This window comes from Vidua chalybeata, chromosome 22 (assembly GCF_026979565.1).
Source record: "Vidua chalybeata isolate OUT-0048 chromosome 22, bVidCha1 merged haplotype, whole genome shotgun sequence".
In the NCBI taxonomy this organism is placed as follows: domain Eukaryota; kingdom Metazoa; phylum Chordata; class Aves; order Passeriformes; family Viduidae; genus Vidua; species Vidua chalybeata.
In genome coordinates, this window is record NC_071551.1 from 3,323,042 (window position 1) to 3,436,522 (window position 113,481).

The window sequence follows — 113,481 nt, forward strand, 5'->3', positions numbered from 1 at the left end:
TTGCTACACTTAACAGTTGAGAGAGCAGAGATCATGAGCTTGTCACCTCTGCTGCTACTCTGTAGGCAGAGTTGAAGGAGGTGTAAGACTGTGGAGTGAGCTGACTCCTGTGTGAATTTCTGCAGGGAATCAGTGTTCCCAGCAGGCTCTGGCAACAGGAATTATGTGTTTGGATATCACTTGTTTTTTTATTGCCATTATTGCCATTTCTATCTTCTGTTAACACTCCTCTGACATGAGCCCTTTTTTCTTATCCCATATGACAGCAGTGTTCATGTTGCCAAAACACCCCAGAAAGCTGATCACCCTGCACTTACTTCAGTCCTCTCTGCAGAAACGCACTAATAGTTGACTTTCCTGGAAAAGATAGCAAGGAATTGCCTCCTTATCTGCTTAGAGCTAAAGTTAATGCTGCCATGTGCCAGCCCAGGGTCTGGGAACACTGATCAGATCAACAGCGATGCCCAAGGGCAGCTGGTGGCCACACCCCAAAGTGTCTGACGCTACCAAATTAAGGAAGGTCTCAATTCATGAACTCCTGATGCCCAGGGCTTGCACACGGTGCTCCAAGGCTCCAGTCAGGGGTCACACGTGAGGCAGGAGGTGGGAGTTGTGCTCTGAGCTCTCTGGCACCTATGGGCAAGCAGAGCCCTCCCCCAGTGCTCAGGCTTGTACTGGTTTGGTTACCTGATGTCACCTCCTTCTTTAACCTGGCATTTTTCAAGAGTGTCCCGTGGGACCAGAAATTTAAATCCATCTGTTCAGAGTTTGTATGTGCAGTCAGTACTAGTGCACTGTGACAGTGACCTGCTCAGGAATCCAAATTCAGTGCCAAATGCCCCAGGGACCTGCAGGAAGACAATTTTGGAAGCCAGGATCATTTTCAGACAGAAGCCAGCAGGCTTGTGAGATGGATTGATTTAAGGCATTGATCTTCCATCAGGGTTCCTCTCCTTAGTTCCACATGGCCTGGGGAAGGAAGACTTCCAACAGGAACTCTTCACTTCTGTATTCTTTTCATTATCATTTGATTAGCACAGATGGGGAAACTTCATGTCTAGGATGCCTGTCTGTGAAAAGCCTGTACAATACAGAGACAACTAACTCAGATAAAGAAAAATTGTATTTAAAAAATGCTTTTGCTTAAGGAAAAAATAGGAAATGGAAGTACATCTACCTAGTAGCACCAGGTCAGGATGATTAGTGACACGAGCCAGAGAACCACGTCCTTGCAATGCCTACACATGATGGATGGCCTCTGCAGCTGGAGCAAGTGAGTAGGGAGTCAAACTGACCCTTGTTTTTACATGTTTGGGCTGCCTTCCCTCCCTCACAAAAAACAAGAGTCAGCTAATCAGTTACCAGCATATTGGAGTTTCCAAGCCAGCAAGCCACAAAATTAATTGACTGCTTTTTAGGGCATGGTGACCCACTGGAATGAGCAGGAGTGACAACGGGCTTCTTTTATAGACTTCGCATTTGGCTGGAAATCACACGCCTCTGATATTATGTAACTCCAGGGATGTAAGGTGGCATCTTGCCTCTGTCTGTTTAGGGCCGTCACACTCCCCCTAAGATTGCATCTTATCTTCTATTTTGTATTCTCATCTACTTTTTAGTCACTCTCCAATTACAGTGCTTTCTTCCCTCATTTAAGGAGGAATTGTTCTAGTCTTATGCAGAAAAAAATCATTATATGATGCATAAAAAATCATCACACATCTGCCTTAACTTTCTTCTGTGCTAATATGTCACAGTGCCCATAACAAAGGTGAGCAGAAGGAACTAGTAAGTCTGGACTCTTTGGGAAGGTGTGAAGACACAAATTGTCTCAGAGGTTTGTGCCTTTAGTCCTGACCAGGCAGGCTGGGGCAGTGTGTGTTCCTGCTCACAGGATCTGTTACAGGGACAAAAGAGGGGGTGATGTTGAAAGTGAAGATGACAGCAACGGGGCAGGGACTCGCTGCCTTCGATGGTCCAGGGGACAATCAGGTGTGCCCCGTGTCTTCCACCTGTGCCCTGCAGCTGGGGCAGCTCAGCCCCCTGAACAGCCTCTGTCTGCTCTCCCACTCCTTAGCTGCTGATCCAGCTCCTTGGCAGACAGACAGTGGGGATTGTGCTGAAGCTTCAGCTTCCCAAAGGTAGTGAAGGAAGGTGCTGAGGTGACCTCAGCAGAACAGAGGTGGTAAAGGGAACAAGAAGTGAATTGCCACCTTCTCACAGGAAACACAGGATAGGAAAAAATGAGCTGCAGGGAGCAGGTGAAGTTCTGTTTTTCCTCTTGTCTTTCTCTAAGTCCCTGAATCTGTGGCTGCCACTTCTCACGGCTCAACATCTCCTTCAGCAAAGCATTGGGCCAAAGAGGATTTGGTTCCCTAGAGAATGCAACTGCTGCTGGTGACTGACAGGTTTGCTCAGACTCCAAACATACCAGGATCTTAGTGCCGGGGAGGTGAGAGCTGCAAACAGTGCAGAATATTCTCATTCTCAGGGCTGGTGGTTGGTAAAAATGCAAAATACTGCATTTGACATAATCTTGCTCTACCCCAAACTTAGGAACCAGCACTGTCGAAAAAGTGGCTGTGACCTAGATTAAACTGATTAAATCCAAGTGAAGAAATAAAAACAAAAGAGATGATCCTTGTATTCTTTTCTCAACAGTTGCATTTCAGCTCGAGGAAGGTACTAGGCCACATTAATGTCTGCTACAAGCAGATGTGTTCTCTTTGAAATACATGCACCCACTTATGCTCTGCCTGCATTAAGTCTGTTACTGGGATTTCAGGAGCTTTGGCAAGTGCTATCTGTTAATATCTGAAGGTGGGAGTGTTCAGGGAGTTGTCGGAAAGGCTTGCAAGACTAGATCTGATCATACCCACCCACACTAATTAACACATTACATAAAAGTACAACAAGTTTCTCTTTGCAAACATCAGAATCTCTTGCCCAGGCACTTTCTGTGCACTTCTAGAAGAACTTGAGGGACAGACTCTGTAGCTTTTTAACCTCAACAGAACAATGGGTGAGTGGAGAGGGTACAGCTCCCACTTTCAGGGCCCACTCCTTTTTGCCATGCTGCTAAAAACATGCCATTGGCAGGGACATGGCTGGAACAATCTTTATAAAGTTCACCAAAGGTGCATGAGGGTGCACTTTTTTCTCATCAAAAACCACAAAAGGAAATACCAAACATGAGGGATCAGATTGCTATACAAAGGACTCCTCCTCTCCCTGCCCTGCCTTGCTAATTCTGAAAATCACTTTGTATAAACAGCAGCCCTTGAAGCCACCTTGAACTGAAAAATCCTCCCATTTAAATTTGGCCTTTTTATTTTTTTGGTCAGGGGAACACGTCCCAAACCAGCTCATGTTTCTCTATCATTCAAATTTTAAACCAGCAGCAATCTCCTGTATAAGAGCTGTAGTGAGGACTCTTTTACTTCTTCAGAGTTTGGAGCAAGTAAAACTAATTTCCTATGATACTCCTGTGACCTGCTCCTGCAGCTTCACCTGGATTCCTCCAGCAGGATAATAAACGGATACCCCAAACTCAATTTACTCCAGACTCTCCTATGACATCTGGCTTCAAGATGGTGGCACAGAAAAGTGCAGTGATGACATAAGAAAACAGAAGGAAAAAAAAAAAGAAATTGTGAAGTGGAGAGCAGGAGGCAGCAGAGAGAGCGGGGAAAATCAAAATTAAAGTAAATCAAAGGGCGGAAATTCCTCGGAGAAGGCCTTAGGCTTCAACAAAGCTTGTCCACATTTGCAGCACTTCAGGATTACCCAACACTACCCTTATGTGGGAAGGTCCCAGCAGACCTCAGCAGGCATTCCAGAGGAGCCTTTCTATTAAAAAGTCTTCAGTGTCTCCATCCACGTTTGCAGTGGCTTGCTCGATGGAGACCGTCCTGTCTCGCAACACTCACCAGGGAAGGAACTCTCTTACCCAACTCTTCCCTGCTATCTGAAAAGCAAAGTTAATGTTTTCCTCATCATTTTCTGTTTGCTGCAACCCTCTCCCCCACTGTGACTGCTATTTGACCCGCTGTCCGCTCCGGGACCCTGGGGGAAGAGTTCTGTGTATGAGAGGAGAGAGGTGATGAGCCTCAGCTACCTCCTGACTTGTTTGTATTCCTCAGAAAGAAATCAGCAGCACTCAGTGTGTAAGGCAACTCTGGAGAGAGGGAACATTTTTTGTGTGGTGCAGGGAAAGAGCAGATCTATTTAAGGGACAGGATTTGGGGATGATCGGGGATTCCAGTGTGTGTTTTTAACCTCACTTTTGCATTAGGAAGTTACCAATAAACAGAATCTCAGCACGAAGGTTTAATTTCAAGGGGACACTGCTCTTTCACCACAGCTGATTGCACTTGCAGCTACAAGCCTGGCACACCCAGCTGGGATTAATGAGAAACTGGAATGGATCAGAGAGCACAAGGGGAAGTTCCTCTCCCAAACCTCTCGTGATAAACCTGGTACCTTCAGTATTCCAGGCAAATCCTGGAAGAGTTCTCCCCTCATGGCACTTGACTTTTCAGTGAGATGGGCTTCTTAAAAAAAATGACAAAAAATAAAGCTGGAAGCATCTATTAGGGTGGGTCTCAAAATCACAGACATTGAAGTTTCTTTTCATCCTCTCCAGAGAGCCTCAGACATCCAGGAATTCCAAGGAAAACTGCATTTTAGGAAACATGTTCAGAGGTGTCACAGTGCTCCAGGTTATGGTTCTGCAGTGTCTCAGGCAGGAGAGCCCCTCCAAACACTCACCCAGGCAGAGAGACTTCAACAGTGGCACTTCTGGCAGCATCTTCCTCTTGGAGAGCTCCAGAAAGGAGAAACCCAATGGTCTGCAGTAAGGTCAGACCTGATTTTAACACTCACACCTTTGCATGTCAGTAGCAGGTCTCCATTCTACATGGCAGAACCAAAGGAGTATTTTAAACAGAGCTCACAGCTTTTCTGCTGTACCTCAGGAGTCTTTTAGGAGATGATACACTGTGGCATATGGGTTTTTCTTCATCTAAATTTTTGTATAGAACCTCCTGGTCTATGAACATATACTGCTTTGCCTTTCTATAACATGATGCATTTGAATTTGCTGAGCTTAAGACAGGTATTTAGGTAGTCAGACTTGCAATTCTGAGGTAGGGAAACACTAGAAATATCTGCTTTGCAGGTCAGGGTGCTCCTTCAAATGATGCATTTTGCCCCAAGCCATGCAGGACATCTACAGAAAAGCTTGAAATTCGAGTCAGGAGCCCTAAATTCACTCCTTTAATCACACATCCACCCTTGAGGCACTTCATTCAGGTGTCTCCAGTTGGACTTGCTACTTCCTGTATTGCAATTATATTAATTTCTCTGTTAGTAGTGCTCCAATGTGCTGCTCACTGCATTTTGCACAGGAATGCAGTGCTGCCCTTCCTAGGCTGTCAAAGGGAATATTTCATTACAAAAATAAATAATGTCTAGCTGCTTCTGGCACCTCAGTCCAAGCATATTTATCACTTTTGGCTGATCAGTGCCTGTTTCAATGTCCCTAAAGCACAACGGGTTTATTCCCAGATGAATTCAAAATGCATTTAATCAGGTCTTTGCTAAATGTGCTCCCAAATTTCACATCTCATGAGCACAACAGCACTGTCTCTTAGAGCATTATTCCACTTCACTGTGCAGACTGATACAATGGATTTTCCTCTGCATGGATTATGTCGGTGAATGTATGTTTGTACAAGCAGGCTCTAGTTTTAGTTCTAGATTTAGTTCATCCCTAATGTGCTGCTGCCTACATGTGTGGCAGTCTGGGATTAACACTAAAAATATATTTATATTTTAACAGAAATGAAAAAAAAAAAAAAAAAATCAGAATGACAATTTCACGTGTGAGTTCAGTGACAGAAAGAATCTTCCACTACTTAAACTCCCAGCTCTGCTGCCTGAGCCTTCCTGTCCAGCCTCCACAGGGGAAGTACAACAGCTTTTTTGGGCCCAGAAAGGGAAGTCCTGGGTGGCCTTTAGCAAAGAAAACATTGCTTCATGGCTTGCTCCTTCCCCAGTGTGTGCTGGGAACAGCTTCATCATGGGATGGAAAGTGAAGAAAGAGAAGGAAGCGTCCATTAAATGTCCATATCTTTTAGTTCTTCAAAGCAATTTTGAAGTTCCCCATTCAAAAAGCTGAAATGAAACCAGTGGCAGTTCCTCTGGAGAGGGGGCACAAAGTGTGCTTGGGATGGGATGTGCTGCCTCTCCACTGAGACAGCCCACAGACACTTAAGGAACAAAAATCACATCTTAAAACTATGAGTAGATTTAACAATTGAACTCTAAAGAATTAAACATCATAGAAACATTTCACACTTTCTGTTTTTCTTTCCAAGGGTCCATAGTCCACTCACTCAATCCTGTGCAAAGGTCATGTTACTATGGATATGACCTGCAAGAAATGTGTTGCCTCAGAGCAGCACAAGTCACATGAACAGGCTGAAAGCCAAGACTTGTTGATTCACAGTCCTGTAGGATTTTCATGCTTGTGCTGGGTTCACTGCAGAACAGTCCTTGTGCCAGCCTATGTTCGTCCTTTAAAAGTGTTCATGCAGGTGTAGCTCCCAGAAAACTTGTGGATTTCTTCAAGTGCTGCCTGGGGGAGAATGCTGGTGTAGGAGCAGAAAGAAAAGGAGCAGATGAGACAAACCCCTCAATCTGTTCTAATGAGAGATATGTAAACATGCATTTACGGACATAAATAGACAAATGTTCAAAAACCAGCGAGTGAGAGACACAGACAAAACTGGCATCAGTTTCCTGCTGTGAGGAGGCTTACAGGGAGAAAGTTCCATCCAGTAACTCCTTCTCTACAGAAATATTTATCCAAAAAAGTCTGTAAAAGCTGTGCCTTGGAAGACACCATTATGTTTTATTCCTTCTAAATACTATACTGTGATATATACAGATTTCACCTGAATTCTCTGGTTAACCTGCCATCAGCCTGTGCAAGGCATGTGGCCTCCTTATCCTAAGGTAAGGACACAGACCCAATTTCCTGACAGCTACTGTAATGGAAAATAACCTATTAATTCTTACAATAAAATGGAAAAGTCCTTTTTTCTGTTGACAGAATTTCTGGCAACTTTTACTCTGAATTTTACATTCAGAGCAAAGCATTTACTGTGAATTATTTTTTCTTGTTTGAAATGCAATACTGAAATTATTTTCCACAGAAGTCTTATTGCCTCATTTCAGTTCCTGACTGCAGCAGCTTTTCCAAAGGCTTTAGTGCAAACTGCCATGGAAACACAACGGTGAATGTCCTTTCTCTGTGGTTTTTCCAGGATATGAAGATAGTATTTTTTTCCTTAGGGACCTTAAAATTTCAGTCCTGATCATACACAAAAATATTGATTTAATAGTTTCACTGATGTAACATAGGCAATGCTCTCTAAATGCAGGTGGGATGGCCAGGCCTTATGGTTCAGAAATCCTGCACAATAAAAAGCCTGGAATCCAACAAGTGATTTAATAAATCCCAATCAACTACCTGTGTAAGTTAAGTATTATGAAATTCCCTAAAAAAAATCCAGTTTACACCTCAGGAATCCAAATTTTGGGGTTATACAAAGAGAAACCATCTCCAAAGGGAATCTCAGAAAGTGTCTCCCTTTTGCTTCCATGACTGTCTTTCAAGGGAAGAGATGAGAGAGCAGTTCCAGTCAGCCTGAGCTTTGCCTCAGGGAAGAGACACAGAGCCAACCCTCCCTACATGGCCAGGCTATTGCTGGGCAAAGGAAATACTCACCTTTTCAGGATAACAAGAACGTGCATTGTCCATGGAAGGAGCAGGAAGGCTTGATTCATCTGAACAGCTTCTACCGTCCTCCTCGCCACTGTCTCTGGCTTGAGAGGAGGAAAAAGACTAGGGAACCTGAATAAAGAAAATAAAATAATTACAGGTGAACCAAGCTCCTTCTTTAAGGTGTCACTGTCCAAGTCCTGTTACTCTAAGTTATTGCTGGTAACTGGCCTTCAAACATGCCCAGGACAGGCTATGTCTCCAAGAGGCAGAAAATTCCAGTTCCAGCCAAAAAGCCCAAAAGCAGAAAGCCCAGTTCCAACTAGAACTACTGGGTTAGCTAAACAGTTAAGAATGTACATATTGGTGCCCTTAGGGAGAAGTGGCAGAGAGTAATCAGAGCCCTGATTCAGGGGTTTTCTTAATTTGAATGCAAACCAATACCAAATGCTGCCTTTTCAGTGATGGTGTTTTTCCTTTTAGTCTCTGTTCCTCTTTGCTTGATTCAAATCCTTGACAGGTGAAAGACAAATATTTTCCTCCATTGCTTTTAACACCAAACATAAGGCTTTTCCCAGCTCCTGCAATAGCTTGGCACTGCAGATTTTCTTGACTAAGAGAGCACAATCTGTATTAAAGGTTATTTTACCCATTGTAAAAGATTAATTTGGACAGCCATTACTTTTTCTCTTGGACAGGGGTAAAAAGGAGGTACTGATTGTCTCACTTCAGTAAGTGGCTGTCAATCCTTTCAGTGGGAAAGGATTAAGTATTCTAGTGAATAAAGAAGGAACTTGTACTGTTAATTCTCAAGTAATTTGTAGACTGGTCCTTTGGCATGACCTCGATTGCAGATGGCTTCCCCTCCCTCTCTGGTATGGCTTGAACACGTGCAGGGAAGAGCAGCTTCCAGTTCTCTCAGCAGCAATGTCTCCCCCAGCACAGGGTGGTGCAGGAATATCCCAGCACACTGAGGGAACCAGTCTGATGAGTCCCAGGTGGCCTAAAGTGACCCTCTGTTCCCAGGCAGCTAAATGAGACATCAAATTCTCTTAACGAAATGAAGCATTAATTAGGAGTGTATTCTGATGATTCATTTAAAATGAGATGCTTTATTCTAGATCCCCTGGACTGACCTGATTCTCATGCCCTGGAACATCTCTGTGCTGGTGTGGAAGGGCAGGACTGTGGTGGCATTCACTCCAGGACAGTCCAGCAGCCCCAGGGTCAGGCTCTCCATGAAAGCAAAGGACGAGGCTTTGGAGGTGCAATAGTCAATGGCACCAGGGATGGCTGACAAGGCCAGGACAGAGTTCAGGCAAACAATGTGCCCATTCTGGAGCTCCAGCATCCTTGGCAGGAATGCTTTGGTGGTCTGAAGAATAAGAGAGTTAAAAGAAGAAAAGAAGAAAAAAAATTGCTTAGCAGTGATACAACAAAAACAGCACTGACTGAAAAAAAAAAAAAAGTGACACAGACACAACAAGCCTGAGTGTTCCTGTTCATTATGTGACGAAAGGAGTGGCACAGGACCTTGTTGTTTTGTCATTTTCTGAGATTCTAAGTGGGCAAAGTTTGTGTAGAAACACAAGAAAAGTCTTTCCTAGCACATATATAAGCAGTACTCCTCAGATAAAGACCATGCACAGAGTGGCCCTCTATGCTTTAGAACTTTTATGGGATAAAGTGTTCAACTAAGTAATGAAACCCACAAGAAGCTCTTTTTCATTTCTATTGTCTGATTCAAAATGGACTGAGTTTCACAGCTCCCTTCCCTGTAGTCCCACACTCCTCTGATGTTCCCTTCACATTGCCATACAGGAAACTCCTCTGTGAGCTCAGACTTTGACAAAGACATCAAATGTTTTACTGGAAATCGCAGAATGGGAATAAAGAGCAGCAAATACGGAGTACTACTGAAAAAATTATGTTTATTTTTGACCTCTTTCCTCCGGCCTTTGCCCCTCACATTGTTTTTTCTCTCGTTTTCAAGACAGACTGGTTTTACCAAGCATCCCTTAGCAAGACCTACTGTCTGTAATCTGCCACTCTCCTTCCCCACTCTGACTACACGGGACACAAGAGCTGCTCTCACCCAGAACTGTCCCAGGGTGTTTATGTGCTGGGATTTGAGCAGTGCATCGTCGTCGCTGTCCATCAGGCTCTTCCCATGAACCACAGCAGCATTGTTCACCAGGATGGTGATGTCACCCACCTGCAAAAAAAAACCTTGTGACAAATGGTATTTCTCCTCACAAACCAGCCATTTGCATCAGAGCTGAACAGCCATTATTGCCCAAATGCATCGTTGTTTTCATTGGTTTTGACATTCTTGCCTACGGGCCTTGCAATCCTTTGGATCACCTCATATAGGTAGCTGGACTTTGTACAATCTTATCTGCATGGTCACACTTCTTTTTCCCAATATTTTTTTTTTTTCTCATCAAATACTGAATCACAGAATCACAGAATTGTTAAGGTTGGAAAAGACCTTGGAGATCATCGAGTCCAACCATCAACGCAGCTCCACCACTGTGTTCAGCACTAACCCATGTCCCCAGCTGCCACACCCACATGGTTTTTGAACACTTCCAGGGATGGTGCCTCCACTACTGCCCTGGGCAGCCCGTTCTGATGGGCTCATGAAAATGTTTTCACTGACATCCAATCTAAAACCTCCCTTGGTGCAACTTGAAGCCATTCCCTCTCCTCCTGTCCCTGTTCTCTGGGAGCAGAGCCAGACCCCCCTGGCTGTCCCCTCCTGTCAGGGAGTTGTGCAGAGCCACAAGGGCCCTCCTGAGTCTCCTTTTCTCCAGAGTGAGGCCCCCAGCCCCTTCAGCCCCCTCACAAGCAGTGCTGTCCCAGACCTTTTCCCGCACGGCCTTGGCTTGCCGATAGACTTCCTCACGATTCCCCACGTCACAGATGAAGTAGTGGCACTCTGTCCCCATCATCCTGATCTCCTCCATGGTCTCCTTCAGGCATTTCTCAGTCCGACCCCACAGGATGATCTGCAGCAAGAAACTTTTGTTAGAGTCCAACTGCTTCTGTTTCATATCTAAAATAATTAAAACATGCTTCTGACTTCAGCAGTTGGATGGAAATCTTTGATGTGTTTTCACTGCCAGGGCTGTTGTTTTGCTTCATTTAAGAAAAGCAATGACTTTCTGTTACATGGGGAGTATCAAGTGGGACCTGTGTTCCACTGCTGATCCTCTGTTTACAGATTCTTTACAAGCAACACAAGCTAAAACAAAAACTCAGACCTTAAACCTGATGTGACCAGTATAGGGAACGTTTGGAAATTTTTCTGCATCATGTCATTTCAAATCTCTCCCTGTTTTTGCTATACACACTTACAGAATGACAAATTTACCCTAAAACCACAGACCTTCCTGAATATCTGGTGTGTTCTCTACTTCTTGTTTTACGTGTGGAGATAAAATCTGCTCTGCAATAAAATGTATTTTTTCAGCCTAGTAATCACTTGCCATGCTGATTGCAGGCTGGTGTCTCAGGTGCATTTCAAACAAGAGTTCATCCTACAACAGACTTCTAAAGTGAGAAATTTCAAGCATGAATTTATTTTGCAGCTCCTGTATGCAGGATTTCACTTGCCACTGCCTTTTAACACAATAAAAATTAAAAATTGCTTCTCGTACAAAGAAAATTCGGAATATTTATAGAACAAACATTCAAATAATGGAGCATGGATCTGATTTACAATGAGACATAAGCAGCCAACCCTATCTGCATTTCTAGACCATCAGTGAGGTCAGAAATAGAAATAACTTGAAAAGTCACCAGAGGTTCATTAACTTTCATCATGGGGCTTTGTCCAGTACAATTCTTTCTAGTGAGGCAAAAACATCAAGTTTGAGATGGGGCTTCCACCATTGTCCTTCAAAATATTAATCTGCAGCTAAACAGATTAATTTTTTCTGAGTACACAACCTTATTTGCTATTTTTTAAGGCTACTGGAAGGAATATAATTTCATCTCTGTTACTTAAGACATCTATGAATGAATTGATCTATGGTTTTTGCTCTTCAACTAATTATTCTGAGCATTTATCATGTTATAAATAGTGAGTCACTGTTCTGCAAAAAATAAATTACTGAATGGAGCGTGTTACTGCAATCAGCTGACTGTTCTGTGACTCTAAGAGCAAGATCCAAAAGAGAGAGAAGAAATGGTTGCTACACTGAAAATGCAAAATTATGGTGCTATTTCCAAGCACGTGTGATCCAAGATTATAGTTCCATCTCACATTACTGTGTACTGAGTCTCTATGAATCTGACCAGTATATTGATTTTTTAATGGTTAAAAATAAGCACACTTACACTTCAAAGATTAAAGAATCTTTGAGTTTGCTGAAAGCTGAAAGAACAGAAAGAAAAAGGTCTGAATTGCATGACGGCTTATAGCTCAATCCCGGCAATTAACTTAATAACAGCAATATAAACATAAAAAAATTATGTGTGCAGTATTCTTACCCCACAACAAATCTCTGGCAGGGAGCTTTAACATGCTTATTTTTAAGGACTAGCTAAGCTTATCTCATAACTGGTACTAAAACTAATCTCTGGCAGGGTCAAAGAGCTCTTTAGTGTGCCCGAGCAAGGCTAAAATGCAGAAGTACCCAAATCCTCAACCACTTCCTAAACAAGTTACATTTACAATTAATCCCATTTCCATGTCCTTGGCACATCTGTGAACACAAACACACCCAGACTGATAAGATTTATATCCTCAAATTCTCCAGAGCACTAGCAAATCTGGTTAACCAGAAACTTCAGAGCGTGTATAAATATGCCAGAGCCATTTCATGGGAAATCTTATCTCAGGGGAAGTAATTTTCAAGGAAAAAGCTGTGATCACACTTAAAAACTATAAGAAAGCATATGGCTGAAACTGCAGCTTGTGCACTGGCCTGGCTTCTAAAGTCTCAGCGTATCACCCTTGGCCATCAGGGCTTGGCATCTCCTCAAAGCTTGTAAAACTGATGGCTATTTACTCACTTCTGATCCCAGGGCTAGACCGAGGAATATTTTTCATGTGCACACTGCAGACTTGAAGGGAAATCAAGAACATGTGAGAAATTTCACAAGCTCTCAGGAAGTATTTACAAAATACTGCTCAGCTGCGATCACATGCACACTTGCTCTCCCTTTCACAACCCACATGGAAAGGGGGAGGGAAAACCTCTGTGGAAAGGGGAGGAAAAAAACACCACAAAATGTCAACTGCAAACATCGAGTTTGATGCCCACAGAGTTTTGCATCCGGGTGAACTTCACCCTCTTTGCAGGGCTGGATTAGTCAATGTACACACTAAAAAATGAAGTGACTTGTTGAAGAGTGATGGAAGGTAGGACAGGAAGAGGAGAGAAAGAGAAATAAGGTGTCAGACAAGGAGAGTGTAAGGCAGGAAACTGTGCTCACACATCTAATACTCCAGCACTTCACACTGCTATTGCTAAATAAAAAGTAGATCCCTCACTCTTCACTTCAGTCTGTTTCAAACATCCATACGGCCTCCTATTCCCAGGAGCTACCACTGATGCATTGAATGTCAGGAAATATACATGCAGGAACAGTTAAGCAAAGGATGACCTGTCAAAGGAACATCTGTCTGTGATGCAGCTCTTGGATATACTATTTTTTTATGCCCCAACAGTTTAATTGAGACCTTTAATATCCTATAGGCAAGTCTTGCAAGGTGACCCCGTTAAAATCTGGGCCATCTGGGGAAGGCAGAATTTGCTGCTTATCCTGCTGACAACATTAATTTCAACACTGACTTCTTTCCATGAGAAGCTTTCGTGTCTTTGATACTGTCCACACTCAGGTGAAGGCTTCAGCCTGTGTAAGAGAAAGGCAGTAAATAAAAGACCATTCTTTTGTGAGAGGTCCCTGATGACCCAGTGGGAAGTGAGGGCTCCTGCCATCATTTCTGCTACTTTTTACAGATGGATAAAACTCAGAACTCAATACAATGTGCTTTTGGTCCAAATTCAAGCTTGACTGCTCCTATGAGATCATATGAGACTTTCAATTCCTCTCTTACATCTGGCCAGACTGAATTGGCACAGGCTTCCCCCCAGCCTCCCAGGACATGAGATCTTACAGCGAGACAAGTCTGGAGTTGCTGCATTTGTCTCACAGTTGAGGCTTCTGTTGCTGCTGAACATCTTTAGGAAGGGCTTGGTTTATAGTCTTTCTGCATAGGCAATACAGCAGCTTTCTGATGTTTCTGATGTTTCCTAGGTCCTCACTCTCCTACTGCCTCCTGAGATTTGCTACAAACTCCTCAGTTCTCTGCCCTCCTGCATTTACCCTCTTCTGCAAAATGTGCCATTAGTGATGATCATCCAGTGCTCCTGAACAAACCCTGCTGCTCCCTGTTGACCTGATGAGCCACTGTGGGCCTGGGGCTGTTTGCTGCTGCCCCGTGAGCTCCCTGCTGAGTTACCCAAACACTTGGCTCTTCACTTCCCTGGGGATGCAACCCTTGGGATAAAGGAATATTATTCTCTGCTCAGTAAACATCAAGAAAGGCATCACTTCACTTCACCCTGCCCCAGCTGGGATTCGAGGGCTCTGCATTCATGAGGAGTCCAGACCCGTGGTTTCGGAAATGGTCCATTTTATTAGGAAGCACAATTTTTCAAATGTAGACATGGGGCTCAGAGTCTGGTCTGTCTCCTCCTTCCTTTCTAAGTGCAAGTCTAAATTGGCAATAAGTATGTCCCAAATGGAAGCTGAGAATGACTCCAACAGACACAGAAGTTCCTGTCTGGACAGAGGAAAATGAGAAGCAATAAGGAGAGGCACTGTGTTCATGATTTCCCAGCCTGTCAGGATGCTGCACAGCCACCCATTCACCGTAACTTAGTGGTGGACAGAGGAATATTTAATTTGCATTTTGGATAAACTCTTGGACAGACAGTTTTCCATCCTGGAAAGAATCCAGCCCTTATTTCTTCCCCCTCTTCATCTCTCATGATCCTCCCCTGCCTGCCTGTTCCTGCTGCACCAGACAAGCTCCCCTTTCACAGAGTTACTGACCAGAAAATTGGCAGGGCAGGTGCCCGGGGAGGTGGATAATCCTGCTCCAAGGCTTCCTGCCCACGCTTACCTCGGCGTGACCCCGGGCTGGCAGCAGCCAGGGAGGCAGGTGGAATGGGAAAGCCATCCCTGACACTGCAGGCTGCCAGAGGCAGCAGGGCAGGATCCCGCCACTGGACACAGGGAAGGAGAGATTTATGATGACAGAGGAACTCTACGTGCCCTCCTCCCCTTAATGGACTTCAAAGTAGGCAAGGGCTGTGACATCACACTTGGTGCAGATTTTCCCAGGATTTATTAATGGATTTTTGCAAAACAAACCTTATCTGTTGATCTGGAGTCACAGAACTCCTTATCTGACCTTAGGAAAATCCTTTCAGCTGGAGGAGCAGCCACTGTATCCTCTGCTCCCAGAGGATTAATTCTGGATCCTTTAACTCTGGATTTAATCTGCTAATGAGGCCTGTCCCGAGGTCGGAGGGGAGTCAGAGGGAAGGCTTCTGCTGCTGTTGGACTAAGGCAAGGCTGTCTAACAGAGACCTGCACTGGCTTCGTGCCAAAAGCCCCAGTCCTGAGTGCAGGGCCAAAGCCTGACTTTCACCATAACACAAGAAGAGTTATGCTTCTGACCACCACAAAATCAGATAAAGCCACTAATTTATATAAACTGGTCTAGACTGAAGCTGCTATCAACCACAATATAAACATGTGATCAATGCCTCTAGAGACTGAAGGATATTACTAGTGCAGGACACAAGGTTACAGCTAACTTAACATCATTTACAAGGCTAGTTAACTTTTCAGTCCGATTTTACTGCGAGCACAATTAAAGAACAGCAGCAAAGGAATGCTGCCCTTTTACATCATCAATTATTTTGGCACTGTATCTTCAGCAAACCTGCTGTGCTAGAATTTCTGCCTCCAGTGAGCTGGGGCAGTACTGGAAAGGTGTCCTACCACAATTGCCACTGTTGGGTTGTATTTGAGTAAAGAACTGCTCACTCTTGGTCTTTTACAGCACAAGGTGGGTTGTGATTAGCAGATATAACTCCCATTCTGAAAGCTTCTCCATTTTATGATTCACTAAGCAATTCCCTGATACAATCTGAAGACACTGAAATATTGAAGTGTTGCAGAGAGACACAAATGCCCTTCCTGCCTGATCTCATTATTGCTGCCTCCACAAATCAACCACAACTCCCAGCCCCAGATCAGCAGAGATAGGAAGTAGTTGGTAGGTCAACACATTTCATTCCCCCTTTCAACCTCCTTCCTAGTCCAGGGGAACAAAAGTTGCTCTGTGTGAGCTGGTATCTGTAATTGCACAGACCTTTGTTCAAACACAGAAAGCCTTTCTGCGCCCAACACTCAGAGTTCCTGCATACTTTTAGGAAGTACAAAGTGTAGATAATCCACTGAAGTATGCCAGCCTTATCCCCCTATATTCACAACGCCTGGTAGTACTAACTCACAGTCTGTCCTCCGAAAAAATGCATTCCAGTGTGTCCCATAATCCTGGCAGAGTTTTGCATATCGTGAGAAAGGGAATCTAAATCCCACAGCCTCAAAAGCTTCACGTCTTTTGCCTGTCAATGGCAGAAGAGTTTTCTCCTCCACCCCTTCCCCTCTCCTGGCCCCAGGCAAAGGCAGACAAGTTCTTTCAGGAGTTCTCCATGGGAGAGGCAGCTAAAGGCTGATTACTGGAAGAGGGAAAGGTGTGGCCCTGCAGTGTGAAAAGCCAATCTTTGCTTTAGAAAGGAAAAAAAAAAGAACCTTGTGATGCCTGAAGTAGGTCAAAATACTTAACCCAGCCCCTTAGTGACACTTCTGTAAAGGTAAGCAAACAAAACAGGCCGGTGGAGAATTCCTCTCAGTTCCCACAGCGAATATCAAAGCTGCAAAGGAGAAGGTATGAGAAAGTTGCATGTTAATGTGGAGAACCAAGAGAGTAAGCCTCTGTATCTATTTTACATGCAAGCTTTTCAAGATTACTATTTAGCAATTGTAAAGCCTGTAAGAATTGAATTAAAATTTAATCCTGCCACCCTGGTAAACACAAACCACAGACTTTATTATAAACTGGTTTAAGTCCAGGAGTAACATATAGTAATGAGATTAAAAGTTAGGGCTAAAGAGACTTCAGAAAGCGACTAAAGGAGTGAATTCCAATCCTTTTAGTCTGGAGTCAGAACTTTTATTAGTTTATATGTTGACTTAGCACTCAATGGGATTAACATTATTCACCTAACAACAGTCAATTCCAGATGTACCCCAGTCATCCCTTTTTTCCCTCTTAAACAAACCAAACAGCACCTAAAAGAACTCACAGAGGAGCATATCAACACCTGCCTGCTGTTCAACAGAGGCCTTCCTTGGAAAGAAAACGTGCGATTTTCGGTGTGCACACAGGCGTTTAAGACCAGCTCCCCCTAAAGAAGGGAACAAATGCCCACTGTTCTCACAGTCAGGACTGTGTAAGGACAGGTGGCCTCACGCTGGTTCTTTTTTTTTTTTTTTTTTTTTTTTTTTTCCTCCGGTGTTTTTTTCCCAATTGCTTTCGTCTGCAGCAGGAACCGCGACTCCAGACTGCCTTGGGAGCAACTGCTGCCAGCTCTGCTCGGAGCTGGAGGAAGGGCAAGGGTGAGGGTTGTTTGCAAGGAGAGGTCAGGCAGGAGTCAGCCTTTACAATTCCATTAACGCGGGGGCAGGGTCAAACCGAGTGCACGTTCCAGCAAAATGCACCAAGTGGCCACAAGCTGTCACCCTGGAAGGTCCCTGGGGCAAGGACGGGCAGATCTGTCAGGGTGTCCTGCCAGGCCACGGGTGAGAACCGGCGCTGCTGCAGGGATCCCAAGCACGCCAAGAAATATCCCGCAGGGAGAAGTGGCGAATCTGGGGGTGGGGAAGAGGGCTTAGAAAAGTTCTGTGTTTGAGGTAAGGCTTTGGAGACATCCACCAATAGAAATATAATACTCCACCCTGCAAAAAATAACTAGTGTGCTGCTGCCGCCTCCGTTTGCTTGGCACGGCGTCCCTATAATCCAGATTCCTATAAAAACGTCCACAGAGATCTCAGGAAATTGTGGGGAGGGTGAATATGCAGGTGCAGAAAGCCCTTTTGTCCTGCAAGCACAGCAGACAACGTGAAGGCATAGAAAGTCAGCAAATAACATTTCAAAGGGGAAAAAGAAATTACTGTGATGGTCTGACAGGACATTTCAGCATCACTGAAGTTTAGTTGTGTGCACATTTTTCTTCCAAAATGCCGCATTATTATTTTTACTTACTGCATATAACTCTCTGGGTAAAGAACCTGTGGCAGGTTAAATGTTCATGTTAGAGAGTTAGACATTTACTACAATGAAAAGTTATGTCTACACTGAACAGGAACTGTTCTTGGAAAGCTAAAAAAATCCAAAAGTTGTATTATAAGGTAATGTTAGGAGAAAAGGACATGTGGAATTAAAAAGTGGCTCCAATACAGTATTATTTCACCTGACACAAATTGCCTCTTCAACCAACAATTAACTGAAAAGTCTGCGACTTCTTAACTAACAAAATAGAAAAACCTGACAATATAAATGTATGCAGAAGAAGAATTAAAGAGCTACAAACTGGGTGCCAGTCGAAGCGGATTCTTCTGTAGAGTTTCCCTTTCTATTTCTGAGATGAATTCTGGAGCAGAGCAGCCTAACCTTGAAATGCTGGGTGGTTTTAACTTCCAGTGTAGAGGGCTGGCCACTGCATCCCCCCAGGGACAGCACTGACACCTAGGCTAGACCCTGCATGGCTTAGAAAAGCATTAGTTATGCTGCATTACCAGTTTAAAGACTTGTCAGCTGTAATTCAGAACACCTTCAGTTTTGCTCCAAGCTAAATCACGATGAGCACTTCACCAGCACCTCACTTATTTTGGGGAATATATAAAAAAATCTCTACAAGCTCTATAAAAATAAAAAAATATAGATTTATCAATTTGATGCTATATTCAAAACATCACTGAAAAGAAAAACTAGGGAAGGGTTTAAATTTGTTAAGCTGGGAGAAGGTTTGCAACAAAAAAAGCCATAGAAACCTAAGGGTGAATAATGTTCCCAATGCTGTCATTATAAACTGCCCTCCAGAAAAGGCTAAAATATGCTCCAGATCATCCATGTGCATAATAGGATGCAGCTCTTGACTGAAAAAATAGCTTCTCCCGTGAGGTTACTGGAGAAGTATTGGAGTTAAAATAGCCTGCCTTAAATTTGTGTATAAACTGAACTCCAGCAACTGCTCCAGACAAGCTCCCCTACCAGCCTTTCTCTGCCTCTAGAAAAATTGAACTGCTACCATTTTGAAACCATATAAAAGCTGTCAAAAGGTGCCTTTCTTATAAGAATTTTCGTTGAAGAAATAAAGGACACTGCTTAGAAGAAAGCTTCAATATTGAAATGCTTAACTGGTTGCCTATCTTTTCATGTGCTTTTCAAAATGTTATTTTTTAATGGTGGCTGTTGCTATGCAACAGAGCAGAATCTCTAAAATCTATTCATGAGTTGTACAAATGGCAGTTTTCAGGACATATTTAACTCGCTCAGTCTATTAAATCAAAGAAGGAGGATGGGAATCAGAGGACTGTAAGCTTCCAGAGCACAATTCCCCTCCAGGGATACATCATGGCTTAATAAAGGTCTTCCACTGATTATACAATTTTTTTCAATACACTGTTGAGATGAAGTAGCTACCTTGCTTTCAAAAAATGTGAAAAACAGCACAGCTCTGGTTAAATAAAATGATATCTAAATGTAAAAACCAAAGTTATATACATGTTCATTGCTTTTACCCAGAAATGATCAGAGCAATTCAAATTCAGATTCTGGCACAATGGTAGTTATTTAAACACGAGGTGCTGGTCAGGCAGTCACAAATCCAGCTTTAGCATACTCCTAACTTACAGCTGCTGGAAGTTACCATCTTTTGGATGTCACTGCATGCTTTTCAGGCCACTGCAATGCAAAATGAAGTTAATTCACTTCCATGTGAACATAACATCAATTAAGTTATCACAGAACGAGACAAACCTGACTTTCCAATAAAATAAACTATATAAAGTAACCTGGTCAGTAACTGAGATTTAGCTGAGGGGCAGAAATAGAATACTGAGGCACAATAATTCTCAGCGTGTTCAAAGGTAGTCACAAGCAGAGCTCTTTGCCTGAAGGGTTCCCTCCCTGCCAGCAGCTTCAGAGCATTGGGGATCTGGAAACTGCTCCAAGAAAGTGTGTGAAATGTAGCCCTGAAAAAACAGGCCTATTTTTGGTTGACTCACATTCACTTTTTGCTTCCACTGAAATGTAAGTGACAAACCCAACCGAAGTAATGACCTGAAGGACAGCAATCCCCACGTGCAGCAGTGATGGATTGTCAGTGCTGGAATTGCACTTAGAAACCTGGGTTCAGAAACAAATAATGTTACTTGGCCTAAATGTGAGACTCAAATGCAGACCAAAAGTGCTTTAATTGTTTTTACTGATTCCAGTGGCTAAACAAACCATTCTAACTTCATCCCAAATATATCAACTCCCTCTGAGATGGATCTTTCTTCAGTCTGTAACCAGCATTCTGATTATTTAGTGCATTTACAATTTCAACAACCTGAAAATGTGCAGTTTATAATTTTATATAATTTATTTTATAAACATAATTTATTTTCAGTGATTAAGAATTTTCTATCTCTTATTGTCTCTTTCTCTTTGAGGAAGAGAAACTAAAATCCCTTTATAAATGTAAGATGCTCTTCTAAATTTCTGGTTTTGCACAAATGCTGGACTAAGATGGGACAGTGTCAGTGGTCAAAGGCATCAGGAAAGCTCAGTGAGAGCTGTAAACAAGTGCAGTGATGTCAGGAGGAGCTGGCTGACCCACTGCTGAACTCTGGCTCTGAAGGACACACAAAGTGCCAGATCCCTTTCCCACACATGTGTGCATACACGCCCCTTTCATCAGAAAAGGTGTCACAGAACAATCTGCCACAGTTGCACATCATCATCCAGGGAAGTAAACCCTGGAACCCTTTTGATGGCTAAAGACTTTGCTTTTGAAGAGACAAACCCAGTTCCATAAGCACATCAAATATAAACACAGCACGGACAGTGGTCTCTAAGGGGCCTGGATTACAGTCCAGTAACAAGCAGCAGAAAGCTACAGCATTGCACAACCAGCACATCCCAAACCCAAAATCAAACGGCTCAGTTCAGCGAGGCAGGACTCCTGCATTTCCCAAGGGCCTTGGAAATATTCTGACATAATTCCTGACAGCTCACTGTGGCCAGAGCCAGCCCTGAACTGTTACCATTTGGGAAAGAAGCACTTGTACCAGCTGGATGCCTTTAATATCCCACTTGGAAGCATGAGCTCGTCTCCTTAAGGCTGAGTTTGTCCTCACTGGGAAGTTTTTAGGAGTTGGGTACAGGGAATTTGAGGTTGTAGTCAACATCAAACCAAGCTGCTGAAAGGGGATGTCAGGATTTTCCATTCCCTCTCCACCAAGCTTCGCCCAGGGAAGTGCTGATCAGAGACAAGCAGTCTGTGTTTACTGCCAGCAAGGAGACTGAAATGACAGATCGAAGACAAACACTAATTTAATGTTCATGTAGAAAATATCTGACTGCCCACTGTTATTGCTGATCCATTCTGGTGAAGAGCATGGAAAGACAAACTGCTCAGTGTCTTTACAGCAACACTCTTCACTCCCATAATTTAGGCTTGGTATATTTGAGATTTTTCTTGAGGTCCAGTAAAAAGATTGTGTAAGAATTTCTGCTTTCAGGTAAAATGGTTCAAGTTTGTCAGCTCTTCAGACACAAAGAAAATCTTAGGTGTACCTGGTGATTCAAAGGACAAATAGAACAATTATAAGCAAATAAAAGATGATGGTTTTTTGAGTGGTGACTTCTGCCTTCTAAATGTAGGCCTGGCCATAAAGGAGACATTGGCTCCTTAGTGAAGATTCTAAGAAACACTGAAATAAGATCTTCAGTGCCTGAAGTATGACTTTGTGATACAGGCCAGCACTCACAGAAGTTCAGACAGCAGGATTCTGGTCCAGGACTTACTGGGAAAGAGGAGCTACCAAAATGACAAAGGTACCCATGGACACACCTGTGCTGCTCAAGAGAAGGGAAGATGACTGAGTGAAAACTCTATTTGCACCTATTTTTCTTGGCTCTTTCACTGAGATAAGGGAAGAAATATATTATTAGCCAAGTCACACCAACTGCTACCCCACCTTTATACAGACTCTTTCTAATCTAAAGTAGCTAAAACTGTGTCATACTAGAGGATAATCACAGACATAGTCTTTCCAGACATCATTTTTATACCACCTCAAAATATGTATGATTTTATGTTGGTTAAGTGTACTCAGAGGTACAACTGTCACTGGTTACACACTGAGAGCCACGTTTACCTCACAGACACACACCTAAAGCACAAGTGAGTCAGCAGAGCTGCTTTCAAACATGATTTTATTGCCATAAATGGAGCACTGACACATTTGCTCAGGCAGTGTAAGACAACAGAAATCCCTATGTTAACCAAAACAAATAAGCTCTGCAGCACTGCAGTCAGTAAATTGTAATTAAGAAGGTGGCAACATAAGGGTGGCTGTTCACAAAATCCCACTGTAATTAGGCATAGTTTATGGCTAAACTAATGGGATGAACAATTTAAATTAATTACAAACTCTGCCAAGGTACCCATCTATTCCCAAGTCTATTAATTAGAATCAATTTAATCCCCACTGGGATAAAGGTCAAACAACATGTATTTGACCCTTTTCTCCTGGCGTCAGTGTTATCAGCCAATGGATCTGGCAGTGCCTGGGTCTGACTTGTTCAACTCTTCAGGATGCTGACAGGATGCTTTGAAGAACAGAGTCTGGGCCCAGCTAAAAAGAATCTCTAATAATTTCTGCTTTATATTCCTGGAAAGAACGGGTTTAAAAACGCCAGGGCTTATTCTCTCTCAGTGGTCAGCTCTGAGGCTGTTGTTCTCTGTCTTGAAGAGTTTTTCTTTTCAGTCTTCCTTTCCTGCAGAAAACCTTGAAGCAGCAATTGTGTTCGATTTGTGCCTTCAATTTGGGACAGAAATCGAAGTGAAAGGGAACACTTAACACTAACTAGCATTTGTTACTGCATTTTAAAACAAATACTCAAACTTATACTCAATACTTAAACACTCAATAATCATTAGTTGACATTTTCACACTGCTCAGAGGGAAAGATACCAAATTTCTAGACCCTTGTCCAATTTTATGAGAAGGCAATCAAGAGAACTGTTACTTTTTTTCTTCTCCCCATCATTCTTATAGAATTAATTAACTGGTTGCTTCTGTGAACTTCATCATTATCATCTATTTGTCCTAATTTTTCGAGTTTTTTTTTTTTTTTTTCATTTTTTTAAATTGCCTTTATACTTTCATTCCTCTCAGGTTATTCTCAGGCCAAGTTCCCAGTATTTGCTCTGGCAGTTTGATGTAAAACCAGATAGTTCTTGATATGCTGATTTTTGAATGTTGCTGATCTCTTTGAGAAATGGAATTCAGAGTGTATTTAGTTTTCTAAGTTCCTCCTTTGTAATTTTACAATCCACTGCATAGTATCACTCTACTAAAGCAGATTTCCACAGCAGCCTTAAGTACAATAAAATCTTTCATTCCTTTAAAATGTTTTAGTCAAATGCTTAAGACTGTATGCATGGATTATGGTCACTCTTAAAGCAAATTGCTGTGCCTTGCTAATTAAATCAGACATTAGCTCAACAGCATGTTTGATTCTTTTATAATGCAGTAAAAACTACCTATAATGCAGTAAAAACGACCTACAGTGCTTCAGATGGAAACAGTTCTACAAGTCTGAAATTTTTCTAGCCTGTGCCAGAGCCATGACATAAATGCAACATAAATGCTCAGCAGCACTTTTACAAGTCACTGTAGGTGATGAAACTACGCAAATAAAATAGGGATGAATCACTTCAGATAAGTGGCGTGAAACATCATGGCCCAAAACCTTCCTGTCAGCCCTGAAATTCAGAAAATCCACCTTTTTCCTTCCTGTGATACAAATGAGACTGAGAATCCCGGAATCAGACTGTGGCAGAGGCTCTGGACTTCTGGATGTCCTCTGGTCCAACTCCCTGCTCAAGATCAAGCACCTCATCTACTGCTTTGACCAGGTCAGCTCATTTTGAATTTCACTGCCTCCTCCTCCAGCTTGCCAGATCTGAGCCTCTGTTTTCACTTTCAAGGTATTCACTTTCACTTTACCCATACTCCCTTCACCTTTCATTTAGCATTAGGTCCACTGCAGCCTTTACCTCCCAGCATTAATTTTTAAAAACAACCTGTTTTCTACCAAACTTCCTGCACCTCTCTAAACATCCTTCAAAACTCTTTACTGCTACTTTTCAAACTTCACCTTAAAACTTCCATTGCTGTGATGCCTCTTCCAAAACTTTAAACTGGCTCAACAAGTGGTGCTGCAGTCTCTGGCTTTCATCAGCAGAGAGCTCTGTGTTGGCACTCATTGTCGCCTTTTGGTTTTTATCTCCACTGTCACATTTATTTATTTTATCCCTGCCAGCCCTGAGGTCAGCATCATCTTTTGCTGTTGTTCTTATAGAGCACATTTAGCATCTTTATGCTAAACAGTCTTTGGTGTGAAGTCAGTTTTTGAGGCACTGCAATGACATTAATATAGAACCTCATCTTTAAAACTTTAAGATTTTTTTACAGCATTGGCACAGTCCTTGTATTTAGTGGGAAGCCTCATTTAACTGCCTTGGTGCCAGACCTTCAGCATGTTAAAAAGTGCTGGATCTTGGTGTGCCAACACAGCACGGCCTCAATTGGGACAATATTTTCTCATGACATCACTGTATCTTGATGGGAGATGACAAGACTGTAACTCTGCAACGTTATTTATTCTCCTTACAACATATCCAGCAACAAAAGACAGGTATGTTCCAAATTATAAGTTAAAACAGCTCCAGTCCAAGCTGCTTCACAGACACCAAAGACCTGAGAGCTGATAAATTCTGGTGGTGCCTGCCAGGCAGAGACACTTATTCAGCATGTTATTCCAACTGCTGGCCTTGGCACCAGCACCCAGCACAGGCTTCATGCCATCGCAGCCTGGGACTCCAAACAAGGGCTCTTCTGCCCATCCTTAAATCCAATCAACAGAGTAGGGAGCTGCCAACAGGAAGCCATTAAATAAAGCTGCTGTCAGGATGTAATCTTTGGAGAAATGAAGCCTTTCTGGAGACCATAAAGCCACCCAGTCAGATCTGTGCTCTCACAGTTTACCAAAAATTTCAAATTAATGTATTAGTTCGCATGAAATGGAAAAACATTCGCTCCCCAGCTCTTATGTACTTCTGGTTGCTGATAAGTTGTGACACGCTCTACTAGTTCACTGTTAAGATTAAGTGCTTAAATTTAAGGAAGATTAAAGTAACCATCATTTAACATATCCCTGAAGCTGCTGCATTCCTATGGTGGTTTTCTTTCCAACCACACACAACAGCAGAGATTAATGACTTACAACCTCATATTTGCACTACAGGTAAGTATTCTCATTACACTGAAATATCTACAGCATAGAAAATGTGCACTTTCCTTTTAGATTACATTATCCTTTTCACACAATGTCAGATTGCCTTTTCCAAATGGTCACTTTTTTGCATTTCAGAAAGACTGCACAGAAGTCCATTAGACACATGGGCTGTATGTCACTGTGGTACCACCACAGGGCAGGAAAAGCATTCAGAATGGGGACAGATGCTCACCTGGCAACAGTTTCTTAGCACTGAAATCAGAAAAAAAAATATATATATATAAATTTTACACTGAGTCTTTTCATTCCAGGCCACCTTAAATGTAGTGCACCACACTGGCATATTGCACTGGGTAAAGTACATCAGAACTGTGTCCATTTCTTTTATGAACCAAATTTTAAAGGCTGATTTCATTATGTTAACTCATGATGCCTGTTAAAAACAAGTACATGGTGATTAGTCAGATTCTGAGGAAAATCAGGTCCTCTCAGGTCTGAGAGCATGCCATTTTAAACCAGCTCTTTTCCTTCTATCAGGGCTAATATTCTCTGGGGTGGCCAGATCAGGTCTCGTCATGTTCTGAGCTGAGAAGGAATGAATGTGTCAGAAATCAGTTGTTACTTGCAGAACAGAAGTGTCTCCTTGACAACTGGCCCAGCACATGGGATTTTAAAGCTGACAGAAGCAGAAGGGCTTCCTAGGGTTCCTGCAGGGATCTCATCCCTTCCCATCCCTTCTCCACTCCCCAGCACACGGTCAGGAATTCTGCACTTTGTACATTACAAAAGAAAGGGTTCCAGGTTTGGAACACATCTGGATAAAGAAGTCTCAGGCATATTCCCATTCCAGGGCACCAGGAATTTGATGCCAGGCAAGAGATACTCTCCAATGCAGTTTAGCAAGACTCTTCTACAGGCTCTGAAAGTGCGACCAGAGATGAATGTTTGAGAGTGACCGATATTTTAAGACATTTTGGAATGAGAACTCTTACTGAATCCATGGGAGACACTCATAGCTTTTGTCCTGCACCTCAAAAAAAGTCACAGCTCTGAAACAGCAGCAGTGGCTGTCTTTTGCCCTCACTTCAGGAGATTGGTTTTGATTTAATATCCCTCTCTAGTCACAGTGCAGGTGATCATACAGCACTGGTATGTGTTATAAAGAAGCTTTTAGAAGGAATATACTAATTCATACAAATCAGGACAATAATATATGGGCCATTCACTTAAGAGTTGGACTTGATAATCCTTGTGAGGTCTCTTCCAACTCAGAGTATTCTGTGAAATCTGTGAACTAATATGTTAATGTAATTCATAAAGACCAAAGTGAACTAGTCATACACCTACAGATGCAATTTGTGTGGGAGGAGCATGCCATTGATAAACTCATCTCAAAACTTGCCAAATTTTCCATTACTGGGAATACTAAATTCTAAGACCTGATAGCATTTTCTTTACATAACCTCTCTCCAGTACTCTCAGCCTAAACACAAAATAGCCTCAAATCTCACTCAGCTAAACCCCTCCAATTATACAAGGCTTTCAAGCACTTGTAATTCCTCTGAGGTTTTCAGTTCTGTTGGAGAAAGTGAAATACTGAGAGAAACTCCAGGTTCCAGCAGCAGTGTGGGCTTGCACAGTTCTCATCCATCCCTTCCTTGGTGCTACTTCCTCCCTCAACTTCCCAGCCCAACTGTCACTGAGCTGAAAGAGGACAGCACAACCAAACAAGAAATCTTCCAAAATGTACACACTGAGTTCTGACTTTGAAAAATGCTGTGAAAATATCGATGGAAAGAACAATTGAGATTTCAGGACTGTTGGGTTTTTCTGGAAAGGCCCTTGAAACTCTTCCAAAGTAACTGTCAGATAAACAAGAATACTAAATTACATACTAGAGCTGGGGAATCTGTTTCAGCCCTTTTATTAACATCTTTTTCAGTTACTTGTATTAGGTTTTGTTGACATTTAACAATGCAGAATGCCCAAGAACCAAGCATCCCTTTCCTGTTCAATCATACCTCAAATTAGATAATCTGTGAACAAAGTAAATTAAAATGACAAGGAAAATTTTTAGAGATCAAAGTTTTCTAAAAGAAAACCTAACAAAGATCAAGACATACAAAAGACGTAGGAATCAAAACTTCTTCACTAGAGACTATCAAAACCAGGACTGACAACTTCCTGGCAAAGGCACTATACTGAAACTTCTGTAGGAAAAGCAAATGGCTTTGAGGAAACCAGGCACAGTTTCCCACTCTACTGAGCAGTGAATGAACCCATTCAGCCCCTACACCCCCTGACTGCTCACATCTGCAGAGGGCTGTTCTCCAACACAAGAAATACTGTTCAAAGGGGCCAGTCTTTCCAGTATTAACTGGATTATACAGTACAGGCTTTGCAAAACACCATTAGGCTTTGGAAGTGGATTTTTATTTCATAGGCATTAAATCATAAACTCATAAAAGTCTCTCCTTCTCCCATTTCATTAACACAGACATTCTCTGCCATTTTGGCTCACCAGAGTAGCAACAGCTATGAGCCTTGACAGAGCTACCAGTGTGTGAGACGGAGGCAGAGGTGATGCTTCACTGACCAAATACTTTTAAGGTACAGTCAAATTCTCAAAGTTAAAGCAAGAAAAAGTGAGGATTTTGAATTTTGCAAGCAGCCAAGAAGGGACTGAAAGCAGAAAGTTAATTTCTCCAGCAATTCAGCCACAGCAATGAAGCTTCTCAGCCGGCACTTATGAATCTGGACACATCTCTGGGAAGTTGGATTACAACACTTGAACACTTCCGGAGAAAAGTCAGTGCTGTTCATCCCTCATAATAACACTAACATGTCCTGGATCATCTGTAACCACTTCATCCCTGCATACAGCTCATTCACATGCTCTTGGCTTTTTCCAGAAGTGCTCCAGGAAGCATTTCAATACACAGCACCTCCCAGGACCAAGTAGTTCTTGACAACTACTTGAAATTACAAATGGAGTATGGATCCTCTGACCTCTCAGTGTACACTTGAACAGGAATGATCTGATGATTAAAGTCTCTCATTGCCTAAAACCTGCTGGCAGTTTTAATTGAAAAAAACAACATACACTTCCGAAACTGCAAATAGAACTGGCACTGCTTTGTGCCCTTATTGGCTATTTCTTCAGAGAGGCCAACGAACAACTTTGAGAAAAGAAACATCACTTGAGAAGGAAAATGTCTCTTAGACATTTATCTAAGTCACATTAGAGGCACAATGGCAGAGCAATGGGGGCAAAGAATGGCAATCAGGATGAATTTACAAGATCACGCCCAAGAGACTTCCATTCCATTAGATGGAGAATTTTCGTCTCCATGCTCATCAATCAAGCACAAGACATTGTATTTCCATTTGCATAAACCCTTTTGGGATTTATTTCTTGTCATCTTCATAGCTTTAAATGCAAGATCAAATTTTACAGTAGAGGAGTTGCAGATGTGACAATTCATAATCTTGTGAAATACAACATTTGCCACCTTGCTTGAAAACGGCTCCGATACATCTCACTTGTGAGCAACAAAACCAGCCTCTGAAACGGAGCGTTAGATGAAATCCCATCCAGTCTAATTACCAGAGAACTTTCATATCCTCACAGTCCCAACTAACTTATCTTTCTGAAGATTCTAATCTCAAAAATATGGTTATATATCGCCGCCTACCTCCAAAACCCCGCCACTATGTCTGTGTGCGCAGGCGCTGGGAGCACTTGGTCAGGACACGCTGCACGCCCTCCACCAGAACCTGAGCCCGTGGCACTGCTGCCAACCACCTCCATGGCAGGCTGGGCTTGGCCCCAGAATTCCATGCCTTTGCTGGAAGTCTTTTTCTACACTTGGAATATGGTGACTACGCCATCTGATAATCAGAATCTGTTCTAAGTTATTAATGATGATCAATAATTCAAGCTTTGCATATTACTGTAAGCCAGTTAACAGTGTAAAAAGAGAAAAACAGTCAGCTTTCACAAGCCTTATGAAAAGATGACTTGCTAGACACTCCAAGGCTTTTTCATTTATTTTTGATTGTCAAAGTCAAAGCATAAAATTGAAGAGGAGTGCCAAGCAGAAGGTTGTGCATGGTACATGGTACTGCACAAAATCCACAAATCTAGGGTTGAGCACAGAAGCAGGAAAGAAATGAAATCTCATAGCAAAGGGAATGGAAACTACCACACATAGGTAAAATTGGCATTAAAACTACCAAGGAGATGAAGTCAACTTTGGTGTTCTCACCACAGGCTGGCAGGCAGTGCCACTACCAGGGGGATCAGAACTTGCTGAGTGCCAAATATGACTCACTGGACACCATGATATAACTGTAAAGAACATCTAACTAAATTGTGTCAATGCAAAGACTTAAACACCTTGATGATGCACATGAAAACATCCCAAAAGGAAAAACACCCCGAAGTTCTAACCAGTAACTAGCAACACAGAGCATTTCAGAACATCCTATGAGACGAGTACAAACGTTCCCAATAATTATTCTCATGTAGTCTGTATTCTATCCTTGTACAATACATAGAGATGTTGTAGGAAGGACATACAGATGGAATACAGGCTGTGTCTGTTTACAGTAACTTCAGTCTCAGCTCTCTCTCTCTAACAGTTCTGTCTCCTTTTGGCCCCTGTCCCCTGGCTCCTCAGGGCCATTGTTCAGCTCCCAGCTCAACTGCAGCAAAACAGCTCTTAAATGTGCTGTAGAAATGGTAGCATTTTAATGCCAGCGCTCAGCATAGCAACCAGCCGCTCTAAATAAATAAATAATGAAGCGTGGTATTCCAACAGATAATATAAACACACCTTCAGCAAATTTCTTGGGTCCAAAGGTCAATCAACTTGTTTGCTCTGACTCCCAGAATGTGTAAATCTCAACATGATGTTTAAACACAAACACAGACAAACATCAAAGTTCAATGCTGACATATTTTACACCTCAGAGTTACATGCCAGAATAGCTCTGTACCACACAGAGAAAACTGCAATGCATGTGTAAGGAAGTGATAAAACCCTATCCTGAACTAAATCCAAATTTTTTTCTTTAAATAGCCTCTCATTCTGTGTTTTTCTTCTTCTTTCTTCTCTGTTTATTCTCATCATCCTCTCACACAGAGAAGTATTTATGCAGCTGTCTAATTTCACCAGTCCTCCCTTTAATTACCAATAAAAGGTGAGAAGAAACTTTCCATCCTAAGACTCATTTCAGGGATGTGTGTTTCTGTATCCCTGACTGATTCACACATAGGAACATACCTGTATTTACAAAACCAGGACATTTCAAGGTAAATCACCAGTTCCTGAGCAAGAGAATGGACCCACCAGCTGCACTGGCACTTCTGGACTGCTGTGCAGACCAGGCACACTCAGCCACTCTCCTAAAGGAAATGTGCAAATAATCCCACAGCTTCCACTCAAGCTGTGCTCTTCTTGCCAGGTTCTCATTCATTTCCCCCTTGAACAGCTCTGGGCTGTACAGAAGTGAAATACAAGGGATATCAGGAAGCACAAGATATTAATTTCACGAATGGAAACCCACCAGGGTGAAAGGGAACACTTCTCCCCACTGTCCCAGAGCCACCTGCCCCTCTCCTCTGGGGTGATACGCCTGGGTATGATCCTGATGGATGAGGGCTCACTGTACATGATCCCCATGCCCAGCAGTGCCAGGAAGCAGCCCAGGAAACAGCAATGGAAGTGAGCACTGGCTCCAGGCATAGAATTGCTCAGCTCTCCTTCCCCTGCCACAGGAAACCTGGGCTGAGGCAAAAACCTCTCCTTTGTCAGCAGAGGGGGATTCACGAGGGGGATCTTCCTCACGATGGCGTTTTCACGGGTGGGATGGGGAACGGCAGTGGGCAACTTCTGAAATGGAATTGATGCAATGACTCGGTTCTGCAAAATGAGGGCTGCTCTCACCTTTCCCAAGCGATCCCCCAGTCCCACCTGGAGGTGGGGCAGCAGGGCTCCCTGGCAGAGCAGCAGGTGGGCGCTCCCCCTCCCCTCCCTGCTCACCTTCCTGGCTCCTCTCCTGGCGAATTCCCGGGCCAGGTGCCGGCCGATGCCTCGGCCCCCGCCGGTGACCAGCACGTTCTCCCGGGACAGGTCTCGCAGCTTGGGCGGCAGCAGCAGGCACACGGCAGCTTTCACCACCAGATACACCATCTGCACCGGGAACAGCAGCAGGGCGCCCAGCCGCTTCCAGACCATCCTCTTCTCCCAGGCAAAGTTCTCTTCCAAACCTCCACAAAACCAAGGTGACACAGAAAGAAAAGCAATGCCCTTCATGCACCCCCAGATGGGTGACAATTCTTCAGCCCCCTTCCAAAACTCGGGGGCAAGAGGTTCTTGGACTGGAAAAATCCTTCCCTCCCCCTAAAAAAAATGGGGGTAGGAGTAAAGTAGTGCAGAAGACCAAGTCACTCCCCTGTTTCTTGATCGGTGTCCTCTGGGATTGTCACATGCAGGTAAAACAGCTTCCTTCCTTTTCAAGTGGAAAGCTTTTTTTTTAATTAAGAGAGAGGGAAAAAAAAAAAGTAGAATTAGAAGTAACCATACATCCCTCCGCTGCAAAGACCCACATAAAAATCCAGTATCCAAACGAAAGGTTTTTATATTTAGAAAAACAAAATAAAGCAGCCTATGTCTCCAAATTTCAGCCTGCAGTGCCTTCCAGGCAGCTCATTTCTATTCTTAGACTCAGGAAATTGCTTAAATAAGATAGAATTGCCAGGACCTTCTTTTTAAGAAAGGCTCTATTCAGGGTGAGGTTGTTGTTTTAGTATCTATAAATATCTGTAGACGTTCTGTCCTGAGCCGGTTGCAAAGGTTGAGCCGGTCCCTGCCTCTCTCTGCCCCCTCTCCCGGTTTTTCACTTGGAGCGCCTGACCACAGAGCAGGAATTACGCCGTGCACCACTTCAGCTCTTACTCATTTCTGCCTATTGCCGTCTCTGCCGCTCAGGGCCGCGGCGCTGGGGAGGTTTTATACCCCATTAATCCTGATTGACAGTTAAAGTGTCGGGGCGATTTCACTACTGTTCCTGGGAGTGGCTGCGGCTCTGCCCTCCCCCGCCGGCCGCCGCCGCGCCGCCAGCTCGCTGCGGCTCTGCGGGCGCTGCCAGCGCGGCCGGCGGGGCCACCTGCGGGCACCCCGGGCTACCTGCGGGCACCCTGGGCTTGCTGCGGGCACCCCGGGCTACCTGCGGGCGCCCCGGGCTACCTGCGGGCACCCTGGGCTTGCTGCGGGCACCCTGGACTTGCTGTGGGCACCCCGGGCTACCTGCGGGCGCCCCGGGCTACCTGCGGGCACCCTGGGCTTGCTGCGGGCAGCCCGGGCCACCTGCAGGCACCCTGGGCTTGCTGCGGGCACCCTGGGCTTGCTGCGGGCACCCTGGACTTGCTGTGGGCACCCGGGCTACCTGCGGGCACCCCGGGCTACCTGCGGGCACCCTGGGCTTGCTGCGGGCACCCTGGGCCACCTGCGGGCACTCTGGGCCATTTGCGGGCACCCTGGACTTGCTGCGGGCACCCCGGGCTACCTGCGGGCACCCTGGACTTGCTGCGGGTAGCCCGGGCTACCTGCGGGCATGCTGAGCCACCTGCAGGTACCCCGGGCCAGCTAGAGGCACCCCTGGCCACCTGCGGGCACCCTGGGCTTGCTGTGGATAGCCCGGGCCACCTGCGGGCACCCTGGGCCAACTGTGTGCGCCCTGGGCCAGCTGCAGGCATGCTGGGCCACCTGTGGGCACCCCGGGCTACCTGTGGGCACCCAGGGCCAGCTGCGGGCATGCTGGGCCAGCTGTGGGCACCCCGGGCTACCTGTGGGCACCCAGGGCCAGCTGCGGGCATGCTGGGCCAGCTGTGGGCACCCTGGACTTGCTGTGGGCTCCCTGTGCCAGCCCCAGGCACCCTGGGCATGCTGTGGGCACACTGGGTTTGCTGCAGGTACACTGGGTCAACTGTGGGTAACCAGGGCATCCTGCAGGTGCCCTGGGCCACCTGCGGGCATGGGGGGCAAGCTGCGGGCACTCTGGGCTTGCTGCGGGCACACTGGGCTCGTGCCATGCTGGACTTGTTGCGTGCCACGCTGGGCTTGCTCCATGTTGCCCTGGGCTCTCTTATTCGTGCCATGCTGGGCTCATGCCGCGCTGGGCTCCCTGCAGGAACCAGAGTTCTCTGTCACCAGCTCAGGCAGCCCCTGCCTCCTCCCTCACCTGCCTGCACCAGGAAGGTGCCCTGGTCTCACCTGAGCCCAGGGAAAAGCAGGTCCAGGACAACTCAGGGCTAAGGCTGAGTTCAAGGGAGCCATTTCTGCCACATGGAGCTTTGACAGGGGGCTGCTTGCCAAGATCAGCTGGTGTGTGGAAGGGCAAGCTGCCTGCAGCCCTAGATGACCAGCTGAACCCAGCCTAGGCTGATAATCATCAATATCTTGTACCACTGGAGCAGTGCTTCTCTGGATGACATGCCACCTCATGGATTTTCCATGCTGGAAGATGCTTGCATTGCTGAAAACTGGAGATTTAGCAGTGGGCAGTGAAAAAGGCAGGCTCTGAATGACAGAGGGAGACTCACCCTTCAGAAAAGGGTGGTTTTTGTCCAGTGATGAGGGCATACCCAGAAGGTCTCCACAACACTTCAAACTCTGTTGTACTAGGGGAAAGGGCAGAGTGTATTCCAGCAGCTCCCCCGGGTCCCTGGCTGTTTGCACTGTCGAGCATTAGACAGGTAAGTTATGATTTCAGTTGTACAGATTAAGCTTTTCTGAGGAGGCTGTAACTGCACGTTCGTGCCCAGCCAGGAGCTGTGGCAGCAATCAGAATTAACCTAAAATGCAAAGCTTTGAGGGTATCAAAAGATCTCAAGGATGTCAAACCTCACAGTGTTGTTGCTTTGAGGATATCAAAAGATCTCAAGGATGTCAAACCTCACGGTGTTGTCTTTACAGCTGGGCTGGAAAGAAATTCGGGTTTATATTCATCAATATGAACCCAGGCCACAAGTTCACTCAGGTCTGGAGCCAGATGCACTATCCTGGGAAGCCATCTAGAGGTAAACACCGGAATGAAGGGATAACTGCACTTAGAAACATTCTGAAACCTCTTCACATCTCTAGTTACTAAAACACCACCTCAGTGACATTTGAATCTAAGCATCTGTGAAAGAGAGAGGTGAGTTTGGACGCCGAATCCCTTTAAAAATGAACTCACTTTTCTTCTTTGGAATCGAACGGGTATTTTTGAAAGCAGGTATTCAAAGTGGCCATGTGGGAACAGAGCGTTGAGGGTTTTCTGTTGGCAAAAAGAAGGGCAGCCAAGTTTCTCGTGCCCCCCCCCCATTCAACAGCTATAGCACACAGATTTTTTTTAATAAAAAATATGAAAAATACCTAAATTCTTGAATTTCAGCTCTGTTAAAAGTTCCACAAAAGTTTTAAGGGTAGGAAAAAAGGAAATAAAATTGAGACGAGAAACTTGCACAATTTTTACCTTTAACTGGCAGGTTACCTCATATGAAATAAGCCATATGACTGTCACTGCATAATCATAGTGTCAGGAGAGAGGGTTTTGAAGAGAAGATGAAGCATCCTAACTGGAAACTGTCTGTACACACTGTCAGAATCAGTGAGTGTTCCCTAACTCTGCTGCATCTGAAACAACCTGAGAATTTCCATGGCCTGCTGGCAGCATTTAGCACCTTGGTGTGTTTTTACAGTAATACCTCTAGAAATGCAGCTCGGGGAGGCACCTGGCATTACAATTTTCCTCTCAGTCCAACAGCTCTGGAGGGGAGAGAGAAATTACCCAGAGAACCCAGTGTCTGGCTTAGACAGGAATGACTCAGTGTCTGGACTGGGAACAAATATAACAACTTTCTGGTACGGAAATAAGGAGCAGTGTTGAAAATGAAAGGGTATGAACTCCATCGAAGTATATTTGGTTTTTTTGATTCCTGAGTTTACTCTCCTTGTGCTTAAAGCACCACAGACACATTTAAAATAGAAAACTCATCAATATTGCAGAGTTAACTTGTTTAGATTTAAAAGAAATTTAATTATGAATGTAAAACATTTGCAGGTCCTTTGAAGCCAGGGGGAACGGAATAATCTTGTGAGCATTTATTTCATGTGTCTATTTCCAGCTTGAATAATAATCTAAACATGTGTTTGAAGAGATTTTTTTATTCCTGATGATTTTGACCTATGTTCAAAGTTGCTACCAAATTTGGATTGGGAGTTAAAAAACAGTTCTAGATATATAACATTTTCCTAACCTGCTCTTCAAATTTCATTGAAGTATGAACTATTTTACTTCTTTACTGCTTTAGATTTACCTTGAAGCAGTGAAAACTATTAGATGCTACATTGCACAAGCCTACAAAAACAAGAAGCAAGAGCAGATTTATAATAAAACTAAAGTTAGTGTATCTTGCATGTAGTAAATAAAAGCTACATGCAAGTTATTTTAAAATTCATGTAATTCAACCAAAAAGTCAAATAGCTTTAAATAGTACACATGCTATATGTGAGAGCATTAGAACTTTAGAGGTATTGTCCCTTTTAATTGCAGTTCTACTCTGAAAAGGGGAAAAAAAAGGAATATTCTGGAATTTTACCTGATTTTTGTACTGCAACCTGATTTTTGTACTGCACTCTTTCTTGGCAAGAGGTCTTTTTCCAAACTGTCACCTTTACAAAACCATCATGAACTTTTGTGCACAAAGTCCATCTCTGTCAGTGAGGCTCCCTAAGCTACACTTTCATACAGGGCTGATTATCCAAGGTGTTTTCAGTACTGCTGGTACAAAGGGACACTCAGCACATACCTTTGTGAGGGTAACAAAGATCTGTCACATCACAGCTGTTCTCTCTGATTATCAGTCCCAAGTTGTCCCAAAGTGAATCCCGTCCATGTTTCCACTCAGAAGTCCTAAACCAGTGCCCTGAAACATTCCATAGGCAGGCCTGTTAATTCGTGAAATTGCATCATCTTCAGAATTCATTTTGCATTTTCAGCAGTTGCTTCCTACACAGACACTCACAACAAAGTATAAACTGAAAAAACAACCAACACAACAACTTTTTTAAAGCCATTTCCATGGCACTTTTAACAATGTTTATTCCAGTTTACGAGAACAAGAAGGTAGTCAGGCTGTCTGGCACACAGTGGGATTCTTGGGGTGGTCCTGTGCAGGGCCAGGAGTTGAACTTTGATGATCCTTATGGATGTGTTCCAACTTGGGATATTCTATGATTCTATGTAATGTATTTCAGTGGTAATTCAAGCCAGTTTTGGCTTCCATTTGTTGGTTTAGATTTCTGAGTTTGTACTTGTGTAGCTTTTGGACTGTTCTTAGTGTAGATTTACACACATTCTCAATAAGAGTCATAGAAACCAATTTTTTTCTGACTTGTAGTGACTTGAAGGAAAAAACAGCAGTGAAAAGCACATTTACCTCCAAAACAAGTTGATACACTCTCTGTACACGTCACTTATATGACAAAGCTCCATTTTTGCAGAAAGATGTTACCTGGATCTATGAAGAGGCTCAGGCAGTGTCTGAATGCTCACAGTTCATGTTGCATCTGTATTTATAAGCAGAACTGTGTTCATAGAGCCTTTGCAGCCAAGTTTTTACCAGTCTTGGAAGGCTGTTTGTACAAATGAGGTTGCTAAACTGCAAGAACTTTTGAAAGGAAAATGAGCTGGAAATTAAAACTATGCTTGAGGCACGTCTGAAAGCCATTTGGGCTAACAATTCTGTGTTTTCATCTTAAAAACCCCCACTCAGATATATACAATACAAACCTGGGAACACAGAGCAGTAGTTCCACAATAGAAAGGCTGTGTGACTATGGTCTCAAGCATTACTATTTTTTTACATCAGAGCAGGGTTTTTGATCATAGACAATCTATCACAATCACAGAATAAAACTTAAACCTCCTTTAAAAAAGGAAAACCTTTTGCCAAGCTGATCTGGTTTTTGTTAGATGAAGTACTGCTGTCAGATTTGGATAAATCAAGAGCTAAATTTTTGTGCTTCTTGATTTCATTCTTCCCTTGTGTTCACATTTTCCATTTGAAATGTGTCCCAGTGGTTCTGTGATTTCACACTGTCCTTCTATATGCTATTAAGAGTCTGATACTGTTGCCTTCTAAGTTCTGCCATGGACTAAGCTCAAAGGAACTGGGTTTCTGGTTAACATCCAGCCTGACAGCAAAGACTGCATCAGGCCTTTTAAAAAAGCTGCATTCTGATGTCTTAGGGTTTTCCCAGGGTCTTACAACAAAGCAGTGTCATGAGCAAAGATATAAAAATGTCTTACTGAGTAATTCTAAATTCTAGGTAACACCCCTTTGTAGATTCAAGTGTAGAAATAATTGTCTTTATAAGCAGAAGTTTACCCAGTGCTCACAGGGGCTCTCTAGAATTCAAAGGGGTGCAATCTCACCTCTGTGGTACTTGTTCCACTTGCTGAGTTGCTTTCATACATGTTAGAATTTGTCATTTGTTGTAACTGTGCTTGCTTTTCCTCACCTATCTGTGATTAGAAGCCAGATCTCTCAACATCTTAGGCTGCTTCAAGAGAGAACAATGCAAAAATAGCCCATGTGAACAGGAATGGAATGATCATGTTTGTTAACCTGATTGACTCATCTTACCTTCTCTTTGGTGCCTTTACTCACTCTTAGGCCACTGAATATTTACCTATTCCTTCTGACTGACTCCTCAGGCCTGACAAAACTTCCAAGACGTACAAGGAACAGGGGAAACAGAAGAATTATGTCTTTAAGGCTCTTAAAATTAGAGAAAAGTCCTGAAATCCTACTAAACCAACATGACATCAATTTTGACACAAACTGAACGGCAAGATAATGCCTGTGACAAGTTTGCACTGAAAACTTGTAAACTAGCTTAGAAAGGAAATCTCAGGATAAAATATTCCCTGAATTCCTTCTAACAATGTATTTTTAAAAGAATTCCTTACATGCAGCTGTAACTTCTTTTCAGAGGGAGAAATAATATTTCACTAATATGAAACGTTCACTAATATGTACTGAGGTAAAATAATTCGGGGCCTCTGACTGTCTGAAGTTTCTTCAAACTTGACAGTTTTACAAAGGAGGTCAAAAAGAAGAGGAATGTTAGGAAGAGAATGGTGGTGTCAAAGGCAAACAGTTTTGACTGGGAGGCTAGGATAGGTCAGGTGTATGAATTGATGTGGGGAAATAAGATCACACTAAAATCAATAAACCCCAACCTAGATATTACCTCACAGGATATAAAAGTAGCTTTAATTTTTGCTTTAGTTTATGTTGTTTTGTTTTTTAAAAATCATTCAAGTTAGTGTACCCCCACAAGTCTGGATGGAGTAGGGTTGGGAGGGGCTCAGTGAAGTGTCCTACACCTCAGCAGTGGTGCCTTCAATGACAGCTTAGTCAGTTCATTTGCATCAGAATTGGAAAGATGACTGTGATAACATGGTCCAGGCCTGCTGAGTTAAGCTGATAATTCCATGTTATTACTTAAATGGATTTCATTATCTTTTTAACACCTTTTTCTATCTATCTATCTATCTATCTATCTATCTATCTATCTATCTATTATCTATCATCTATCTATCTATCTATCTATCTATTATCTATCTATCTATTTATTATCTATCTATCTATCTATCTATCTATCTATCTATCTATCTATCTATCTATCTATTATCTATCTATCTATCTATCTATCTATCTATCTATCTATCTATCTTCATTTTAAACCACATTGTTTAACCATCTGTATTTGCTGACCCCAACTGAAGTTAAGGATTAGACCTGTTCTCTTAAGAATCCAGCCTGGTCACTCATCATCCGGTTCTTTATCTCTTATGACTCATCTTGTTTACTGATTGCACACAGCAAAATATTTTTTTGCCCCACTGACTAATTCACATTGAAGTTTCTTGCTCTTTGCTGTAATGCATATTTTGCATAAATGGGATTTTTCTAAGCAGATATATTTTGTCTGCTTTTTTAAAGTGTGCAAGGAAATTTAGAAAGGACTCACCTTTTTTCAGTGAAGATTTCTCTGAGGGAATACACTACAGGTTGGTTAGCCAAATGCAGAATCCTGTGGCTTATAAAAAGGAGTGCTTCTCTCCATGGCCATGATTACAAGCTTTTATAAGGGTTTTTAAATGAAGTAGTGGGGAGATTAGTGGGGATAAAGAAATGTTTCAGTGTTCAGAGGATAAGCAGAGGTCGTATTGCTTATGTCAAGCTGAGCTAATGCCTGTTTGCTTTTTAATGTTACCCAAACAAGTTTTGTCCAGTCACACGGTGGACAGAAATACACAAAGTTACACTTGGTGGCTCATTCCTGCACTGTCATCACCTCCTTTGGTGCAAGCTTTTGGATACAGTATGCTCTGATCCACCTGAATCACAACCATGGATAACACAGAGTCGTCTTGGAAAACACAGCAAAATATGGAGTTGTAAAGATATCCAAATCTTCTCTTTAGAAAGAATCAGTACAGAGGGTTAGGGCCAAAATTCTCCAAGTCAAGGAGAAGTTTCCCTGTGCTAGCTAACCATTGGTGAGCCCAGAGCCCCTTCCTGCACACTCAGGCTTGGCAAATAACTGAGAGGTCTATGTGGATCTCCAAAAGCAAAATTCCTTGAGACTGAGTTCAGAATGCCTGTTCTAACTGTTCTGGCCAGCTGTCTGCCTCAGCAAGTGAGCAGGGGAAAAGATCAGCACTAAGCAAAAAGCCTTGGAATCATCCTTCAGACCTATTCCAAGAGCAGAACCACTACAATTTCTGACCATGGGGACTGGAGTCCAGCATGGCCCCTCTTCCATAGCCTCTGAGACACTCACTGGTACACTTGCAAAACATCCCAGAGAACTTTTCAGGCCCATAAAGCAGATAAAAAATAAACCCATTTGCAATTCTGTAGTGTACAAAAGAAAGGTGTTTCCTGGAAGTGACTGTGCTTGAATCATGCCAAGTGCAGTTGTCACCCCCGGATGTTTGCAGGCTTCCAGCACCTGTCAGCCCTGCCTGAAGGGGAAGGGCAGGGGGAATTTGATATGCAAATGACTTCTCTGTGGAATCAGTCTGGAGGATATAAATACTGGCAGAATCATATCAAACAGTGCCTAATTATTCCCAAAGAACAATGGAATCCTATTATATTCTGGTTTTAATAGCAGGAATTTTAGTGGCTTTTGTATTGCTGGTTTTAATTGCAACTGATCATAATTTCTTCAAGGGAGAGATTCCTTCTGATGCTGACCAGCCAGCAAAACTCCGCCTTTATCACCACATTTACACTCTGATAGAAATTCTGGTGAGTCCATCATGCTCTGGGTACTGGGATTTTCAGAAAAGGAAAGACCTGAGTATGAAGATATGCATCTAAATACTACAACTACATGTAATGGGAAGCACACAGTAAGGCAGATTTAAAGGCCAAAGGTTGATTTGGTTTCTATTACCATATATAAAGCAGCCAGGATGAGGTGAGTTCTTGCAATACTGGGATATCCATTCTAATGCTGCAATTCTATATCTCCATAATGAAATGACTGGTCCTGTGCATGACAGGAGGGCTGTTCATAATTTTCATGAATAATAATAACCCAAATTGCTATGTCTAAATGCACTCTGACATATGTAAGGCGATTTCCTAAATTCTGAGCTATTTGCAGTAATTTTTTTTTACCCTTTTTTCTGTTCTTATTCTGCAGTGACTGAATTACAGAGTCCTAGTTAAATACCATAGAATCAGGTAGGTTGGAAGACACCTCCAGAAGTCATCTAATTGAACCTCCTGCCAAAGCAGGTTTAGGCCTGTTACCACCTATTATCTAAGTACCTGTAAGCCAGACTCACTGTGCTGTGAGCTTTGCCATTACAGAAAGAAAGAGCTTTTGCCCAAAAAGCTCTCAAAGTAGGCAATAGGAGTATGTAGGAGCAGCCTAAGCCCTGTCATGTCTGGCATGTAACATGTCAAAAGAAAGCCTGCAGGAAAATTGGAGTGGTTTCTTTGATGTTTGTATGAAGCTCACCTCAATTCTCTAATCCTCAGTTATAGAGAAAGAGCACAGGAACTTGGGCCCACATCCTGAGAGGTGATTTGGGCCATTACAATCTATTAAAGACTTAAGTGGGTTGCTTGAACTTACACAGCAACATTCACCAAATCCAGTGGTTGTCCCTGATTCTCCAGTGGTACTTTTCTGCCTTGTCTGTCATGAAAGAAGAGGCTGCTGTCCTTGCATATCTCACACTGCTCTTTGTGTTATGTTATATATAAACTTAATATGACAATAATACTATGATAGGACAATGTTATTAAAGTCTCTAATTTTGCTGTTTGGTAGGTGAAAAGATTCTTTTAACCCATTTATACAGCTTTTAAGAGTATTATGGAATAAGTGCATATGCTCTCTTCACTGATAACATGTTCCTTAAACTTCAGCATCCTTGTTCTGAATAGTTTTTAAGATGCATTTCACCACTTGCTATTCATTGAATCAATCCACTCACCTATTTTTCTTTCAAAAGCCATTAGGCACCTACTGGTACTTTGGGTGCATTGCTGGTTTATGTTTTTGCTCAGAGGAGCAGCCCTCACAGTAAGGACTTCACAGGTTTCTTTTTAAGTGCATAATGCTTTGTGTATGACACATGTGCAATTAACTTATCCTGCTCATCCTGATGGATGCTGCTTTTCCTGTGCCATAAAGCTGTGCCACCACTGTGCCAGTGATGTGCCTGTGCTGTATGCTCCTGTGAAAACCTCTTTTCCCACAATACAAGACAGTCTTTTCCTCTCTTCTTCCACCCTACTTGTAATGTCATAGAAAAGCTGCAGCACCAGATAAGTGTGTACAATAAATGATGTTCCTGCTGCATCTGTCCACATCCCCTGTCACAAAGAGATCAATGACCATGTAAAATGGAAGAGATGAGAGGAAGCCTCCTGGCTTTTGTTTTAACTATTCAGATCTATGTTCAGACTACCTGTGCATGTTGCACTGTGATATGAAGCTTTTTATTGTGGTTGGAAAAGCACACTTCAGAGTGACTGACACAAAGACTGTCTGATGTAGTCCTGAAGTCCATGAAGCTCAAATTGAGTGGGTTTTGCTGCTTTTGGTGTGTGATTTTGTAATTATTTTAAAGTAAAAATCCGGTCCCCATATGATCTTCCACCTAAAAAGCCAGTTTGTGTCAGAATTTAGGTGTTCCAGCAAATAGTTTTTCAAAGACCATGTTTCACAAGAAAAGCTCTTTTTCATACACATATTAACATTTTAGGACCTGGTTTATGTAATCCATGTCACCTACTAACACTGATCACATCTGTCTAGAAATAGTCAAATCTTTTAGGTTTTGAATGTATTGCTATAGGTTCTGAAGTATTTCCTAATTATTAAGAAGTTTCTCGATGGAGTACATACCAAATTCCCTCTTCTCCTTCCTGACAGTGTTTTCCCTGAATTTGGAGATGCCTCTGTGATGTCAGGAACTCCTAAGACAAGGCAAGGAAAGAGGATATTTAGATAAGATGCACTGATAACAAGTTTATCATATGTATTGCTGTCCTCTGAAAGCCCTAAAAAACCTCAATGATGTTAGAAAATTCAAATAAGATTACATGGCAACTCTGCCAACTTCAAACATTCCAAAACCATAACTCTGACAGAAGGACTGACTTAAGAGTCATGAGAGTTTTGAAAATTGCTCTTTGGAGAAGATTAGATTCACCCTGTGGTTTCTGCCATGATTGCACTGGGTCTTACAGTAGTTTTCCCCTTTGCCATGATACCTTAAAATGTGCTTTTTTCAAATGCAAGGCAAGAACTGTGGCCAGCCATTTGTCTCTTAAACTACCCTAAGCACTCCTGGCATTGGTGGCAGAGTGTCATGATAAAACTCCAGATAATCTCTGGATTCCCATCTTGGTTTCTAACTGATTTGCTCCCTGTTCTGTGCCTCATGGTGATTTCTTTTATTACTCCTCACCCAACTTGTTTATTGCTGACTTGTTTAGATTATTAGGAAGAAAGAATCTGTGATACACAGGTTGAAAAATACAATTTACAGAAGCAGAGCTGGTCTTCAGTGTGTAAGAAATTTATACAGAGACTTCTGTGGCTTAAAAAACAACAATACCATTTGCAAATGGCTTGTGATGATTGTGATCATTACAGAAGAATGAATTGCAGTAGGCCAGAACAGCATTTAAGTCACTATGTAATAGGAAGGGAAATGTTGTTCTAGCAGGAAATACATCCATTACAACACGTGTTCAAAGGAGGATTTCAGTGTGATCTTTAGAGTGTCCTAATTATCAGCAGTTCACTGGCCTTGGATAAGGCCATTTAACAAACCTTCCTTGTCTTCAGAATATTTGTTTTTTTGCTGATTAGATGTAAAAACTGACTGCAGGGTCATTTATGGATAGCTGTGAGATCTTGAAAAAGGCAGTGGTTTCACTAATTCAGATTCAGAACCATTTTCATCAGTTCCCCTCAGTAATGAGCATAGACACAATGGCTTTCCTAGAGCTTGCTCTCACTGACCCCATGGCAGGGACATGACCTGTTCAGTCAGCCAGTCTTGCCCACAGACTGGCCTGTGTTTTTTCCCCCAGTATGATAATCCTGTCATGAGAGGGACACTTTCATCTCACCTAAACTTAAATATTTTAACTGAGGCATCTGAAGTACAGTTTATCCTGGAGATGAACAGATACCCCCAGAGCATGATTTAACACACCCAGAATTGGAACCAGCCCCAAGAAATGCCTCTTTCTCTTCACTCACTAGGAAAGGAGCCTCAGGCCTCCCAGCTTCCACACCTGAGCAAATGCCTGCTCTTACTTGTGGTAAATCCAGATCACAGGAACTAGAAGGTATTTATATAACACATTTAATGGAACAAGTATTACAACATTCTTCCTGCAGTCACGAAGATGTAAATTTTCATGTTCTTGACCAAAATCCCAAAGGCAGTTATTTGTGGGAATCCTAAAAACTAGCAAATAACCAACCCAATTATGCTAAAGACAGTGTAGGAAAAAGTAGCTTGTGGCCTTTACAAAGTGGGAAGACTTGTATTCCCTATAGTAATTTCTCATTTTTCTTGTTTTATCTATCTAGGGAAAGAATTTAAACCACTTGGGTGTCGTGGAGGAGCACACACTTATCAGGCTGATCACGGATGGACTCCCAGCATGCTGGGATTCCCAGCTCTTCATTAAGGATCTGCATTTTGATGGGGTGCCCGTGAGGATTTACCTCCCAAGGGAACCATCTGCAAGCAAACAGAGAGGAGTCATCTTCATCCATGGAGGATGCGGCATTTTCGGAAGCATCAGTAAGGAACTGAAAGAAAAAATGTGACTACTTAGCTTTTTTAACTGCCTGTTTTTAAAAACTCCTGACCTTAAGAAGTGACTGAAGCTTAGTTTGAGAGACTGAAGATAGAAAGCACTCAGTGCTTATCTTTAATTTTTTTAACTCTCTAATCTGCACTTATTTAAATTATTTTTAAAGTATTTAAATTATTATTAAAGTATTTAAGTTATTTTTAATAGGATATAGCACTCTTTATCATAGAACCATTAGGATCATAAAATAGTGTGGGTGGAAGTGACCTTCCACCCAAATCTTCTTCCACCTCCTGCCATGGGCAGGGACTCCTTCCACTATCCCAGGTTGCTCCAAGCCCCATCAGTCCTGGCCTTGGACACTTTCAGGGATGGGACAGCCACAGCTTCTCTGGGCAACCTGTGCCAGGGCCTCACCAGACTCATAATAAAAATGTGTTCCTTACATGGAAACAAATTCTATCCTCTTCCAGTTTAAAACCACTGCCCATTCTCTAATAGCAATAAACATAATAATTCCTTATTTTACACACAAATCAATGATCTGTTTAAATGTATTAATTACACAGCAAGTCCTGATCTAGACCAAAAGTCTAGATTATTTTTATCCTAAAGAAAATCTGGGTACTCACTAAACAGGCAAGGACCTGACAAGATATTGTGGTAATATGTAATAAAAATATAAGGGACAATATTGACTGAAGTTATCAAAGATATTAATTACATCAACAACATTTGTGCTTCAGGAACTTATGAAAGAATATGCCGGTACATAGCCAGAAAATCTGATTCAGTGGTTGTGTCTGTTGGGTAAGTGAAATTCAACCAGTGCTAATCCCAGAATTAGAGAACTCTGCTGCTTTCCTCCTGCTTCCCACACACCCCAAACTTAAATTTCTTTGAATATAAGAAAAGAAACTGAGCTCTAGTGCTGTCTTCCCCACATTGCTGTTATGTATATGGAATGGCCATGGAAATACCTGAGCCAGGGTTAGAGTTACAGGTTTGTTCATTGTACATCACCATCACCACAGAAATCATTACCTTTGTTTGATAATTAGAAATTATAAGCCAAATATTAGATTTTAATATTTTAATATTCTTAATATATTAAAATATATTATATATTTTAATATTTGATATTTTTATTTAAAATCATCTGGGATGATTTTAAAGAGTAAATAATGAGGCTAAAATTTAGTATTTTTTAAAACCAGCATGGACCACTGTTTCCTACAAAGATGTTTTGCTTATGGAAAATACATGATGGTATAAAGAAACCTTAATTTCCAACAAATTCTTCCATGAAAAAGTTTGTTATTATGGGATTTTTTTAAGTTGGGAAGAATTGGTTTTGAGAAGGAAAGGGAGGAAAAGTTGTTCTGGTTTGCTTCTATCGTAGCAGGGGTCCCTGCCGGGTAATAATTATCATTGACTCTATGATTGCAGAGGGCTGATCAGTCACTTTATTGTACTATATTATACTATACTATTCTATTCCATTCTATACTCTACTACTAAGAAACACTCATCACTCTTGCAAACAGTCCGATACAGACAGACTGGACTGGTTAATTGACATCCAAACACCATCCAGTGGCCAATGAAGAAACCACCCTTTCGTAAACAAATCTCCATAACACATTCCACATGTGCACAACAACAGGTGCAGCAAGTGAAGATAAGAATTGTTTCTCATTCTTTTCTCTGATCTTCTCACAGCTTCCCAGGGAAATCCTGGGAGAGCTATCTCTCTTTCTGTTCAGAGGATATGTGATTACCACATGCTTCAGCATGTAAAAACTTTAAACTAGATATAATTAATGATGTCATTCATATTGGTTTGGGGGAGTTTTTGCATGGGATATATTTCAGATGAGACACTCCGAATGTGTAACCCCAGCTGCCTTTTCTACCTCTCAGGTATCATTTAGCACCCGAGCACAAGTATCCAGCCCAAACTCTGGAATGTCTCACTGCTACTGTGCACTTCCTGAAGACTGCAGAGACCTACGGGGTGGACCCCGCTCGGATTATTGTTTGTGGGGACAGTGTAGGGGGCACATTCACTGCCAATGTTTGCCAAGAACTAGGGCGTAGGACAGATATCCCAAAGATTCGTGCCCAGGTGCTGATCTATCCATTTCTCCAAGCACTGAACTTCAATCTGCCATCTCACCAGAAAAATGCTGCCGTTGCCTTCCTGTCCCGGGAGCGCACAGTCAATTTTATTCTCAAATACCTGAATAAGGACTGCTCCCTGAAGGAACCAATTCTGGCTGGTTCTCATGTTCCTGAGAGTATAAATTTGAAATACAGGAAATGGATAAATCCGGATCTTATTCCAGACGTGTTTAAACTGGGCTATAAACCACCACTCCCCACTTTGTTTTCACCTCAAGTCCATGAAGAAGTGCAAGAACTGTTTGAGCCCTGGTTCTCCCCGCTGCTGGCAGAGGATGCTGTTGTCTGTAGTCTCCCTGACACCTGTATTGTCACCTGTGAGCATGATGTGCTCAGGGATGAAGGGCTGTTGTACAAGAAACGCTTAGAGGACAACAACGTACGCGTGACCTGGCACCACGTGGAAAAAGGCTTTCACAGTGCACTGGGATTTTTTGGATATGGTATCTTCTCTTTCCCATCATCAAGTATTATAATGGACTATGCTGTAGACTTTATAAAAGGCTATTAAACAATCTTCTTGCATACAGTGCACTGGTATTTAGAAAGAATGTGATTCAATTAAATGATTCAGTTAAGTATTTACTAGCCATTAGAATCAAGGCAAGAACTTATGACATTAGCATGGTCTGCTGAATTCTGATTTTTATTTCCTATTACTTAGGAACGTGATGTTTAGAGGTTTTTGTAAGCTGACTTTGCATTGTAAGCTGACTCTTGCATTGTAAGAACTTTTGTTCTCTTCATAAGTCAAAGAATAAAAACATTCTAAATGTGTAAGTTAAAAACCCATGCAGTGTGTGAATAATTAGCCAGGTGCACACACATGCACACCTAGTGCCCCCAAAATCAGCATGGCAATACCTCTGGAGAGTGCAGATTCCTTCCCTACTTCAGGGATGAGTAGTAATCACCTGTACAGACAAACAGTAGTTTTGCATTTGTGTTTAAAATCTGAAGGGAGGAATTGGGTGTACTTACAAACCTGATTTTAAAGGGAAAAGGGGGACAGGCAGGTTGTTACAGTTCACATAGTGCATGAGATGAGTACCAGGAGGTACCTGAGACTGCAACAGAAATGAAATGAGGGAGAACTGCTCAAAAATAACTGAATATCCTCTAAATTATATTCTATAAAGTTCCTTTCTGAGCAGCATTTGATTGTATTCAGCTTACCTGGCTTTTGGGGAGAAAGGATGTAAATAGCATGGAACCTGCCAAATAATTTCTGTGGATATCCAAAGCCAAAGAAAAATCGGAGGTCAACTGTTATCTTGCTGTAATTGTTATATTGCTTATTAGGCGAGATCCACCCTTGCTAAACACAGATGCCAAAAATAATTGCTATTGCATAGCAAAACAGCTGAGCATAGAATGCCTAGGAATTGTAAAATGTTTAATTGTTGTGCAACCACCTTGCCTTTATAAAATCCATGCACACATGACTATGGAAAGAGGTTAGTACATGTCTACTCTCTGCCAGGCAAACTGTGAGTAGGAAGAAGACCGTGGGCTTAATGTTCCATGTCGTCACCATGTTAATGAATGCTGGTGGCAGGTGAGCAGGTTCACATCTCTGCAGCAACAAGTCACTGCTCGGAGGTTCTCATTCTCCAGTCCCTCTCAGCAAAATGAATTTACATTTCTTCATACTCTGTTGACACAACAGAGAGTTTATTTGTTTCATTTTTCCTGTTGCAGGCAATTTGCTCTTCAAGCAGAGAAATGCTTCCAGGGGTAAATAATGTGATAGTTCCAAATGTTCCACTCTTTGAGGACCTCAGAATCTGCTTTGGTTATGAAGACAAAGGTTGGGTTACCAGCTCACACATTAGTAGCTGAAGCTGGGCCAACAGTCTGTATCTGCTATAAAAGCATTGCAAGAAATTTAATGATATTGGAGAAGTTGGAGAAGGTTGGCAAGTTCCAGAACTAATGAGGTCTGTACAGTTCCACCTTATATTTTTTAAGTTATGAGATGGTCACAGACAAGCTCATGCTATTTTACACACAGTTCAGTGCAGCATTATACTTCTTGTCAGTTCAGCCACTCAATACTTGTTTTCTCTCCTTTATCAGTCCATGGAATTATGCCTCATTTATGGGTCAATGTCCTAACTTGACACTGATCTACTCCTGAGATTTTTCCATGGTCCTTTATCCATTGGTCTTTAATTTACTACAAATAATAACAAATTATCTTTATAATATGGCAGCAGCATTATTAGTTCTCTTGAACATGCAGTTCTCTTTAATTATGGATTATAACCATTGAGTGCAGATGGGTAAGCAGAGAACAGCAAGTGCTGAAATAATGTATTCTTTGTTTAATCGTGACTCCCAGATTTTCTAAGCCTTAAGAAATCACATGATCTAACTGTCTCTATGTCTTCCTATTCTTTATTTTAATGAATTTAATTAATTACAGATCAGCTATGTGTCTTGCATTGCTAAGATAGAATGTTTGAAGACCTTCTTATAGTCCCCGAAGCATGACATTTTCATGTACAAATGAAAAAAAAAAATCAAGTACAAAACATAATGACAATCGGTGCCACCTACAGAATAATGGACATCAAAGTCATTCCTCAAGGACTTATGCAGCCAGAGAGTGAGGACTGCAAGCCAGTTCCTGTTCAAGTTCAGGCTTCCAGCACCAGCTGGTTCTCATGCTCTGCAGAACCCAAAAGGAGCTTCTTGGGTTGCACAACACTTTCTCTGGAATGTTTCCCAGTATCCCAGTACAGGCTTCCATTTACAGTGAGTTCTGTTGCCAGCTGATCAAGCACCATGATCCAGAGGCAGAGAATGTTTTACATCTACTACACTTGGCTCAGTCTTTCCCCTTGCATGTGCACCCATATCACAGAAAAAAAACAAGGAATGACAAGAATTCAGGCCCGGACATTAAGCTTTTCACTGGAAATTAATAAGAAAGGGAGTCCCTGGTGTAGGAGAAAATAGGGGTTTGGCCTGCTCTATCCCCTGCTTTATCTCACAGGAGCAGAGACAAGGTAAAAAAATTATCAGAGGCTAGAGAGAGCATTTATTTGAAAAATTATGTAGGGAATGGTTTTCTCCATCCTAGTCCTCAAGCTTGTGAATTGCTGAGACTAAGCTTACACAGTATTAAGTACTACTCTGTACCAGGAATGCCCAAAGGAAAAAGCACATTATTATTTCAGAAACCAACTAGTTTGTTTCTTTGACAGCTTCCAGCACATCCAGTCTTTGTGTGGAGCCCCTGGGGGTGCTGTGAAGTCCAGACCTTGTCAACGTGCCCAAATGAGTCCAAGACCTACCAGCTGTGGGTGAATTGGCACCACAAAGATTTAGATCACAGAACCATAGGTGGTAAGAACTGCAGTACAAAGGATCTTGTCACAGGTGTCAAGAGCATTCTTAGATCCCCAGAAGGGCCAAATCTGGTAGATGTACTTAGACCACACCTCACCCACTGGGACAGCAGAGTTTAGCATTGGCCAATCAATTACTTCCACTATTAAATGCTGAAGAAGGGAGCTGCAATCGTGTTTTGTGCAACAGTATTTCCCAATGCTCTTGCCTGAGTTGTAAGAAAGCTGAACCCTCTGTGCACTGCCATTTTCCAAAAGTGTCCCAATTCCCAGGCAATGTGCCTTTCACCTAAATCCCTTATCGAGATGGGCATGAAATGGCATTATCCTGAAGGATAAACAATAAGGAATCTGATTTTACACTTAGCATATGAATAACCTTTTAGCAAGGGAGGGAGAGGCACGGGGACATTGGGAAATGAAAATCCACAAAGAGATGTTGGATAAAATGAAGAAATAGTTTGGAAGAAACAGAAAGAGCAGAACATGGAATCAGCAGCTTCTCAGAAAGTATGACACCAGACTCAAAAATGAAGCTCCATCCTGCTTATTCTAAACAGTTTCTGAAGTCAGGTATCAAGCCTGAGCCATTTCCTTTGCAGGTCATGGAATGTCATAGTCAATGGACTATGCATCCTAAAGCCCTGGGGTTCTTTGTCTTTAGTTTCATTTTATTATACAATTCAAGGTCAGCCCATCCCTTATATTATTTTATTAGTATTTAAGAAATAAATTTACAGATTTTACCCACACTGTGATTTTTCAGAATGAGAATCTGCTGCCTTCACAGGCTAAGTAGACTGCTAAAAACACAGTTCCCAAAGGTGACATCACATGAACTGTGCTTTACAGATATTTTTTTGCTTCAGGGTAAATCTTATCACTAATTATTTGTGTGTGGGAAAGTATGTTATCTCCAGAGGAAGATCCTAGAGCTCACCACAGAAAAGAGTGGGCTGCTGATGTCTGGTCAGTGCTACTAGCCCTGACATCATGAAGTTCAAGTCTAGTTCTCATCAGTTGGAATTGTATTTCTATCTGGAATGACATCTGCACATAATATCTTCCTGGAAGATAGAGACTGCAGCACTACCAAGGCAGATAAAAAACCAAACAAAAACCTGCTGCTGCAGGAGAAGAGCCATTGAGGAGGATGAGGCAAGAACAGCTCTCAGACCAGGCTGCAGCTGCCTCTGGCTCCACTAGACTCAAAGGTGCAATGTCAGCAGCATCCAAAATCTGCCATCACAGGTGATGAAACATTTCTGTGACACTAAGCCTTGATTTCAATGAAAGTCTGAAAAAGTAAGGCATGGAGGCACAACAAAGCAAGAATCTGAGCAGCTCAGAAGATGATTACCAAGAAATGCTGCACGGGAACTCACCAATAATAAAGACTTGCCTGTAATCAAAAAACAGAGAGAGAACAAGCTTTTGTCCTCCCATAAACTGCCACTACAATGATCCATCAAGTCATAGTTCTGCTGCGATGGGCACGGTCTTGTTCCTGCAAATGTGAAAACCGCTTATGCAAGCCTCTCCCACAACTAATTGTTACTGTCTAATTGTATGGTCGGGTTACCACATGTTTTCATCTTCCTACTGGCATTTTTAAAAGCTGGATTATGAGCTATGACGAGAACAGCTGTGCCTTTACCTTCAGAAATCTGAAAGTCTAAAAAAGGGGGAGGAGGCCACAGCTGGTTCCTTCTCGGTCTCCTACCAACACAGCAAGATGGAACTTCTCCTGGCCATTTTTCTCTCTCTTTTGACTGGTATTGTGGCAATTGCTTTCTATTATGAACATCCCAAAGCAGAAATTCCTCGTGGAATCAGTGAGCACCAAAAGCTTTATTTTCTTCATTACCTCGTTAACTTTGGGCTTGGTCTGGTAAGTAAAACTTAATTAAAACCTGAGTTTTTAATTCTGTTTATTTTAGAGGGATAATGGTTTGGTGATGTTTTTTAGAATCAATGTTTAAATAAATTGCAAATATGCAGTTGGACTGATTAGGTGATGTAAGCAGATTCCTTCAGCTGTGCTGGGCATAATAGACTCCCCTCTTTGCTATGCAGCACCAAAGGCAATATTTGTGAAAAATAAAATTGGGCAGACTGCAATTCCCAGTTTTCTTCTGATGGCCTGTGTTTTAGCTTTTCATGCCTGCTGTCTCAAGGCAGCGCTGGAAGGCTTAGAAGGTAACTTGCCCTGTGTATGTGAAATTTCTGCTCTATGTAACACCGTGCTTGCTTACAGAGTGAGCAGCTAAATGATGTCTGTGATGTCAGCTCTCTCCTACAAACCTGTCACTCTCCTTTTGAGCCATCTGAAGAGAGCTGCCACATGCATCATCATTTGCCTTTCAATGTGCCTGAACAACTTTCTTCTTTGAGACAGTACATGTAATACCTAAACTGACTTTCTGTGTCATTGTTTTTGGCACATTTTTGATCCTTCCTCGCTTTTCATCCTTGTTTCTTTTCAAAACTAAAACATGACATGCACTTGTCTTTCCGTTTCCTCAATCATCCTGTCCTGAATTAACTGTTGCCCCAGCCATTTAAAAACCCTTCTGTGATACCTAAACTAAGCTGCTTTTAGTTGTTTAAATTGTGAAAAAAACCTATTCAGTCTCTTTGGCTTGTGCATTACATTTCACTTCAATTCTATGTTCTAATGTTGTTAATTCTTCCTTTCTTTCCCTGCCCCATTGCTTAGTAAATTTTGTTTAAGTCAGTGAGCTCCCAAGGTGACTCACCATGTCTCTGGTGCCACACCCAAGCCTCAACACTGCTTTGAGAGCAAACCAATAAAATTGGATATGAATTGAAGTCAAAATTAATTTTCTTACAAGTATTATACAGTGTATAAATTGTGTGATTACTCTTTATCCATCGATGTTTTATTTTTGTGTAATTCATTTGTTAAAAGTGGAACTGCACAATTTAGAAATTCATTGGTGATTTATGTAATTCCAAACTTCTGATCTTACAATTTTGTATTCCTTCTGATGGCCAGTGAGAGACCAAGCACAAGCACAGTCACACACTGCCTGATTGGAGCAGAGAGATAAGGACATTAACAGAGGATTAAACCAATGTTTAAATGCAAGTAGAGTTCACATCATGTAGCAACTCCTGCTATGGCTGTTGGGCAAATTATTTGTGCCAAATTCTTTCAAGGGCTGACAATTCATGAAGTCAAAACTGCATGGAAAATTAAAGTGTACAAGTATATCCAGTGTTCAGCTGGGACAAAGGGCAACACCAAAACACTGCGGTTGGTAAGATCTCCTAGGACTCCTTTTACTATTTTCAAGAAAAGATGATCTCCATATTCCATGCAGATATAGCTAATTGCAGGTTTAACCTTTACTGTTACAAAATTATTAGTGTAAGGAAAGAAATTACCAGAGGGAAATTGAAGAATAAATAAGTAAAGTTATTTTCCCACGGATACGGACCAGGAGTTCTATAGAAGGAATCTGTATGAGACTATAACTTTGCCACAAGACAATCCTTCCTGTGCATGGGATCAGCTCTTCAGATGATCTAAAATAGGATACCTACACCAAATTTAACAGCATCATGTTACTGAGCCACATGAGGTCTGTGAAATATGAGGTGAAAACCACAAGGGCAGGTTTTTATTATCTATGCAGTGAAGACCTTTATATGTATAATTCTCATTGAAATGCATATGCATGAATAATGGCAGCACAACAAAATGAATTGCCCATTAGAGATGTCTGCTGTGGAAGTAGTGCAAAATTGAATCCAATTTAGTGGAAATATAGTGATACTCCCTCATATTTTTCATCTTGAGCAGGAATAGACTAGAGCAGGCTACTAGTGAAACAGCTTAAAGCCATGCAGATGCAATGGAGTAAATGAGCCCACAGTGACATAAGAACCTTAGCCCGAGTGTTTAAGTAAGAATCAGTGAGCTGTGAGATGATCAAGCCAGGGTTCAAAGCTATTCTTGGTCAGGAGGACAGAGATGTGGTAGATGCTATGGATTTTTTTTTTCCTGCAAGTTTAAACAGAGTGTGAGTTAGGGAAACAAAAGTATTGGCTATGTTTCTTCATCCAAAACTAAGGTTTAAAATACTGTAGCTACTCTCTGTATTTTGTTCAGGCACATGGCTACTGGAACACCTGACAAGGTGAAGTATTTGATACTATTGATAATTTGATTGTTTTCCTACTGAATTGACCATGGATTTAAAAAAAATTTCATTACCATTCTCCAGGTTAGGTAGAAATTTACACTAATTTGGTCTCTTGTGGTTTCTTTTATCACCAGGCAACATTTTTGGACAAAGTAGGTATAATCTCAGAGATGCATTTCCTCAGGATTGTAATGGAGACAATACCACCATTAAAGGATACACGTCTTCTTATCAAGGACTTAAGGTTTGAAAGGGTTAAAGTGAGAATTTACCAGCTAAAAACATCAAACAATAACCAAAGAAGGGGAATTCTTTATTTTCATGGAGGAGTTGGCCAGTTTGGAAGTATCCGTAAGTAATATAAATAATATAAGCTATAACTACATGCAGCATCCAGAATGGGATGTGTGACCCACAGTGGGTCACCTGGTCCCACCTCTCTCCTCCAGCAGGGCCATCCTGAAACATAAACTTTAAGAGATTTAGAGATTTTAGAGGAGCTAAGATTTTAGTTAGAGATAACCTTTACTAGAGTTAATTAAAATAAAGGGATTTTGTAAGTAGGCCTTGATGAAGTTAAGAGTTGGTAGTTAACTAAGAATTGATTGCTTGTCAACACAATGTTTAGTTAGCTGGGTTTGTAATGAAGAATATAGAAACTGACAAACAGCTTTTAGGAACATGAGACAATCGTGGGCCTCCTCTGTTCTGAAACCAATTGAAGACAAGGAATGGGAGTTCTACCAAGGTTCATTTGTCATATTTGCATTGAAAAGGTAGAAAGGTCAAAATGAGGAAGACTTCATTGATTTCCTCATTTTGGGACCCCTCCCCATGAAAGGGACCACCGACCCATTTCAAGGAACAAACTACGCATGCTTAATAGCTTTGGGAATGATTAGCATACGAAGTGAGGAATGGGATGGACCAAAATGATGAATATGCATTTGTATTTTGGGTATTCAATTCTGGTGTGGATAAAAGGACTCTGTAATCATTTGAAAGGTGCAGTGTGTATTTGGGAGCTATCCCGCACGCTGCCCGGCGCCGCAATGAACATACACTTTCTAACTTTAAACTGTTAGAGAGTTTTTGTCCGTCACAGTTGGATATTGGTGCTAGATCAATATCCATATTTTTTTAATAAATCAATCCCACAGCACAGGGCACAGGATTGTGTCCAGACAGCTCTGGAATATCCCCAGTGAGGGACACTCCAGAACCACACACCACGCAGTTTCTGATCTGATATGGTGTGTCTTAAATTACAAGAGTTAGTGAGTTTAACATTATAAATTAAAAAAAATAATTTCAGGACAGCAGAATCAATTTACTTTTGTGCAATAGGCATCATGTTAAATTGTCTTTATCCAGATTGCATATCTAGAATAGTCTCCAGTAATTTTTAATACCTATTTTCTTCCTTCCTCTTTATGCTTATGAGAAAAGTTGAAAATCTCATTAGAATTTTATTTCTTATTTAAATCACCCATTTTTTTGTTCCCAAGTGTGTGCAAGCTTGCATGTGTGTATCATGCTGTGTGTCTTTATAGTGGAAAAACAAGGAAAAATCACATTTTTGAATGTGAATGGGAAAGAGATGAGATGGTGCCTCATGCACAAGAAAAATTCTTGTACTGGATTTAGCAGATTTTTTGTTGTTTTTGTTTTAAACAACTTCTCCCCTTCAAAATCACTTTAAAAGTGGCAGCAGTGGTCCTGTCTGTAACTTTCCAAAGAGGGGACCAAAACAATGCATTGGTTTAAATTCTAGGTTTCTTACCAGCCAGAAAATTCTCACAGGTGTAAGGAAATGGTGAGCAATGCCCAGATCAGACCATGCCACATGCTACACATGTTATGTAGCATTAGCCATGCAAGAGAGATAAGAACTTCAGAATATTTTCATTCCATTTATTTTTGAAGTGAGTTATAATTCCAGTGAACGATTCTGTTTTATAGGGGCCTACGAAAGAAAGTGCCGCTACTTCTGCAGGAAGACCAATTCAGTGGTGGTGTGTGTTGGGTAAGCAGACCCAGCCCAGACACTCTGACCCGACCTTTGCAAGCCTTTACTGCAGTCAAGCTCCTCGTGAAGTACATTCAGTACCTGTACTTAATGATCCCATGCCTTTCACCAGCACTAATTCCTCTCAGGAAATAGCCAACTAATCCCCAATTGTTTATTTCCAAATGAAATCCATTACAGTAATTTTATAATTTGTAGCTAACACTAAGACATGAGGATGTTTTTGTTTTCTAGAGCCATATTCAAACCACCTAAGGCTGAAAGCCTGAAGTATAACTATTTCTTTTGAAAGCACAGTTGCCCAGAACACCAAATACTCATTTTTAAAGTTCTGAAAAATAAAAGAACCTCATGAGTTTAAAACAAGAGGTTACAAACCAAGTTCAACATATCCACCCTCAAAAGAAATCTAAATACTTGACTCTATTGTCTTAAATTCTTCAGTATGTTATACTTGCAGGCATGATGCATTTGCATGAAGAAATGGAAAATCCACATTTAACTTGTAGTCAACCTGAGATGACCATTAAAAATATTTCTCTGATGAGCTGTAATACTTTTTAAAAAGAAACAATGTCTAAAAGTTCAGGCAAAGAGTTGATTACAATTGCACTAATTGCTGTTTATATCCTAAAATACTTGAGGAACCAATAACTCATTGATTCTGTTTAAAGAATTCAGGTTCCAGAATCCTGAAAACCTTTCAGATTTTCACTATCAATTTTCTATGCTCATATTTTCTATGCTCATATTCTCTAACAATTTGTTGTTAAATATTCGTTTTCTAACTGGAATTAATGATAACTGATTGACACACCTGCCTTGCAGCTAATCCCAAAACAACTCTCATGTGCCTTCAGTCACTTAAAAGATATTTAAAGAAGTATTTTGCAAAGGTAGAACAGTGTACTGACTCTCCCAAACATGAACAGTAGCAAATAATGACTCAAAAGCACTAATTTGGATGAATTCTATTGCTGCAATTATAATCACAGAGTATTTATAACTGAATGTCAAATTCCATTGGGCCCATTCAGTAGAAATGACTGTGCTAAAACACTTTCACTCCTATTTAGGTATCGTTTAGCTCCTGAGCACCCATTTCCAGCCCAGTTTGAGGACTGTCTCACTGCTACCATCCATTTTCTGAGGAATGCACAAGACCATGGAGTCGACCCTTCCCGCGTTGTCATCTGTGGAGACAGCAGTGGAGGGACACTCACTGCTGCTGTTGCCCAAGCTCTGGTGAACAGAAGAGATCTCCCAAAGCTGAGAGCACAAATCCTAATATATCCTTTTCTGCAGTGTGTGGACTTAAATTTGCCTTCTTATCAGCAGAATTGGGGAGTCCCCATTTTGCTAAAGGAACGAACCCTTGTTTTTGGCTTGAAGTATGTTAATCTGGACTTGGGCCTCATCAAAGAATTATTTAAAGGTTGCCATGTTTCAGAAGATCGGAGACTGAAATATCAGAAATGGGTGAGTCCTGACTACATCCCTCATGAGTTTAAAACAAGAGGTTACAAACCAAGTCCAACACATCGACCCTCAGAAGAAATCTGTGAATTGGTCGAGTCCTTGTTTGACCCTGTTTTTTCACCACTGTTGGCTGAAGACAGTGTTATTGCTCAGCTTCCTGAGACTTTCATTTTGACCTGCGAATTTGATGTGCTTAGAGATGATGGACTGCTCTACAAGAAACGATTAGAGGACCATGGTATAAAAGTGACCTGGTGCCATCTGCAAGAGGGATTCCATGGAACACTGTACTTAGCACTTTTTGGTAGGGTGGTAGGATTCCGCTCTGGAGCTAAAGGCCTGGAAAAGATAGTAAATTTTCTAAGACTGATGTAAAATTCCATTTCTTGCTTTCTTTTCCTGATTTCTATCTCTTTTTGCTTACAAAGTTATTTTTAAAAATCCTCAATTTTCCTTTCCTTAAATCATTACCTTGAATTTCTGCATTGCATCTATCTTCTTTTTACTCACTAAGTTGATTGCATGATGGCCTTAATTTTCTCTCAGGAGAGGCAAATTCAGGTGAATTTATATTTCTTTCCTCTGCCAGCTCTTCAGTTCTCTCTTGTAGCCATTAAAGATCTCATCCTTATAGCACAGGGTTTGCAATGTGGTCTGGTTCAGTAAAGTTCTGGTACTATTAGAACACAAAGCACATTTGAAAACAACCTGGGGCAGGTAACAGAGTGTGAATCTACAGGATCAGTATATAAAGAGTGTGGTCAAAGACTTAAGAAAGCCTGTCTCTGGTGAGAGCTCAATTTGAGATAAGCTTAAAGAGAACTGAATGTAGCAGGAAAAATGTAAACACAGACAGAAATGAAAGAAGGGGAAGAGAAGGAGAGGAAGAGAGGGAAAGGGCAGGCTTGGAACTACAGATGTTATAACATGTATTGGTTAAAGAAAACAACATCTACTAAAAAAATCATAGATATACATCTTATATATAGATAATAGATACATGGGAATATAAAGTAATATCAGTTCCTTTACAAAGTGTAGGCCTGCACTGCCTGATGCAGGAAAGACTCTCCCTTTGAGAGACAGTGTCAAGTGCCATTGGAGAGAAAGGAGAATGACTGAGAAAATTAAAAAAAAAAAAAAAAAGTTAGGCCAATCCTAAACTGTTTACAACAAGAGATGAATGAGTAAGGAAGCCAATACAAAATAAAATGGCGTAACAAAAATGTAAAGCTATTTTCTCAGAAATGAACACAAGCATTGCCAGAAATGTCAGTAAATGTTTTAATTACACCATTCTGAGGTGAATGTATAATTGTAGAACAGTGAAATTGTTTCAGGATTTGTTATAATCTTATATCCAGAATTAAAACAACTTATCATGTCACTAGACTCTATTGTCTTAAATTCTTCAGTAAGTTCTACTTGGAAGCAGGATGCATTTCCATGAAGAATCAAAAACAGGGTGAGGATGCAGTTTTACCAACAGTCAAAACTTCTGTCTTTGCTTAAATTAACACCTGTAACACTACCCACACTGAAATTACCACTATTCTTGTCAGGGAAATTTCTAGCTCTATAATTTTCAAACAATACTCTCTGTATCTGATATTACTCTATGTGTTTTCTGCCCCCCACTGGCTCATTTGAACTATAACCAAAAGCAGGGATGCTGCAGACAGTTCTGTAAGACACATGACACCCTACAGAAGACACCCTACAACCAAAGGAAGGGCTTTCCTGCAATGCTCTGCATGGCTATTTACATTCAGCATACCAGCAAAGAAAGCCTGCCAGAACAATATGAATTGCAGTTAGTTACACTCACATAGTAATCAGGAAAAAGGGGAAATTTTAAAGGGATCTTCCATATGGCATCTCTGAATGAATACAATGCAAATAAGCATAAAGCTCAGAAAATCTTCTCCAGTGTTTTCCTGATTTCTGGGCACACACTAACACTGACACTGTTGAATGCTGCCTATTTTCCATATGGATAACCTGTGCCAGGAATGCTCAGGTGACACCACTGGCAGTTTGTCCATAAAGTGATAGAGCAGTACATTCCTGACATTAAAATATACAATGAGTCAGACTAACACAAAGGCTGACAGCTGTCAAACCTCTCATGGGTATTACACCCCAAAGACCATATGATGAAGACACTACAGTTTGGTTTTTTTTTTTTTTTTTTTTTTAAACCCAGAGAGCTCATGGGTTATTGCTGAGTTTTTGCCTATGAAGAACTTAGGAAAATTCAATGTTGCCAAATAAGTTTCCTTAGCTGGGGCAGTTCCTTCCCATCTTGACAAAACAACTAGCTCCTTCCACAAGGGAAAGTCAGGTGCCTGAGGTGATAATTCCCTCCAGAGTTTGCACCCTGAGTGAAGTGACAGCCCAAGCTGCCCTCCAGACAGGAACAGGGCATGGACAAGGCTGGTCCATCCAGAGGTGTTAACTCCAGAGAATGTGGGCATGAGCCACATTTCTTTAGCTGGTCTCTAGAGTTTGCCCATGAGCACTCTAACACAAATAAAAGGATCCAGGAGCAGATTGGAACACTGTTGAAACCTGAAAACTAGTGAGACATTGGGAAGCTCAGTGCAGCTGGGAGGGCTTGACACTCTTTGAGCTGCTTTGTGTGACAGGAAGATGTTGAAGGAAATGAAGGAAGGGAAAGCAAACTGCCCTGCATTATTCCATCACCAGATGTCAGCACCAGCTGAGTCTGTAAGAAGCTGGAAAACCTCTTTGTGCTCTGGGCACACAATGTGAGTACCTGAAACACATTACCAAAGGTCAAACTGTGGTTTGATTTCAATATTTAACTGAACTTGTTCTTATGCCTTCATAGCCTGAAGCTGTCTCTTTAATAACAGAGCACATTTTAAGGCATAACAACTTTAGATTACCTGTTCTAACCAATCAAGTTTGGAGTGGTATATTACAGAAGTTTACAAATTCAATTATCCTCTGCTTTGCTGTCTTCACATCAACTCTTTATACCACACTAGTTACAACTCACATACCATAGCATTTTTTAAATAATCAGGCAATTAGAAAACATTCCAAATTTACTAGCTCTATTATTTATAAATAATGTTAATTATTTAAAAGCACTTAACACTATTCTCTGCCTATGATGCCCATTCTCTGTACTGCTCAGGCATAATCCTGCAAACTCTGGATGGTTTTATTGCTGTCTTCCTTGTCTCAATTATTCACTGTGTTTGCTGATTCCTGTGAGAGTGCAGACACTGCTAACCTGAATATTTGGAGTACCGAGACTCAGACAAACCTGGCCATGGCAAAATAAGGGCAGTTGAAGTTGTTATATTTATATTCAAGCAACTTCTGATTTAATAAGATTCATTCTGATGTGATGACCTGCCATGAAATCCCAAGTGGATGTTCCAGAGCAGCTTTTTGGAATCCATATGCATGGAGCAGAATTCATTCACTCTGAGGAACAGAACTGCACAGCAACAGAGACACAGACACCCAACAGTCTAGCCACATTTCCCAGTGCTACTCTACAAAACCCTCCAGTTGAATAAACATTTCAAAAACATACCTGCTCTGAACTGCACAATACAAGAACTGAATTTCCATCACCAAATGCTGATACATAACAATTGTCTTTTTTTTTTTAAATACAGTACAGCTTTTTACTCCAGAATTTGTTAGCAGCTGTTTAGCCTAGGAGTCATTTGGAAGGGACAGACTTCAAAGAAGAGAAGGAAGAAAGGAAAAGCTAAAATAAAGATTTATGCCAGACAGTGCAGGGTGGATTTCTGTCGTAAGAGCAAAGCACACAGGAGCTAGCTACTTATTTGGGTGGGGAGATGGAGATAACAGAAAGGGAGGACACTGAAAGCTAGGTAGGAGGCAGCCTAAATGCAGAGGCATATGAAGCAAATACACAGCACCTTTAAAAACCATAAATGTATGGTACAGCATGTACTAAACTGTAATTTCTTAAAGCTTCTTATTGCTACTGTGAAGGGCATATTAAATCCATCTCACAGATCAGAAGACTCAGGCTTACAGGTATGAAAAGCTCTGAGATGCTTTCAGTCAGTTGTTTGCATAATGTAAAATGAAGAAATGAGAACTGAAGTATGGAAAGTTTCTCCCATGCTCTACGTGGTAAAAAACAAAGTCAGTTAAATTACTCTACAGATTCTAATTGTTCTGCTAAATTACCTAGAGAAAATAAGAATAACTTTAAAAAGCAAGGCAAATTATATTTACCAGAGTGTTTCACTTTGAAATAAACATTAAAAAACTAAGGAACTCTATCAGAAGCTATTATTTCTGGGTTTAAATTTTCTTTGTAATACTTTATTTTTTCCTGTTTTCTGCTTCCTGGCTATACCTGCTGGAATCGATATCTCAGTCATCACAGCTGACTACTTTACCATGCTTTAGTTACTCACCGTAGGATTTCCTGTGTTACACAGAGTAGCTCTGCAACAGGCAACTGACTCCAGCTTAACAGTGGTGGAAACAGCCTGCAATCACACGTGAAATATGTTGTAATGTTTTACAGAAAGACTTCACAATAAAACCAATAACTCATGATAGTCACAGAATTCATTAGCACCAACTGCCCTGAGTGCTCCTGCCTTGCATAGTGTTGGGTTTGTCAGCTCCTGCCTCTTCCACTAATAATTAAGGGGAAGTTAATGAATTTTACACATTCTCAGCCTACAAAGCTATGTGTGATTCCACAGCTAGAGAAGCTTTAGAAAATCCACAAAGCCGAGTCTTGGGAAAACCTGCAAAGACCGCATTTCTTTGGGTAGGTATCATTATTGTACTTCTCCTTCCCATCATTACTATAACTATTAGAAATATGCTGAAAAATCAAGAAGAGAATGAATTTTAGAATGCATAAATGGAGGCTTGCTGATAAGAAAATGGGAAGAATTTACCCAACTATTGTCAGTTCTGTACTCATCAAGCACTACGTTAACCAATTAAACTCCAGCAACACCAAGTTCAATGAATAAAGAATCATTTTGTGAGCTCTGAGTAGCTGTTTTATAACAATAAAGAACCACATGAGGCCCATAATTCTCATTACAATGTCAAACTCCACAGTGTGTTCATTTTCTCTGGTTTAGTGGAATCTCATCAATATTTAGTTAGCTAAGGCTGTTCTCATCAATAGGTAAAGCCCTTGTGGAAGTTGGGGTTTGGGGATGAGTCTGCTGAAAAACAAAAATATGGCTATAGCAAAACACATCAAACACCCACCATTTAAAGAACTACCTCTCTACTGCCAGATAGAGAAGAAGCCTTTTTGTTTGAGAAGATACAAGGTACTCATTTCATGCAGTGGATTCAAATGAAATAAAAACATTCTTTTGACATTTACCACCTCAAAAACAACTGGGAAAAAACCCCACTGAAAACCTCACTGACTGTTTTGTAACAACTTGAGAATCTGACACTGACCATAGATATTCCTACCCATCCTGTGGGTACAGGAATGGCTGGCCTGACTGGAAATAGCTGAAATATATGAAATATAAGGCACCAAGCACCATCACACAATTGTCAACATAAACATCCCCAGAAGGACCAAGCAGTCTCAGACCATAGGATTTTCTTGATTCTGGAAACACGTGGACATTGTGTTAACAGGACAAGGAGGACTGGAGTGCAAACAGCACAGAGCTAGAACTCTAAGTTCACGTGCTGAGTATACTCTAACAGTACAACAAATTAAGAGATTAAAACATTAGGATATTATTTTGAAACATTGATTCACCTACATTTCTTTAACAACAGAAAGGCTGTAATACAGAACTGAAAGCTTTTTGTTCAGATTGTCATGACTGTACAACAGATTCTGTAGATAACTGCCAGGGTGTAACAACAAAAAGCAAATGAACAAAAAACTCCAAAGTGTCCCTTTGTAAATTTATTTTTAAATAAAAAGACAGTAAAGCAATTTTCCTCCTACGCTATCAGGTCCATCAAGGTTTCAAAACATGTGAGGTGGCATGTGTGAGATGTTTTGGTTTTGATTAAAGCTGATTAATTACTGACTCACTGAATAGGAGAAGAAGTCTTGTGTCAAAACAGTGTCAGCAAGAGCTCATAGAGGTAACAGCAGACAGACATGTCCTCTTTGGTATAAGGATTTCATAACCTGATCATACAAATAGCAGGTGTTTAATTGCCTTTGGTCACCTTTAGAAGTTTCATTTACTCCCACTGAAATACTAAGTACCTTTAAGAATTTTTTATTCTTGATTAAAGATTCTTTAGAAAGCACAGAAATTGCCTCCTCTGAGGATGCAAATATAAGAAATCATCAGGAATGCTGAAATACAAGATTCAGAGCTGATATCTATGTGGAGATTTATTTCAGGGTATTTTGACTGATGGCACAGACATCAGAAATAAGCACTTAGTTAAACTGTGCTGTTCTTACAGGAATATATGGCAAAACAAAGCCAAATCCCCACAGGCTGTGCTATAATATCACACTACAGGGAAACATTTCTAGAACTAATAACCACAAACACCACTGGGCTGCCCCAGCTGTGCTGCAGAGCCCTGTGGAGAACATCTGATGAGCTTAGGACAAGCTGAGCACTGGCCATGGGCATCTGGGTTTGGCTTCAATGCTCTACAGTCTAACATTTTAACTACTTATGTCCTAAATTTGTTCTCTGTGGAAGGGAAAGGCTCCAAATCAGCCAATCTCAGCACAAAAAGGCTCTAATGATCTCCCTATTTCACAAACTTTGGCACAAGTGTATGATGTCGCTTCATCCCACACATCCTTACCTCCACAAGCCAATGTTGTGCAAATCAGCTGTCAGTGTTGCTTTGATTTAAATACTGTGCTAATGAAACTAAAGACTAATTCAGTTTTCAGACTGGAATTCCACTTTAAAAGCCAAGGCACAAAATGTTTGGCAATTGGAAATTTTAAATTGTGTAGAAAATATAATTCTAGTAAGAAGAACACAAAACAGAAAAATTACTTCACCAAACAACTGCCACCAACTATTACCAATCCCTCACCAATACATATGTATTCATAATGCCTCTACACTGGACTGCAAACAAGAATTACAGTGAATATGAAACCCTGAGGGTTAATTGCTAAAAAGATTTTACCAGAAGCAAGAGTGGTTTCAATCTACAAACATACCCTCAAGTATCTGGAGAGACCTTTGTGTACATTCAGGTTTGCACTGATTTTAAACACAGAGCAAATATACTCTTCTTTGAACAAAAATTAAAGCATGAATGTGTCAGTGCATTCCCCTGTGAAAGAGAGTTTATAAAAAATGTGGGTTTGAGTATTTTTCTTCTTAGAGAAGTCTATATATATGCTTTGATTACAAATGCAAGTAGCCCCACACCATTAAAATTTAACACTGCAACAGGAATGTCCATCCATAATGAATCCACTACAAACCAAAAAGACCATCTTCAAATCAAGGCCCCTCTGAATAATAATTTCTCCTTGTTAGTGAAGAGTTCATAGTATTAATCACTTCCATATAGTTTGAATCCCACCTTTTGTAAAGGGTACAAAGAAAGCATACAAGTGTTGTGAATAATATCATTAGCAAAAGAGGGGTGGAGAAAATTGCATGACATTGCATTGCAACATTAATAAACATTTAATTTCTGCATATGAACTGAGCACTCAGTGTCCCGTGAAGACACCTTAGATGCACTTGAAAACAAGGCTTAAGCCAGCATTGGGTTTAGAGCATTCATTCCTGTTGAAGTGAAATGGCATCTGCTTATACAACTTTAGCAATTATAGGAATGTTCTTTATTTCTCCTATTTTAATACCAGCACTGTATTTGGGGGTTGTATTATATGATTTTTTCAACTCGGAACTGCCACCTGGAATTGAGCAACCTCTAAAGCTTCGTTTTTTCCACTCCTTGCTGATTACAACCATGGTTGCGGTAAGTTAAACTTCTTAACCTGGGGATTTCATTTTTGCTTAGGTAAGATATTTGGGAGCTAGAGGAAAATGGCTTACTTAAGGGGAAAAAAAAAAGAAGAAAAAAGCAATTCATGTTCCTGAAGCCTGTAAGCATTGATATATGAACCCAAAACAGGTTAAATTAACTCATAAAATCAATATGGCTAATCTTAAAAGCTTCTTTAGATTTTTCAGTCCAACTACAGCCACTTTATGCTGGGAAATGGTTTTATATGAAAATTTAAAACAAATATCTAGATGTATCCTGTACATATTGAACTGCATGTGCATAGAATAATGCTGTCTGTTCAGAAACAAGCCAACATTTCTCCTCTTCTTCCAAATTCTTTCTTTTCAACAGGGAAAGATTTTGGAGAAGCTGGGGATCTGCAATGATTTCACCATACTGCGAGTAGCTCTCAATGGGATACCTCCATGGAGAGATTCCAAACTGCTTATCAAAGATCTCACAGTAGATGGGGTACCCTTGAGGATTTATCAGCCCAAAAGCCCACCCACTGGCAAAAGAAGAGGAATTCTCTATTTTCATGGAGGCGCTGGCACATTTGGGAGCATTAGTAAGAAATGGGCAAGTTTTATTTTTCAAGTCAAATCCAAACCTTTACATTTTTGCCTTCAGGCATGTGTCAGTCAATGTCTGCCCTGTCCTTGCCAGTGTCATCAGTCTTTGCTCAGCACAGACTGGAAAGTATTTGTGGAATCAATAGTCCATGTTAAAGGGAGTCCCATCTCTGCTTCCTTTGGGCAAGAGACCTGTGATCAGAAATTCCTCACCCTGTTCTCAGCTCTCAGTGAGGGATGCTGCTCTACTAAGACTACCCTATCTTACATAAAAGATATAATATGGGTCCAAGGAAGGATTTAAATACATTAAAAAAAAAATCTGTAAATAAATTCCCATTCATGCAAAAACAAGGAATCCAAATGAAGGAAAATATAAATAACGAAGGAGCGATTTGGGGAAGTTTGATTCTTGTGGTGACATGGCAGAGGATACTTGATTTCTTTTCCAGAAAGGGAGACAACCCTTTTCTCAGCTCAGCTCCCTGAGTGCTCTGGATCTCCTTCTGAGCAGCTAAGGCTCCAAGTGCCTTCTCTGCAAGCCAAGGCCCCTAACATGGAAATCTGAACTTCGTTCCAGGGGTCGGGCAGTGCAATTTGAGGGGTTTGAATCCCTCACTGTTTCAAAGGGTAGGTCTGCACTATACTGGGCAGACTTGAATTTCCTGGCATCCTTCAGCCCTGCGCAGGAATCACGACATAACTCCTGTGCCATGGGTTCCCCTCTGCACTGGGGCACAGATAACCTACCCTGCTGCACTCAGAGCACAGGAGTCTGCATGGAGAGTCAGGCTCAGGTCTAGAGCTAGTCTGGGTGGCAGTGAGGACTTCAGGGATGGCAAGCACTCTGTGATCTAAGTGACAGGTGAATTCCTCTCACTGGAAGGAAAAATCACACCACAAGTTGCACAGTGAGTCCCTGTTCACGTGGCATGGCTTGATGTAACAGCCATACCTGTACACAGAGAGTGGGACCTGACCTTTGGCTTCAATTCCTTTTGGCGTTTGATAACAGGAAAACAATCAACATGATGACAAGCTTTCAGAAGGCCTTTGGGAATCTCCAGCCTAGGAAGCCTGAAGTCTGCAAACAGCAAATTAAGAGATGCTACACTGAAAAGAATCAGTGGCCAGATAACTGTGACTTATTCCTCAAATGGATGTCATACTTCACAAATCCTAGAATCACTGAATAGTTTGGGTGGAAGGGACCTTAAATCTCATTCTCATTCCAAGTCCCCACCATGGGCACGGACACCTTCCACTATTCCAGGTTGCTCCAATCCCTGTCCTACCTGGCCTTGAACATTTCCAGGGATGGGGCAGCCACAGTTGCTCTGGGCACCCTGTGCCAGGGCCTCACAACCCTCACAGGGAAGAATTTCTTCCTAATATCTAATCTAAACCCACTCTTTATCAGTTTCATCAACGGAAGTTTTTTAAGTCAGCAAATACATGAATAAAGGAGACTGAGTTGCTAAAACCCACTTTGATTTCCAGAAGAGTCTCCTAAAGAGGCTAAACACCCATGACACGAGGGAAGGTCTTTCATTTGGATTACAGCTGACTGAAAGACAGAAAAAAGATAGGTTATGGGAAGTTCCTGTGAGATTTCCATAAGGAGATCTGTAGTGGGAGCAGTGCTAATCAATTTATTCAATCAATTTATTCAAACACAAAAGATGGTGCAAGGTGATGTGGTATTAAATCCTCTGAGGGTCATAAATGGATGGTTGAAAAACTGCAGAATGTCTTTATGACAGCAGAGGATCAGACAATAAATTGACAGGAGAAATGGCATGTAGAGAAGTCAAACAGATGAACAGAGCATTCTGACCTTATAAATGAAGCAATGGACTCCAAGCAGGAGCAGGAAGGAGGTCTTGGGACTGTGGTAGGAAGTTACCTGAAAATGTTGACATAGTGCACAATAGCAGTTGAAAAGCAAATAAAATACGAGCAATTATTAGTAGGAAAGACAAAGCAGGAAACTTTTTTATGCCACTTTAATAAATCCATGGTTTATCTAAATACAGTTTAGTGCTTATAGTTCTGTCTCCCGCTCCTCAAAAACGATAAAGCAGTACTGGAAAGACTTGGAGAGGCTGCCTAGGTGAGAAAAGTGCTTCTGTGCAGAGAATATGTGAGCAAACTATGACTCTTCAGGCTGCAAAAGATGCATAAAGACAGATCCACTGACTATAAAATCATGAGAAGCAGGAGAAGTTAAACAGGGAAGGATTTATCCACCATTTCTTACAGCACAAGAATTCCACCACGTGGAAGCAGTGAATGCTAGGTACGAAAGGAGCAACTAGAAATGCCTCTTCACACCTTTGTAAGCAAGTGAGAAAACTCCTCCTTGCACAAAGCTGTTATGGTTAAGGTTAAAATCATGGGCTTAACAAGTGGTTTGGTTAATTCACAGAAGAAATGCTAATCAAGGGCATTAGGTATAAAGACAGCTTCTGTCTCCAAGGAGCTCCCTGAGCCTCAAATTCCTGCATGCTCCTTATTCCTGTTTGTCCTCAGCTTACACTCTCCTTAGACAACCTTTTGTTGACCACCAAGTGAGATGTGAGACCATCTCAGACAGATTTCTGGGTTTCCCCAGTATCACATGCAAGTATTACATCCTTGTGTGATACCCTGAGAGCCACTTGCCAACAGAAAATGTATTAATTTGTAATGACCAAATTCCATAGCACGAGTTCCTTATCAGTCTCATTCTGCAGTACCTTCCATGTAGCACATGTTCAGGGATCTGTATTTTTGTTTCAAAAGGATATTTGATTTTCAAATCATCATTTCTGCTAAACTTTCTCTCTAGGAGCCTTTGAAAGAGTATGCCGCTATATGTCCAAAAAATGCAACTCAGTGGTCGTGTCTGTTGGGTAAGTGCTATTTTGCCATAGAAGTATTTATGGGAATACAGCTCTCAGTTGCAACTCTTCTGAAAAATATGCTGAAAATATTTACTTTTTTAGATGGCATTCCTATTTTTCACTTAAACCTTTCATTTAATTTAGAAATGTGCTTATAGGCAAAGTGTTCTACAATAGCTGTAGCATCATTAGTTTGGCCTTCCAAACTACACTAGTTAAACCGAAATACAATCTTCAAAATTAAGAAAAAAAAAAGTCTGCGTAACTACCACAGCAACTGCAAACAACACAAATGGAATGTTTGTAACTCCACTGACAATAACCACAGTCTTTGACATTTCAGGTACCGTCTGGCTCCTGAACATCCCTACCCAGGGCAATATTTTGACTGTCTCAATGCCACCTTATACTTCATGAGGAATTTAGAAGAGTATCATGTGGATCCTGGTCTCATCATCATTAGTGGTGACAGCTGTGGAGCTAATTTTGCTACAGTTATTTGCCAAATACTGCTGAATGATAGAGATCTGCCAAAAGTACGTGCTCAGGTGCTACTTTACCCAGGACTCCAGGGGCTGGATTTCCACTTGCCCTCCTACCAGCAGAACGCTTTTGTCCCCATGTTGTCCCGGAAGATGATCATCTACCTTTGTTTTCGTTACCTTAACAGAAAACCCACAGTTTGGAAAGATGTTCTACAAAACTGCCATGTTCCTGATAGTATGAGACAGCAGTATAAAAAATGGGTAAGTGCTGACCTTATTCCTGATGAATTTAAGGTTAGAGGCTACGTCCCACCAAAACCCGCATCATATAAACCTGAAGTACATGAAGCTGTCAAAGAAATTTTAGCAGCAACATTTTCCCCACTTTTAGCTGAAGATTCCATTATTTGCCAGCTCCCTGAGTCCTACATTGTGACCTGTGAGTTTGATGTGTTGCGGGATGATGGTCTGTTATACAAGAAGAGACTAGAGGAAAATGGTGTTCAAGTGACCTGGTATCATTGCGAGAATGGCTTCCATGGAATTTTAGCCTTTTTTGGCTATGGGATTTTTTCCTTTTTATCTGCAAATAAGATAATGGACAGTATTGTGAATTATATAAACAGTTTATAGAAGTATTTTTCAGAAGAAAGATGCAAGTCATGCAATATCTTTGATGAATCTATACTTGGCAAGGAATATAAACACTTTTGATTCATAGTTTGGATTTTGACTGCATTTTGTAGTTTCTGATTTCTGCCTCTGATTCTGATTCTGAAACAAATGTTAAGATTATTTGAACTACCACCATTCTAGAAAATATTCTTGTAAAAACACACTAATAAGACCAAGATGAAAAAGGCAAGGCACCCAGCACATCCTGTTTCACTAAAACTACAGCAATTCCAGTATCTTTGCATGGCTGACACACACTGAAGGCAAGAGACAGGAATCTCCATGAAGATTCTTTAACAGCCCAGAAATGCTGAAGACAACAACTGAGGTCTGCTTTGGCCCTTGTGACAGACAAGAGGTGTTGATGGTGTCAGATGGAGAACTCATCTACTATGAAGTCTTACAGCAGACACTGGAAATGCAGCCATGAATTTAATTTCCAGGTTTAGTCTCTACAAATAGTACACTGCTCTAGAAACAGGAAAGTCAAAAGCAGCATTGAAATCCTAAACTGCCGCTAGCATGAGTTTGATTTTGTTTGGAATCTGAGAAATGATGTTTCATTTTGGAACAACTTTCTCAAACTAGAATCCCTGAACTTCAGTGAGTATGTGGATGTCAGAGAAGTGCAGAGGTGAGACTTTTCCATAACCCTTTTTTCTTTCAAGATTATCTTATGCTCAAGGCTACCTGTTCCGCTGTGTTGAAAAAGTTCTAAAAATAATGTAAAGAAGGCAGAGAAACACAATTTTATCTATTTTATCACTGTAATGCTATGGTGATTCTGTGATGCTTTCAACAACAAAAAATAAAAAACTCACACTGCAAATATTTCTGGTATAAGAGTGAGCGTTACATTTGCTAAACACATACTGACTGATGAACCCGACTGAAACCCCCCTCCCATGGTGAAAGGAACAACACAACACAGGCAGGCAGAGACACAATCCTGCTGCTTTTACCTGGTCACATCTGTGCTGTGGTCAGTAATTAACCTACCAAACAACTGGATACAACCACACAACTGTGAAAACACAATACAAACTGGAAGTCCACCACTAGATGGACTATTTTTTTTTTCTAAATCTGGGCTTTTGCTGATTTTTGAAACAAGATTTCCTTCTACTTCAGAATATTTTATGATGACTGTGTGCCCTATTAAAAACACTCAACTTCTCACTAGAGAAACAATATGAAATTAAATTTTTATAAAGTTTTGAAACTAAAATGACAAGGTACTTACCCCCAATACTTGTAATTTGACTTTACAACAACAACAAACACCAAACAAAAGAACTCAACCCCCCCTGCCACTGCTACCTAACAAGGTTAGATTTTTTACCTATTTTCTTTCCCTGTGAATTTGCAATTTAAATGTTCTGACATCCTAGTTGTTTGAAGAGTTGCAAACTTAGATTCACAATTAATTCATTTGCATCATTTAAAGTACACCTTCCCTACATTAACACAATCCTACTCCTCAGCAAGAACAAGATAAAGCAGTTTGATTCAGAACTCTTTAATCACTGGTTATCTTAAGTCATTCTCAGCTGTATTTGTTGCACCAAGAGTTACCCAAAGTTACCTGCAGCAGGGTCACCTAATTATGAATCTAAAGTCAGCCTCCTGTGGCTTTTTAAAAGCATGTTCTTCTGTTAGAAGAAAACACGAATACTAAAAAGAACTGAGTTTTGTGTAATGACAGAATTTTCTAAGTGCACCTTTCTAAAGAGCACTGGTGACAATCCCTTTGGCCCTTTTGAGTGACAATCATCACATGCAGGTCCCCACTCCTGAGGAAACTCTTCAGATGGGTGTTTTGTAGTGCCACAAATTCAAAACAAACAATTGCACACTGTCCATTTTCCACCTCCAACTAATGCAGTTCACTCATAACACTCTTCTCCCAGCTAAGCACTGGTTTCTTACAAAAATTCCAAAATGCTGCTGGCATAAGTCTACTAACAAATCAAGGACTTTGACCAACTTATCTTTTATGAGATAACAGGAATGGAGGGAAAAGAAAGTGGGAGAGAGAAAGATACCTGCTAATGTATTTGTGAAAGGGAGGAGAAAGGTTTTTACTGGAGCAAACAAAGAACAGGAAGATTAACAAAGAATCAGGAAGTAACAAGGCAAATATATATTGGAAAGTCAAATCAAAGACAGATCACTGCAGTTCAGCAAAATGGCAGTTGTACTCACAGTGCTGGTGCTATTCTTAGCTGGTTTTCTTGCTGCATTCATATTGTTGGTCATAGGGGCAATTAATTTTGATTTTTCCAACTCAGAAATTCCTCCTGGAGTGAATCAGCCTGCAAAGCTCCGAATCATTCATATAATCTTAATATGCACAGCTGTGGTGGTAAGTGAACCTGGTGTGATTTTTGGGGGAAGAACAGCGAACCTGTAGATTTTAAACTTACTACTGTGCTAGAAGCCTGCATGGAATTATGTTCTGGAGAGCAGAGCAGGGCATTGCTGTCGTGCTGCATGTTTTATTGAGCTGAGCGTTGCTAAAGAAACTTTTGCCAGACTTCTGACACTGCACTGCTCTAATCCAGTCCTGCCCAGCTCTGTCTCTGGCAGTACCTAAATACTGCCTTAACACAAGTGTGTGAAAGTCTGACTGTGCTTCTGCCCTGACTCCAGCTGACCTAGCAATGATTTGATTTATAATGTTTATCCATGTAGGATCGTTTGTATTTCCATTCTTGGTTTGGACTATACCAGATGTCTCTGGCTCGTGCTTTCAAGCTTTTTGTGGGCACGGGGGTGAGAAATCTGTATTTATTTTGAATATGAAGTAAGAAGCTGAACATTTCAGAATTGGTCTTCGGAAGGAAAAGTTTCTGTCACACAAGTGACAAAATTATGTAATATTGCCCAAGAGGAGCTGAAGGAATTCTTCTACCCAAAGCACATTTATGTAACTCCTGCAGCAACTAGGCAGGATAGTCTGATGGGAATGAGGGGCTCTGACCAGCCCAACTTCTCCAGGTGAAGCAGCTTGTAAGAGCGTGGGAAGGTAATCAGTCTCCAAGAGCAGCACTCACTCGACATCTGGTGAGCTCTGCTGACAGAGGAGCTCACTGAATCACAGGTATTTCTATGTAATGATAGGTGTAGAGATGCTCTGATGAGACATGGCATTAGACAGGAGGTAACAGAGGTTGTGCATACATTTACTAAATTAATTAGAGATATAAGTTATTTAAAATTTAAAAATGAAAACAAAGAGAAAAAAATCTCTTTCAGAAATTTTGTAGATTATGGTCAACCACAGTAAAGAATTTTAGGTATATATTCTCATGCTTTGGCTGCACAGAAGTTGTAATTAGAAAGAGATAACATCACTCAAGCAGCTGGAAAAGCCAGTTCTCTTTTAATCATCAATCCACTGCCCACCATAAACCAGCACTGTATGCTGCAATGTAAGCAACACAGGGTGAAAGAAAACAAACACGTTGAATATAAAAGTTAAAATATCCTTCGTATTGTTCCATTCCTGCTTGGAAAATAGTGAATACAAAAGAATAAATCATTTTATCATACAGCTGGAGACACTAAGACTAGTTTCTGTAAAAAATTAAAAACAATACATTGCAAAATGTCTTAGTTTCTTCAAGAAATCTTACCTCAAGATCAGGCATGGAAAATATTATAAATATCTGGAATCACTGAAAAAAAGGCCTTTTGTAGATAAATATATTGAGAGTTATGACACTACTGACAATCCATGCAAATGTGGCTGTCTAATAAAGAATATTCATAACAGAATCTTGAGTATTGATTCTTGAGTATTGAAACTTGATCCAAATATTCCTAAGGACCAAAGTACTGACTGGCACAGCTGAACAATGCATTTCAAAACAGAGAATATGCCTTTTATTTATGTAACGTTATGTTGGAGCAGTAGCTCTGATTTGTATTCATTTTCTGGCACCTGGCATGAATATCCCTATGGCACTGGGAATGAACAGAACTTCATTCCTACTAAATGTGTCAGGATCTTCTTGTCAGTGCATGGCACACATCAGTGAGACTTAGGAAAGGGATCAAAAAGCAATTATCAAATATATTCTTAACTTAGTCAACTCTACTTTGGGCAAGTGTCTATACCATGAAAATCAGCACCAGAATGATCATCTTTTGCTATGTTTTCACATCATCTGTGGGGGGAAGGATAGAATAACCAGTGAAAACCAAACTTGCTTTCAATGTTAGGTAAAGGACCTGCTGAGGAAGCAAAGGAATCTATCTCACCAGTCTGTTAATGTTGCATTGTTTGGGGTTCTGTTCTTTGTTCATGTAACTCTCTCATAACCCCTCCTGATGCTGCTGTTACTTGTTCAGTTTTCTCCTATACCTGTACAAGTATTCTCTTAGTTTATTACTGCCCTAAAAATACATGACTTAGGCACCATGAGTTTACTGTCCACACAGTTCCTTTCCTTTGGAAAATACAGGTTCTCTTGAGTGAGCTCTCTGTTTCTCTTTGCCTTTGAACAGGGAAAGCTTTTGCAAAACATTGGCATCTGCACTCAGGTGGGCTTTGTGAGGTACATACAAGGAAGAAAGACTCTGGGGGCGGACCCAAAGCTCTTCATCAAGGATCTGTGGTTTGAGAAAGTGCCTGTAAGGATTTACCAGCCTAAGGCTCCATCTGCCAGCCAAAGGAGAGGAGTTATGTTTTTTCATGGAGGAGGATGGGTATTTGGAAGCATTGGTAAGATATCCACCAGAAATATTTCAGTTAAAGAAATATGTACTTCACAAATAGTAAAGTTGGTTGTTTCTTGATCTGTAGCAGTTGCAAACTTTGAATATAACCACAGGTTCAATCTCGTAATTCCTGCTGCCAGAAGAAAGCATCTGCTATGGATCACGTGGTTTTTCTTACAGGACAATGATATAAGGGGGAAAAATACTGAAATAGGAAGATGAGGAGGTACAAAAGAACTGAGGACCTTTGTAGGAAGCAGCAGGGAAAAGTAGAGAGCATTTCCTTCTTGCAATTCCTTGATTTCTCCAATAGATAACATCTCTTCTCTGGAGAGAAAAGGCACCCCAACCTAAACCCAAACCCCACCAAATCTCTTTCAGAGACCCATGAAGGGCTGTGCCGCTTTATTGCCAGAGAAAGTGAATCTGTGGTTGTATCTGTGGGGTGAGTCTTTGCTCATGCTGATTTTGAGAGATTATTTCCTATAGTGTAAATATAACCTCCTGTCCCCTCAGTCATAGCAACAATCTTCCTCAGAGAAATGTCTCTGTGGGGCTTCTCGAGTATGTGATTTACCAACTTCATTTGCTGTTGCTTGGAGACACTGAAGACTCATTTGGGCTGTTTTCACTGTCGGATTACATCACAAATTACACTTTGGGATATCTAGTTGGATAATGAAATTTTGAATTAATATTTTCAAATTCCAAACACAAAACTGATTGTAAACAGATAGTAAGCTACATGATCTCCTTAACACTTATTCAAGGAAAGCCTGCTTGATGCTTAGAGAAGCACAGTGTGAATGACAAGCTAATACATTATCAAAATAATGGCATAATGGCACGAATTACAAGGATATGTAAAGTAACTTTACGTAACAAAGATATAAACCAGAAGTCATTTGTGTCCAACCCATGAAAAACTGAAGCAGAAAGTAACTAAATTATTGTCAATAAAACCTACATTTAGTTGGCAGCTGAGTAGTCCTGTGTTGTTTAAGACCTAAGAGACATCATAAACAGATGATATCATAACAAAATAATCTGCACCGCCTAATCTTATTGATGGTAATCCTATGGAGACAAATGAAACTCTGCAGAAATCAGGGTATTCCTGGTTACAGGAACCAGGACTTTAGCAATACATTTAAAACTACTCACATTTCCTTCTCTTATACTTGTCTCCGTGTCGCAGGTACCGTTTGGCCCCCGAGCACAAATACCCCGCTGCGTACGAAGACTGTCTGAACGCCACCCAGCACTTCCTGCAGCACCTGGAGCACTACGGCGTGGATCCTGCCCGGGTCACTGTCTGCGGAGACAGTGCTGGGGGCAACCTGGCAGCTGCTGTGAGCCAGACCCTGGCAGGCAGGTCAGACCTCCCCAGACTCCGTGCTCAGATCCTCATCTACCCAGGCCTTCAGGCACTGGACTTCAATCTACCATCCTACCAACAAAATCAGGGAGTCCCTCTGCTATTCCGGGAACGTGCTGCTTTCTACATGTTGCAGTACCTAAATGGAAATGCAACAAAACTGGAAGAGGTCTTGGAAGGTTCCCATATTCCTATAGATATTAAATTAAAGTATAAAAGGTGGGTGAATCCAGACAAGATCCCTGAGGAATTTAAGGTCAGAGGCTATAAACCACGTGTGCTACTTGACTGCACAACTGAAGTTTTTGAGACAGTGAAGAGGTTCTGTGAGCCCACGCTGTGCCCACTGCTGGCTGAAGACAAAATTATCCAGCAGCTGCCAGAATCTTTCATCCTGACCTGCGAGTATGACGTGCTGAGGGACGATGGCTTGCTGTACAAGAAGAGGCTGGAGGACAATGGGGTTCGAGTGACCTGGTACCACCTTGAAGATGGATTCCATGGAATCATAAACTCATTTAATAGGGACTGGTTGTCATTTCCATCTGCAAAAAGGGGCCTTGACAATATTGTGAATTTTCTAAGAAGCTTATAGCAACATTTTTCTTTTTTTTCTGTAAGAACTGCCAAATTTCTGTGGTCTTTTATGCTTCTAAATTCCATAGAAGAAGTTCATATAGGACAATTTGTTAATAAGCATTTATGCCAGTGTGATCACCATAAAAGGCATTTCAAGAATAGTTTCTTTTAGTGCTGAAGTAGTCCATGCACAGTCTGCCTGTTTTAATAATCTGTTTGGATGACCCTTGTCCAGTACAAGTGCTGCTCTCTCAGTACATATATGCAAAAGATGCAGTAAAATTTTAAGCCATCATCTGGTGTGATCTGTTTTATTCAATTACAGTTGATGATTTCATTCTTCCTAGAAATGTGTGTTTTGGCAAAGGAGAAAGACACTGACACTACAGTGCTCTAATGCACAGCCTGTACTCTCTGCTACACGTAGCACCTGAGTTTAACATTCCAAATCTGAAGATGTCTGTGGGCTAGTATTTTATACTCAAGAAAATGAAGTCACATTAGTGAACTTGACTTTTAGAATTGCAACTGTTCCAACAGAAATACTCTATTGACAGCTTTGTTTAAATTACAAGGGGAAAAATGCTTTAAGTGTTTTCTTATGTTTATCAAACATACGTGTATGCTGAAAAACTTGTGCTTGAATGGAATCCTAGAATCACAGAATGGTTTGGGCTGGAAGAAACATTAAACCTCATCTCATTCCAAAGCCCTGCCATGGGCAAGGACACCTGGTTTAGCCAAGGTTGCTTCAAGCCCCAAATAATCTAACAAAATAGGACTGATGCATTTATTTTGCAGAGCCTGTTACTTACCTTTTGCCCCCCACTCCTCCCTTCTTCCCATTTTCATTTCTAAATGTCCCTGTTAAAGGGATGTATTCCAAACTATGTAAAGCATGCCCACAATGCAGGAAGCGAATGCCCAACGTCCTGGCTGCAGATCAGTTGCACGGGATAATTTAATCTCCACATTTGCTGGCTCTCCGTCATAGACTAGAACTTCATCCAGGACTCAACTTCAGTCTCTGAGCACTCAATGTTATCATCCACAATCCAAGAATTCCCTATTCAATACCAGACCCTTTATCAGTCCCACAATCACCATAAAGATAAACAGGAAATTAAACACATTGACTCTTCTCCAATGTGATAACTGCTGGCACATTGCACAACATTTCCAAGGACTTTAAAGTGAGCAACACCTGAGAGATCTCCTGCAACTGGGACTGCTCCAGGCCTTGCTGTTACCTGAAAAAGCCAATTCATAGATAGGTGTGAAGACACATCACCTCTGGATACCTGAAATGGCATTTTTTTATCTACTGCCAGTAATACTGCTGGTGATTTTTGTTGCTTTATTCATACCAGCAATCATAAGAACAATTCAAACTGAGTATGCCAATTGCAGCATCCCTCCTGGAGTGAACAATCCTGGAAAACTTCGACTTATTGTTGCTGTTTTGATTGTTATATCTACTCTGGTGAGTAACTCTGCTGCAACTCCTCAAGAAATGTTGTTAGATGTTAATTTTGTTCTACGTGTAAATACCAGAATCCTGCCAGCTCCGTCAAGGCTTAAATTATGGCTCTTCTCTTCTAGGGGCTGACTTGATAGGACAGCTTTTGGAAAATAATTTCTGTTAGACTTCCGTCAGATTTTCCCTCTTACATAAGGATTAAGTCAACCATTAGAGCCCAAGCTTTATCAGCTGAGCTTCCCTAATTAAATTTAAAATTAAATATTTATAAAAAGTGAGATTGCTTTGATTTCCACTTTAGCTAAGCACACATGATGTTTTTAGGTCACTCTTGGGGCCCTCCAGTAACATGGGAGGCTGGGTAATGGAAGTACCAGTAATGGGACACTGGATGCTTTTTAAGAAGAAAAAAAACAGAAACCCTGGAAACCTTAGCGGGATGAGAGATGCTTGGGAGCGCTGGCAAGGCCTCCCTCACCAGGAGCCCTGTGACCAACTGCCCTTCAGTCTCCAGGAACCCCTTCACCAACTGCCCTTCACTCTCTCCAGGAGCCCCTTCACCAATTGCCCTTCAGTCTCCAGGAACCCCTTCACCAACTGCCCCTCTCCAGGAGCCCCTTCACCAATTGCCCCTCACTCTCTCCAGGAGCCCCTTCACCAACAGCCCCTCACCAGGCGCCCCTTCAATGAGTGTCCCTCACCAACTGCTCTTCTCCAGGCGCCCCCTCACCATTTGCCCCTCACCAGGTGCCACTCGCCGATTGCCCTCCTCCTGGTGCCCCTCACCGGCTGCTCCTCACACGCCTCTCCCTTCTCCGGGCTCCCCCTCACCGGGTGCCCCCTCAGGGCTTGTCCGTGCGCCGCCTCCCCTCAGCTCACCCCGGCTGTCCTCCCTCTCCCAACAGGGCAGGATTTTTGAGAAGATGGAGCTGTGCAGCAGCCTGGCCTTCAGGCGCCTCGTGTTCTCCGGGCGGAGGCCGGGCCCGGCGCCGGGGGTGCGGCAGGAGGACGCGCGGCTCGGGCGGGTGCCCGTGCGGCTGTACCGGCCGCGGGCGCCGGCCGCGGGCCCGCGCGGCGCCGTGCTGCTGTTCCACGGCGGCGGCTGGATCTGCTGCGGCCTCGGTACGGACCGGTGCGGCCCGGCACGGCCCGGTGCGGCCCGGCACGGCTCGGCCCGGTGCGGCCCGGTGCGACCGGGCACGGCTCGGCACGGCCCGGTGCGGCCCGGCGCGGCCCGGTGCCGCCACAGCGCCCCGGCACTGTCCTCGCCCCCGTAGCCACCGTGTGTATGTGGCCGACAGAATTCCGGCCTCCACACAGACGCTGATACAAACCTGTTTATATACTTTTGGCAAACAAAGAAATTAATGCTCGTGAATTCTCTTTCATAAATTGGTATTCTATCCTCTTTACTCTTTTTAGTATATTTTTCCTCCGGTAGGGACTTCCCAACATACATGTACTGAGTCTTTTGTTAGCTTCTTTATATTCTCGCTTCTACAAAATGTCCTTGTAGTCCATAAATTCTGTCCTCCTTGTATCCAATTTCAATAATACATACCCTCTCCCAGGCTTGTTCTTTGAAGCATATCAGGCTTAGTTTGGGAAAACTTTTAAAAGTTTCGTTGATTTTCTCAACCAAGTCTATGTAATGAAAGTTAGCTACATGCTGCCTAAAAGTGATTTAAGACTAGCACACAGCTTATAATTAATATATTGGTTATGGTTAATTAGAACAATTAATTGAAAATGAATTAAAGAAGTTAGATAATCTGCAGCCGTTGGAAGGCTGAACTCTGGCTGGGCTTTCCCACCCAGCGCTGTGAAGGGAGGCAGCGGGCAGGGGGAGAGGGGAGAGGGGAGCCGGATCATTTGTGGGCAGTAAAACATCCTTCGATGTGTTCCAGATACCCATGAAAGGATCTGCCAGTACATTGCCAAGGAAAGCGGCTCGCTGGTGGTGTCCGTGGGGTGAGTTACGGCCAGCTGCCCCAGAGAAGCCTTTTTGCCTCTTGCTGCCTCTCAGCACTGCAAGGATGTGCAGCTGGTGGGAATGCTCCTCTTCAGGATCTGGACACCATGATCCTCATGGGTCCCTTCCAACTCAGCATTTTCTATGATTTTCCCAGGATCCCAGCTGTCCAGATAGAATTTCAAGGGGGCCGTTTGTTTTTCTTTTCTCTCCCTGCTCCATCAGCCAGTAGTGCAGACACAGCCCACAGTAAGGTCCATGTGTGTCCCAACATAGAGCTATGCTGGCACCACACAAAACCAAGGAATGCTTTCCAGTAGAGAGTTCCAATGTGTTGACAAATTGCTAAAAAACCGACTTGGAAGGTGACAATTCACCGATCTGTTTAAATAGGAGTAATTACATTGTGAACTTCAAGGAGCTTTCTTGTGAACTTCAAGAATTAAATGCTAGTAAGTAATAATACTGATAATTAGTACTACTAATACTAGTAATAGTGAAAAATATAACTCTCCCAGTTATTTAAATAAAGAAAAAATAATTATAAAAATGAAATATCCTAAGTAACAGTGAGATGCAGATTGGTTAAATTACTTAATCCTCAAACCAGATGCAGTCCACGCTAGAAGAGAAAAATGAAGTTACATCACTTAATTTGTGATCAGGGCTGCTCTTGGAATATCCCAAGGCTGCTCTTGGAATATCCCAACTATGCTACATTCTTGCAGCCCCATCCTATGGCTATCACTTCTTTATGATGATTCATTGGAAAAATACCTGCTTAGTAGATAAAAATACCTTCATGGGTTTTTTTTCTGAGGGAAAAATTACTCCAACACAAGGAGCACCAGGATGCTGTAGAAATTCTGCATTTACACTTAGGACATTTCCTGCTGTTACTTTTGCTGTCTCCGTGTCCCAGGTACCGTTTGGCCCCCGAGCACAAATACCCCGCTGCGTACGAAGACTGTCTGAACGCCACCCAGCACTTCCTGCAGCACCTGGAGCACTACGGCGTGGATCCTGCCCGGGTCACTGTCTGCGGGGACAGTGCTGGGGGCAACCTGGCAGCTGCTGTGAGCCAGACCCTGGCAGGCAGGTCAGACCTCCCCAGACTCCGTGCTCAGATCCTCATCTACCCAGGCCTTCAGGCACTGGACTTCAATCTACCATCCTACCAACAAAATCAGGGAGTCCCTCTGCTACTCCGGGAACGTGCTGTTTTCTATTCTTTGCAGTACGTACAAGGGGACACATCAAATCTGGAAGAGATCTTGGAGGGCTCTCATATTCCTCCGGACATGAGGCTGAAGTGTAGGAAGTGGGTGAATCCAGACAAGATCCCTGAGGAATTTAAGGTCAGAGGCTACAAACCACACAAGCCCTGTGAATTCAAGCCTGGAATTTTTGAGAAAGTGAAAAGCATCCGTGAGCCCACGCTGTGCCCACTGTTCGCTGAAGACACAGTTATCCAGCAGCTGCCAGAATCTTTCATCCTGACCTGCGAGTACGACGTGCTGAGGGACGATGGCTTGCTGTACAAGAAGAGGCTGGAGGACAATGGGGTTCGAGTGACCTGGTACCATCTTGAAGATGGATTCCATGGAATTGTAAACCTATTTGATCATTATGGTTTGTCATTTCCATCTGGGAAAAGGGGATTGGACAGGGTTGTTGCATTTATAAAAGATCTGTAGAAAGAACTCTCCCTCATTCTGCTTCTCCCACTAATGACTTTGCTTAGGCTCTCACACTTCAGGTAGTGCTGCTCTGCAAGAATGTGACACCTTTTGATGTGTAAAATAGTATTTCTGAGATCCATGAGCTTCAAATTAACACAGATCTTTTCCTTGTGAGACTTCTGACAGTTCAGTCCTTTGACAGTACAATTTCTCTATATGCTGTGTTTTTTTTTTTTCAAATTGGCATCTGATTGATTCCTTGTCTTTAATTACTAAATTATTTACTTCTATACAAATAATCTATGTGGAATGATTTGGATTAAATGTTTTTCTCTACAGCCAGCTTGTTTGTGATGTCCATTGATAGCCTACAAAGCATGACTTAATTTAGCTAAAAAGTATAAGCAAGGTAGATAATGAGCTGGAGGGAAAACTCTGGACAAATAGGCAGAAATCAAGATCTCAGTGAGGAGACTGAGCAAATATTCCATGGCTGCAAAAGTAGCTGTGCAAGGCCAGAGTTGATGGGGCACACCTAGCTGGAGGCAAGTAAGGGCTGCTCTGATTTTGAAATAATTGTAGCTCTACAAAGTCCTTCTTCATTTTGGAAAGTCTCCATTGTCCCCACAGAGGGTAGGATATAGTGCTGAGATGAAATGCTGACATCAGGTTTTAGAAAGGCAGGAAGGATCAGTGAACTGGGCTCTTGGTCTGTGTGTGCTGAAAGCTACAGCTTAAAGAGAGAATATGAAGGAAAATGTTTTCATGTTCTTCCAAAGGGTCTCCCCCAGTATTAACTTTGCAGAATCTGTGCTGTGATTCTGTTCTAGAATCTGTCGATTTGTGCTTTCTCCATGGCTTGAGTTTTATTTACAGGATGAGACATTGTTTTTCCTGACATGATGCTTCATTACACCCTGCTGATGAAAGCAAGGAAGACCAGCAGTGAGCACACTCAGAACAGCCAGACTGAGGACATGACAATCACAGACTTGCTACGGTTGGGAATGATCTCTGGAGATCATCCAGTGCAATCCCCCACCAAGGCAGGGTCACCTGGGAGCAGGTGAAGCAGGAACACATCCAGGTGTGTTTCGAGTGTTTCCAGAGCGGGAAACTCCACACCTTCCGTGGGCGCTGTCCCAGTGCTCCGTCACCCTCAGTGTAAAGAAATTCTTCCGCATGTTGAGGTGAAACTTGTGTTTTAGTATATGCCCATTGCTCCTCGTCCTAAGGAGATCCTTAGGAAAAAAGGGAAAAAAATCCTACAAGGCTCAAAAAACCAGAACTATTTACAAAAACAAATGCTGACTTCCCTTAGATTCCCCTGCGCAAGAGCAGCCCTTCCCTGCGCTCGGGCAGCCAGCCCTCGCTCTCCCCTCCCGCCGGCAGAGAACCGCGGAGCTGCGGGCAGCGGGCGCGGCGGAGAGGCGGCGGGGGGCGCGGGGGCCGTGCCAGCGGGAGGCGGCGCCGGGCCCGGCCGTTCCGCGGTACCGCGCGCAGGTCACGCCGGGCCTCCTTGAACCGAGATTACCCGGCCGGCGCCTTCGGCCGCTCCGCGCGGCTCCCCCCGGCCGCCCGCACCATGACCCCTGCGCCGGCTTTGCGGAGCGGCCGCACTCGGCCCGTGACGGGGCCGCGGCTCTGCCGAGCGCTGCCGGGGGAGCCCCGCAGGGCCGCGGCCGGGCCATGGCGCTGCTGCCCGCGCTGCTGCTGCTGCTCCTGCCCCTGGCGGCGCTGGCGGCGGCCGCGGTGCTGCTCGGCCTGCCCGGCTACGACATCCCGCCCGGGGTGAACCAGCCGGCCAAGCTGCGCCTGGTGCTGACCGTGCTGCTCGGCACCGCCGCGCTGGTGAGTGGCGGTGCAGGGGGCGAGGGGGCGTTCGGGGAGACCCGCGGGCTGGGGGGGGGGGGGCAGCGGTGGCACCAACACGGGGAGCCGGGGGCAGGATCCGCGTGTCCCCGCTGTCCCCATGGGATGCTGGCGGTGCCGCATCATGGCGAGGAGATGCGGGGAGCCCCCACGATCGGGTTCTGCCCCGGGGTGTCCCCCGATCCGGACACTGCAAGGGCACCCGCGATCCGGACACCGCGGTCGAGGATGCTGCCCCGGGCGCCGCCGGCCCAAACACTGCCCCGAGCATCCCCCGGTCGAGGATGCTGTCCCGGGCACCCTCCGGCCGGGCTGCTGCGGGGAACACTGCCCATGTCGCGGGCAAACCCCGTTCCCGGTTCAGGGACGTGCCTGGGGCGTGTTAGCGGAGATTGCGACCGGCTGATGGCAGCCTCCAATTCGGAGCCGGGCTGGTGTTTTGCATGATAACTTCCCGCACCTTCAGGCGAAATCACCTTGCCCAAGGAAAGCTGCAGCCCTTCCGCTGCTCCTGCCACGGCTGACATTTATGGCACACAATCCGGTTAGGGCTGCTTTACTTAATCCCTGGACTCTTTTTGGCAGCGTTGCATAAACGGCATTAGAGCCCTCCTCAGCTCTGCCTCTGTTACTTGCTGTCTTTGAATTTCTTAAAATCTTCCGTTTTGTCATTTCTTTAGCCACAAACATCACACCTGCTATCACACAGACTTTGTTTTCCTCCACACAGATTCTTAAACCATTTACATTCTCCTTAAATTAAATTTACTGACAAAGCTGCCCAGCAATCCTGAACCCCTCTAGCAGGTGACAAGACAGACTCACTGGGCATTAAAAAGAGGGATCTTGTTCAGCCAGTGAATTGTAACTGTTTGATTCCCAGCTTCTTGTTCGTTCACTTATTACATCAGATTTATATTCTAGCTTGCAAGAGCATTGGGAAAGGAAGGAACTTCATTTTGCTCAGTAGCTCTGCTGTGCGAATAAAAAGCAGTAACTAACTTGCACAACACAGCTTGGCACTTTAGATTTGCAAATTCACTGAGTTTTATGGTCTAATTAATGAATATGAGTTTCAGCAATGAAGAACTGTTTCTACATATGGTTGTTATCAAGTATAAATGAAACAAGAATGACCACAAATGTGTGCAGGACAATGCTGATGATTAAAATATGTACTCCAAGACAACCACTTTGGCTGATCTTTATAAAATTTCTGATGTGACGTTACAATGACATTGGGTTGGAGTAGTGCAAGCAAATTTTTCTACAGACTGCAGGGTGTGGGAACTTGGGAAAATTGTTTCATTTCCAAATCAGAGTTCTGTATTTCTTCAAAATTTCCTCCAAATAAGTTTGAGCTAAGTACAATGCAGAGTTTTTATACCCTGGCTAACTCCAGACTTTTAAAGATGCCTTAATGTCTTTTACCTTTAACAGGGAAGGATTTTGGAGAAGACTGGGCTTTGCAGCCAAATCACTTTTGGCCGATACGTGCGACAGGGGCGGAAGCTAGGGTTGGATCCAAAGCTCTTTATCCAGGATCTGCAGTTTAATGAAGTACCTGTGAGGGTTTATCAGCCTAAAGCTACCTCGGATGGGCCAAGGAGAGGCATCCTCTTTTTCCATGGAGGAGGCTGGGTATTCGGAAGCCTTGGTAAGATACTTCCTGGAGGAACTGTGCAGTGTAGAAAGAATATTCTTATCTTTTTAGAAGATTGAAATAAGATGTGGTTTCAGTGTGTGATTTGGGATGAAGTTTGAAGCCTTTTTGGAACAGACATTTCTTAGGCTGTCTCAAAGCAGAGAGCAATAGTGAAGCACTAAAACCAATATTTCTTTTTCAGATACCTATGAAAAGGTGTGTCGCTACCTCTCCAGGGAGAGTGACTCGGTAGTTGTGTCTGTGCAGTAAGTGAACACTACCCAGTTCTGTACTTGGGAGATTATTGTTGCTGTGGGACCACAGCAGAGCTGTGCTGGTGTTGGAGATGTTCTTTTTTGGCACAGGAATTTCTATGGGATTCAGTCAAGTTCATAAAGAGAGAAATAGAGATAACGAAGATTTTACAGCCCTTAACTATTAATGCACAGAGATACTCCGAAAAGATACAAATGGAAATATTTGGCACACTAAGTAAGTCTATAAAAGCCAATTAAAAACTTAGGTGAAAAAAGTCTTCCTTGTGCTGAACATATGGACATGTGATAAGATGATCCAAGCAATTGGGAACTATGGGAGAAGAGAATAATCACACTGAAATTCTCCCATTTTACACATGGGAAACAGAGGCACACAATTATTAAATAATCTTGTCAGAAGAACAGAGGCAGTTTTCACCATCACTAAGAGCTGTTCCTTGTTCAGATCATTAATCAGAGACAATCCTACTTCAGTGACTCCTTGTGACTGAACTCACCATTTACAGTTTATCTGCAATCCCAAACGGAGGAGCAGCTGTTTGGAGGCACTGACGATCCTAACCTAGAGCCAAGCCACCCCAGAATTATAGGTCTAAAGAACAGCAGACAAGACCATTTCCTGGTTACTGCTACTGACATTTCCTTTTTCTTGTCTCCGTGTCGCAGGTACCGTTTGGCCCCCGAGCACAAATACCCCGCTGCGTACGAAGACTGTCTGAACGCCACCCAGCACTTCCTGCAGCACCTGGAGCACTACGGCGTGGATCCTGCCCGGGTCACTGTCTGCGGGGACAGTGCTGGGGGCAACCTGGCAGCTGCTGTGAGCCAGACCCTGGCAGGCAGGTCAGACCTCCCCAGACTCCGTGCTCAGATCCTCATCTACCCAGGCCTTCAGGCACTGGACTTCAATCTACCATCCTATCATCAAAATCGAGGGGTCCCTCTGCTATTCCGGGAACGTGCTGCTTTCTTTGCTTTGCTGTACCTCAATGGGGATGCACTGCACATGCAAGAGGTCTTGGAGGGCTCTCATATTCCTCCAGACATGAGGCTGAAGTATAGGAAGTGGGTGAGTCCAGACAACATCCCTGAGGAATTTAAGGTCAGAGGTGTGAAGCCACTTAGGCCCACTGATTTTATAGCCGAAGTTTATGAGACAGTGAAGAGATTCTGTGAACCCAACCTGTGCCCACTGCTGGCTGAAGACTCTGTTGTTCACCAGCTGCCAGAATCTTTCATCCTGACCTGCGAGTACGACGTGCTGAGGGACGATGGCTTGCTGTACAAGAAGAGGCTGGAGGACAATGGGGTTCGAGTGACCTGGTACCACCTTGAGGATGGATTCCATGGAATCATAAGCCTATATGATTATTGTGGCTTCTCATTTCCATCTGGGAAAAGGGGATTGGACAGGGTTGTTAACTTCTTAAAAAGCTTATAGTAAACATCGTAGATTCCATGAGTCTGTTCATGTCTCAACCTAGGAAAATATCTTTTTAGGATATTTAATATCAGGTTATGGGTAGTGAATCAGGGGCTGCCATTAACAATGATAAACAAGGCTCATCAGAACCTCATTCCAGCTGTTAGTTGGAACATGGAATATGCAAACCTTATACAAGCTTGTACCATGCTGCAAGCCCTTATCTTTAGCTCTGCTAGTAAAGAACAGTTCTTTGAATGGGCATCCTGGTTTGTTCCAGTTGTTTAAAATAAAATATATCTCTGTGAAGAGAAGCTGTGTGTTAGCAGGTGTGTGTGAGCAGATGTGAGAATAAAACCCAACTGGCGTTAGTGGGTTATGAGCCACTGACAATAAAATAATAAATATGATGCTGTGTCAAGCGTGGTCTCTGTCACTGTGGGCACAACAAACAAATGGTTTAATGGCCAGCATCACCCGTGTTTCTCAGCACACAGGCAGGATTGGAGCCCCTTTCTGCCCCAGTTTTAGCACTGGACTACTGGGTAATGTTTCACCCACATAACTTGAAGGACAGTTCCATCAACCAGGGACGAGAGTGCTGGTGGCACAAACAAATATGATTACATCACAAAAAGATGGGCAGGATTGGTGGAAAATTGGGCCCAAATACTTTACTATAGCTCTTGTTGGAAACTGACTGGAGAAGAGGACAAAGGAAAGATCAGGAGAGAAAGAAGGGGAAGCTCAGGAAGGTGAGGGCAGGAACAGAGCAGGTCAGAACCTGTGCTGTGGGGGTAGCACAGGGCTATAGCTGTCAGCTGGAGTCCAGCTCACAAGAGTAATAAGAGGGAGAAGGATAAGTATCTTTCTTGGCCTGTATGAATTCATTCTGTATATTATCTGCCCTTCCTCTTCTTAAGCCAGGGAAGAAGCAATGCCCGAGCACAGGTTGCATTGAGGGCTTCACACTGGATATAACACTGGCCAATTAAAAATGGCACTTAGGGCAGTCACTGGAGGCTGCTGTACCACTTAAGCACAACTATACACCAATATAGACAATAATATTTACCAACATCATGCAAGAGAGACTTCAGTAATCCTTCCAGAATTTAATACTTATTAATACTTGGAGGATCTTTAATAATCTGGATATTGGTCTCATTTGCTTGTAGAAACACGAGCATCTTTTCTAGCAGAGCTGCTTGATAGATTTCATGCCCTGCTTAAGAGCTCAGCAAAATTTTGTCATTAGACTTTTAACTTTGTCAAAACATGCCAGTTAGGTTCAATATTACAGCTGTTCAAGCAGATCCTCCTGACTCTGCTAAAATTGCTTCCTTTAGATTTTTTTTTCCTGGAACCAAATGCCAGACTGTGTTGCAGTCTGCTGCAGCAGAAATAGAACAAAGAGAGAGGGGTAAATGGTTCAGTCATCCTTTTCAGATGCTAGTTCCCATGGCAGGTGAAGATAGTTAACCAAATTAACCAAAACACAGATAATTTTCAAGTGCAATACAGTATCTTTTATTTACACTATGGAACCAATCCAAAATTTTACAGTGGCTGATTTTACTATTTGACTTTACCAGCTGAGGCAAAGAACATAGACTTCTTTCCAAAAAAGCACTTGTGTAGATGAAGAAAGGAGCACTGGGACAGAGCTGCTGTGATTCCTGGGCTGCCTCAGCAATTCTGAGTATTGTGTATCTCTCACATTTATAAACTCAGCAGCATCTCATACAGAACAGCCTCATCTGCTTGCCAGCTCACAGATCAAACACTAAGGAGAACCACGACGGGGAAATTTGAAGTAAGGAACAGAAAATTCCAGTGTGGGGCTGTGGTGCCTGTACATTCCAGGCAGCGATGATCTGTGACTAATACTTAAATCCTATTTTATATATCCTTAAACAACTGTATGTGTAAAGGAAGGCACTGTAGCTCTGTGGCCATTCAAAAGCCCCAGAGCTCCCCTGTAGGTTGGATTCCAGTGGGAATCCTTCCCGAGGCAGGCAACCAGCACATGCTGCTGGGGACTCCCTGGATTCTCCCAGTCTGTGCCTTGGGGGTGACCAGGGCACATGAAGAAAACCAGTGTGTTACTCCCACCTGGGACTGGGTATTGAATCTTCAGGGCATTCCCTGGGCTCTAATATCAGCTTGCTGGCAAAATAGGATTATTTTAATCAGCACACCTCCAATTCACATAAACAAACTGCACTTAAATAAGGCTCAGATCTTTTACAATACTTTTCCCACAAGCATCATCTGCTAGAATGTCTCTTCCAACAAGGTGCCTCTCCACTCCCAAGTGTTGTTGTCATTCTCTTTAGGCAGGCAGCTGGAAGGCTGGATATGCAATGCTGCTGCACAAAACCCTTAAGCAGCACAAGGCAATCAGCTTTTCATTTTCAGCCTTCTTAAATGTGTCTGCAAATCCATGATGCAAGTGTTGAAATCAGACTAATCAGATCTCATGACATACAGATGCAGTTGCTTAAGTTAAGTGGAAATTCACTTGAAATGCAAATGCCTTTATTTTCAGGGATTAAATTATAAGTAACACAAAGACTGACAAAGATTTGTGATATCAGTGGCAAAAATGCAGACTGACTCAAAACCACACTAGGCCATCTGAATGCTGTGCACAACAGCACCATGTGCATCTCATTTCGGGGCCTGCCACTGCAGCACTTTTCATCCACAAGGAAGCAAGAAGCCAAAATTTAGTGTCAGAGTGTGCTGAGAACTGCAATGGACACAGCTACAACCTGTGCTGCCTCTCCTCTGCAGCTGGAGTGCAAGCTGGCCTGGATTGCTGAGAAATCAGATTTCCCCATTCTTGGTAGTTCTTGGCATTGTTAATTCAATGGAATGGAACATGGTGCACTGGTCAATATATAGATTTAGAGATAGGAACCTCCTCCTGTTTAAATTCTGGAAGTGGATCTCGTGGTGACTTTTGGCTACTTTCTTACCCCGTTAGTACCTTATTTTTTGGATTAATAAAGTGCAAGTGTTATTCATACAACAATCCTTATTCACCACAGGAAGCAGTGCAGTGTCAATGAAGAGATTTCTCTCCCCTATCCAATATCAGTTGAGAACAAGGAGAACTGTGGATACAACTAGCAGGAGAATTCATGGAGTATTATTATCTTTTTGAATTTTAAAGTAAAAGGTTACCTGTGCTACCTTTTCAAATATCTACCAGAGAGGCTCTGAAGAATCAGGACTCCTGATTGATAACAGGACTGCATCTGTCAGTGTCTAACAGTGATTTTCTCTTCCAGGGTGGACACACATGTCCTGAGAACAAAAAGATCCATTTTGTCCTTAATCTGCTGTCAAAATAGTACAAACATTCCCTATGACAACTGTAGAGTAAAAACACCTGGACCAAAAATTCAATTATATAATTTCTAACATTTAATTTTTTCTCAGAATAACCCACTCTCTATGGCCATCTTGAAGACCTGATGAAAAACCACACTAGAAAGAAGCTGAGTGATGTCCAGTGTCTGTCCAATTTCCTGTGAAAGCCCAACAATTTCTGCTTTTGCTACTTGTCAGCTGACACAACCAACCAAAACTCACGACTTCCCAAGCAGGGGTATCTTCCCCAAAGCGTTGGTAGAATCCTGGACTTTGAAGAGGGGCAGAATATCTGCAAACTGTTGGGCAGCTGGTGAGAGCCAGAGAAGCTGGGGATGCCCCTGTGTAAACTGCTTAGGGTGATCTTAAGCACTGCTTAATACAGCTTGTTTCTTGTGGGAGCTGCTCCGTGCAGAAGGAGTGAGAATTAGGTTATACAGGCACACAGCTTTGGACCAGCTAGAACAAGTTGCTGGGTTACATCCTGACCTGCAGGTGGCCAGGACTGGTTCTGAAGATGTGAGATCACAAGTTTACAAAACAAATTTTTCATCTCTTAGTTTTTAGTCAAGAAATAGTTGCAGTATAAAAAAAAACCAAGCCAAAACACAAAACAAGTGGGATGGAACTTGAAAGGACATAAAACTCTTAATTGCTTTGCCCTCAGTTTTTTGGTTTGGTTTGGTTTGGTTTTTTTTTTTTTTTTTTGTTGTTTTTTTTTTTTTTTTTTTGGTTTTTTTTTTTTTTTTGTGGGTTTTTTTGTTTGTTTGTTTTTGTTTTTTTTTTTATTTTTATTTTTACACAGCTTGCTATGTGTTTCTTTGAAGAAAGAGGAGAAAAGAACCTTGTGTTATTCCATAGTATGTCTGAAACATCTAAGAATAAAGCAAATGTAGGAAACTGCTGCACGTCCAAGGACGAGGTGAAGCAAGGTTCCTCCCCATGCAGGCAGACCTTGATTACCCTTGGCTTTACATAGGGAAAGCACTTAATGGCAGATAAGCTGCAAAGCAAACTACTTTAGCTGACCTTGCATTACCAGATTGCAAACCTGGAAGAAATAACTCTGGGAGGGCTTCCCACTGCTGGATAGGCCACCCTGAGACTTTGTCCCTATGCAGGAAGTGCTGGTAACAAGTCCAAATTCTTATTGCTCCAATGTGCAACTTCTGCATTTAAATCACATTTGGCCCAGAGCAGAGATCTGCAAAGCTCAGCTGCTCTTGGTCTGAGGCTCAACAATAAACCTGCAGCAAGTTAAAGGCTTACACTCAATGTATCTGGAATTAATTGAATGCAGTTCATTTTTGTTCAAGATTAGCAATATTATCATTATTTTTAGGAACAGATAAAGCATACACCATAGTCTTGCCACTGACAAGCCCCTGGCCATGGTTTGGATGTAGTTTTACCTCTGCAACATTTTAGTCGCTGTGATTTAGATTTGTGTTTTCAAGGTTGAGTTTTCAAGTGAAGGACATTGACAACTCAGACGTGCAGAGCAACAGTGGCACCTATTGGCAAAGGGACTGTGGCTCTGTGAGACACCCAAAATCGTCTGGGGACAGCCCCTGAGCTGAGTGCAGGAACCAGAAAGCGTCCTTGATGAAATCTTTCAGAGATGCAAGAACCCTGGTAATTGGATAAGCATTTTATGGGTTTTTTTTAGGCTTCAAAGCCCCGGGGAGATCAAAGGCAATTAGAAAAAAATTGAAAGCAAAATAGGTGAAAGTAACTGAATCACAGTAAGCTATTAGTGCTGTGCTATTAAACACATTCTCTTGAAAAAACATCTCTAAGATAATCCATAGAGAACGAATTACGAATCCATAAAGAACAAATGGAATGAAAACTGGTGGATACAGAAATTGTTGTATCCACAAGAAGTCCTCCATATTAATTTTATTGCCAATATAGCTATTAAAAGTGTATTTTTCTGTTTGTTCCCATCTGGTAATATTTTTTGTGACAGTACCAATCATGCCTGCATCTCTACAGCACAACAGAGCCCAAATAATATTTATAATACAGCTTAGAAAATTATACAAAGGTAGCCTTAATTTCACACAGCTCTAATCAGTTTGCTTTAAAATCTGCTCATCAATTATTCATAATTATTAAATATTTATAACAAATGAAACATTTATGTTTATCATCTACTGCACTTTTAAAAGCAAAGCTCATATATGGAAAAAATGACTGGCTTGATGTACAGGGAATTACTGAGATGCACAAGAACCACCTATGAAATTTGTATGACAACATTAATTCCAAAATCTGAGAGCTCCCCAGCCACGAGTCTGATCTGTTTTTATTGAGCCATTTAGAATTAAATATACAACCTAGGGGAGCCCAAGGTAACCTGGTGAAATGTGCTCTGGTGGAGAGCTTCTTAAACAGGAGCTTCTTAAACTGCTCCACCAGACAGGTCAGATGGGATTAGTGATACCCAGCACCAAAATATCTCCTTTGATCTGTTTAACTTATCAGCTGTTTTCACCTGCAAATTCAGGCCTTCCTCACAGGTCAGCCAGATTTGTGGTGAGCCCAGCTCAGCTGAACTCCTGGCAGAATGAGCCCAGGCCTGAGCTCAGCAACGGTGGAACCAAACAGCAACCAACCCAAAGCAAAACCTGAATGTATCTTTATCTCAAATATTCCACACGACAAAATTTTAGACAGAATACCTCTGATAATTAAGGTTTTCCCATTCTTTTTTTTTTCCCCTACAAAATATAACTGACGTAAATTATTCCAGACAAAACCCCCCGAACCGCCTGAGCCATAGCTGAAAGCACTGCTGCAAACACCAAGGATATCTCATTTATATTTCCTTTCTGACCATTGTGAATGGGTCACAAGCCCAGGTTCTGGGCCTGCACATCTGGCTTGTGCCCATTGGCAGAGGTAAGTGTAGATAGATATGGTTGGTCCCAAGTTCTGCACTGGCAGAAGTCAGTGGAGGTAGGAATGGCAGATAAAAATGAAAGATTCCTACACCCATAGCTTAGAGACACTAATTCTTGCTGAGGGAAACAGTGCTGTTTAATCAGTGACAAGAATGCTGTGCTAGAGGTTCCCTAAATAATAAATACCCTTGTTGTGCCTAACACAACATTTCCCAACTCACTTCAATCTTCAGAAATTACAAGGACTTTTATTCACGATAAACCCACTGAAATAGAGGTCATTTTGCTTGTGCTTCAAGAACACATAAATCTGAAAGAATTAAGATGTTCACAGCTGCCACAGAGAAGAGGTGAGAAAATGTGAAATTTCATCATTTCAAGTCTGCAATAACTCAGAAATCCATTTATTAGCAAATAAAAAATTCAGCCAAGTCGTGAAAATCTACAACAGAAATTCTGGCCTCTACAGTAATATGTTCATTTTTCAGGAAAAGAAGTTATTAATGAAGAAAGTAGCATAACTGTATAAAGAAAAAGAGACAATTTGACACATAGACCTGGTGATAAAACCTCTTGAATTGAGGATGTGTCAGACTTATGCAAGCTTGTTTTGAGAATTTTTTTTTAGTCTCAGGGTCAGGAGGCCTCTTCCAGAGTTACAAATATTCCTTGGAAGGTGCTTAAAAAGAACTCTCCAAGTCAGTTAACTGGTGAAACAGCCTCACTGGTCTGAGTTTGAGCATTGCCTGATAGGAGACAAAGGCTACCAAATCCTGTCCTCCAGACCTGCACCTCTCACTGCACTGATTCCTTTGGCACTGGGATTCAGACTCGTCCTTCTTCCATAGGAACATGAAAAAACTTTCTCTCATTGTACTTACACAAGGCACACACATTCCTCACAAAGCTGTTGTGTATTTAAATATTTATTTTTCATCTTGGTGAAAAAACATCAAATTTTCAGTAGTAACTAGGCCTTCTTTTAATTTTTGTACTGTTTGTTGCACTGAGCTGATCAGCTCTTCAAAGGCACGATCTTAAACCCATGCCATTGATGCTCTTTTGCTCCCCCCATAAGGCCAAGCAGATTTCACTTGCCACACCCCTGTGATGACAATCTCTCTGCCATGTGGGGTTGAAACACATCAGAGGAAAATTAATTTAATAACTTTTCAAAATAATTAGTATTTAGTCCTTCTATTCTGGACAGTGTGGTTTTCCTCGTGGGAATGCCATCACCCATCAGCAGGAGCTGCAGCTCCCATGAAGAGTTTCATCAAACAGCAAAAACCTGAAGCAAGAGCTGCATCCCCCAGCTCTGGACAGGGGCACAGAGGACCACGTCCACTGGTCCCAGTCTGACCAAGTCAACCATGAAACAGAGTAAGGCCCTGCTCATTTGCCTGAACAAAGAATGGATAAACTTCCCCACAGTGACACATTCCTTGCAGAAACATCTTACCAATTATACATCACAGTCATATTTCAAAGGAAACACTTATCTCCAAGAGCAGCTGAAAGCAACATAATTGTACCAGCACATCCTGAGCCTAGTCTGTGCTATGAGCAGACTCTGATGGAGACAGTCTCTCAGTTCTTTCCTTTTTTTTTTTGCTTTCTTATGATTTAAAACTTACACAAGTTCAAAAGGTTGTTGGAGATAAATTTACTTCATAAAGGAATAAGTTTGGAATACTGAAGAAATGCTGCAGAATGGAATTACTTTTTTTAATATGTAACTGTGATGTAACTCTTAAGCTTGTTGCTGCAGAGAAGAGCTGCCCTGACAGGGTATAATGGACATAATTCTGTAGTTGCAGTGATGGGGACATTGTCTCTGCATAGAGAAGGACCCGAGTTCTATTTAACAATGACCCATAATGAAATTGTTACATAAATACAAAAGTAGTTGTTTGGGAGCAGTAATGTTTGTTAAGAAGGGAAGAATCTCTGAAACATTTTAGAGGGAGTTGCTCTTTTTTGTCATGTACTCTTATTCTTTCAATTGCAAGAACTCCTGAGGACTGAATCCAAGAAATAGATCCCAGATATGTTGCTTCCATTTTTCAGGTGGAAGCTGGGCTCATTGAGCAGAACTTGCTGTAAACACACAGAGAGCCCCTGGCCCAGAGAGCTCCCAAACCTCCCAGCTCTTCAATATTCCATCAGCACTTTAAAAAACACCCTGAACAAGCCAGTCAACTTCTTTAAAGAACCCAGGACTGGCTGTGTAAATATGTACTTACCTGCTCCACTGCTGTAAATATGTAATTTAGGCTGCTGTCTCATGACACATTTTGTGTCCAATTTAAGGAACTCTGTATTTGGACAGGAGGGACTGGATGCCTGTCAGGTAAATATTACAAGCTGTAAATTTTCACAGCAGATTTGACACTAAATTTGGTTAGCACTATATATAAAGTGATCATTGACCTGATGGAAATCCTTGTCCTTGACAGTGGCTGGCCTGAGAGGAGGTTCAGGCTCCATGAAGGAATGAGCCACAGTCTCCTTTAAGTCTGAAACATCTCCAATCTCCTGTAGCAACCTGAACATCCTTGATATCAGCACTTGCAGGTTCTGCTGCCATGGAAGGTGAAAGAAAGCCTTGTCCTTGCAGTTCACCTCAAGGTGGGGAACACTCACAACCAACAGGAAAGTGCTCATGGAGAAGCATCTTAAGGGCCAGACACTGTCTTAGCTGCTTCAGTGGCTCAGCCTAGCAGCACTCAAGGAGAAAATCTTGGATTTTCAGACTTAAAAGTAAAGCAATTTTGAGTTCCTACAGTGATACAGGAGCCATGGCTTTGCACATACTGGTTGCTGATAACTGCCCAGGAGTCAGCTTTCTAATTGAATCTTCTCACTTGGAGATATCTAGAGGGATGCTGGGAGCCCCCACTGGTTTGTGCAGACAAACCTGCATTTTTCTTCTGTTCCCTCAAATGCTTGAGCTTTGAAAACACCTTTGGTTATGTCCATGCTCTCACTGAACAGCCCAGTCTCCATCCTTTGTATTACTGGTAATTTTCCTTTAAAATATGTACTTAGCACAATCCCAGGGTTTGTTTTTGTAAGGCAGGTGTGGATGTTCTTCATCACCTTTATCACTGCGTGCTGCAGGGACAGTTTGCACTCCTGCTGTTAATATAAATATTGAAAGCAAAGCACTTAACTGAGCTCCTCGGGTGTTTTTTTAGGCTTAAATACAACAACCCCGCTGATAACACACCTCAGTAAAACCCCAGCCAGGTTAGAGCAGACCAGGGCTGGGCCCAGAGTGACCCTAGGGGTGCTGTAGGCGTGGAGGGGAGCAGCAGGTGGCAGAATTGGATCTGCTTTAGTGCTCCTGGACTCTGACAATGCCCCTGCCAGTGCCCTGTCCCGTGGCCAGTGCCCCCCTGACCATCACTGGCCACCAAGGCTCAGCCCAGGCTCTGCAAAGGTCCCACTGGGCCAGAGCCCTGTGGCGTTCCCATTCTCTGGACAGAGAGACACAATTCTGTCTCTCAGGAGAAGCACAGAGAGGAGAAGAGAAAACAATCTTTATCTCTGCTCCTTTGTTTTCCCCATGTGGAATGTGGAATGGAGATTGTTTACCTGAAGGGATTGTTGGGTTGGATTCTAGTGAAAGTTGTTTGGGGTCAGTGACCAATGGGATCCAGCTGTGGCTTGGGCGCTCAGCAGAGAGTCACAAGTTTGTAAGTTAGTTATATAAGTAAGTAAGAAGTAAGTTTGTAGAATAGTATAATATCTCTTTAAATAGTATATTAATGTAATATAGTATAGTTTTAATAAAACTATCCTTCAGCCTTCTGATCTGGAGCCAGACACCATCATTTCTTCCCCGTCAGGGTTGCCCTTTTTTACAATAAAGCCCCCTCTGATGTCAGGGAAATAAGTCCCCCTCTTAAGGAGAAGGATTTTCTACACATTCCTTCAAACCCTGTCACATCCCTGTTCAGAGGATGCAGCTTTCCAATGTTTTGAAATCCCTGGGGTGAAAGGTGCCATTGTTACTATTCTTATTACTATAAAGAGTAGAAATGAGGTCAAAGCAGGGTCGAAAGTAAACTGGGCTTGATTTTATGCAGCCAGCACAAAAGCAGTCCTTTTCTTCACATATTAAATCACACACTGCCCAGTTAGCCAGTCCCAATCTGGAAACCTAGTGCTGTCTTGATTAGATTTTGGTGGCAGATCCCTGTGTAGCACCCCCAATGTTCCCGGGTCCATGGCTGACAGACAAGGGAACAGGAGGACTCTCTGTCCTCCATTAACCATTTTTGTCTGGCTGTACTCAGTGCTCTCACCACAGGATACCTGGAAGACAGCCCAAGGATGCAGCCAGCCCAAAATGAGCTGCTACGTTTTCACATCAACAGTTTAATTGTCACACAAATCCCTGTGATTTACACACTGGCCACTTCCACCTTCCACACTCCATGATGTCATTTTTTTACTATTTTTGCTGAATCCAAGCAATGCTGCCCTCAGTGCTCGTGTGGGAGGTGGCCCTTTGTCAGTGATTAAATCAGGGAGGGGATGTGCCTGCAGCCAGTCAGCAGGAGAAACAACACAGGCATTTGCACTTTTATTTCCATATTTTAAACACTTGACTAAACTTTCTCGCTGTGCACAGAGCAAAGTGCTGTGGTTGATCATTCAGACAGCTCTGTCAGCCTGTGTTTCCATGAGGAGAGTCAGGCTGGGCTCTTGAGCTCTACCTGTTCCCTGATTAATGAGCCTTTGCTCTGGCTGGGCATTTCACAGAAAAGGCTTATTTTCTATTTATAGGCAACTATTTGCAAGGACACCTCTGTGGCATTGAAATTCATAATCAGCAAACTGCTACAGGGAAAAATATGTTCAAGTTAATAATAAATGAGCAATGTGGGTTTTTGGTTTAGGTCTCTTTTTTTTTTTTTTTTTTTTTTTTGGGGGGGGAATTGTGTGTTTGTTTTTTTTTAAGAATTGATTGATCATGAAGAAAATAAAAATAGCATCTCCCAGTGAACCAGTGACAGATCCAGGGTATTAAAAGTTTAAATCTGAACACAAAGCAGTCTCAATCCCCCAAATATCAACCCTGTTAATGGGAAAATGTCAAAAACGCCTGTGAGGTTTCAGATGGCCTTTAAAAAGCAGAACACTGGCACCAAAACCCTGAAAAAATGGACCAGCTTGTTACCAAGCTGGAATAAATTTCGTGGTTTTTTAAGGTGAATGTAACTTTGGCTTATGGTGCTGGTTTGACAGTCTTAGAAATCACAGGCATCTGCTTCTGCCTCGAGGTAAGACAGCAGGCGCAGAGGCAGGGAGAATTTATACAGAGTGCTCTAATTTTATTCAGATTTGTTAGAATAAAAAAGTGTACTTAGCTTCAGATGGTGAGAAATTGCAGCTTTTAAATCATGGGTTTTACAGAGATTACTGCTGTGGAATCTAGAGGGTAGAATTTGCTGGCTTCATCGTTGAAATAACATTTTTCTTTCCTTAAAACACATTGAGTCATAGCAAACTTCCAGGCCTATTTTAAGGAGACCCACTCTTGATAATTATTGTCTTTTTTTAGAATTCTGTAGAAATTATGCCTTTATTTTCCCATATCCTTTGGAATTCCTGTGTCAGGAGTACAGCAGATGGCCTATATAAGATAAATATTGACATGCAGATTTACTGGAGGATCAGACAGGGTATGACTAAGCTGAAATACCTGAGCAAAGATTTCCTCTGAAACCAGCATTTGTCATTGTCTTTATACTCTGCTGGAAATGGCATCATAAAATATATAACACAGCAGGGTTATTTCCAGGAGAAAATCAGGAATTCTACATCATGAGATGAATTGCATACAATATGTTTCAAAGTAAATTGAAAACAGTGGAAATCTTTCAACTGGCTGTAAAACTTATGGTCAGGCTGTTACCACACTGTTCTTAGAACTGGAACTCCTGCAGAAAAAAAGAATTCTATTTTTAGACCATGATGATTCCCGAGAAATCTTTTGTTCTATTCACTTCTCCACTCTTCAAACTTTTGGGGAGCAAAAACAAATTACCCCTTATCAGCCCACTTTTTTCTATGTAGATTAAATCCCACTCTGGCCAATTCTCCCATCCCCACCTCGAAACCAAGGCCTGTCATCAGCAGATGTTGGTGGCAGATCTCTGTGTAGCAGCACCCAGTGTTTTCCCTTTGGTCTCAGAGGAAGAGGCCCTTGGTTGAAAGCTGGATGCTCCCTGTGCCCTCTTCTCCTCCTTCCTGTAAATAATCACAAGATGTTTTACCCAGAGTTACCAACTGTGTTGAAGTATCCCCAAAAGGGGTGGCTCTACAGACACGTCACTGGTATGAGCTCAGCATCAGGAACACAGTGACTTTTAAGGAGTTTTCTACAAAAAAAAAAAAACCCTGCAAGTCCTGAACCCAGGGGTCAATTCCCTGCTACAGAGCATGGTGCTCAACCCTTCTGGTGGGTTTTGCAGCATGAGCCACAGGCCCAGCAGGTGCAGGTAGAGGGTTTCTGTGCCTCCAGGCTGGCTCACAGCTCCCACAGCCTGGGCTCTGTAAGCAGGAACAGTGCCCACCTTGGCAGCTCCCACCCAGCAGAGCAGCACTTCCCACTTCAGCATCAGCACCTCTCCCTCCAGAGCTCACAGGTGACACCCTCACCCCAGTGAAATAAAAGTCACATTTCTCCAAATCTGCTAGAGATGCAAAAAGATCCCTAATTTGTCATTTCTTCCCCTTTCACAGATAGGGAAAGGCAGTAACTATGCATTTAGGGTACACACCTAGCTATCCATTTAGGGTTATAACAAAGCTTTTGCCATCAGGAGCTTGATTTCAGAGACAATTGCCTTTGGGCCTTACAGCAAAGTGCAAAATCCATGCTTGCAGAGGTTATTTGTTGTGCCACCTGGGAAACCAATTCCAGGAACACAAGCCTTGAAAAAAATAGCCCTTATAGAAAGACAGCTGTGGATGCTCCACATCCACCCCCAGACATTTGGTCAGGCAGCTTAAACTCTGACAGGCTCCAGCCACCTACTTGTGGCAGCTGTTTTCATCATCACCCAAATATATTCACATCACAGGGGAGGCAGAATACAGAAAAACCTGCAGGTCTCCACTTAATAACCCAAGGGATCAGCCCCCTAACTCATCTGGGAGAAGTTCCCAAAGGAGACTGGAACAGATGAGATTGTATTGTGAGTGTATCCCAAAATAAAGATCATGTGAATGCTCTACCTGGCCAAGAAAACTGAGATAATTACGAAAGGGAATATTTTTTTATATTGATCTATTGATTAACATGTTCTGCCCTAACTTAAAAATGTGCTAAGATGAGGAAATTGCAGGTGTTTGGGGGCTTTTTTGCTTCTTTGCTGCTCGAAAACCTCACACAAACCAAAGGGCTTCTGCCTGAACTTCAGGGCCTTTTGGATTTTGTACCCACACTTACAGCAAGCAGATGTTTTTCAACCAATATTGAAGTTATTCCTCAGTTAGGGAGGAAGAAGGGAGGAGGAGAAAGAGTGAAATCTGAATTTGCCACACACCTAATTTTACCTGCCAGGGCAACAATGTTTGCCTGAGCAGAGGCAGCTGCTGGTATTTTAATTAATAAAACCAAGAAAACCAATTAGAGCTTTACCTGTGTTATAGTAACCAATAATATTGTTATCAAAGTCTAGAAAAACAAAGTAATAATCATATTTATGTAGTAGATAATGGAATAAGACTTATTTCACTGTGAAAAGACCTTGCTGTCCACAGGTGTGATAAAATGCCTGCTGTAAACTGGGGCCCTTTATGCCTGCTCTTTTTGATTTTCTTGCTTGAGTCACCCCACAGGTAAGTTTAAAAGGAAGGTATTTGGGGCAGGGACAGTTTATCTCCATGTTGTAACACCCCCTTGGGTGCTGATGATAATTCAGCAGGTGGGTCAGTGGTATTTTGTGTTTTGCAGATAAGTTTCTTTTGTTGGCAAATTCCATGCTTTCTGAGCCCAGAGACTGCCTATTTCTCCTCCCACTTCTGCTTTTGTCTTGATTCTTTGTTTGAATCTTGTTGTCCTTTTAATCTGGGCACTGTACAGAGATCCTGACCTTTGGCTGGAATGGGGAGGCAGCTTGGGAGAGACAGAGCACCTGGAACCTGCTGAAGGGAGAAATGCTGGAGGGGAAGGACAACCTCAAGTTCATGATCCCTTTTGAGCGAACCTCTAGCAAACACATTTCACTGAGTCATTCATCAACGAGAAAAAACCCAACCTAAGAATTCCTGCTGATAATTTTTTCCCTTTCATTTTAGGGAAACATAATGGTTGGATATACTCAGCCAAACGTTTTCAGAATTGGGAATCTCCCAACTTTTTTTTTTTTTTTTTTAATTTAAAGAGCTCTTGGTATTCTTTTCCAGTAAGTCAGCATTACTGCAGTAAACACTGAGCCCTTATAACCTTGCTGAGTGTGATCCCCTCTGAAAGTCACTCTGCAATCAAATGTGCTGGGATTTCATAATAGTAATTTGCCACACTGTCAGAAATAGGCTTATCATGCTGCTGTCAGTGGTATCATGTGAACCTCACTGAGTGTCTGTGCCCTTCAGATGAGAGCCAGTGCTGGAGCCACTCAGGGACAGGAAGAGGGGAAAAAAGGGAAGAGGAAGAGAACATTAACTCCTTAAAGTCCGGGATGGCCTCTGGCTGAGGTGGGGAGTAAAGAGCTCCTGCCTGTGGAGTGGGTACCTCCTCAAACATCAGTAATGTTGGCTGGGTAAAGCAGTTGTATTTTTTTTCCAGTTTGCCTGAGATCTCTGAAAATCTGCTCCTGTTGTCTCTCATTCTGCAGGATGTGGCAACAACTAATTTGCAACACCACAAGACAAACATTTTTCCCAATGCCCACAGGCTGTTAGCAGATCTTGGCTGATTATTCAGGTTTTAAAAATATATTTCCATTGTTTTTTTGCTGTTTCACAGATGTTTTTGTAAGTAGTTTCTTAAGCTTTTCCTGTTAAAAGTGTTAGAGATTTAGAATTCCCAAACAGATCTTTATTTAATGAAACAAAAGGTAACATTCTTTGGAAGGGGTTCTCACCTGTACTCACACAGCTGAAACTGTGCTCTTCTCAAAACTTTCTCTTGTAAAGTCACACACTCAGCAAACCTTTCAGTAACTTCTGTGGTTGTGCCAGTGAATCAGTGAAAAAAAAAAAAAAATCTTGTAGCTTAGATTGACCAAAGCAACTTGTATGATAGAAACATGAATGAATTCTTACAGTGACATGTGTTCCTTACTCATGAGATTGATCTTAAAGATTGTCCAGAAGCCAATTTCTATTGATTAAAGAGAGAGAAAAAATATTAGTCTGGTCATTCCATAAATTCTAGCAAAAAGCATAAACTGCCAACTTAAAACTGCAGGATTGCTTAGACTCTGGATTAGATGCATGGGGTCTGGTGAGGATCTGTCTTGGTGGATAAAGCTTTAATCCCCATCGTAGTTCAAGATATTTCTGCAGAGCATGCAGAGGGAAAGGAAGAGGGAAAAGGACTCACTAAACCAGCACAATCCAAAGCCATCGTATTGGTAATGGTGTAATGTCTCTGCTTATGTTTCTAAACACTTTTCTCCACAGGAACTCATATTGTACACAAGAGCTGGCCTTCAGATCAAGAGGTAATGTTAACCTTAAGATTTAGGATCTTTAAACAAACTGAAGGTATTTGGGTGCCTCCAGGTTTTAGCAGTTTCCAGGGAGCAGGTGCTCAGCACGTTCAGGTCCCATTCCTCAGGATGTCTGCAGCTGCACACTCAGAACGTGCCATCACTTTAGAAAGTGTTTGCTTAAGTCTTTTGGTTGTTTTAAAAATTGATTTTTTAAATTATCTGGGGCACCGATGCTTTGGGGGGACTTGCCTGTGACTGAATCAGCAATTTAAAGTGGTCAAATTAATGTCATGGTTTTGACACTCAGTGGGGATGTCTTGTCCAGTAATGACTAACACTTTTTGTTTAATTTAAACCTCTCCAGGCTTTTATCTGGAAAGTTCTAATTTCCTAAGTGACTCTGAAAAAGAGACAATAAAGGTTGTGTCAGCTAATGATTACATCTCCTGGAATAGCTGCATAGCACATCGAGGTGTACCTTATTGTTTATCATTATTACCTATTTGTTTACAGACTGAAAAATCATCACAGTTTGGTCCCTGGGAGCCCCAGGCTGTTCCCTATTGTTCTGGAAAGAGCACAGGTGGGGTTTGAGTTTCTGAGATGGCACGGAGAAGAAGCCACCCCATTGCCCCTGGATCCCTGGCAGTGCCCAAGGCCAGGCTGGACGGGGTTGGGAGCAGCCTGGCACAGTGAAAGGTGTCCCTGCCGTGGCAGGGGTGGGATGAGATGAGCTTTTAGGGCCCTACCAGCCCAAATCATTCCACGATTCTGTGATAAGGAAACCTCCTAAAACTACAGTTGCAGTCACTTCCCAGAGCAGAACTGCATGTCAGACACTGCCCCTTCACTACTGCAGAAATGAACATAATTACAGGTAATTACTGGTAATTTGGGGGGAGGTGGGGGTGGAATTGTGCCTGCAAAACACACAGAGTGTCAAATTTGCTTTAAAATGTTAGGGAAGATTTGAATACTGTAGCATATATTAGGCAATCTGTTGAAATAGAATTAATTGTTTCCATTTCCGTTAGCTGTTAAATACATACAGTTACATTTTACCATTAACATAACTTCTGAAGGACTTAAGGACTTTATTAGTAAAATTTAGTATTTTTATCCCTATTTTTGGAAGTGTTGGAGGGCATAGGGGGGTAGAGAAATAACATGGAGAATAATACCTGGTCATATTCCATGGACAATCAGCCTGAAATGTAACGCCAGGGCCCTGTACAGAAATTATTCATACCCAGCTCCCACGCAGGTGTATCATTACTGCCTCTCTCAGACCCAGGAAATCTGGTGTGTCACCACTGGTCCACTTTGGTTGTTATAGAAATGCCTTCAACTACATTGTCCATTTCTTCTGCTCCTGGGGTTAAATTTATTCAAAAGCCTGTGGCCAGGAGAGAGGGCTGAGCCTGTGTCAACATGTCTTTAGAAATGCATTGACAAGTTGCTCCACATGTATAATTAATAGGGACGAAGGAACCCTAGACTGTCACAAAGTCTGTTCTCCATCCCAGCACCTCTTTTGCTTCTTGATACTTTCTTTCCTTTTTTATGTTATTTCTAGAACATTGGTATAATTCACTGTTTATCACTCTTGGAAATCATATAAGCTATACAAGCATTAATCCCTAATAAAGCTATTTTGCTTCTTGGTGCATCTTTTATACAATGAGCTCCAAGTGTTTCAACAGAGCTTAATTAAAAATTAAGCCTCTGTCCAGCTGTGTCAGGCAGGTAAGTAGGATCATATCCATTTTACAGATGGTTAAACACACAATAGAGAGGTTAACTGCTCTGTCTGTGGCTGCTCACTGTGTTACCTGTGCTGCTGGCAGTGAGAGCCCAGACCTAAATAAATCATCAGTTCTTGACTGGACAGCTGATGCACAAATCGGAGAAATGGTCATTTCAGCTTCACTAAAAATAGTTTTCTTCCAGTGGCTCTTTTAACAAATGAGAGTCACATAAACTTTGGTCAGCCAAAAAATTCAATTTCATGTAAAAGGAAATCACATCGAACTCTTTTGGTAAACTTTATGCAAAGCTAAGGTCAGAGAGAAATGTGACATTTTGAAATCACAAGTTGTTTTCTGAGGTGACTCAGCTGGAAAGAATTGGTTTCACTGGTGACCTGGCTGGTACCAGGCAGTGCTTTGAACCATGGTGCTGAACTGAGAGTGAGCAGGGACAAGTTCTTCTTCAAGGTGACAGCATTCTTGAACTGCATTTGACATGGTTCATATTCCATCCACAGAGATACAGAAGGTCCTTTTTTTCCTGCAGACAAGCAGCAGCTGAGCAGGCAGGAGCTCTGCCTTTGGAGCCCTTTTCCAGCACCTGCAGCACCAAGCTCCAGAGCCCTGCTGGGGCTGGGAAGGGCGGGCTCAGCTCCCTCCTCCCCGGGCTGCCCGCAGGAGACCGAGGCTTCTGCAGGGGTTGGAGCCTGAGCTCTGCTCCTTCCTGCCTTGGGGCCTTCGGGAAGCACATTTGCTGGGGAAGATGAAACAGGAAAGCCTTCAAATATGATTGCCTGGCAAAAGATTTTGAGAATATAGAAACTATAAGCGAGACTGAAATGAAAGCAAGCTTTGAGATACCAAGCCTCGGTTACTGAACAACTGGAAAACAAATGCATGGCTGGCTGAAAGTAATCCCCTTTTGATGAAACAATTCCCTCTGCTTGCAGACAGCTCCAAGGGTCAGAGCAGAGCTTGGCAGAAGGGGTCCAAAGAGTCGTTTTTAGGGTTTAAAATATAACACAGTATGGTAATGTCATGATTCTTATAGGCTGTATGTAAATGCTATAGGATTTGTATCTTGTACTAGACTGGTTAGGGAAAATTAGAATATTCAGTGTGGAAAACACCAATCACTTGTTTTTAGAATTTTTAAAAGTTTAATAATAATAAAATGGTTATAAAAATAGTAATACAATTAGAGCAATAAAAATTTAGACTTAGGACAATTACAAGACAATAAAAAAAAAGAATTACGGACATCCGGATGCTCTTGGGCACTTAAGCCACAACAAGCATGTTTTGTGAACAAAGGAAATACCCTTAAAACAATACACTGTTACATATTCATATATACTTCATGGTTATGCATACCTTCTATTTCAGACAAGAAACTCTCTCTGTTGTATGTCAACTGCTTCTTTTAATCCCCACAGGGTCTTCGAGTCTGAGCAAGGCCTGAAGAAATCAGCTTCTTCTGATAAGAAAACCGTAAATTCCTCTTCTCTGGAAGATTTAGGTGTTCTGTGACTGTTATCTCAAAGGGAGAATCTCATTCTTTTAAAAACCCCCACATACATAGTTTCTATTTTAACTACTAAAGCTTCATTTTAACTACAAAACTACATTTACCATACTATTAAAATGTTAATACAGCACTTCTAATCAATATAACATAATACATTTAGTATTCAATTTAATATTAATATTAATAATATTAATACATTAATATTTATTTAATTTACTATTAAATATGTTAATATTTAATATTTGTGAAAAGCCAATCATCAAATATGCATTTTTCACAATCCCTCTGTGCAGTGTGCGCCAGGGCTTGGAGAGAGAAAACAAGTGCAGGACTGTGGGAACTGGGATTTCATGCAGTGATTAAGTCTACAGTCCAGCTGGCAGACACAGCAGCTGTTGCTATTACAGTGCTGATAGCATTTCATTTATTTTAAAATCCGATCTTAAAGCTTTAATATCTGATCCATTTTAAATCGCTTCGTTTGAAGGGTGCAGCAGGGGGGATCATCTAGTAAAGAACATGGAATTAAAGACAGACAAGTCTTAGACGTCACTTTATGAAACAAAGCTTCCTAAAGTTTTCCATTTAAGATTGGATGTCCCTAATTTTCTAGTGCTGCAATGGAAGGCAGACCAAAATCCTGGAGACTTGACAAAGGCTCCTTTTTGCTAACAGAAGGCAGGTGGAGAGCAATTTCATAACCCAAAAATGATTTCCATTAATGAAGTGAGTGCCCTCACTGACACTTTCCCTTCCTGAGCCATCCTGTTAAGTAGGAAAATGGACAGTTGCCATGAAAGTTTAAGGATGAAGTCTCAGGAGTTTAAGGCGATGGAGACAGAACAGGCAGGGAGAGAATTTCATCAGGAGCTGCAAAGGAAGGCTTGGGGAGTTGAGTGAGTGCTGGGTTTTCCCTGCTGTCTGTAGATGTGGGCCACAGGCTTCACCATATTCCCATCCCTCAGGAGATTACTGTGTCACCCCTCCGTGATTCAGCTGGGAAGCAGAAATGCTTAGGTTTGGTGCCTGTGCTCAGTCACACACAGCTCTGGAGCCAGCAGCGTGAGGAACTTTACTCACTGAGCTGGGTTACAATCCTGCTGTAGCCTGGTGGGAGGAGATGACTCACTGTTTGTTCTGTAAGACTACAAGGAGACACCTTGAAGCACAAAATGGCTTTGGAGTGCCAGCTTGCTTCCCAGAGCAGATGGCTGGGCTAGGCTGAGGTTAAAGATGTTCATTATGAATCCATCATCAAACTAGGCCAGCGATGGACAGTGATTACAGACAGTGACACCTTCTGTGCCACACAGGGCTGCAGTTGAGTTTTGGGGAGCTGTTCAGATTCTTGCACAGAGCCCTGGATCCAGAGCACAGCTGGAAAAGCTGTAGGGCCTCTGCAATCTCTAAATAATGCTGCCTGCCACTCTAAATAAAATTAGGATTCGCCCCCCAGCGCAGACACCACAAACCCAGGTAACTCCCATGCACCCAGATCACCAGGTCAAAAGAACCACACAGTGTTATTGTCCTTTTTTTTTTTGCATGAGAATGTAGAGAATAAACACCCCCACCCCACAAGTGCAGAGTTCCCACTGCCCAGGCAGTTTCCTCATCAGGTAAACCAGGATAGAACAGCAGTGAAGGGGATGGAGCTGCACCACTCTTTACCAGGTGGGATCCACAATCATTTAACAGCGAAATCAGGATTGAAGCCAACTGCAATTTCTTTTGTCACAACATACTCAGGTCAAACAGAAAGCAGTTGCCTACTTTGGTGCACTCACAGTCTCACAACCCCCCTGTGATGGATAATTTACATCCCAAACCCCAAACCTGAAGGAATCAGCCTGCATGAGATACTTTCCTCAAAAACAATAATCATCCTCTAGTCATCAGCCTGATGACTTCTGTTCCCCCAAGGAATAATAAAAATTAAATATTAGGTCTGTACACACTTTCCTGCCATACAATGTAATGTTAATGAATTTATGGTTCAAATACTTTCTGCTTTCATTTATAACCCTACATTGTGGGGTTTATATTAATTTGATTGTTAAAAAAAAGCCATTCTGGACTGAAAAAATCTCTAAAGCAGCTTTTTCTTCCAATTTTTGTTTTAAAGACAATTTGTTTTTCTAAGATGGGAACAATTTGCACTCACAACATGATACCATTCTCAGAAACATGATTTAGAATTGGATTTTGAGGATTTCCTACCTCAAGTCAGAAAGAAATACCTGATAATGTATTTCTATAACATTCTCCCATCACCTTTTAGTAAACTCCTGAGGTCAGTAAATATAATGACATTTAGGAATTGCCATAGGAGGAAATCAGTGAAACTACTTACAGAACATTCATTTTTCTTATGAAGATAGACACTAGGGGGATTTGGTTTTTTGTTTGCTTGTTAATTTTGGTGGCTGTTTTGTTTTATTTTTAAATAATAACAATCATAAGACAACTGAATTATTTGGACACTCAGCTGTTGCAGGTTATTGGTCAAGACACTGCAAGTCTAAACTCACAACTCTGTGTTAATTTATAGCCAATATTCCCCACTTCCCTGCCAGTCTGCAGGTCGTATCATCACCATGTGAAAATACAATCTCGTTACAAATAGATTGTAATGTTTACAAATTAGGTAAGTACTCAACAAAGCAACTGTCTTAGGTTGCAAATGCAAGATGTGGCTGGGGGTGTGTATTCCACTGCCATCTGTTAGAACCAGGGGCAGTTTTCTTTATCTCTTCCATGACCCATCCTCCCTCCAGGAGATCTCTTCTGTTCATGGGCCATTAATGATTAATCATCTTCTGTTAATGGGCCAGTGAGTGTCCCTGCATGGCTGATAAAATTCCATCATCCCATTGAGAGAGGCTCCACCAGGGGAGGAGCCAAACATTCCTACCTGGATACAATCTGACACCTGGAGCACCACAGCAGCCTTATCCACTGCATTCCCAGAGGAGCAGCTTTCTGCCCCACTGCATTCCCAGAGGAGCAGCTTTCTGCCCCACTGCATTCCCAGAGGAGCAGCTTTCTGACCCACTGCATTCCCAGAGGAGCAGCTTTCTGCCCCACTGCATTCCCAGAGGAGCAGCTTTCTGCCCCACTGCATTCCCAGAGGAGCCCAGGCCCATCTCCAGCAGCCCTGGAGCTTCAGAGGAAAACTCCAGCCTTGTCCAGGATCCTGCTCCAGCAGAAGCACAGCTGGCACTGCAGGAGGGCTGAGCCCCCATGGATTGGCACTGCTGCCACCACCCTGACCCACAGGCTGCCAGGGCCTGCTCTGACTCTGGCAGTGTTGATTTGTATTACTGCATTTTTATTTTTATTTTTCCTAATAAAGAACTGTTATTCCTGCTCCCATATCTTTGCCTGAGAGCCCCTTAATTTCAAAATTGTAATAATTCAGAGGGAGGGGGTTTACATTTTCCATTTCAAGACAGGTTCCTGCCTTCCTTAGCAGACACCTGTCTTTTCAAACCAAGACAGCAACCCAAAAATAATGTTCTGCCATGAAAATACAAGTCAATCTAATTATGCCAAATTTTCCTTTATATTTACCATACATCTCTCTCATCCTTCTGGTTGCCCCTGTATTTGTAAAACCATCAAATTCTGTGCTTATATGGAATCTTTTGGAGCTCAGGGAAGTGTTCTCCCATTTTCATGTGTACAGTTCATAGAGATACAAAGGGCATCTCATTGCATTGCCAGACTGACCAAAGTGACCTGGGGGTCATATTCTGGTCATTTCCTCCCCTGACTCAAATTCATGTTTGAAGCCAGTTTTTCAAAGGCTGAAGAGTGATGCCAATTGGTGAGAAGCATGACCAGGAGAAGAAAAAGGAGAAGTCCATGCCTAATCACTGATATTCCAGTGATAGAAGGGTTGAAGCAAAACCTGCCAGCACCATTGTCTGGATGGACTTTTTTGACTTTTTAATTTCTGAGCTGATAAGAGATTTTTATACAGCCTTTTGAGTGACATCTCACATTTCACATTCAAATGAAAGCTTTTGAACAGGCAAATGGTGCTTTGGCTGGGAGCACTAAACTTTGAAAATTCACCTGAGATAAATTTCTGGTGGAAATAGACAATACCACGTACCTGGGTGTGAGCTGGCCAAACTTCAGAGCTCACCACTGCTCCAGAAACTGGTGGAAAAGCAGCTCTGAGATGAAAACAAAGCAGCCTTGAAGCAAACTTGTCTCTGCTGAGCAGCCCTGGCCCAAGCTGGTTCACTCCTTACTTGCTGCCCACCTCTCTGCAAGCTTTTCACATCCCACAGAATGAACAGTAGAAGCCTGCTCCGAAGTCTTTACTGGTAGGGGTTTTGACAAGTCCCAAAAAACCACACTCTGTGCTGCTAACCCAGAGTTACACAATTTCACATGGCTTCAGGGAGCTCTGGGTGGGGTGTGAGAGCTGCTGGGAACTGGAGAGACACAGCATAATTCATGTCCTGCTTTGTGACAGAGGGGCTGCTGTTGCTCTCTCTGTGTCAGCTCAAAATTCAGTAGTTTTTTTTCCTACTCACTCTTTACAATAGAAGTTGGGTGGTAGGACAGATAGCTGGACCTGTGCTTTTCCTGGTTTGGTTAGTTCTGTGGTGATTTGTTGCTGCACTGTTCAGAGGAAGCACCAAGCTGGGATGTTATTTTAGATACAATTGTGACATGAAGATACAGAAACCAACACCAAAAGGTCAATGTGGGAGTGTGAATCTGATTACAAATCCAGGTATTTTTGTGACAAAGCATCACTAATAATGTGTTTGTGGTTCTCCATAGTTTTCTACAATATTGCTCCAATGGTGACAGGGAGGACATGAAATAATAAAAGGTTCTGGTGGCTTGTGTGTCACAGGCTATTTGACACTCAGAACCCTTGGCAGATCTTACTCTCCAATAAATTTAATTTCCTGATGTATATTCCTGGTTTCTTCTTGGAAAGACTACACAAGGATTCAGCATTCCACCACCACCTTCACCACCATGAGTCACAAGGACTTTCCTCCACAGTGCCACGGGAGGCCAATGAAACAGGTTAAACCACAGGTGATCAAACACTGTCCTCTCAGAGGAATGGTTGGATTTGGACACTATCAAAGCCCTGCTCCTTTATTTTGGGGGATGTGAGCTGAACTTAGACATGCCAGCCCTGGAAATAAAGTAATTTACTCACAGAGGAGGCTGGAAGGTCCTGCACAGAGCTGCTGCCCTGGGTCTGCAGCCAGCACAGAGGGACCTCGGCTGGGGAGGGGGGACAGGGCCCAGGTCCCCCCCAGCTGCAGCCCCTCCTCTGGGGCTCCACGGGGGACACAGTTACAGCAAGCTCCAGGATTGTCACACACCTCTGCCCACACAGGGGAGTGCACACAGCTCTTCCCACAGCTGAAAGACAAGCTCAGTTTTTGCCATTTCTGTGTATGCCAGGCTGAATTCTAGCTGTCAGTGTGCAACGGGTCACTCTCTGCTCTTTGTCTGAGGTAGGAAAGCACTGTGGTGCTCTGTAGGATCATCCAGAACCACCCCTTTGACATATCCCAGTGCATTTTTATTCCAGTACTGCTGTAAAACCTGGCCCATTAATGTTCATGTCTGAGCAAGAGACACAGCAGGAAAGATGGTGGCTGACAGGGGATGAAATGCTGGGTTTGGACAGTTGTTTTAGGTGATCTTTATTTTAATATTTTGTAGATTGGCTCTTTTTTAAACCTGTGTGCACACTTCTAAAAGTCAGACCATCTCAATGACATCGTGCAGATTTGGTATTTTGAGCAGGTTTTGGATCCTCACACATACCAAGCTCCAGCATTTCATCAAGGAGACATATCTGCAGGCAATGTGGCAGCTGCTTCCTGGCTCCTGGAGCCTGCAACGCTTTATTTGGGTCATGCAGAGTGTCTTTCCTTCCCCTTGAAGCAGGTAAAATGTCTGCTTGGTTCTGACAGTGAGAGAGAGCACCACGAAAGTGAAGCTATTTTAGAAGGGAAGTTGTAAATGAAGAACTTTGCGCAGTACGTTTCTAATCACCGACTGGCAGCGCTGCTGGAGTGAAGGGAAGCTAAATTCAGCTCTCACTTGGCACCACTGTAACTCCTCTGATCCCAATGTGGGTCACTGCAGCCCGAGCAGGGAGTGCAGGCTCACCACATCCCAGCCACGGAAATATCCCCTCCCAGGAACACTCCCCATGCCCCAAAACCTGGAGAGGGGATTAGCTCTGTGTTCCACCTTTGTGGAGCTAAAACTGGAGTGCAACACAGCCCTCAGGCCACTCTCTATTGATGATGATGAAATCAGCTTTCAAGGTTTTGCAGGGGATCATTATGGTGATCACTAGTTCTGGCAATATTCCAACAGGAGAGTGTTTTGCTCTCAAGATTCTGTAAAATTAGAAAAATCCCAGTTAGAACGAAATCCAAGTTCTGTCTCACTTGCTAGCAATTAGAATTATGCAAAATCAATATTAATAG

General features: G+C 42.2%; 7 protein-coding genes across 18 annotated transcripts; 6 read left to right on the forward strand and 1 right to left on the reverse strand.

Annotated features, from left to right (window-relative positions):
• Positions 1 to 4,314: 4,314 nt before the first annotated feature.
• Positions 4,315 to 79,840, reverse strand: DHRS3 (dehydrogenase/reductase 3). 12 transcript variants are annotated; one of them, XM_053963085.1, is made up of 12 exons: positions 79,752 to 79,840; positions 62,550 to 62,624; positions 44,799 to 44,885; positions 42,957 to 43,027; positions 36,317 to 36,433; positions 34,067 to 34,201; positions 31,506 to 31,990; positions 10,657 to 10,800; positions 9,885 to 10,004; positions 8,926 to 9,164; positions 7,796 to 7,921; positions 4,315 to 6,653 (listed from the first exon to the last, which is right to left on the reverse strand). In XM_053963085.1, the coding sequence occupies exons 7-12, from the start codon at positions 31,776 to 31,778 to the stop codon at positions 6,569 to 6,571; spliced, it is 987 nt and encodes a 328-aa protein (XP_053819060.1). In that variant the 5' UTR covers positions 31,779 to 31,990; positions 34,067 to 34,201; positions 36,317 to 36,433; positions 42,957 to 43,027; positions 44,799 to 44,885; positions 62,550 to 62,624; positions 79,752 to 79,840; the 3' UTR covers positions 4,315 to 6,568. The 12 variants fall into 12 exon arrangements, with proteins under 12 accessions (XP_053819060.1, XP_053819056.1, XP_053819059.1 ...); XM_053963081.1 differs by lacking the exon at positions 34,067 to 34,201; XM_053963084.1 differs by lacking the exons at positions 34,067 to 34,201; positions 79,752 to 79,840 and adding an exon at positions 79,704 to 79,722.
• Positions 40,667 to 47,833, forward strand: LOC128799022 (arylacetamide deacetylase-like 4). Its single transcript, XM_053963076.1, has 4 exons — positions 40,667 to 40,837; positions 44,661 to 44,877; positions 45,637 to 45,700; positions 46,814 to 47,833. Exons 1-4 carry the CDS (start codon positions 40,667 to 40,669, stop codon positions 47,583 to 47,585), a joined length of 1,224 nt encoding a protein of 407 aa, XP_053819051.1. The 3' UTR covers positions 47,586 to 47,833.
• LOC128799024 (arylacetamide deacetylase-like 4) lies at positions 52,122 to 59,500 on the forward strand. The gene is made up of 4 exons (XM_053963078.1): positions 52,122 to 52,321; positions 54,737 to 54,953; positions 56,565 to 56,628; positions 57,708 to 59,500. The coding sequence occupies exons 1-4, from the start codon at positions 52,166 to 52,168 to the stop codon at positions 58,483 to 58,485; spliced, it is 1,215 nt and encodes a 404-aa protein (XP_053819053.1). The 5' UTR covers positions 52,122 to 52,165; the 3' UTR covers positions 58,486 to 59,500.
• LOC128799023 (arylacetamide deacetylase-like 4) lies at positions 65,881 to 71,530 on the forward strand. The gene is made up of 4 exons (XM_053963077.1): positions 65,881 to 66,063; positions 66,445 to 66,661; positions 69,496 to 69,559; positions 69,894 to 71,530. Exons 1-4 carry the CDS (start codon positions 65,881 to 65,883, stop codon positions 70,666 to 70,668), a joined length of 1,239 nt encoding a protein of 412 aa, XP_053819052.1. The 3' UTR covers positions 70,669 to 71,530.
• On the forward strand, positions 72,899 to 77,504 carry LOC128799025 (arylacetamide deacetylase-like 4). The gene is made up of 4 exons (XM_053963079.1): positions 72,899 to 73,075; positions 75,223 to 75,439; positions 75,817 to 75,880; positions 76,634 to 77,504. The coding sequence occupies exons 1-4, from the start codon at positions 72,899 to 72,901 to the stop codon at positions 77,406 to 77,408; spliced, it is 1,233 nt and encodes a 410-aa protein (XP_053819054.1). The 3' UTR covers positions 77,409 to 77,504.
• LOC128799027 (arylacetamide deacetylase-like 4) lies at positions 79,349 to 82,864 on the forward strand. Its single transcript, XM_053963080.1, has 4 exons — positions 79,349 to 79,619; positions 79,778 to 79,994; positions 80,780 to 80,843; positions 81,767 to 82,864. The coding sequence occupies exons 2-4, from the start codon at positions 79,796 to 79,798 to the stop codon at positions 82,539 to 82,541; spliced, it is 1,038 nt and encodes a 345-aa protein (XP_053819055.1). The 5' UTR covers positions 79,349 to 79,619; positions 79,778 to 79,795; the 3' UTR covers positions 82,542 to 82,864.
• Positions 82,865 to 84,027: 1,163 nt separating this feature from the next.
• On the forward strand, positions 84,028 to 88,154 carry LOC128798917 (arylacetamide deacetylase-like 4). The gene is made up of 4 exons (XM_053962877.1): positions 84,028 to 84,377; positions 85,839 to 86,055; positions 86,246 to 86,309; positions 86,988 to 88,154. The coding sequence occupies exons 1-4, from the start codon at positions 84,216 to 84,218 to the stop codon at positions 87,760 to 87,762; spliced, it is 1,218 nt and encodes a 405-aa protein (XP_053818852.1). The 5' UTR covers positions 84,028 to 84,215; the 3' UTR covers positions 87,763 to 88,154.
• Positions 88,155 to 113,481: the final 25,327 nt, after the last annotated feature.

Bases quoted from the DNA above. Each gene is read 5' to 3' on its own strand.
- DHRS3 (XM_053963088.1), bottom strand. From the start codon at position 31,778: ATGAAGGGCATTGCTTTTCTTTCTGTGTCACCTTGGTTTTGTGGAGGT. The intron at 7,922-8,925 runs GTCAGTCCAGGG...TTCTTTATTCAG, and splicing joins TTCCAGGGCATGAGAATCAG to GTTCCCTAGTCTTTTTCCTC. The intron at 6,654-7,795 runs GTGAGTATTTCC...CTCCTACACCAG, and splicing joins GTTCTTGTTATCCTGAAAAG to CATTCTCCCCCAGGCAGCAC.
- LOC128799023 (XM_053963077.1), top strand. From the start codon at position 65,881: ATGGCATCTGCTTATACAACTTTAGCAATTATAGGAATGTTCTTTATT. The intron at 66,662-69,495 runs GTAAGAAATGGG...CTTTCTCTCTAG, and splicing joins TGGCACATTTGGGAGCATTA to GAGCCTTTGAAAGAGTATGC. The intron at 69,560-69,893 runs GTAAGTGCTATT...TTGACATTTCAG, and splicing joins TCAGTGGTCGTGTCTGTTGG to GTACCGTCTGGCTCCTGAAC.
- LOC128799025 (XM_053963079.1), top strand. From the start codon at position 72,899: ATGGCAGTTGTACTCACAGTGCTGGTGCTATTCTTAGCTGGTTTTCTT. The intron at 73,076-75,222 runs GTAAGTGAACCT...GCCTTTGAACAG, and splicing joins TAATATGCACAGCTGTGGTG to GGAAAGCTTTTGCAAAACAT. The intron at 75,440-75,816 runs GTAAGATATCCA...AATCTCTTTCAG, and splicing joins ATGGGTATTTGGAAGCATTG to AGACCCATGAAGGGCTGTGC.
- LOC128798917 (XM_053962877.1), top strand. From the start codon at position 84,216: ATGGCGCTGCTGCCCGCGCTGCTGCTGCTGCTCCTGCCCCTGGCGGCG. The intron at 84,378-85,838 runs GTGAGTGGCGGT...TACCTTTAACAG, and splicing joins TGCTCGGCACCGCCGCGCTG to GGAAGGATTTTGGAGAAGAC. The intron at 86,310-86,987 runs GTAAGTGAACAC...TCCGTGTCGCAG, and splicing joins TCGGTAGTTGTGTCTGTGCA to GTACCGTTTGGCCCCCGAGC.
- LOC128799022 (XM_053963076.1), top strand. From the start codon at position 40,667: ATGGAATCCTATTATATTCTGGTTTTAATAGCAGGAATTTTAGTGGCT. The intron at 40,838-44,660 runs GTGAGTCCATCA...TTATCTATCTAG, and splicing joins ACACTCTGATAGAAATTCTG to GGAAAGAATTTAAACCACTT. The intron at 45,701-46,813 runs GTAAGTGAAATT...TCTACCTCTCAG, and splicing joins TCAGTGGTTGTGTCTGTTGG to GTATCATTTAGCACCCGAGC.
- LOC128799024 (XM_053963078.1), top strand. From the start codon at position 52,166: ATGGAACTTCTCCTGGCCATTTTTCTCTCTCTTTTGACTGGTATTGTG. The intron at 52,322-54,736 runs GTAAGTAAAACT...TTTTATCACCAG, and splicing joins TTAACTTTGGGCTTGGTCTG to GCAACATTTTTGGACAAAGT. The intron at 54,954-56,564 runs GTAAGTAATATA...TCTGTTTTATAG, and splicing joins TGGCCAGTTTGGAAGTATCC to GGGCCTACGAAAGAAAGTGC.
- LOC128799027 (XM_053963080.1), top strand. From the start codon at position 79,796: ATGGAGCTGTGCAGCAGCCTGGCCTTCAGGCGCCTCGTGTTCTCCGGG. The intron at 79,995-80,779 runs GTACGGACCGGT...GATGTGTTCCAG, and splicing joins CTGGATCTGCTGCGGCCTCG to ATACCCATGAAAGGATCTGC. The intron at 80,844-81,766 runs GTGAGTTACGGC...TCCGTGTCCCAG, and splicing joins TCGCTGGTGGTGTCCGTGGG to GTACCGTTTGGCCCCCGAGC.